The sequence below is a fragment of the Hyperolius riggenbachi genome, chromosome 4 (genome assembly GCF_040937935.1).
Source record: "Hyperolius riggenbachi isolate aHypRig1 chromosome 4, aHypRig1.pri, whole genome shotgun sequence".
In the NCBI taxonomy this organism is placed as follows: Eukaryota; Metazoa; Chordata; class Amphibia; order Anura; family Hyperoliidae; genus Hyperolius; species Hyperolius riggenbachi.
In genome coordinates, this window is record NC_090649.1 from 58,117,916 (window position 1) to 58,262,094 (window position 144,179).

Consider the following 144,179-nt stretch of genomic DNA (forward strand, 5'->3'; position numbering starts at 1 on the left):
TGTGAAGAATTCTGCAGAACTACATCATCTGCAAGGACACTCTGAAGACCTAAGGTCCTGACCGCATTGTGTTATAGCGTGATGACTTGCTATGTAAAGAACTCATGATAGTTCTCTCTATTCTCCCAGCTCAGAAAATCCTCACCTCCTGAGTCACTATAGCCAGAGGATGTGTTCCACAAACGCAAATAACAGCATTAAATATATGGTGTGAAGTACCCTCCCTCCTCTGTTCAACACCTTTATAAATACATTCATCCAGGCCTTCCCTGCTGTGTATTAATAGCACACGCTAAACTAAAAGTGACACTTCATTGAAACAAAAAATGCCCAGTTACTTACTTAAAGAGAACCAAAAACAAAGCACCCTGGTGTAATTTACCTTATAAATCAGTGGGAACATGACAGTAAACACCTAATCTGCTCTTTGTTTCATTGTTCTCTGCTTAATCTAACTGTTATCACCTCTGATAAGAATCCCCTATTAAGCATTCAGTCTGGCTTTGCTACGGAATGATTATAGCTGAGTCTGTCTTCTCTGGTGTCTTTTCAAGCCCAAGCCTGCCCCCTTGTGGCTCTGCTATAATGACTCAGCTATAATCATTCCCGGCAAAGCCAGACTGAATGCTCAGTCCGGGATTCTTATCACAGCTGATAACAGACACTTTTAGCAGTGAGGATGAAACAGAGAGCAGGGCAGGTATTTTCTCTAATGTTCCCACTGATATATATGGTAAAATACATGAGGGTGCTTCGTCTCTGGTTCACTTTAACTGAGGCTTCTTTCAGCCGAGCGCTGGCACCACCAAAGGCCGTAATAGGAATTACGGCTCACGATTCAGTGAGTAATTTGGGTCATATCAAGAACACTGTAATTCGGCCACCAGCAATAGCTGGAATCCGAACTAAATCTTTCCCGCACTATCCGTGGCAACCTGGGGGACTTGTGCAGGAGCAGGGTGAGCCATATATCAGCTTTACCCTGCGCCCAACTCTCCCCGCAGCTGAACCATAGTTATGCTCTTTCAGTCCCCTGAAGTCCTCTTGCTCTCTCACCGTGATTCTGTGTTCAGCATTTAAAGGATGACATTGGGGGAGCCGAGCAGTGCAGGATGATGGGGAGGGACTACGAAGAGAAGCCCCAGGTAAGTAGCTAGACATTTTTTTTCTGCTAAAGTTTCCTTTAAAGTGAACCAGAGACGAAGCACTCTTGTGTATTTTACTATATATATCAGTAAGAATATTAGAGAAAACACTTACCATGCTCTCTGTTTCATCCTCACTGCTAAAAGTGTCTGTTATCAGCTGTGATAAGAATCCCAGACTGATCATTCAGTCTGGCTTTGCAGGGAATAATTATAGCTGAGTCATTATAGCAGAGCCACAAGGGGGCAGGCTTGGGCTTGAAAAGACACCAGAGAAGACAGACTCAGCTATAATCTTTTCGTAGCAAAGCCAGACTGAGTGCTCAGTAGGGGATTCTTATCAGAGGTGATAACAGTCAGATTAAACAGAGAACAATGAAACAAAGAGCAGATTAGATTTTTACTGTCATGTTCCCACTGATTTATAAGGTAAAATACAAGAGGGTGCTTCATCTCTGGTTCTCTTTAAGGAACAAAAAAATAACTTTGCTCTTGTATAAAAAGTTAGAGGGGTGACTAGAGATGATTTTTAAAATGTGCCTTCTATTAAAGGGACTCCGAACACCTCTCATGGGCATGCCTTTAAGCCAGACGACTTCCAACTAAGTCGTGCTATGACCCCTCTGGAGGAGCCTCTTGCAATGACCATGCGTGTCACTTCCTCTTCCTGCTTCATTCAGTGATGCATTTCTCTTACAGAGAAGACAGGGGTGACCCGGAAGTTATAATATAGCAGCAATTTTTAAATTAAAATCGAACGGAAACTATTTGTTGTAGAACGGTGATTCAGGCATCAAATGAAAGAGGAGAGCACAAGCTACAGAAAGATATGCATCTTTAAGTACTTTGGTTGGCACGGTGTCAGCTAGTTATTAGACAAAAATCCATCCCTGTCCAGGTGGTGGTGAACAATGTCCTAGGTGAGGTGTCCAGGATTCGGTGCTCAGAGAGGCGCAGGATGGGCAGGAGTGCTTGGATTCTGGCGTGGCAGAATATCAGGCCTCCTTAGCTCATCCATGTCTCTCCTGGGTGGGCTTTCTATTTCTTTAACCACTTGAGGACCTAGGGCTTTCTACCCCTTAAGGACCGGCCACTTTTTTTCCATTCAGACCACTGCAGCTTTCACGGTTTATTGCTCGCTCATACAACCTACCACCTAAATAAATTTTGGCTCCTTTTCTTGTCACTAATAAAGCTTTCTTTTGGTGCTATTTGATTGCTCCTGCGATTTTTACTTTTTATTATATTCATCAAAAAAGACATGAATTTTGGCAAAAAAATGATTTTTTTAACTTTCTGTGCTGACATTTTTCAAATAAAGTAAAATTTCTGTATACATGCAGCGCGAAAAATGTGGACAAACATGTTTTTGATAAAAAAAAACCCATTCAGTGTATATTTATTGGTTTGGGTAAAAGTTATAGCGTTTACAAACTATGGTGCAAAAAGTGAATTTTCCCATTTTCAAGCATCTCTGACTTTTCTGACCCCCTGTCATGTTTCATGAGGGGCTAGAATTCCAGGATAGTATAAATACCCCCCAAATGACCCCATTTTGGAAAGAAGACATCCCAAAGTATTCACTGAGAGGCATAGTGAGTTCATAGAAGATATTATTTTTTGTCACAAGTAAGCGGAAAATGACACTTTGTGAGAAAAAAAAAAAAAAAAAAAGTTTCCATTTCTTCTAACTTGCGACATAAACAAATGAAATCTGCCACGGACTCACCATGCCCCTCTCTGAATACCTTGAAGGGTCTACTTTCCAAAATGGGGTCATTTGTGGGGTGTGTTTACTGTCCTGACATTTTGGGGGGTGCTAAATTGTAAGCACCCCTGTAAAGCCTAAAGGTGCTCATTGGACTTTGGACCCCTTAGCGCAGTTAGGCTGCAAAAAAGTGCCACACATGTGGTATTGCCGTACTCAGGAGAAGTAGTATAATGTGTTTTGGGGTGTATTTTTACACATACCCATGCTGGGTGGGAGAAACACCTCTGTAAATGACAATTTGTTAATTTGTTTTACACACAATTGTCCATTTACAGAGATCTTTCTCCCACTCAGCATGGGTATGTGTAAAAATACACCACAAAACACATTATACTACTTCTCCTGAGTACTGCGATACCACATGTGTGGCACTTTTTTGCACCCTAACTGCGCTAAAGGGTCCAAAGTCCAATGAGTACCTTTAGGATTTCACAGGTAATTTTGAGAAATTTCGTTTCAAGACTACTCCTCACGGTTTAGGGCCCCTAAAATGCCAGGGCAGTATAGGAACCCCACAAATGACCCTATTTTAGAAAGAAGACACCCCAAGGTATTCCATTAGGAGTATGGTGAGTTCATAGAAGATTTTATTTTTTGTCAAAAGTTAGCGGAAAATGACACTTTGTGAAAAAACACAATTAAAATCAATTTCCGCTAACTTGTGACAAAAAATAAAATCTTCTATGAACTCGCCATACTACTAACGGAATACCTTGGGGTGTCTTCTTTCTAAAATGGGGTCATTTGTGGGGTTCCTATACTGCCCTGGCATTTTAGGGGCCCTAAACCGTGAGGAGTAGTCTTGAAACGAAATTTCTCAAAAATGACCTGTGAAATCCTAAAGGTACTCATTGGACTTTGGGCCCTTTAGCGCAGTTAGGGTGCAAAAAAGTGCCACACATGTGGTATCGCCATACTCGGGAGAAGTAGTACAATGTGTTTTGGGGTGTATTTTTACACATACCCATGCTGGGTGGGAGAAATACCTCTGTAAATGGACAATTGTGTGTAAAAAAAATCAAAAGATTGTCATTTACAGAGGTATTTCTCCCACCCAGCATGGGTATGTGTAAAAATACACCCCAAAACACATTATACTACTTCTCCCGAGTACGGCGATACCACATGTGTGGCACTTTTTTGCACCCTAACTGCACTAAGGGGCCCAAAGTCCAATGAGTACCTTTAGGATTTCACAGGTCATTTTTGTTTCAAGACTACTCCTCGCGGTTTAGGGCCCCTAAAATGCCAGGGCAGTATAGGAACCCCACTAATGACCCCATTTTAGAAGGAAGACACCCCAAGGTATTCCGTTAGGAGTATGGTGAGTTCATAGAAGTTTTTATTTTTTTGTCACAAGTTAGCGGAAATTGATTTTAATAGTTTTTTTTCACAAAGTGTCATTTTCCGCTAACTTGTGACAAAAAATAAAATCTTCTATGAACTCACCATACTCCGTACGGAATACCTTTGGGTGTCTTCTTTCTAGAATGGGGTCATTTGTGGGGTTCCTATACTGCCCTGGCATTTTAGGGGCCCTAAACAGTGAGGAGTAGTCTTGAAACCAAATGTCGCAAAATGACCTGTGAAATCCTAAAGGTACTCATTGGACTTTGGGCCCCTTAGCGTACTTAGGGTGTAAAAAAGTGCCACACAAGTGGTACCGCCGTACTCAGGAGAAGTAGTATAATGCGTTTTGGGGTGTATTTTTACACATACCCATGCTAAGTGGGAGAAATATCTCTGTAAATGACAATTGTTTGATTTTTTTTTACACACAATTGTCCATTTACATAGAAATTTCTCCCACCCAGCATGGGTATGTGTAAAAATACACCCCAAAACACATTATACTACTTTTCCTGAGTACGGCGGTACCACATGTGTGACACTTTTTTGCAGCCTAGGTGCGCTAAGGGGCCCAACGTCCTATTCACAGGTCATTTTGAGGCATTTGTTTTCTAGACTACTCCTCGCGGTTTAGGGCCCCTAAAATGCCAGGGCAGTATAGGAACCCCACAAGTGACCCCATTTTAGAAAGAAGACACCCCAAGGTATTCTGTTAGGTGTATGACGAGTTCATAGAAGATTTTATTTTTTTGTCAAAAGTTAGCGGAAAGTGACACTTTGTGGAAAAAAACCAATAAAAATCAATTTCCGCTAACTTTTGACAAAAAATAAAATCTTCTATGAACTCGTCATACACCTAGCAGAATACATTGGGGTGTCTTTTTTTCTAAAATGGGGACACTTGTGGGGTTCCTATACCGCCCTGGCATTTTACGGGCCCAAAACCGTGAGTAGTCTGGAAACCAAATGTCTCAAAATGACTGTTCAGGGGTATAAGCATCTGCAAATTTTGATGACAGGTGCGAATTTTGAGGGGGCGAATTTTGTGGAACCGGTCATAAGCAGGGTGGCCTTTTAGATGACAGGTTGTATTGGGCCTGATCTGATGGATAGGAGTGCTAGGGGGGTGACAGGAGGTGATTGATGGGTGTCTCAGGGGGTGGTTAGAGGGGAAAATAGATGCAATCAATGCACTGGGGAGGTGATCGGAAGGGGGTCTGAGGGGGATCTGAGGGTTTGGCCGAGTGATCAGGAGCCCACACGGGGCAAATTAGGGCCTGATCTGATGGGTAGGTGTGCTAGGGGGTGACAGGAGGTGATTGATGGGTGTCTCAAGGTGTGATTAGAGGGGGGAATAGATGCAAGCAATGCACTGGCAAGGTGATCAGGGCTGGGGTCTGAGGGCATTCTGAGGGTGTGGGCGGGTGATTGAGTGCCCTAGGGGCAGATAGGGGTCTAATCTGATAGGTAGCAGTGACAGGGGGTGATTGATGGGTAATTAGTGGGTGTTTAGGGTAGAGAACAGATGTAAACACTGCACTTGGGAGGTGATCGGACGTCGGATCTGCGAGCGATCTATTGGTGTGGGTGGGTGATCAGATTGCCCGCAAGGGGCAGGTTAGGGGCTGATTGATGGGTGGCAGTGACAGCGGGTGATTGATGGGTGGCAGTGACAGGGGGTGATTGATGGGTGGCAGTGACAGGGGGTGATTGATGGGTGATTGATAGGTGATTGACAGGTGATTGACAGGTAATCAGTGGGTTATTACAGGGGAGAACAGATGTAAATATTGCACTGGCGAATTGATAAGGGGGGGTCTGAGGGTAATCTGAGTGTGTAGGCGGGTGATTGGGTGCCCGCAAGGGGCAGATTGGGGTCTGATCTGATGGGTAACAGTGACAGGTGGTGATAGGGGGTGATTGATGGGTGATTGATGGGTAATTAGTGGGTGTTTAGAGGAGAGTAAACGCTGCGCTTGGGTGGTGATCTGATGTCGGATCTGCGGGCGATCTATTGGTGTGGGTGGGTAATCAGATTGCCCGCAAGGGGCAGGTTAGGGGCTGATTGTTGGGTGGCAGTGACAGGGGGTGACAGGGGGTGATTGATGGGTGATAGGTGATTGGCAGGTGATTGACAGGTGATCAGTGGGTTATTACAGGGAAGGATAGATGTAAATAATGCCCTGGCGAATTGATAAGGGGGGGGGGGTCTGAGGGTAATCTGAGCGTGTAGGCGGGTGATTGGGTGCCCGCAAGGGGCAGATTAGGGTCTGATCTGATAGGTAACAGTGATAGGGGGTGATTAATGGGTGATTGATGGGTAATTAGTGGGTGTTTAGAGAAGATAACAGATGTAAACAATACATTTGGGAGGTAATCTGACGGCGGGTTTGCGGGCGATCTATTGGTGTGGGTGGGTGATCAGATTGCCCGCAAGGGGCAGGTTAGGGGCTGATTGATGGGTGGCAGTGACAGAGGGTGATTGATGGGTGATAGGTGATTGACAGGTGATCAGTGGGTTATTACAGGGAAGAACAGATGTAATGAATGCACTGGTGAATTGATAAGGGGGGGTCTGAGGGCAATCTGAGCGTGTGGGCGGGTGATTGGGTGCCCGCAAGGGGCAGATTAGGGTCTGATCTGATAGGTAAAAGTGACAGGTGGTGATAGGGGGTGATTGATGGGTGATTGATGGGTAATTAGTGTGTGTTTAGAGGAGAGAATAGATGTAAACAATGGATTTGGGAGGTGATCTGATGTCGGATCTGCGGGCGATCTATTGGTGTGGGGGGGTGATCAGATTGCCCGCAAGGGGCAGGTTAGGGGCTGATTGATGGGTGGCAGTGACAGGGGGTGATTGATGGGTGATTGACGGGTGATTGACAGGTGATTGACAGGTGATCAGGGGGGATAGATGCATACAGTGCATGGGGGGGGGGGTCTGGGGGGGGGTCTGGGGAGAATCTGGGGGGTGGGGGGGTGATCAGGAGGGAGCAGGGGGCAGGGGGGGGTATAAAAAAAAAATAGCGTTGACAGATAGTGACAGGGAGTGATTGATGGGTGATAAGGGGGGTGATTGGGTGCAAACAGGGGTCTGGGGGGTGGGCAGGGGGGGGTCTGATGGGTGCTGTGGGCGATCTGGGGCGGGGGGGGGGAGAAAATCAGTGTGCTTGGTGCAGACTAGGGTGGCTGCAGCCTGCCCTGGTGGTCCCTCGGACACTGGGACCACCAGGGCAGGAGGCAGCCTGTATAATACACTTTGTAAACATTACAAAGTGTATTATACACTTTGTATGCGGCGATCGTCGGGTTAACATCCCGCCGGCGCTTCCGTATGGCCGGCGGGATGTTGCGGCGAGTGAGCGGCGACAGGCGGAGGCGGAGGATCGCGTCACGGATGACGCGATCGCTCCGCCCATGCCCAAACAAGGACCGCCGCCATTTGTCAATACGGCGGTCCTTGCGGCGTCTGCTTCCCGGCCGCCATTTGTCTATACGGCGGTCGGGAAGTAGTTAACTCACCCTGCTTAGATTTTGATTATTTTCTCTATATTTTTTATGTTCGGCCGCAGACATAATTGAAGTCATCCCTCCAGCTTACTTGGGGGCCTTTGTTGTGTCTCGTTACAGCTTTTGATAATTTTCGTCTTGTGTGTGTCACCCCTCCTGTGTGAGTGGGTTGCTGCATGTTATGTGTTGTCTTTTATGTCGGTTGTGTGGTCACTAGTGGGTTGGTGTACGGTGGCAGTTCATGTCGTCTGGTCTAGCGTCGTATGGATGTAGTAAGTATAGTTCTCCTGTTCAAGCTATGCCCTATTGTGTGATTATCCTTATGAACTCAGAAAGTTCGTTGAAAATGAGGTTTTTTTTGTTTTGTTTTTTTTTCTGAGAAAATGAATTTTTTTTGCTTTATTGTTTGGGTGTAAAAGTCCCTTTGTATTACAGTCGGTATTGACTTCATGATTTTTTGTACATATTTGTACAGAATGTAAATGCAGATGTATGCGATTTTTCTTTTGCTGTTGTGTGACCTAGGTCACTGCATTTTATTATTATTTATTGTATTGTAAATTTGTATATATTTTTTACAATAAAAATCATCTTTAAGTACTTTGCAGTACTGGTTGGAGTCTTAAAGGCATGGCCATGAGAGGTGCTCGGAGTCCCTTTAAATAATCTTCATCATAGGTGTTTAAAGAAACCATAGAAATCAGAACCAAAAGCCCAAGAGACACCGTAGTGGCATATAATAGTAGAGTACAGTTAATTATTTAGTATACCCATTTTGCTATTCATTTTTCCTGGTTTCAACATCAGAAACACTTTCTTTATCTGTACTGTATTTGGCCGTATTTCGGTCTGTAACCACACCCTCTCAGTGATACTTAGCCTAGCTGTGTAGCTATGCACATTCTGGGAGACAAGGTATTTTTTGTATTGGCTTTGGATCTGTCAGTAAACAAGCATTCTGCAGAGATCACCTGAAAGGACTAAAGAGGTCACCACCTGTGATAAATCTCAGAATGTAAATCAGGGAAAGGAAAGAGTTTACAATGGGCAAACACTGACTAAATCATTTATAAGGCTGGGAGCACACTGGGCAGTGCAGAAAACACAGGCGCGTTTTTTAATTGTTCAGTGCGTTTTGTATGCGTTTGCATCTTTCATGCATTTTTTGTGCGTTTTAGTTTAGGCTTTTTCAATACCATTGGAGAAAAATACAGTATCATATTTTTAAACAAGAAAACGCATCAAAACACATGTAAAAACGCAGTACTCTGTGTCTCCATTGAGATACATTATGTGCAAGTTGTGCTATTTGAAAATCGCATACTGTAAAATGCAGAAATATGCATTTTTGTAAGCGGCCCATAGACTTGCATTAGCTGCGTTTCTGCTTAGTGTGTTCCCAGCCTAAATAAATACTGTAGAAAAATAAACAATTTTATGTATTACTTTATTTTCACTGCAGTTCCTCTTCAAGACTTCTTGTTTTAAAGTGTAAAAAAGAAATTTACAGGATATGGATTTGCATCTAATATGAGGGTTTACCTGCATAATCCTCTCATAGCTTTCACTATCTGCTGACCCTCATACTATATGGAGGGGGTAAAATTGGTCAATGATTGACTAGTCATAATTGAAAGTGTGTACCAGGTTTAGGTACAGTATATCAAGCCCTATGTGTAAAATATGATACACACATCCAATTTTGATTGGCCAATCATTGGCCAATTTTATCACCCCCCATGTAGTATGAGAGTTTCTATGCAAAATCTGCTTATAGTATTTAAAATCTATTGGCTCTCAAACTACATGGAGTTAGTTAAAGCGGCCAATCAAAATTGGATGTGTATATGCACCCTAATGGTGTGAGATTCTATGAATTAGTTCTATGTGTTTCGACACCTCTCTAGCTCTGCTAATAATAAAGAGTACGGGCGGGTTCACACTTTACACTTTTTCAGCGCTTTGCTGATTGCTGCCAATGTATCCCTATGGATACATTCACACTGCAGCATTTGCGATTGCAGTCAATCGCAAGTGCGATGCATGCAGCGTTTTAGAGGTGATTGTGCTATGATTCTCGTTCTATTGAAATCGTGCTGAATCATGAAATTTTGCCTGCTTGAAATAATAGTGTAACTTCGGGGGAACAATAGATCGGCTTGAACCTGTCTGGGAGGAGGTAGGGCTAGTTCACACTTGCACTAGTCTTGCGCTTGCCTGCGATCACGTTCAAGTTCGTGATCGAAGGCAAGCGCAAGTCTAGTGCAAGTGTGAACTAGCCCTACCTCCTCCCAGACAGGTTCAAGCCAATCTATTATCCCCGAAGTTACACTATTATATCACGCACTTGTTAACAAAACCATCCGTCTGCCCAGTTATCTCAGTTATCATTTTGTGTCATAGGTGCCCCTAGTATAGGTAGCTAGGTATAGGTGCCCCCAGTATTGGGAGCCAGGTACAGGTAGCCAGGTATATGGCCCTAATACACTGTAGGTAGCCAGGTATAGGTGCCCCCAATATAGGTAGCCAGATATAGGTGCCCCCAGTATAGGTAGCCTGGTATAGGTGCCCCCAGAGGCGTATCTAGAGGGGTACAGGCATGGCTCATGCCATAGGCGCCACAGCACCATTGACGCCATGTCTGCCCCCTCCTACCTTGTGCTCCACCACCATACTGAAGGATGCTGCTAGTTACATATACTTGGGGAGCTAACTCTAGCAACCTATACTGGGGGGCTACTTATACGGGGGGGGGGGGGGGGGAAGAACTCGTCTAATTACCTATGTTGGGAGGGCAACGTAAACTGGTTGACTACCTGAACTGGGAGGGCTACCTCTGGCTACCTATACTAGGGGTGATCTCTGGCTACTTCTACTGGGTGGCTTACTCTGGTCACTGGTGACCTATGCTGATGGCTACCTCTGATTAATTATACTGGGGGGGGGGGGGGGGATAATTCTCACTACATATACTAGGGACCTCTGGCTACCTCTACTGGGGTGGACACCTTTGGATATCAATGCTGGAGGGACACCTCCAGTATGGATATGGGGTGCAATTGGATATGGGGCACAATTAGATATGGGTAAAATTTCAGTTTTTGCCATAGACACTATATAACCCAGATCCGCCCCTGGTGCCCCCACTATAGGTAGCCAGATATTAGCAGGGCCGGATTTGCGCTCTTTCCCTCCCAAGGCCACTGTCAGCAGCTGCCTCCCTTCAGTATAGATAGCCAGATGACCCCTCCAGTATAGGTAGCCAGATGACCCTTCCCCCCTCCACCAGTTTAGATAGACTGATGACACCCCCTTCTCTCCAGTATAGATATCCTGATAACCCCACCCATTCCCTTTAGTATAAAAAGCTAGATGACCCTCCCCCCTTCCATATAGATAGCTTGATAACCCCACCTCCTTCCAGTATAGATAGCAAGGTGACCCTTCTCCCTAGTATAACTTGCTGGCCACCCGCCCTTGATCCTGTGGTGCCCTAGGCCATGGCCTAGGTGGCCTTTGCTTAAATTTGGCCCTGGATATAGGTGCCCCCAAAATAGGTAGCCTGGTATAGGTGCCCCCAATATGCGTAGTCTGGTATAGGTGCCCCCAATATAGGCAACCTGGTATAGGTTTCCCCAGTATAGGTATCCAGGTATAAGTGTCCCCACGATTGTAGTGCAGGAGGGGGGCCTGACTCCCCCCTCCCTGACCTCAGGCCCCTCTACAGTGCTCCCCTCTCCAGAAATTAGCACCGCAGGCAGAAAAGACATCTTCCAGGTTCCATGCAATGGAGCTTCATGCACCGCCGGTCTTCTCTGTCTCGGTAGCCAGGTATTAGTGCCCCCAAAATAGGTAGCTAGGTATAGGGGCCCCTAATATAGGTAGCCAGGTATAGGTGCCTCCAGTATAGGTAGCCAGGTATAGTTGCCCCCAGTATAGGTAGCAAGGTATAGGTACCCTCAATATAGGTAGCCAGGTATAGTTGCCCCCAGGATAGGTAGCTAAGTGTAGGTGCCCCCAGGATAGGTAGCTAAGTATAGGTGCCCCCAGTATAGGTAGCCAGGTATAGGTGCCCCCAGTATAGGTAGCCAGGTATAGGTGCCCCAGTATAGGTAGCCAGGTATAGGTGCCCCCAGTATAGGTAGCCAGGTATAGGTGCCCCCAGTATAGGTAGCTAGGTATAGGTGCCCCCAGTATGGGTAGCCTGTTATAGGTTCCCCGGTATAGGTAGCCAGGTATAGGTGTCCCCAGTATAGGTATCCCATATAGGATTGAAGTACAGGAGGGGGGAGCAGCAGGCACACACAGCTGTGGAAAGGAGGCCAGACTCCCTCTTCCCTCACCTCAGGCCCCCTTCAGTGCTCCACCCTCCAGAAATTAGCACAGCGGGCAGGAAACACAAACTCACATCTTCCAGGTTCCATGCAATGGAGCGCCACTGGTCTTCTCTGACTCCAGTGCTGCACACTCTACTAACTGATTAGTGGAAGTAGAGTGAGAGGTGCTGGAGACAGAGACGACCAGTGCAGTGTCTGATCATGCTACCCTAGAGCTGCCTTTTGCACTGAGTAATGCGCATGCTCAGTGGAAACTTTAGACAAATTACCCAAAATATCTCCACAGCTACACCTCCTACACACTCAAATTTTGAAGGTATGAAAGGGACCCCCGAACTACCTCGGTGCCAAATTACAGCCCCCAAACCCCGCTGTTTCCCAAGGTAGAGTAAACAAATTAGCATAAGAGAATAGGAAATCTTGCAGCACAGCATCGTACTGCACATGTGGGACAGCATAAATCTTAGGGCAGCATTGCCCGATGGTGCGTGATGGAACCTGGGGTGAGTCCATGTTTCCTTCCCGCTGTGTTAATTTCTGGAGGAGGGAGCGCTAAAGGCGAAGCCCGAGGAGAGGGAGGGGGGAGTCGGGCTTCCCTCCCAGCAGCTGAACCCCCCCTTCTGATCTGCGCCCCTAGCGGACACCTGCCTCGCCCGCCCCTAAAACCGCCCCTTAACATATGTGGCAATTTTGGTAGAAATAGCATGTATGGGGGCTTTAATATTCACCGCCAAAGTTGGCACAAAGTTACACGTTATTACGAATGCTTACAATTACATACATTAGTTACGCTTTTTCTCGAAATTTTGCATTACGTTGCGTAAATGCGAATTACGATGCGTAAACACACAGGCGTAATTTCTGCTCATCCCTAGCATTCACCACATATGTTGCATGCTACACGTATATAGCGCGTTACGTGTGTCACTATATACATTGCGTAAATGCTGGTAATCTTAACGGGTGTAAGGATATTCATTCAGATTCCGCGGAATTGAAATTTCTACATTCCTGATCAGAAATCGGCATTTCCGATCGGAGAACAGAAGTGGGAAATCAGAATTCTGTGGAAATATGATTTACCGCAACTCTGTAATTTTTAGCCCCCAAAAAATAATTCAAAACTGGTGCACAAGGTCCCTAAACGGCAGAGTTCACTCCGAGGTTGTTTCCACAGGGGAAGGCTGGTTGTAAACTTCAAAAATGCCACAAAATGAACAACCGCCACTCACAAAACTGTATGCCTAATTTTTAGCCCACCCACAGAACTCGGAAGCAATGGTCCAATCAGAATGCAGAAATTTTCCGCAAAATCAGATTACCGCAGTAATTTTAGGCCAATCACAAGACTGACTTTACTTTTTTTTTTTAATTTTTTGCATTCTGTGATGCAAAAAATGATAAATAAAATACTCCTTGGAAATTCGAAAAAACGGAAAATCGGATTTCCGCACAATTCGGAAATGGGAATTTCCGGCCATCTCTAAACATGTGCTATCTACACACGTTAAGATGAATGTTCCTTAGGGAATCAACCCCTGTATCTGGCTCTTGGTCTCTCTCCCCCAACCCTGTCTTCCCCACTATATCTCCATAATACAAATGTTGCTCTTATTTAATGGTTATCCAATGACATTTCACATGACAGCTATTCATTGATGATGAGTAAATAAATAACGACACAAAGGCAGGTGGGTAAACAGGACTGAAGTATGTATTGTAGTTACAATGGTAGACATATAAAATCAGTGCCGTTAGACAGCTTTTCCCACAGCGGACACAGAATGGTCAGTTCATGAGTGCCGCAGCAGCGGCCGGCCCCCTGGCGCCGTTTACCATCGCATTAAGCTGGTTTCTTAACTTTTAGTGAAAGGTATGCTATGCAAAGTGACATGGCGATGAAATCAGAGGGTGGCAACTCTTTAGAACTCGCGGATGAGATGGCCAACCCCTCCCGTGACATCTTCCCAACTTCCCGCCCTAAGCTTCTCCGAAAAAAAAGGAAAAAAAAAGGCGGCTTTTGCCGGACATCTTTCAACATTCACAAACAAATAAAAGCAAAAAAGAGAGTCTCGGTTGCTTAATATTGTGCTGGGCAGCTCAGGCACCCCGTAGAGTCCTCAGTTCAAATTGTGTAGAGCCAACAGCCACTTTCTACCTGGAGGCTTCTTCCTTCATTTCTTTGTTTTTCCTAACTTCTTCTGCGTGTTTATCCTGTGGGGGGAGACAAGAGAATGCTGTTACTATACGGGCATTACATACAAAGCATACTGCTTGTGACAACGCATGGTTCAGTCATACAGTCATGGGGCCATTACTGCTACTTAGAAAGGAGGTAACCTTCTTGGTGGACCACTATGAGGAAAATGTAAAATGTTTTCTTTGTTTTCGATCCCATGGCTCAGTCCAGAATAGTGGCACGAGGGTAGGCAGGCCCACCAAATCTTCCCGCATGCAACTATGGAATGTTTTTGTAGAGAATAAGGCATGAGTCACGCTAGTGTTTTAACCACCAGGAACTGGACGCCATATTGTCCTTGTGTGTTTGATCCTGATGTCAGTGAGGTGGTAGTACGCTGTGCATTTTGAATAGTTATCTCCCATGCTGAAAATGACAGCTGGATGCCCTTGAAGGACTCACAAGGCCAGAAAAAATGCAGTTTTAGCTACCTGGGGCTTCTTCCAAGCCCTTGAAGTCATTTGGGTCCCTTGGCGCAACTCCAGTCCACTCCGGGGTCCCATTGGCAGCCTGTAAGGATCGCTGGCCCCTGATGGGTCAGCACCTTCTGAAAATGCACCGGCAAGTGCGAGAGCCTGCGCACATAAGCGCTTATGTCATTCGGGAGCATACTGCACCTGCGCAGACTGTGCAGGGCTTAAAGAAGCCCTAGGTAAGTAAAACAGCATTTTTTTTTCTGGCCTTGTGAGTTTTTTAAGAAAGTCAAAAAACACTGAAAGTGGCATTCGCCTAATACGCCATTATCGAACATCAATTACCATTGCTTGTGTAAACGCAGCTGTTTGACTCTCATATGTGCATTTTTGCCAGTATTCACCTATTAATCATCCAGCAATGGGAACAATAGGGTAAAAACAATGTTTAACTGCGTGAATTAGGCCTAAAGGAAACCATAAAGGGAACCAGAGACGAAGCACCCTTGTGTATTTTACCATATATATCAGTGGGAACATTAGAGAAAACACCTACCTTGCTCTCTGTTTCATTCTGCACTGCACAGCTTGCTTCTAATCAGCCCTGATAAAATCCCTGACTGAGCATTCAGTCTGGCTTTGCTCAGGAATATTTATAGCTCAAGCTGTGTTATCTTATGTCTTTTCAAGCCCAAGCCTGCACCCCGCTGGCTCTGCTCAGGAATCATTATAGCTGAGTCATTATAACAAAGCCAGACTGAATGCTCAGTTGGGGATTTTATCAGGGCTGATTAGAAGCAGGCTGAACAGTGCAGAATGAAACAGAAAGCATGGTAGGTGTTTTCTCTAATGTTCTCACTGATCTATATGGTAAAATACATGAGGGTGCTTTGTCTCTGGTTCACTTTAAAGGCCTACTCTCACGAAATAATGTAAAATTTAGAATATATGAATGTAAATGTACATTTCCCCCAGAGTAAAATTAAACTATAAATGACTTTTTTCCTATGTTGCTGTCATTTACAGTAGGCAGTGAAAATCTGACAGATCTGTCAGGTTTGGGACTAGTCCATCTCTCTTCTAAGTTTCTTCTAAGTTATTTCTTTATTAACAAAAGCATTTAATGAACAACAGTTGATCAGTCCAACTCAAAAACAGTGTGACAACTTTTAATAGATCAAGATATGTTAGTGTTTTACTTTCTACTGTAACTGACAGCAACAGAGAAAAATGGTAATTTGTAGTGCATTTCACTCTGGGAGAAATGTACTTTTTATACATATGTATTTTACATTTTTTAACTTTAAGAATCCCCTGTGAGGAGATGGACTAGTCCAAATCTTGTCATGATGATGACATTATTAAAACCTACTGTGGGGAGAAAAAAAGTAATTAACAGTGCATTTTACCTGGGACAAATGTATATCTTCTGTGTACGTTTTCAGATGTATTTTACAATTTCCCGTCATAGTGGTCCTCCTTTTAGCCTTTTCTGATGGCACAAGAGATTCACAATTTAGCCTGGTGCCCTTCAAGCACAATACCAGGTAAACACATGTATCTTAGTGTTGGATAGTGTGATAAGCAGGTTAAAACCACCTTTTTTTTTTTACTGCTCTCATGTGACCTCATCCCCATCTGTGAGAATTTACATCATTTCCTTTCTAGACAGGAAGTAGGAAAATGTACACAAGAGTGACAGAGATATAAAACATTCTGGCCTTGCAGAATGCATACATCTACTTTTACACTTCTTTTTACAGTAATAAACCTCTGTTACATTGAGTTAAAGAGACACTGAAGCAAAAAAAATAATAATGGTATAATGAATTGGTTGTGTAGTACAGATTATTACTAGAACATTAGTAGGAAAGAAAATATTCTCATATTTTTATTTTCAGTTATATAGGTTTTTTTTTATAACACTGCATCATTCTCTATTATTTGCAGTTTAGACACTACTCAGCATTCTAAAGGATTTTACAGAGCAGGCTAGTGACTACTATTGGCCTGTCCTCTGCAGGAAAAAAAACAATACAGTGACTGACAGTTGAGATAATAAGCTTCAGAAGACAGAGCTCTCTGCGACTTTGAAAGTCATGGAGCTCAATGGCTTTTTTGCATAGATAACAACTGGAGTTTCTTAACTCTTCCTGTACTGGAAACAATATTAGACTTACCGTATGTCTCTGCTCCTAATGTTTTATTTCTTAGCTGTACTACACATACAAATCATCATAATTTTTCTTCCGCTTCATTGTCTCTTTAAGTCTGTCTTTTCTCCGAATTTGTTTTTAATTATTGTATTTCAACATTAATACAGAGTTTATGGTAAGTATGCAGTGTGGGGTACAGTAATGTGTTTTTTTTTAGCTAGGCCTATTTTTAACACTGACTCTCAAGCAACCAGAAACTACACTTATCCAGCATCTGCCCATCTCTGTTGGCGCCGGGCAATGGGGGTTTTACTGTATTTAGATGTTTCTCTGCCATACACTGTATTAGACGGAAGAGGAAATTGAGGCACTAAAGGAGGGAACAGGGGCAATGGGGCATTACAGGGGGTATGGTGGTAGTAAAGAGGGGTAATGGAGGTATGACATTGGAGCTATTAATTCAATACAGGAGGGCAACAAAGAGGACTGCAAGGGAGCAATTGAGTGACTACAGGGACACAGTGGAGGGCACTGCAGAGGGGTAAAGAAAGTACTACAAGGAGGGCAACGGAAAGGAGGGCACTACAGAGGACTATGATAACTATGGTGGGCACCATGGGAGCTATACAGGGCACAGTAAACACATGGGAGCAATGAAAGGCACTACTAAAATGGAGAGAGGGAGCGAGGTTCAAAGTCCAAGGGGGCACTACAAGAGGCTCTTACAGGGGTGGTAATGGATGTAGTGCAGGGATCTATGGAGGGCACTACAGGCAGTTTTGGTTGTTACAGGGATGGCAGTGGAAGGCACTACAGATGGCTATAGAGTGCAGAACTGAGAGAAAGTGAGATGCAATGGAGGGCACCACTGGGAAGAGGGTCAGGCAAGGTCCAAAGTCCACTCTGAGGCCCTTCAACCTGTAGCTACACAGTTAAATGTACTCACATCCATGCAATCACAGCAATAACTTTAATGAATACAGCTATTACAAAAACATCCTTTTAGCAATAGTTAGTATGGTCTGGTATGACCCTCCCTCCTTCACTTCCCCAACCCCAATACTATGGTATCTAAAAGCAGACAATCTTTAATAAATCTAGCTACGGATGTAGGAGCCCATATGGTCTCTAGATCTGCAGAGCTTTAGGACATCACACCCAAGGAGAGAACAACCGTTGAGAGAACAATGTAAGAACTGCTTTGCTTTGCATAAAGGCGAAGAGTGTTGGTGACATCACTTTAACTGACCTCTAACTAACCTTCTCCTGCAGACGCTCGAGCATGGCAGCTAGATGGGCTTCCCTGTTCTCTTTGTTGACCTCCATCTTCTGCGTCAGCTTCACTTTGGCCATTTTGCTGAAGTTGTTGTTGTCTTCAATGGCTTTCTGTATAACCTCTCGTTCATGTTCCCTCTTCTCTGCCAGGTGCTTCAGGAGCTCAGCTTCCTGGTACTGGAGGAAGAAATAGCACGATTCACAATACTGGCAAATCAATGACTAGATTCTCTGAAGCCCAACATTTGAATGATTAAAATGTGAAAAGTATAATTGAGCAAAACAACTCCCATATTTCCCTCTGATCAGTAATATTTGAATAGTCCATTAAGACCACCCCTCCCAAGTCTACATGTGTAGACTTTATTCTCAAGAAACTGCATACCTGTAGTAGGAAACTCTAACCTACACTTCCCTTTTCTCATATACCTGACCAGTAGGGAGATAAGCTCTAAAATGTCCTGCCTTGTGCACCTAGTAGAGGGCTCAGACCTAGGCTACCTTGTTCTCCTACACATGACTAGTACAGAGCTTAGACCTAGGCCACCCTGTTTTCCTACACTTGACTCACCTGACTAGCAGGGAGCTCAGACCTGGGCCACCCTGTTCTCCTACACCTGACTAGCAGGGAGCTCAGATCTAGGCCACCCTGTTCTCCTACACCTGACTAGTAGGGAGCTCAGACCTAGGCCACCCTGTTCTCCTACACCTGACTAGTAGGGAGCTCAGATCTAGGCCACCCTGTTCTCCTACACCTGACTAGCAGGGAGCTCAGATCTAGGCCACCCTGTTCTCCTACACCTGACTAGTAGGGAGCTCAGACCTAGGCCACCCTGTTCTCCTACACCTGACCAGCAGGGAGCTCAGATCTGGGCCACCCTGTTCTCCTACACCTGACTAGCAGGGAACTCAGACCTAGGCCACCCTGTTCTCCTACACCTGACTGGTAGGGAGCTCAGATCTAGGCCACCCTGTTCTCCTACACCTGACTATTACAGAGCTCAGACCTAGGCTGCCATTTTTTCCTACACTTGACTGCCTGGTACAAAGTTCAGGCCTGGACAGCGTATTGTTCCTACACATAAGACTAGTAGGGAGCTCAGACCTAGGCTTCAACGTTCTCAAATATCAATCCAGTAGAGAGCCCAGACCTAGGCTTCCCTGTTCTCATACACCTAACCAGTAGGGAGCGCTGGCCTAGACTGCCCTGTTCTTTTACACCTAACAAGAAGGTTCAGAACTAGGCTGCTCTGTTATCTTTCCTATATCAGTTTATTGGAGAGTTCAGGCACAGATTGTACTTCACCTACAACACTTACCTTACGTCTTTCTTCAGCAGCTTCAAGTTTTTTCTGGATCTCCTCCAGGGAGGGGTCTCGCCGCTGGGGGAGGGAGGTGTTGAACTCATGCACACCATCGAAGGAAGGCGGTTTCAAGATAACTTCGAAGGCTTGGCCAGAGGTTCTCTTGGTTAATTCTATGACTTCCATGTCTGAGATGACGCACCACGTGACATCTGCAGTGTCTGCAGGAGATGGAGAAGAGAACATTTACAATTTTCATAGCAGCATAGAGGGCAGAATGAAATGAAATTAAATTCACGGGGAGGAGTCTAAAGCTAATGGCTTTCATTTGTTAGCATGGTTTCCTCTGTCTGGATAAATCTACATTTTCTACCTAGCCCTATCAGAATCAGAATTAATTTATTTCGCCAAGTAAGTTTGCACTTACAAGGAATTTGTCTTGGCAGTTTGCTTAACAAACACAAACAAAAACAAGGAAAAGACAGTGTGTATATTACAAGTCAAGAGAACAGTATGTAAGTATAGTGGCAGTAAGCAAGGTGAGAATTGTTCATTTTCAGTTCAGTGCTGATTAATATCAAGTCCTAGCAGCTCTAACGTGGTTCTGCATTAAGTATGGCTACTGCCTGAGGAAAAAAGCTGTTCCTGTGTCTAGAGGTTTTGGTTGCGATTGACCAGAATCTTACTCCTGAAGGCATGCGCTGGAAGATGGAGTGAGCTGGGTGAGAGGGGTCAGAGGCAATTTTGGTTGCTCTCTTTCTGCACCTGCTAGCGTAAAGATCCTGCAGGGAAGGTAAGCTGCAGCCAATTATCCTTTCCACTGATCGGATGATGCGCTGCAGCCTCCCCTTTTCTAATGCTGAGCAGGAGCCTAACCATACAGTCATAGATGATGTTATGGTGGCTTCGATGATTACAGTGTAGAATTTCACCATTAAATTTTGAGATAGGCCAAACTTTTTCAGCTGCCGTAGATGGTACATCCTCTGTTGCACTTTCTTGACGATAGTGGCCGTATTGTTATTCCATTTTAGGTTGTTTGAGATTGTGGACTCAAGAAACTTGAATGACTAGTACCTGGGTTATTGTGGATCCATTTATGGTTAAAGCTAATGTAACCCCATTAAAAAAAAAAAATCAGCTACTCACCTAAGGAGAGGGAAGGCTATGAGTCCTAATGAGCCTCCTCTCTCCTCTCCCGGTGGATCCTCCATGCAAAACCGCCGCCGCGGAGACTTTGGAAGTCTTCGGGATCACTCAGGCTCCCGAAGGCCAGCGGCTCCATACTGCGCACGCGCGAGTGCGTCATAGACACGCGCAAGTGCGTCATAGAGGGCAATCGCGCATGCGCAGTATGCAGCGGCCCATCTTCGGGAGCACGAGTGCTCCCGAAGACTTCCGAAACCTCTCTTCGGCGGCGGAAGTGGCAGTATTTGACCGAAACGGTCGATTACTGCTACGGGGGATCCTGCGTGGGACCGGGCATCGGGAGAGGAAAGGGAAGGCTCATTAGGACCGAGCCTTCCCTCTCCTTAGGTGAGTATCTGACTTTTTTTTTTTTTTTTACACGGGTTCCCATTAGCTTTAAGGGGAGGTGCTGGGGGGGGGGGCAGATCCCCTAAAGTCTATTATCATCTCTGGTTGCATAAGTCAAATGTTATCCATCTCATTGCATAAATACAACAAAACCACTTTTAATTTCAGATAAGGCAAAGCCCAACTAGACTTCAGCTCTCAAAGTTCTGTAATTGAAATAAAGATGTGTAAGAAAAGCACAAAGTCAAGGAAGGGGGTTCAACTTACCATCATATTTGTACGTCTGTTTCTTTGAAGGATCAGCGAAGAAGCAGGAACAGAAGAGGGACACTAGGGGGAGCTCCTTCATCTTATCCTTGTAGGCTACAGAAGAAATCAAAAATATTACAGAGATCAGTTTCTCCAATATTTATCCTTGTAGGCAAACATAATGTCTTTATTCTCATAGGCAAAATAATGTTGGATTAAACAGGATGTGGACGACCCCTAATGTAATTCCCTCACTGATGGATAATAGAGCACTTGTAGCACTTGTAGTAGTTAAGGGAATTTACAGGACCCAGCAGGAAACCTCATGGGGAACCAGGGATGCTCGGATGTGCCTCATCCACGAATTCGGCAATCCACGTGGTTGCAAAAAAAATTCCGCATTCGGCCCCGCCGCATGCGGATTTTCGTCCGCGTCCACGCAACCACGCGGATTTTCTGCCGTGATTGGCGTAATCACGCGTGGATTCCCGCCCGGAGGCGGATTTTCTTTTAACGTTAATAACAAAGCCCCCATACATGCCACAATCCCCCAAATTGCATGGATTATCGAGGTGATAAGGGGCAACATAACTTCAACATAAAAAATTCCAAAATTTTTTTTTTTCTAGAGAAAATGGATTTTAAAGTGAAATCAACACTTTAAATGGGGCTATTAATTGGTAATAAGTGGTTTTAAAAAGGGATATACGCGTTAAGCAGTCAAAGAGGTGAAGGCGAGTTCCAATGGCACTTGGCGGCGAAGGTACCGCTGGAGGAGGATGAGTGGCTGATGCCAAGAAGGCCCCAGAGAGGTTTTTGTAATTTTTTTTTTGTTTTTTTTGCAGCAATTAGCAATGACATCGCAGCAGAGTTGTCAGTGGACACGGGCAGTGTGAACGCAGAGTGCAGTGGTGGTAGCGACTGAGTCAGGAGAAGGACTATGCGGGCGGTCAGTTCAGCAGCACAGAAGGACCACAGCAACATACTGGTAGTAGTAGTAGCAGCACAGCATCATAGTGCTGGCCAAAAAATTAAATGCACCCGGTGACCCGGGCAGTGTGAACGCAGACAGAGTACATTGGTGGAAGCGAGTGAGTCAGGAGGAGGAGGACAATACCGGCGGTCAATTCAGCAGCACAGAAGGACCACGGCAACATACTGGTGGTAGTAGTAGCAGCACAGCGTCATAGTGCTGGCCAAAAAATTAAATGCACCCGGTGACCCGGGCAGTGTGAACGCAGAGTGCAGCAGCGGGAAGCGACTGAGTCAGGAGGAGGAGGACAATGCGGGCGGTCAGTTCAGCAGCAGCAGCACAGAAGGACCATGCCAACATACTGGTGGTAGTAGTAGCAGCACAGCGTCATAGTGCTGGCCAAAAAATTAAATGCACCCGGTGACCCGGGCAGTGATAACGCAGACAGAGTACATTGGTGGTACCGTGGTAGCGACTGAGTCAGGAGGAGGAGGAGGACAAAGCGGGCGTTCAGTTCAGCAGCAGCAGCAGCACAGAAGGACCATGGCAACATACTGGTGGGAACACTCCTCCAATCACAGCACCCTCTACAGCACGAATAGTTGTAATTGGACGAATAGAGTTGGCGTAGTTTACTACAACTTATCCAAAACCTAAAAGTTGGAGAGGGTGCTGCCCACCCAAATCCACGTTAGCAGAATTTCCCTATCAGGTTTCCTGCTGAGTCCCCTCAAGTAGACTACACCTGTGCTTTTGCTCTGTACTTATAAAGATGGTAAGCTAGCTGTGGTATGTGCCGATTACATCTTCCCCACTGCTTCTACAGGTACATACACACTTCTGATTTTTCCAAACAACCGGTCGTTTGGACGTCAAATCGGGCGTGTGTCAAAATCAGCCTTTTCAGGCAAACGACCGTTTGTACACATGCTCAACTTGACGTCCAAATGGCCGGTCCGAAACGACCGGTCGTTTGGAAAAATCAGACGTGTGTATGTACCTTTAAGTCTTGCTTTCTCTCTGTTTTGTTTGTTTGCACTACTTATCATTCCTATGCGCCTACATGTAATTAAGGCACTGGGAAATTTGGGTGCAGGGCAAAGCTTAAAAATGGCTCACCTTGCTCCTGCAAACGTCCCGGCAGCGTTAATTACTATTCACTGTCCAGGCTGCCATGGACTCAGGGGTAAGATGTAATTCGGCTACCAGCTATTGCTGCCGGCTGAATGATGCTGTTTTTATAGTAATTTGACGGCGCCCAAATTACTGTCTGAGCGCCGCTATAGCTACTGTATATAGCAAATGGTGCACCCAAAGTTTCGGCACCATTTTTGCCTGTCTCGTTCTGCGCAACTCTTATCAGCACCCTGACCCTTATGCAATTCACTTTTTCTCATCAGATTTCCTTTAGGTCATATTTTCACAATAGTCAATAAAACACCTTTTAAGCCACTTACTAAGTACTTACAATAATTTTGATGGTACTTTTAGGCTACTTTCCCACCAAGACGTTGCGTTTTAGGGGACGTTATGGTCGCATAACGTGCCCCTAACGCAATACATGGTGGTGTTGAAGTTGGACATCAGATTGAGCTGCATTATGCAGCTCTCAAAGCAGCCGCTCCAGGTTAGTGATAGGAAGTCCGGATCTTTTTAAGGATTCGGATCATTTGAATCGGATCATTGAAAAGATCCGGATCTTTGAACCAAATCATTTGAATCATTTTACTAGGGAAGCAGACTGGGTGAAATGACTAGCAGGACAGGACTTCCCCTGCACTGTACATTCTGTATGTTCCTGTTTCTTCCAGACAGACATCCACTGTGAACCGAATCTTTCATTGTGATGATCCAGATGATTCGACTCACAAAAAGATCCGGATCAAATGAACGATTCGTTCATGATTCAGACAACAATACAGTCCTACCAGGAGCCTCTGCAGTGCAGTGAATATTAATTAGCCATGTAAACGAAAATAGAAATGAGAATTGGCTCTTGGGTGCATGAAAAGGACAGAAACTTTATTCATATATCAAACAATGTCAACCAGCATGAAAAATGTATATATACAATACAAATATCCCATAAAAATTCAAAACACCCCCATAAAAATTACTCCTCACAAACCCCGTAACATCTCAGGGGCTGCAGTCCCCCGTAAATGATATGTACATATTTTGTAATAACCTGCACCATGGAGATTTGGTAATAGTGCCACTCATGTAAATGAAACGGCCAGAGATTCAGCCCCGGCCTGTAATGAGCAATTCATAGCCAGCATCTACAAGCACAGCTCATGGATGATATTCCTGAAGCATGTAAAGGACACAAGGGAGCAAGTTGAGCAGCAGCATCCAGAAAAGCACATGTAAGCACAAGACCACACACTGAAGCTTGAAGCAGATGAACAGCATCTAAGCAAAGAAATGGCAAACAGTAAACATAGCCAATGATGTAGCCTAGTAATAGGCAGTAATCCCTGTAGGCAGACAGTCCTCCAGTTGCAACCTATGCATAGGTGAAGCAAAGCTGAGAAATCTCACAGGTGAAAGCAAGGCATGTGTGGCAGATGCAGTTAACAGTCCCCCAATCGCAGGGCATGTGCAGCCAGGCAAACGTGTGTGTGCTTAGAATGGTGTCCACCTCATAGTTACCATACTTCAGAAGCAAAGTTCATGTGGCAATCCAGGTACATGTTGAGCTTCCCTTGTGCTGACAATCGGCTGGCTTGAGTGGCCTGTATATGCAAAGTCCATGGGACCAAAGAGGTGCAGGCTGGAGGGGATGTGGGAGTAAAAAAAACGCTGTCAGGAGAAGCCTGACATGTTTCGCCGCATCTAGCGGCCTTTTCAAAGGCAGACAGCGTGGAATCTACATGGACGCCATAATGGCGTCCATAAATGCTGAATGCGGCTGCGCGGCCCGCCCCCCGACCCACCCCCAGTCACAGACATCATCCTCACACGCCCACCAACCTTGTGGGCGTGTATATGGCCAGCAGATGGAGCGCAGTGCGTTCCAACACATGCGTCTCACACAGCGGCGCCCGACGGCGCCGGGTGGATGACGTCACAAGAGGCCGCCAGATGGAAGGATGGAGGGACAGGACAGTGAGCCGAGGCGGACAGCGCAGCAGCACACAGAGCACCTTCTATATAAATAAACAGCAATGTGTGAATATTAAATTGAAACTAGTAGTGAAAAACAAAAAACAAAATTAATAATACTATCACAAAATTTCTGAAAAAATATTAATAACGTCATGGACCTGGACATATAGATGTACTTAAATGTACCATAGTCCATAACATATACGAGTATCAATTAATGAGAGGGAGATGGAGAGAGACCCATCCCCGCAACAGTAGTAAAGCGGTACTAACATGGGTGTATACATATCACTCATGTGTATATATAAATGGCCTCCTACAATAATTTGCTACATATAGGACGAGAGAAGCATTCAGCAGGGGGGGATAGGGGGCCTGGAAATGTATATATAGGACCTCCTGAAGCCTGAATTGATCAATTGCTCTGCCCCCCTAGCCCCTCTCTCTCGTGCACATTCCTCCCCAACCTGCTGAACGATCTCATCCCACTGTAGCATGGCCAACAAATGCAGAGACGGGTTATAGAAATTCTCTCTCCACCTCTCAAAAGAATTCCCCTTGATCACTTGCCCAGGGGCTAAAACCCCACCTAACTAGTATATAACAAATGCCTCAATTGTAGGGCAGTGTCAAATGGGGATATGATAGATCTAAAAATGAAATGGTGATACCATGGACATAAAAGATATAATAAATGTCCTCGTCATGCACATGCCAACAAAATACATGTAAACGAAAATAGAAATGAGAATTGGCTCTTGGGTGCATGAAAAGGACAGAAACTTTATTCATATATCAAACAATGTCAACCAGCATGAAAAATGTATATATACAATACAAATATCCCATAAAAATTCAAACCACCCCCATAAAAATTACTCCTCACAAACCCCGTAACATCTCAGGGGCTGCAGTCCCCCGTAAATGATATGTACATATTTTGTAATAACCTGCACCATGGAGATTTGGTAATAGTGCCACTCATGTAAATGAAACGGCCAGAGATTCAGCCCCGGCCTGTAATGAGCAATTCATAGCCAGCATCTACAAGCACAGCTCATGGATGATATTCCTGAAGCATGTAAAGGACACAAGGGAGCAAGTTGAGCAGCAGCATCCAGAAAAGCACATGTAAGCACAAGACCACACACTGAAGCTTGAAGCAGATGAACAGCATCTAAGCAAAGAAATGGCAAACAGTAAACATAGCCAATGATGTAGCCTAGTAATAGGCAGTAATCCCTGTAGGCAGACAGTCCTCCAGTTGCAACCTATGCATAGGTGAAGCAAAGCTGAGAAATCTCACAGGTGAAAGCAAGGCATGTGTGGCAGATGCAGTTAACAGTCCCCCAATCGCAGGGCATGTGCAGCCAGGCAAACGTGTGTGTGCTTAGAATGGTGTCCACCTCATAGTTACCATACTTCAGAAGCAAAGTTCATGTGGCAATCCAGGTACATGTTGAGCTTCCCTTGTGCTGACAATCGGCTGGCTTGAGTGGCCTGTATATGCAAAGTCCATGGGACCAAAGAGGTGCAGGCTGGAGGGGATGTGGGAGTAAAAAAAACGCTGTCAGGAGAAGCCTGACATGTTTCGCCGCATCTAGCGGCCTTTTCAAAGGCAGACAGCGTGGAATCTACATGGACGCCATAATGGCGTCCATAAATGCTGAATGCGGCTGCGCGGCCCGCCCCCCGACCCACCCCCAGTCACAGACATCATCCTCACACGCCCACCAACCTTGTGGGCGTGTATATGGCCAGCAGATGGAGCGCAGTGCGTTCCAACACATGCGTCTCACACAGCGGCGCCCGACGGCGCCGGGTGGATGACGTCACAAGAGGCCGCCAGATGGAAGGATGGAGGGACAGGACAGTGAGCCGAGGCGGACAGCGCAGCAGCACACAGAGCACCTTCTATATAAATAAACAGCAATGTGTGAATATGGCTGGGAACGCGAAGAATCACTCACGTCCCCAGCCTGTCAGCTCCTGTCACCGAAACAGGAAGTGGCTGCCGGCGGGGCCAGGACGATCGGAGGGAGACGGCGAGGGCACCGGACAGCTGCAGGGGGCTATTGGAAGCCCCAGGTGAGTAAAACTAATTTTTTTTGTTTGACTTAAGTGTCCCTTTAAGCACCCATTTAAGTCTAGTTATGCTAACACTTTAAAGTGGACCGGAACTCTTGCACAGGACAGAAGGAAAACAGAGAAATGCACTCTGTACGTAGTTAGAGAATTTAGCCTGTCTAATCCCCCCTCCTCTGTGTCTAATCACAAGTTGTAATTTGATCTCTCCCCTGTGTCACCTCACTGGCACGACAAATAAGCTCATTTCAAAGTACAGCATGTTAACAATATGTCTGCTTCCATGAAAGCAGGAAGTAGACACACTGCAGATTTATTGTAGGATTTTTATGAGCTGTAACAAAGAAATGTTTTTCTTGAAAGGTTATTATGCTGTTATCTTTAAGAACAGAGGGGAAGTTCTGATTTCAGGTCCGCTTTGCTCCTTTGTAAATCTCAACTCAAGAATGGACTTGAGAAAACTCACCTGCTAGTGTCATGTTGCTGAGGTTGCTGATTGGTGTTCTGCAGGATTCACAGAATGAGGTATTATCTCCTGGAGAGAGACAGGGAAAGAGAAGACAGAGGACATTGTTTAATGACAGCCATCTGGGTTATGTGTGAAGACAAGGCTAAGAGAACTTAACCCAGTGGAGCCCTCAGGATCATACAGAGGTAAAGCGTGACTTTAGTGCAGTTAATAAAACTACTCGTATCCTTTAAAGAGAGACTGAAGCCTTTCAAAATACCTGTTTTATGCTGCAGGCCTCTTTATCATTATAACCCAAGCTGATTGGCCATGGGGATGCGGCAGAACAAGGTCTTTATCCCCATGAAATCCCCCGGGGCAAAATTCCACAACTTTCACGGTTGTGGATTTTGCTGCCCGGGGAGGCAGAGCTTTGCGTAGTAGCTCTGCCTCCAGTACAGTCAATCTGTGCCGATCCCCGGCTCTCCCCGCCCCTCTCAGTGAAAGAAGACTGAGAGGGGCGGGGAGAGGTGGAGATCGGCAGAGATTGATGCGAGCAGAGGCAGAGCTACTGTGCAAAGCTCTGCCTCTAGCCGGAAGGAGCACCACATCTTGCCTCGGGGATTTAAGGGGGATAAAGACCTTGTTCTGCCACGTCCCCATGGCCAATCAGCTTGGGTTATAATGATGAAGAGGCCTGCAGCATAAAAACAAGTATATTGAAAGGCTTCAGACTCTGTTTAAGTGGTGGTACTACAGTATAGCAATGGCGTAACTACAAATCAAAACCTCCCACTGCAAAACATTGATGGGGTTCCCCTATGGGCACAATCCCTTACTCCTTCCCCTTTTGGTGACTCCCCCCACCAGGGGCGTAACTAGAGGGGAGCAGGAGGGCCCAGAGCTGTGGGGGGTTGCAACTACTGACCTTCCCTTCCACAAATACAGGGGACTATACTTCAAATCAGGTGTTTTTGTGGCCTCTCTTGTTAAAGGTTTGAAGGTAGGATGATGGCCACACTTGTTTTATAACCCTTGTGAGATGGGCCCCAAGACCATGAAGGGCAACGAGGGACGCAAGGGAAGGGGAATAACATTGGGGGGGCCCGATCAAAGTTTTGCAGGAGAGCGCTATGAATTATAGCTATGCCACCTTTTGGCAGGTGACAGGTGGGTGTCAGTCAGGGTTAGGCATCAGAATACAGGATTAGCGTCGGGGCAGGGTATGGGAAAGTTACATTTATTGGCTAGGGCAACAGCGTTAGGGTCAAGTATTTGAAATGGGTTTACATTATAGAGAAGAGTTTAGGGTTAGGTATCAGGAGGAGGGGGTCGCTAGGGTCAGATATCAGAAAGGAAATACTTTTAGGCCTTGTTCACATTGCGTTTCGCTCATGTGGCCGTTCGCATTGGCTGTTTTTGGAGGAGTTTTTTTTCCCTCTCGGCACTTAGTTGGGCGATTTGTTTTTGTGCAAAGCGCATGTTGACATGCTTTTTTCCGAGCGTTTTTTTAATTCACTCCCAGATGCAAGTCAGGAAGTGAACTCTTTGACCTGGAAAATAATAAATACATTGTATTTATTCTTAAAAATGCAAAGGGCAATCGCTGCACAAAGCGATTTTGTGAGCGTTTTGCATTTCTCCTATACCTTCCATTGATGCGGAATCGCCTCAAAAATGGTCCATGCACTGCTTTGCTGCCTGCACAGCGCACGACCCGCGCTGATATGAACCTTCTCATGGACATTCATTGCACAAGCATTCGGGGGGCGTTTTTAAAAAGCGCACATGGGAGAAAAAATTGAGAAAACGCCTCTAGGGTGAACAAGCCCTGGGGGTGGGGGTTAAGGTTAGGCTTGTAAAATGACTTAATGACAACAGTAAAGGTTAAGGATAGGCATCAGGAGAGGGGATTTTGTTATGAGCATCTGTAACAGGTACCCGAATTACAGGTGAGAGATCCCAAACCATTACTGCAAAAAAATATTAAAAAGCACCCACTTCCTGATCACATGGGACTGCATAGATGCCTTTGTTACTCAAAGCTCTGCCCCTTCCTGTCCTCCACCAACCTTGGTGCCGTTTACAGAGCTCCATCTGGTCTGTAGACACCATGAAGAGCAGAGTACCGCCACAAGTCACTAAAGCCACAAGAGTTAAAGAGGAACTCTATCTAGCAACGTACGGCAGCCCTGATTAGATGTATGTAATGCTGATAGTACTTGCTTTCCAGTCCAGCTATCATTAGCAATGTTCCTGTGAAGTCTTGCTGTTCCCTCCAGCAGGCGGCTGTTCTACGCACTGATGTCCCATTGTGTGCCGCACGTGGATCTCACAGATATGACTGCCATGTGACTGCCTGTCCTATGTGCTCCATAGCAGTCCCATCTAATGAGAGCCACGTACAGCGCACAAGAGAACGAGAGCACCCCCTGCAGCCGCAGCCTGACGGAACACCGAGGGGCCTAATTATAAAGATGTTTGAAAGAAAAAAAAATGATTTTTTCCCCTCCAGTTTTTTAAGTTACATTGCCAGTCTTATTATAAGACTTTAGTCCGATACCTCCAGCATGCATATGTAATAAAAGGGCGGCGGGCGTAAATTTACCGATATTAAAGTTTACAGAAGGATCGTAAAATATCGGTATTCAATACTGATATTTTACTATAACTGAACCTAACCCTAGTCTCACGCAGAGCCCTTCCCCCTGACACGTGAGCCTAACCTCCCCTGCACAAAAAACACCCCTCCTGACGCCTAACCATAACCTTCACACACACAAACACCACTCCTGACACCTAACCATAACTCCTCCCCCCCACACACACCCCTCCTGATGTCTAAACATAATCGTACCCCCCCCCCCCCCCCTCCAGCACAAACACCCTTCCTGACGCCTAACCCTAACTGTCCTCACACACAAACACCCTCCCTGATGCCTAACTATAACTGTGGCTGTAAGGGTTTCATTGAACACAGCACTGCATTTATCCCAGTGGGTGGAAGAGCTCAGAGAAGCTCTTTTGCATATACAATAACTGATTTTTTTTAACACTTCATGTACTGGAAAACAATATCAGACTCTTTTATTTGCTACAAATGTTCTATATCTTAGCTGAACTACACATACAATTCATAAATTTATTTTCGCTTCAGATTTGTTTTAAGAAGGCAGTCCTGCACTTTATTTCTAGCAGGGCAGCATTTATTTTTTGAGCCTATTAGGGATGAGATTTGGCAGTGATTGTGTGCAGTGTCAGTGTGAATGGAGTGATTGATCTGCAGTAAGCGGATGAGGCAGGCTTCTGTCTGTCTGTTGTTTGTAGCCTTGGTCTGAGTCTCTGAGATGCTGCTGTGGTTTGTTCTCCTTCTCAGGCAGGGGTTTTATTATAAATGGTGATCAGTGTATTAGGCTGTGCCAGGCTCTCTTGTTGTTCTCCAAAAACAAAGGCAGAGGGTGAGTCAGGAGGGAGCTGAAGCGTCGATAACGAGGGCAGGTCTGTTCCCGGCTCTGTCTGACAGACGCATTGTGTCTGGATACTGGAGGCTTGCAGGCTTCTCCGCAGATACTGAGCCAGCATGAAATGCAGCATTGTGACAGCCACCAGACAGCACCATTGTGCTTGTCAGATAGCTATGTCCCAGCAAGCATCATACACAGACAGTCAACTCTGCTGAGATTTGACAGATCACAGGGATCCGGCCAACCACAGATCAGATTTAGTTTTTTTAAAGTGCAGCATTGCTTTCTTAAAGAGAACCCAACAGGGCCGTAACTAGAGGGGAGCAGCCCCCTCGGTTAAGGAGGGGGGGCAGCTACTAACCTTCCCTTCCTCCAATACAGGAGACTATACTTCAGATCAGGTGTTTTTGTGGCCTCTCTTGCTATGGGTGTAAAGATCATCATGATGACCACACTTGTTTTATGACACTTGTGAGATGAGCCCCAAGGCCATGAAGGGCACCAATGGGAGGCAAGGAGGGGGGTGGGGGTGTAAACATTAGGGGGGGGGTAATTTCACCACTTCCATGTAGTATGAGAGCTTACCTGCACAATATGTTGGCCCGTATGCTGCTTGGCAGTGGTAAAATTGGTCAATCAACATTGCATGTATGTGTGCACCCTAAAGCCTGGCACACACGTTCAATAATGATTGGCCAATCACTGACCGATTTTACTAACTCCATGTAGTGTGAGGATTTACATACACAATCTGCTAATAGTATTTAATATCTAATACTATTCAATACTACATAGAAGTAGTAAAATTGGTCAGTGATTGGCCAATCAAAATTGCAACTGTATGCACCCTAAAGCCCGACACACTTTTTTAATTAAGATTGCCCAATCAGTGACCAATTTTACCCCCTCCGTGTAGTATGAGGGTCAACAGATATTGAATACTATGAGCAGAGTATGTAGGTAAACCCTCATACTACAAGGAGGTGGTAAAATTGGTCATCGATTGGCCAATAATAATTGAAAGTGTGTACCAAGCTTAAAGGCCCAGTATTTAACCCTGGTACCTGATTTTATCTAGTTACCCTGTGGACCTGTCATTCAGTAGCGGTGTAGGGACGTTAATCAGTCAGAACTGATGCAAATGTGTGCAACTTGTAAATATGGGGAATGCAGCAGGGGTAGGACTACTGTCCACATCCACCAATCAGGTTAGTCCATTGTGACCTCTGGAACAGGATATCTGAATCTGATTGGTGGCTGTCTAGGGATGCTCATTCGGATTTTGTGGAATTGAATTTTCCGATCGAAAATCCGAATTTCCCATCGGAACTCGGAAATCGGATTTCTGCGGAAATACCTCATTACTGCAATTCAGAAATTTTAGCCCAGTCACAGAACTCGGAAGCATTGGACCAATCAGAGGATTCAGAGTCAACTGTATTTGGCCAATCAGAGAATGCAAAAAATTACCCCCCAAAAAAGCACCACTCGGAAATCCGAACTCGTAAATCGGAAACTGATCGGAAATCCGTGGAATCAGTAATAGGCATTGGCGGAAATGAGAATTTCTGCAGAATCGGAAATGGACATTTCCGACCATCCCTAGCTGTTGCCGGCTCAGGGCTGAGTTGCCAGAGTGGCAATATCTAAAACCAAAATATTGAATCTTACTGGGAACATCAGCATCATCTGATGACATTTTTTCTTTTATCTCTCAGGGAAGGAATTAATTGGCAATGTGCAATTAGCAGTATATTGCCTCTTGTACAGTCTTTGTAGGTTGAGGATGAATGGATTCACTCAGGTATGGAGAGCGGAAGAGCTCATTAACTGCAGACTTCTATAGCTGAGCAAGCACCAATTAAATACCGTTACAATGCAGTACATGCTACTGAATCATAGAATGAACATGTGCTTTTGTGTTCAGCAGTTAGGTCACATGGTTCAACTTCAAACCACCACATCCGGCATCTGGTGGGCCGTCAGACATGCATCGAGACTGGGGTCAACTGGATGGGTGACTTGAACCGTTGTGCAAATGCTATGTCCATGATGACTCAGTGACATAACTACAGTCCACGGGGTACCAATTTATGGGGGTACCCCCCACTGTTCATGCCCTTCCCTTGCCTCCTCTTGGTGCCCTTTAATGCCTTGGGGACCATCTCACAAGAGTAATAAAACAAGTGTGGTGTGATCTTCACACCCATAACAAGTGTAGCCACAAAACCACCTGATTTGAAGTATAGTCCCCTGTATCGCAGGAAGGGAAGGTTAGTAGATGGCTCCTCCCACAACTCTGGGCCCCCCTGGGATTGCAGGAACTGCTCACCTCTAGTTACACCCCTGCGTGTTGTACACAGGCTATGACCAGCCACTCATTGAGTGTGGGCAAAAACTGGGAGAGCCAGTAGAGAGGTAATGAAACTGCCACGTGTAACATTATCACACGTCATCGATGCTGTCCCTTCCTCTGCCTTCACATGCCCATGGAAGAGAGGGGCTGCTGCAGATATAAGAGCAGGGCTGCTGTACATGGAACAAGGGGACCTACACATTGAGGAAGAGGACCTACACATGTACAAAGGGGTCCTACACATGGAAGGAGGGCACCTACATACGGAAGTATGAGGCCTACACATTGAAAGAGAGGACCTACACATGGAAGGAGGGAACCTACACATGGAAGGAGATAACAACCTACACATGGAAGGAGGGAACAACCTACACATGGAAGGAGGGAACAACCTAAAAATGGAAGGTGGAAACTTACAGAAGGAAGGAGGGGGCCTACACATTGAAAGAGAGGACCTACACATGGAAGGAGGGGGCCTACACATGGAAGGAGGGAACCCACACATGGAAGGAGGGAACCTACACATGGAAGGAGGGAACAACCTAAAAATGGAAGGTGGAATCTTACACATGGAAGGAGGGGGCCTACACAAGGAAGGAGGGGGCCTACACATTGAAAGAGAGGACCTACACATGGAAGAAGGGGGCCTACACATGGTAGGAGGGAATCCACACATGGAAGGAGCGAACCTACACATGGATGGAGGGAACAACCTAAACATGGAAGGTGGGAACTTACGCATGGAAGGAGTGGGCCTACACATGGAAGGAGGGAACTTACACATGAAAGGAGGGGGCCTAAACATGTAAGGATTGAACTTACACATGGACAGAGGGCACCTGACCATCCTTGTGGGTAAGGACATCCAGCCACACCCCTAGCCTATGTCATACATTGACCTCTGCCTCAATTCAGAGGTCATAATATAATCAGACGGATTTCAAAATGGATTCTCAGGCAGATCCTAGTGGTAAGACTTCCAATACCCCAGTTCTGGGGAGGGGGTGACTGGTCTGCATGTGCGGATGCAGAAAATGCCACTCTACGTAAGTTTAATTTTGTATATGACAGGTTCAGTCACTTGAAAACAAGTTGTTACTTTAATCCGGAGGAGGTAAATACAGGTTGCACAGCTTACACCTTTCTAAAGGAAACATACTATGGAAGGCTGGGAGTGATATGGATGCTGCTAAGATGGAGCGACCAATCAGGATTTATAGTGGAAAATCTAGCTATTTCGCTGAGTGGTCCGCTAGTTTTATCAATGGGAATCCTTGGCGGAAAATTCAAAAATGCCAGGTGCGGAGTTCCCATCACTTTGCAGCGGGAATGTGGACAGAATAGATGATGGGGAGGGGGGGGGGGGGACGTTTAATGAGGGGGTGAGGGCTCTTCAATAAGGCAAGGACAGTAATGAAGGCACTGAAAAACAGATACGGATATACACAGCAGAGCTATAGAAGATCTTGTTCTATTTTGTGCTTGTATATTTTTCAATACATCGTCTGTTTTTTTTTTCTGCATTTAACTTTTTCTGCATTAACAAGAAGTCTGGAACCGACCCCTTTGTTTATTCACCAAAGAAGGTCTTTGTCTGGTCATCCCATTATTACATTATGAGATAACCAGTCAGCACGTATGCCCACCCCCTCCACCTTCCCCCCAAATATTCAAAGTGAGGATCAGTATGACAAACAATATCATTTTTTTTTATAAAGGGCATAAATATGTCAACACAAAAAAGTGCCTAAAAATATGTAAATGCCAACATTAAACTCACTTTAGCCTTTGTTTTCAAACGATTCTTACATTTAATAACCATATACCTGCTTCACAAATCAAAAGAAGGAACTGTAGCCATGTGACTTCCTGATGATTGTAATAGCGGCCAGTAATTCCTGTTAGAAACTGAACTGATGTCAGGAAAGATGACTCACTTCCTGTCCCTCCCCCTCAGTGTCCAGTTACAGTTGACAGATTAGGGTGAAATGGGATTCCAGGCAAGTAACAACTTTGGGCCTGCCCTTCATGGCCACTTGGCTTATTTGGTAAGATTTCGTGGGGCTAGCATCAATCAGGGCCCTAGTCTCTTTCCAGGCCCTAGGCACTTGCCTAAGTTGCCTTGTGGATGACCTGGTTCTGGGTATGCAGATCAGGATAGCTGTGACAACTCCACTGCATACTTGTTTCAGGTGTTTGATTTAGGAAGCCATATAACCAGTGGATCAGCATGAGAGTTGGGAAGCTGGCGTATTTAGAAGGAGGGCAGGAATGGCAGCCTCCCTCTTTCTCCCTGAGAGGAGTAACATAATTTCCCTGAAGTGTTTAATTCATATTCAGTTGCAATTCTTAATTGGAGAGCGCTTGTCAATAAGCAAATCACCTGTGTGGGAAACCTCTAGCAGAGGCAGTCACACACGTCCTTGCAGATCACATGCTAAGGTGCATACACACATACAATTGTGATCAGCCAATCAGTGACCGATTGTACCACCTCCATGTAGTGTAAGGGTTAACAGACTTTGAATGCTATGGACACATGTGTAGGTAAGCCACTACATGGAAGTAGTAAAATTGTCCAATCACTGGCCAATCAAAATTGGATGCCTGTAACAGACTGTTGTTTCAGGGAATGAATCCTGGTTAACACCTTCAATTACGATTGGCCAATCACTGACCATGTTACCACTTCCATGTAGTATGAGGGTTTACCTGCACAATTTGTTCATAGTATTCAATATCTGGGGACCCTCATACTACATAGAAGAGATAAAATCGGTCAGTGATTGGCCAATCATAATTGAAAGTGAGTACCCGGCAAACAAGATGACAATCTCTGGGACTGGTTTGCAGCATACAGGGCCGCTTCCAGGGGCGTAACTAGAAATCACTGGGACCCCCTGCAAAACTCTGGTCGCCCCCCTCCCCCCCACCCCCCCCCAGCTGTCCTTGCTGGAGAGGGGAGTGTTGATGGTAGCCCAAGGTGAGGGAGGGGGGAGTTGGGCCACCCTTCCTTCTGCTGTTTGTAGCAGCTGCTCTCCCTCCTGCCCCTAAAAATGGCCCTGGAGGGCCCTATAGCCAAAGGCCCCCTTCAGGCCCCCTTCAGGCTTCTCCTCCTAAAGGCCCCCCTGCGACTGCATCCCTTGCAGGGGCTATTTGTTACACCCCTGGCAGCTTCTATCTAAGGCTTCTCGTGCAGAAATCATGTTTGATGCCAGACTTTCTTCAATTCAAATTTGAACCTGAATTTTTAGTTGTAAGCTTTAAATGAATAAAGGTACACCTGCCAAATCATTGCAGTGCTTCTAATGAGGCCTCTCTACTTTAATGTCTCCTTTCCTGTAAAGAAAAACAATGGGGCAGATTTTTTAAGACCGACACAAGGACCATTGGAGCACAGCAGGCGTAGACAGGCAGCTGCTCACAGCGACCAATCAAAATCCTTGATCTTGGCAGCTGCTGCACTCTTGCTCTGGCTGTGTTAGCTAGCGTTTCCCATGCACTGCCTGTCATAAACCTGCCCCCGTGGTAATTGATATTTTCCTGCAGCCCCGATTGCAGGCCCTCAGATAAGCCCACACACATGACTACAGCTCTCCCCATGAAACGTTATTCAGCTGGTACAAGGATGGGTGTTGGCCTTACAGCTAAGGATGACATCATTCTCAGTGCAGCACTAAATGGGGCAAAATCATCCCTTAGAGGGTGAGGTCATATGCCAGTGAGTTCCAACCAATGGCCTGGTAGTAGCTGACTGAACTGCAGCAGCCGAGATCATGCTGGGTATTGTGGTTCTCCAGAACATAGAGAGCTGCTGGGTTAACCTATTCTGGCTTCAGAGAAGATAGGTACTTCCTACAGATGTAAAGCGAGCCTGAGGCCATTTAAGAATGCCGGGAAAAAAGCAATGCAATAACACACAGCAACCAATAAATGAAAGTCAGATCAGCCGTGGTTATTGAATGGCTTGATGCCGGTGATGTAACTAAAAAGCTTGGGGCCCCAGTGCCAGTTTTACGTGGGGCCCCAAGCACTGTATTGATATGGAGCCACAAAACCTTTCAAGAACAGCTGCCAGAGCGTCAGAGGGAGTTAATCAGAGTAAGGAAACAGTTTGTTAAAAGGCAACTGAAGTGAAAGGGATATGGAGGCTGCCATATTTATTTCCTTTTAAACAATACCAGTTGCCTGGCAGCCCTGCTGATCTGTTTTGCTGCAGTAGTGTCTAAATCCCACCAGAAACAAGCATGCAGCTAATCTAGTCAGATCTGACAATAATGTCAGAAACACCACATCTGCTGCATGCTTGTTCAGGGGCTATGGCTAAACGTATTAGAGCTAGAGGATTAGCAGGGCTGCCAGGCAACTGGTATTGCTTAAAATTGAATAAATATGGCAGCCTCCATAGCCCTCTCACTACAGTTGTCCTTTAAGATTAGCACTATGCAATGCACATCTAGAGGTGTTCATTACCAGCATAGCACCAATGAAAGCTAATAGCATTGATGGAGGGCCCCTAGTGGGCCCCTCTGGTCCAGGGTCCCTGGTGCGCTCACAACCTCTGCATCCCCTGTTGCTACGCCACTGCTTGATGCTGTAACCATGACCACATACAATACATAACACTTCTATTATATGGTCAGTGATAAGATATTGTATGGGGTACATAGGGGCACTGCCATGCTGCTGGTGACCGTACACTATGCTGGCAGCTGTATATACAGTGTCTGGTATATAGTACCCACCTAACCACTGTACCTGGCCAGCCCTACCGAGCACACCAGGTATTACCCACACAGTGCCATACCTGTATCATGGCCATTACAAAATGTCACACAATTTGTGGAACAATCTAAATCTATAATCATAATAATAAACAAAAATAATAATAATAACAACATCATAATATATTTCTAATATAAAACAGGGCATTACATACTGGTTGGCGTTTCGGAAACCACATCACAAAACTGACCCCAAATGCATTCTTGGGAAACTCCTAAATTCCATCACAAGCAAGCATCAAAAGGATAAAGAAATAAAACAGATTGCTACATAAAAATAAAAAAATATGAATGACATGAATGCTTTGAACCACCCACAGGTAGAATACATGTAGCTCTTATATGGAATAGTTTGCTGCACTCACCTTTGTCTGCTAGGAGACTGTGCTTGTACCAGCTGTACTCCCTGAATTAAATCTCTCAGAGCTGCTGCTCAACATCAGTACCACTACCCAGGCTCTCCCCATGACATCACCTCTGAGCTCTCTGATTGGCTGGGCTGCGCCGCCCTGCGATTGGCTAGCATCTTCTGGGAAAGCTCAGTAACACGCTCCATATAGGAAGAGGATGATGTCACTTAGAAACCCTCTCTCTCTCCATCACACAGCAGCACCACAAAAAAAAAAAAAAAAAAAAATAATGGCAGGGAGTATGAGGGAATGCACCTGATGTGTATGGCCTGGAATATCAAGTGCAGAAATGTTTATTGAGATTGGGAATAATAATCGATGTCTGGTGAATTATAACCTATTTTGTGATAACGTGAGCTTTCTGGAAGGAATATGATCAATGAGTCACATTTTTGGCACGTTTAGGAATGAAGATGAGCTGTTCTTGCCATATGCTCATCTTCCTTTCATCTGCTTCTCTCAATGGTCTTATTTTTCTGACATTTTTGTAAGGAAACGTACAAAGTAATTCGGGGAGAATGTGAATCGAGCTTATGCTTAGTACACACGACGCAATTTTCTGTCAGATTGACGGTTGAATTGATTATTTCCAACAAGTATGATCTGGATGTAGATCGTTTTTCTGATCGTTTTTGATAGACGTAATTAGATAATCGATCAGAAAAACGATAGGGAATCAGATTTAGACCTCTTGCACACTGCAAGTGATTCCGATTCAGATTCCGCTTTTTAATCAGTTTTTACATCCGATTCAGATTCAGATTTGCAGTTTGCTCCCTGCACACTGCAAATCGTAATCTGAATCGGATGTAAAAACTGATTAAAAAGCGGAATCTGAATCGGAATCACTTGCAGTGTGCAAGAGGCCTGAACCTGTTGAAAGTGATCGATTAGACCAATGGTCCTCAAACTAAGGCCCGTGGGCCGAATGTGGCCCCCCTAGGGCTTTTTTACCGGCCCTCCACACACAAAATATATTACTTATAGATGTGGTCAGCTACATCTTTAAATATTGGTGGTCTGCATATAGAATAGCAGTGCTGACACCACCCTTCAAAATTGGAGCCAGAAAGCAGTTATTCGCTAGTTTCCAATCAAATTCCACATCAGGTGACACTGCTGTCCAATTGGACTGCAGGTTGTCGCCTGGGTATGCTTCACTTTCTGGCCCGCAAAGACTTCTACATTCTTTTTTGTACACTCCGGCCCCGCAGCAGTCTGAAGTATATTGACCCGGCCCTCGACCCAAAACGCTTGGGGACCCCTGGATTAGACTGTCAATCTGAGGCTGGGTTCACATATGACATAGCGCTTAAATCCTGCGTTTTCCGCAGGTGCGTTTGAGTAATGCGTTTTTCATGCATTTTGCATTTCGCAGTTGCGAATCGCAAGTGCGTTTTTCTATGTGTTTTCGTGCATTTTAATGCGTTTGCAGTTCACTAATGAAAAACGCATATGCGGGTTTTATTTTAATTTATGTAAATCACTAGGAAAACAACAGGAAGCGGAAACGCATCAGAGATCTTTACTTTTTAATTAAAAACGCAGCAGAAAACGCATGAAAATCGCAATGCCTATGCGTCACCATAGACCAGGGCCGGGCCGAGGCATAGGCTGGAGAGGCTCCAGCCTCAGGGCGCAGTGTAGGAGGGGGAGCACAATTCATTCAGCTGTCATTCCTAATTGTGTATGAAGCAGAAAGAAATAAGAAAAGGGGATACATGGCAGTGACTGCAAGCCAGATAACTAGAGATTAAGGTGTTGGGGAGGTTGGGGGCCCTGTGGCTCTCTTAGTGTAATAGCAATCAGTGTGTGACAGCTGGGGTGGGAGGGATGGAGGGGCGCACTTTGGTGTCTCAGCCTTGGGTGCTGGAGGACCTTGTCCTGGCTCTGCCATAGACTTTCATTATGTGCGTTTCGGCAGCCAGCCTGCATGTTATGCAACACTACAATTGTTTGCAGAACGCTTAATGTAAAACGCAGGTGCAACGCTGGTCCTTCTGCGTCCCATAGACTAACATGCATAAAACGCAGTGTTTTACGCTGCGCTAGAGTTTCTGCCATGTGTGCACCCGGCCTCACAGAAAATTGCATTGTGTGAACTAAGCATTGGGATTGTAATGTGTGTGGGCTATAAGGAATTTAGGTAATCTAATGCCTGGTGCACACCATTCAATTTCCCATCAGATAGACGAGTCGAATTGATTATTTCCATATAGTTTTTCTGATCGATTTTTCAATCACTTCTTTACAAAATGTTATATATATATAGTGTGGTGGGGGTGTCTCAGCACCTTGCAGGGAAAAAAAATATAGGAGACAAATACGGGAGCCCAATAGTGTAGTATATTAGTATGCAATTGAAAAAAAGGAATTTCAATAAATTACTACTCACAAAAGGGGGTTGAAAGGGCAACCAACCGTAGGAAGCAGATGGAGACCATAAACCCGACTCCACTCGGGGTAGTCCCAGCCGGGACCTGGATGTGGTCGCTCTCCTTGGAAAAGTAGGGACAGGTGTCCACTGTGGGGCACCCACAGGTGGTCTGTCACCACCCCTCAAACACTGATTGTTTGGGGGTATAACTATGCACAATTGAAGGTAAAGAGGCGCCCTGGTTGAAATAAAAGCATCTAAAAACAGCTTAAAATCGAGGAAATAATATGAGGTGGCTTACCTCAATAACGAAATCCTTGTATGTGACAAAAGATTTTTATTTAGCACAGGCAACGCGTTTCGCGGGTCTAAGCCCGCTTCATCAGGCCAATAAAAGTATCAAATGAACAAGTCGATATGGCAAAGGGAGCCTCTTTGCCATATCAACTTGTTCATTTGGCACTTTTATTGGCCTGATGAAGTGGCCTTGGACCCGCGAAACGCGTTGCCTGTGCTAAATAAAAATATTTTGTCATATACAAGAATTTCGTTATTGAGGTAAGCCACCTCATATTATTTCCTCGATTTTAAGCTGTTTTTAGATGCTTTTATTTCAACCAGGGCGCCTCTTTACCTCTAATTGTGCATCTTTACAAAATTGATCAGAAAAATGATCGGATATCAAATTGGACCTGTCAGAAATAATCGTTGCGACCCGTCTATCTTTTGGGAAATTGCATGGTGTGTGCCAGGTGTAAGGCTAGTTTCAAATTGGGGCATTGCATTGTGAGCTGATATGATTGAAGCGCAATGCAGGGGAAAGTGGCATTGTGCATTACGCATGCCATGTGATGCATACAGAGAATGATACAGTACATGAAAGGTAGGCTGCACTGCAACTGTATGGGCTGTTTCCCACTGCAGGGGACTTTGCGACGATTGCGCATTGCCGGCAGGGCTGGTTGTAGACTTTTTGCTGCCTGAGGCAAACTTGTGAGGATGCCCCCCCCCCCCCCCCCCGAAATGGAATGATCCCACGGCCCCGACAATTTGCAACGCATGTTATAGCTGCTGTGAACCCCCCCCCAAAAAAACCCTCAGTATAGGTAGGTAGCCAGTTATAGGTGCACCCAGTATTATTATTATTATTTTTTATTGTATTTATAAAGCACCAACATATTATGTAGCGCTGGACAATAAATATATACAATGATACAAGGATGACAGACATGACAAGGTTATACAACATAGAACATGTTTATACAAGGCAAAGTTATACAAGTATTGGTAGTTAGGTACAGTTGTCCCCAGTATAGGTTGGCCAGGTACAGTTGTCCCCAGTATAGGTTGGCCAGGTACAGTTGCCAACAGTATAGGTTAGCCAGGTGCAGTTACCCCCAGTATAGGTTGGCCAGGCACTCTCTTCACTTCCTGTTTCTGCCTGGTGCTACCCCCAGACTGCTGCCACCTGAAGAAGTCACCTCACATGGCATCATGGGCGTACTGGGCCTGATTGCCGGCGATGTCTTCCTATCGGAGCAATTATACTGCAGCATTTGCAATCATGTAGTGGTTGCGAAATTGCTGCATGTTTTGCTTTGGGAACGATTGTGAAAAATCACGGCAAAATCGCCAAAAAATAGATTTGTCAATAATTTTTGGTGTGAAACAGCCCTAAACACACACATTGATTGGTACGGCACAGCCTGTCTCACGTTATTCAGACAGATTTCCTCGCATAGCTAATGCAACAATGCAAATGTCGCATTACCATTTAATGGGATACATTTACTGCGCGTTTATATTTTCCAACACAATGCAAGGTGCCGGTGTAATTTAAGCGGACCTGAACTCAGAACTTCCTCTCTGCTCTAAAAGATAAGCAACAGCATATAACCTTAAAAGAAAAAAATACAACTTACAGATTACTTCCACAGAGATGCTGCAATGTGGTTGCTTACTGGTTTGCTGGGAACACAAAAAGAGTTAATCTCCTATGTTAACATATTACTTCAGAATTCAGTAGAGTAGGCAGAGAGCTGACAGCTCAGATTTCACTGACTCATTCATTGCAGATAAGGGGGAATTAGACAGGCTGTTCTCTAGCAACACACACAGGCAGGGCCGGCCCTAGACTTTTTGCCGCCTGAGGCAAATTAATGAAAAAACGCCGTCCCCCAATAGGTAGCCTGAAGGGGGTAGCGGGCAGGAAGGGGGTACTGTGCACTGTGGCGGGGAGGGGGCCGGACCCCCCCTCCCTCACCTGAGTCCCCCGATCTGCGCTCCCCCTCCGGCTATTAATGCGTCCATTAATATCAGGCAGCGGGCGGGGAGGTTGGACTCACCTCTTCCGCGTTCCAGCGTGCGTTCCACTCTCGTCACTTCCTGCAATACCGTCCACTTACAGTACAGTGGGCGGCATTGCAGGAAGTGACGAGGGTGGAACGCACGCTGGATCGCGGAAGAGGTGAGTCCTACTTCCCCGCCCGCTGCCTGATATCATTAATGGACGCATTAATAGCCGGAGGGGGGGCGCAGATCGGGGGACTCAGGTGAGGGTGGGTCCGACCCCCTCCCTGCCACTGTGCACAATACCCCCTTCCTGCTCGCTACCCCCTCCAGCTCGGCGGCCCCTCTCTCACGCACGGCTGGGGAGTTGCTGCCCTTCCCAAATCTGCCGCCTGAGGAACCTGCCTCACTCCGCCTAATGGGCGGACCGTCCCTGCACACAGGGTAGACAATGGATTTCTCTGTGTTTTCCTTCTCTCCTGTGCAAGAGTTCATGTCTGCTTTAACTCCACATAAAATAAAAAATGTAAAGGCCCTTTCACACGGAAAGCTGACAAGCTTTGAAGTCACCGCCTGTGTAATAAAAAAATAAATAAAACGTATAAATGTATACCTCAGTGCGTACGTACGAAAAGGGCGTCGGGAAAAAAGGGCGCGTGGTATAAACGATAAATGGAAAATATCGTTTATAGAAATATTGTGTAGAATTTCGTTTATAAATAGTGTTTTAAGAATTTATAAATCACTAAATAATGTGTATGAGATCGGCAATTCTTAAAACGTTAATCTTCCCTATTTGTAAAGTGAAACTTATATTTACGTTTATTAAAAACCCTCCCTGTACCTATCCCTAACCCCTAGACCCCCTGTTGGTGCCTAAACCTAAGACCCCCCTGTTGGTGCCTAAACCTAAGACCCCCCAGTTGGTGCCTAAACCTAAGACCCCCCAGTTGGTGCCTAAACCTAAGACCCCCCTGTTGGTGCCTAAACCTAAGACCCCCCTGTTGGTGCCTAAACCTAAGACCCCCCTGTTGGTGCCTAAACCTAAGACCCCCCAGTTGGTGCCTAAACCTAAGACCCCCCAGTTGGTGCCTAAACCTAAGACCCCCCTGTTGGTGCCTAAACCTAAGACCCCCCTGTTGGTGCCTAAACCTAAGACCCCCCAGTTGGTGCCTAAACCTAAGACCCCCCTGTTGGTGCCTAAACCTAAAACCCCCTATGGATAATAATGTTTTACAGACATTAATAAATAAAAAATGTAAAGAAAAAAATGTAAATTATTTTTTGGGGTGGATAATAATGTTTTAGAAATGTTTTAGAAATAGTGATTTAGTATCTTCATAAACGTTATTCGTCACGGGCTCATTTTGTAAACTTAAATCATCACAAACATAGTTATAAATCCTTAAAAATCTCCGGGCGCCGTTATAAATCCTTAAAAATCTCCGGCGCCTTTTTTTCCCTGTTCAGCGCCCATTAAACGATATTTATAATGGAAGTGAATGGGGCGCCCTTTTTGTCCACTTGTCTCATGCGCCCAAATCTACTGCTTCCTACCTCAGTACCACAAAGTAGGTGAAAAAGTACTATCAAATTTATTTTGAGCATTTTCTCACTTGCTGATGGTTTAAAAAGCATTTTATTGAAAAGTGTGAAAATATTACCTAGGAGAAAAGTCTGGAGAAAAAGTGAATTGCATATGGGCCCGTATGTCTCCGCAGTCCTCTCACCACAGGATTCTTCATTGTTTTAGAGGTAACAGAAGTATGATTTTTAATTTATATTAAGCCGTTTCTGTACAGAAGCTGATGTAGGGGATGTAGTTTCCCAGAGATATCTGCTGAGATCCTGTGGGCTGCATCCTGCTCTTTCTTATGTGGGAATCTGTCGTGCGTGGGGGAATTACTTCCCCCACCAGTGATGTAGCCGTGTGAGTCAGTCTGACGGTTTTACAACACGGTGCACAGTGTCCTCTCATTTGGTGAACTCAAAGGCACTCCACAGGCTTCAAACTTGCGTTTGTAGTTTATTGAGCTTGGACACCCTTTATATGTTACAGGTCACCTGACGAAGGGTCAGGTGACCCATACCATGTAGTGTGTGCCATAGATACATAGTTATTTGGGTTAAAAAAAGACATACACCCATCGAGAGATAAAATCCCTGGATCAACACCACTGGGCATGATCTAGTAATTATAGCCATGGATGTCTTTCAATGCAAGGAAAGCATCTAAGACCCCTTTAAATGCAGATATAGAATTTGCCATAACTACTTTGTGGCAATTTCCACATCCTAATCACTCTTACTGTAAAGAACCCTTTCCTAAATAAACGGCTGAAACGTTTTTCCTCCATGCGCAGATCATGTCCTCTAGTCCTTTGTGAAGGCCTAGGGACAAAAAGCTCACCCACTAAGCTTTTATAATGCCCTCTGATGTATTTATACATGTTAGTTAGATCCCCTCTAAGGCGTCTTTTCTCTAGACTAAATAAACCCAGTTTATCTAACCTTTCTTGGTAAGTGAGACCTTCCATCCCACGTATCAATTTTCTTGCTCGTCTCTGCACCTGCTCTAAAACTGCAATATCTTTCCTGTAATGTGGTGCCCAGAACTGAATTCCATATTCCAGATGTGGCCTTACTAGAGAGTTAAACAGGGGCAATATTATGTCAGCATCTCTAGTTTTTATTTCCCTTTTAATGCATCCCAAAATTTGATTAGCTTTAGCTGCAGCGGCTTGGCATTGAATATGATTATTTAACTTGTTGTCGATAAGTACTCCTAAGTCCTTCTCCAAGTTTGATGTCCCCAACTGTATCCCCTTTATTTTGTATGGTGTTAGACCATTGGAACGAGCAAAACGCATGACTTTACAAGTTTCAACAATTAATTTCATCTACCATGTATGTGCCCATATAGCCATCCTATCCAGATCCTGTTGCAATATGACACTATCTTCCTGTGAGTTGATGATTCTGCACAATGTTGTATCATCTGCAAAAAAATAGCAACATTGCTTTCTACTGCATCTACTAGATCATTAATAAATAAATTGAAGAGCACTGGACCCAGTACTGACCCCTGTGGGACCCCAGTGCTAACAGTCTCCCATTTTGAATAAGATCCATTGACCACAACTCTTTGCTTTCTGTCCATTAGCCCAGGGGTGCCTAGCCATTTTGTCACTGCAGGCAAGAAAACCTGTGGTGCGCCTGCCCCCCTGACACCCACCCATGAAAATAATCACAATGCGGCAGCGTTTCACTAGAAAATAATCGTAATGCGGCAGCGTTTCACCAGAAAATAATTGTAATGTGGGCAGCGTTTCACCAGAAAATAATCGTAATGCAGTAATGTTTCACCAGAAAATAATCATAATGCAGCAGCGTTTCACCAGAAATTGCACTTAAAGGGAACCAAAGACGAAGCCCCCTCTTGTATTTTACCATATATATCAGTGGGAACATTAGAGAAAACACCTACCTTGCTGTCTGTTTTATCCTTCACTGTTCAGCTTGCTTCTAATCAGCCCTCATAAAATCCCCAACTGAGCATTCAGTCTGGCTTTGCTCAGGAATATTTATAGCTCAGTCTGTGTTCTCTCATGTCTTTTCAAGTCCAAGCCTGCCCCCTGCTGGCTCTGCTCAGGAATCATTATAGCTGAGTCATTATAGCAAAGCCAGACTGAATGCTCAGTAGGGGATTTTATCAGGTCTGATAAGAAACAAGCTGTGCAGTGCAGAATGAAACAGAAAGCATGGTAGGTGTTTTCTCTAATGTTCCCACTGATCTATATGGTAAAATACATGAGGGTGCTTCATCTCTGGTTCACTTTAATGCGGCAGCATTTCAGCAGAAATCACACGTAGTGTGGGCAGCAATTCACCAGAAAATACACATAGGCAGGGCTCCTCTTCCCCGCACCCTTCCCATTAGTTCCCCCTAATACCCCTGATACCTGCCTGCACCTAAAAGAAAAAAAAACATTTACTCACCTGCAGAAGACTCCTCTCCCGGCCTCCTTTCAGAGAGCAGCAGCTCCCCTGATGATCTTTGTGCAGCAACTCCGGCTGCAAAACTCGCGTGCTGACAGGCATAGCAGGGCTACGGGAACATTGCGCCTGAAGCCCTGCACTGGAGACAGAGATAGCACAGAAGGAGGCAGAGGTGGCACAGGGGGACTGAAGGAGGCACATGGAGACAGAAGGAGGCACAAAGGGAGACAGAAGGACAAACGGGGTCAGACATGGCACAAGGAACTGAAGGAGGCACAAAAGGGACAGAAGGACAAACAGGGGGTCAGACATGGCACAAAGAGACAGAAGGAGGCACAAAAGGGACAGAAGGAGGCACAAAAGGGACAGAAGGAGGCACAAAAGGGGTAAGAAGGATGCACAAGTCACAGAAGTGGCAGCTGCCTGCAACTTACACTAAGTAGATGCTGCAGAAGCAAGTAATAGAACACCCACAGGGGTGGGGCTTAGTCAGGGGGTGGGGATTCATTTGGGGCAGGGCTTCATCCAGCAACATGGTGCCCCCAGGACCAATGGCACTCCAGGCAATGGCCTGTACTGCCTATGCCTAAAGGCTCCCTTGCATTAGCCAGTTCCCTATCCATGGATGCACACAGACTCCTCCCCCAGTCATAGCAACCTCATCATTTGCACCAGACTGTTGTGCGGAACAGTGTCGAAGGCCTTTACAAAGTCCAAGTATATCACAACCACAGCATTCACAATATCCACATTAGCGTTCACTACCTCATAAAAGCTGAGCATGTTAGTCAAACAGGACCTGTCTTTACTGTCCAAGCTCAATAAAATACAAATGCAAGTTTGAAGGCCGTGGAGTACCTTTTTTCTACAAAACGTTGAATTCACTGGGTGGCAGGAGTGGTGTACCTACAAGAAAAGAGCACCGGCTATTGCTACCTAATCCAAGGTATAGCATAACCGGGTCCCAAGGATTGTTTGTGAAGTTCTCTCATTTGGTTCAGTGGGTTCTGGCGAGGCCAAGCACTGGAATAATTATCCCAGAGAAGCAATCCATGGGCCTCACTACACTGGGGCACGCTGGGGTGCTGACCCCTCCCCCCCATGAAATGGCTCTTCCCCTCTGAGTGCCACCCTTGCTCAGTAACATAAAGTTAACTGTTTCCAGGCTCTAACAGTGAATACTGAACAGGATAGGGTCTGTAAAAAACTCTCCAAGCCAGCCTGAGTCTATGTAGGCATTAAGTAAACCAAGTGTCTTATCTATTTGCCATAAATACCTCATAATCCTTGCAAGATCCTTTGTAATTAATGTATCTGGATGACACTTATATTTACAAAAAAATCTATCTAAAGGTGGCCATACATAGTACAATGTTTTCATTTTTTTTCCGATTAGATAATTTCATTCGATTATTCCTACCAGGCCCTAGGCAGCTGCCTTAGTTGCAGTGGTGTAACTGTGGCATAACTACATGCCCCCCCCCTTACATTGCCTCCCCTTGGTGCTCTTCACACCCTGGGGGCCCATCTCACAGGGGTCATAAAACAGGTGCGGCCATCATGCTCTTCACACCTATAACAAGTGTAGCCACAAAACCACCTGAAGTATAGTCCCCTGTATCGGAGGAATGGAAGGTTAGTAGTTGGGGTCCCCCCACAGCTCTGGGCCCTAGGGATGGTCGTAATCAGGTGATTACGATTACGCAAAATTACGTGTAAATTTACGCAATTACGCAAAGCTCCCATACAAGCTATTGCTACCACAATGGCTACATATGCTAAAGAGAATAGAGGGTACAAGTCAAATAAGTAATTTTTCAAAAAGACCTTGTAGTTTTTGAGAAAATAAAAATGCAAAGAAAAATGGATTTTAACCCATTCAGGTTCCGTGGTTTTCACGAGAGAAATGTTCACCTCCCATTCATTAGCCTATAACTTTATCACTACTTATCACAATGAACTGATCAATATCTTGTTTTTTCCGCCACCAATTAGGCTTTCTTTGGGGGGTACATTTTGCTAAGAGCCACTTTACTGTAAACGCATTTTAACAGGAAGAATAAGAAAAAAATGGAAAAATTCATTATTTCTCAGTTTTCAGCCATTATAGTTTTAAAATAATACATGCCTCCATAATTAAAACTCACGTATTGTATATGCCCATATGTCCCGGTTATTACACCGTTAAAATTATGTCCCTATCACAATGTATGGCGACAATATTTTATTTGGAAATAAAGGTGCATTTTTTCCATTTTGCATCTATCACTATTAACAAGTTTAAAATAAAAAAAATATAGAAATATTTCATCTTTACATTGATATTTAAAAAGTTTAGACCCTTAGGTAAATATTTACATGTTTTTTTTTTTTTTATTGTAATGTTTTTTTTTATTTATAGTAAACATTTTATTTGGGTAGTTTTGGGAGGGTGGGGGGTAAACAATAGATTTATAATGTAAATGTGTGTTGATTTTCATTTATTTTTATTTTCAGGTGTAGTATTACTTTTTGGCCACAAGATGGCGGCCATGAGTTTGTTTACATGACGTCACTCTAAGCGTAACATACGCTTAGAGTGGCGCATCAGGAAGGGAACGGCCAGAAAAGGCGCAGCTTCCGAGAGAAGCTGTCGCTTTTTCAGCGGGGGAGAGGAATCAGTGATCGGGCTTCATAGCCCAATACATTGATTCCCTGACTACCGAATCCGCGGCCGGGAGTGCGCGTGCACGCGCGCGATCGGCCGCGAGGGCGCGCGGTAGCGCACATGGTTTCTGGACGTAGTTTCTACGTCCAGAAACCAGAATAGGTTAAACTCAGTAAAATGACAGTTTAAAAACGTTTTTTCTTTGTATGTCTATGTAACGGTCGGTGTAACACAGAGAGGGTCTGATTACCGGTGATCTGCAGTATCACCGAGAATGCAGAATATACCCGATTATTGATGATCTGCAGTATCACCGATAATCAGATATATCTACTAACCTCTGGACACCTGAGAGATGAGAGTGTTTGGTGCAACAGTAAAACAGCACCTCAGGAGGAGGTACAGAAGCAGTAAGGAGTACTGCACAGAAGTATGTACCTTCCGTAGTCCTAGATTCTCCCGGGGGAGGCGCTAGGCTGAGAGTAGGAAGGACAGAGCGTGAGTGATACCAATGAGGGGGTGTCACTAACAGGTCTGGGAACTGCCTCTAACAGTAAGGCCAGTTCTCGAGGTCAGACAAGCCACACACAGACAGATAAGGTACAGGATCAGAAGACGGTAACGTAATCCAATAGACAGGCAGGGTTCAGCAACGGTTATCAGAGGTAGCGAGGTACAGAGTCAGAAGGCAAATACAGAGTTCAGGTACGAGCAGGGTTTGGCAACAGGATATCAGAATAGCAAGGTACAGAATCAGAGTTCAGAGTAATAGTCAGGCAAGCAGAAGGTCATAACAAATAATACAGTTCAATAATTTCCTAACGCTAAGGTGTGAGGTCCGTGATCGTCAACACCTTTGGAAACTATGCTAGAACACAGATACGAACAAGGCCTGAGTGCTACCACGTAGTGATCGCAACGCCAGACAACCAGAGAATGACCAGCACCCTGTCTCTCTGCGCGCGCACGTGTCCTCCTAAACCAGTGTGGACTATCAGTCCCAGCCACACCAGTCATGTGTTGTAATGTTGTTGCTGCATGGGATGCGGAATCCGCCGCCACGCTGTCTGAGCGTGCGGCGTTTCCTCTGCATCCCGCCCCACTGAGAGAAGCGGACCTATGCGTACAAACCGCCGCGTCCGACGCGGCGGTTTTTCCGTGTTCTGCTATGCCAGCCGCGGAAACAGCCGCCTCGTCCTGCGTCCATGCGGCGGCTTTTCCGCGTTTCTTCACAGTTTAAAATTAATTTTCTAAAAAAAACTAGGTGGTCTTTTTGAACATTTTTTTTTTTAATTCCTACCCACTATTCTCTAACATATGCAGCAATATTGGTAGCAATAGCATGTATGGGCGCTTCGATATTCATCGCCAAAGTCGGCACGAAATGACGCGTAAATTCATGCGTAATAACGAATGCTTAAAATTAACTACGAAATGAATTACACTTTTCCCAAAAATTTTGCATGACGATTACGATGCGTAATTGCGCATAGGCGTAACTTCTGCTCATCACTCCTGTAATTGCAGGTGATGCTCTTCTATAGTTACACCCAGCTTAGTGGCTGAATGGAGTAATGGTTAAAGAGACTCTGTAACAAAAATTTCATGATTTGTTCTACCATCCTACAAGTTCCTAAACCTTTTCTAATGTACTCTGGCTTACTGCAGCACTTTCTACTATCACCCTCTCTGTAATAAATCAGCTTATCTTTCCCCTGTCGGACTTGTCGTCCTGTGTCTGGAAGGCTGCCAAGTTCTTCAGTGTTGTGGTTCTGCTATGCACTCCCCCCTCCAGGCCCCTCTATGCACACTCCCGTGTGTGTTATTTACATAAGCCAGCAGCGTCTCTGCTTATCAGTGAAAGAGAGCTGGATAAAAATCCTCCTCTGTAAAGCTCAACACACACCATACAATCTTGGTTGTACAGATTTACCAAATCTATGTAGTATAAGGGCCAACAGATTGAAAATACCTTGAATTATTGAATGGATAAGCTCTTATATTACATGAAAGTGGTAAGATTGAACAATCAAGATTGTATGGTGTGTGTTGAGCCTTAGGCTGTGAAATTTGCTGGCTGACACATACTGAGGAATTACAAACACAGGCACAGGCAGAGTTGTCTGCAGGAAGCCTGTCACTTCAGTGTGTGAGAGCTGCAGGGGGAAGAAGGTAAACACACAAATGATCTCTTGAGATTCAAAAGGAAAGCTGTATTCAGCCTGCTTGTGTATGGATGCATTTTCTATGTGTGGACATACTGTACATCATCCTACTTCCTGTTTTGGTGGCCATTTTGTTTGTTTATAAACAAACTTTTAAAAACTGTTTTTGACTACTTTTAATGCGGCGGAGAGTGGCGAAATTGTGACAGAGGGGAATAGGAGATGTCCCTTAACGCACTGGTATGTTTACTTTTGTGCGATTTTAACAATACAGATTCTCTTTAAGGGCTCTGCCTCTGACACAGGAGACCTGGGTTCGAATCTTGGCTCTGCCTGTTCAGTAAGCCAGCACCTATTCAGTAGGAGACCTTGGGCCAGTCTCCCTAACACTGCTACTGCCTATAGAGCGTGTCCGAGTGGCTGCAGCTCTGGCGCTTTGAGTCTGCCGGGAGAAAAGCGCAATATAAGTGTTCTGTGTTTGTTTGTTAGTTGTCTTGTGCATGATCCAAGGTGAGAAATATAAAAAACAAAAAATACAGGAGAGACAAACAAAGATAGGGGAGCCCAGCCATGTAACAGCGAGAGAGGAAGGGTGTGTTAGTTAAAGAGACACTGAAGCGAAAAAAAATTATGATATTATGATTTGTATGTGTAGTACAGCTAAGAAATTAAACATTAAGATCAGATACATCAGTCTAATTGTTTCCAGTACAGGAAGAGTTGAGAAACTCCAGTTGTTATCTCTATGCAAAAAAGCTATTAAGCAGGCCATACACTGGCTCGATTCACGGCCGTTTCGACAGCAGATCCGATCTTGGGATCGGATCTGCTGCCAATCGCTTGCGCTAAACGCACCCGCCGATCCGATTCCCTCCCGAAATCGGATCGGACCGTCGATATCGCCGTGCGGGAAATTACCCTCGATCGCCCGGCGGTAGGAGCGCGTCGCTTGCGGCGTACGATTCGGGCCCGATCCGAGCATGTATACATTACCTGAAGCTGGCTCCGGGGTCCTCTTCTCCTCGCTGCACCGCATTTCCGCATCTCCCAGTGTACGCTTATACTTCCTGTGTCACTCCGGTGACCAGGAAGTTGAAATAGAGGGCGCTCTATTTGAACTTCCTGGTCACGGAGTAACACAGGAAGCGCCGGGATGGAGCAAGAACAGCAGTGCGGTGCAGTGCAGAGAAGACGCCCGGGAGCCAGCCTCAGGTAATGTATACGGGGGGGGGGACAGGCGGCAGGAGCAGCTGAACAGATTGTGATCGGTTTCAGGCTGAAATCGATTCACAATCTGTTTGCAGTAAAGGCAGCCATACGATCCCTATCTGATCAGATTCGATCAGATAGGGATCTGTCAGCTGGTCGATCTAATGGCACATCGACCAGTGTATGGCCACCTTTAAGCTCTCCGACCAAGTTAGTCGTGGAGAGGGCTGTTATCTGACTTTTATTATCTCAACTGTAATTGAACTGTTTACTTTTCCTCTGCTAGAGGAGAGTTCATTATGTCACAGACTGCTCTGAAAGACTCATTTTGAATGCTGAGTGTTGTGTAATCTGCACATATTATAGAATCATGCAATGTTAGAAAAAACACTATATACCTGAAAATAAAAGTATGAGAATATTTTCTTTGCTGCTAATCTTCTAGTAATTATTCATAGTACACAACCAATTCATTATATCATATATTTTTTTTCGCTTCCGTGTCTCTTTAAGAGTAACTTTATAGTGCCAGCATGTTCTGTGGTGCTGCACAACAGAATACAAAGTGTAACAATACAATATAAACGACACAACAATTAACAATCAAAGACAATGGTGGAGTACAACCGATACAATGAACAAATCAATTACAGATTTTTATACAGGGGTGGGAGATATGTATGCAGATTACACAGCATTGAGAGACAAAAGGGAGAGAGCCCTGGCCAATCGGCCTTGCATTCCATTATTATTTAGCATCAACATCTTCCGCAGCGCTGTTCAGAGTATATATTGTCTTGTCACTTAACTGTCCCTTAGAGGGGCTCACAATCTAATCCCTATAATAGGCATATGTCTATGTAGTGTATGTATCATAGTCTAGGGCAAATTTAGGGGGAAGCCAATTAATGTATCTGTATGTTTTTGGGATGTGGAAGGAAACCAGAGTGCCTGGAGGAAACCCACACAGACAGAGGGGAGAACATACAAACTCCTTGCAGATGTTGACCTGGCTGTGATTTGAACCGGGGCCCCAGCGTTGCAAGGCAAGACCACTACACCACCTTGCTGCCCTAATGACATAAGGGGTAGGACAATAGGGGAAGTGAAGCTGTGTTTGAGATGGTTAAGTGGTGGTCAGTGCCAAAGTGACATGAGTTTTTAGATTGCAATTAAAAAGGACTGTGTGTGAGTGGCGGATGTGATGAGGGAGGGAGTTCCAGAAGAGGGGAGAGGACCGAGAGAAGTCTTGTAAGTGGGAGTGAGAAGAAGAGGTGACCAGACAGGAAAACAGGAGAATATTGTTAGTAGGGTGCAGATTGTATGCAGGATGGTTTATTTAAATAAAAAGGAGCAGGGTGGGAAAGTGCTTTGTAGGCGAGTGGCAGGATTTTGAATAGTATCCTGTGTGTGATTGGCAGCCAGTGAAGGGTCTGAGAGAGTGGGATAGGGCTCGGTCTTCTTCTGGAAACAGGAGGACATGAAGGAGGAGATTGCATTGAGAATGTTGGGGACAAGGTTTTAGAGTAGCCAAGTCAAGAGCCGAGAGGCAGATTTGTTTTTTTAACAATAACATTTTTATTACATTTTTACTGAGAGGTAGATTTAGGCAGAGAAGGAGAGGCCCAAGGACTAAGCCTTGGGGAACTCCAACAGTGGGGGAACATGGAGAGAAGGTGGTTCCAGAGTGAGTGGCTCTGGAGGTTCTATCTGCAAGATAAGCAAACAGATGAGAATGAGATGAGGAAAGAGCCTAATGTTTCGGTGCAGGGTCCCCATAGCATGCGGTGCAAAGCCTCCTGAGCGGCGTAACGCTCAGGATGTTTAACAATACCAGTTGCCCGCCAGTCCTGCTGATCTCTCTGGTCAGCAGCGTCTACATCGCATACCTGAAACGAGCATGCAGCTAATCTTGTCATATTTGTCATAGACATCTGATCTGCATGATTGTTCAGAGTCATTAGAGGCAGAGGATCAGCAGAACAGCCAGGCAGTATGTATTGCTTAAAAGGAAATAAACATGTCAGCCTCCATATCCCTCTCACCTCAGGTTCCCTTTAAGCAAGCTATGGCAATGATGTAATCAGTGTACAGAGGTGACACTTGCTATGTATTCAGGACCTTGGACAGCGGTCTGAATGAGGCAATCCTGCTGTCTTCAGCACCATGGCCAGTTCCCAGTGAGCTTGGCAGGCAGGGCTGTGACTTTGGTGTCCTCAGTGTCTGTCTGTAATATTGCAATGATTAGCTGCATCCCACAGTAATGTGAGCCCCGCTTGCTGCACCACCCTGGAGCATGAATAATTCAACACTGCAGCTATTTTACCTCATACCCCAACATGTGTCATTAGAAAACAGAGCTCTGCTAAAGTATATCTCCAGGCAAAACTATTAATATTATTTATAAAGCGCCAACATCTTCCTCAGCGCTGTACAGAGTATATTGTCTGTCACTTAACTGTCCCTCAGTGGAGCTCACAATCTAATCCCTACCATAGTCCTATGTCTATGTATGTACTGTGTAGTGTATGTATCGTAGTCTAGGGCCAACTTTAGGGGAAACCAATTAACTTATCTGTCTGTTTTTTGGATGTGGGAGGAAACCAGAGTGCCCGGAGGAAACCCATGCAGACAAGGGGAGAACATACAAAAAAAAAAGAAAAAGAAAATTGAAGGATATACTGTATTTGTTAAAGAGGAGCTTCAGCCTAAACACACATACTGTAATTGCTGTAATTAAGTTAAATTAGTTATGTTAATTAAAATAGATAGGTAATATAATCTCTTACCCACCATGTTTTGAAAGAACAGGCAAATGTTTGATTTCATGAGGGCAGCCATCTTTTTGGTTGAAAGGAGGTGAGGGAGCATGAGAAACAGTTCCAACTGTCCTGTGTGCTGAACACCCCTCCCAGTTGCTAGGCAACGTGAACAACAACATAGGAAATCCCATCATGCTTTGCACCGCATCAGGGGAAAAATGCCCGGGCAGTTTTCTTTGATGGGGTGAAGCTTAGCTTTTGTGCAGCTAAAAATAAGGCTTAGGTAAGAAAAACTAAGTTCTGATGCTGTGAAACTATTAAAGAAACACCAAGCCTTTTCAGTGCTGCTGAGTAGATTTTTAGTCTGGTGGTTCACTTTAAGTTGCTTTATACATTACTAGATCAAAGCCCGCCTGTTTAAAAACGAGCGCTAGGCTTTGGCTGCTACCCCCCTCCAACTGCATTCCCACCGTCACCGCCGCAATGCCCGCAGGTCAGCGCACAAATACGTGCATGGCCGCGATGCGCACGCACATGCCTTCCCCCCTGCACCTATCCTCCTGTGCTGTCCCAACTCCGCCCATGTGCTACGAGCTAGCCAAAACGCAAGGGCACAGGTACTCAGGGGTTTTATTATATAGGATTGATAACTGCCCAAAAAAGATATACCACAAACTAGAAAAATATTTGCTGGGTTACCTGGGATTATTATTATTACTTATTGTATTTAGAAAGCGCCAACATTTTAAGCAGCACTGGACAATAAATAGGGATACAATGTAAACAAGGGGTGACATACAGGGGTAAACAAGGGGTGACAGTTATGCAACAGAGCACAAGGTTATACATGCAAACAGAGTATAACATGCATGGTCATGTGATTTTACAGAGACCCAGCATATCACTTAGCGAGCCCCAGTTAAGGAAAACAACCACATAGCACATTATTTGCTAAGCAGACTTGACCTTGAAAATGCTGAACAACAATACAGTTCCCTATTCAGTTAAAGGTTAGGCTAAGTTCACACTTGTCTGGCACAGATTGGATCCGTTTGAAACGGATCCGGTTTGGTAAAACATTTTTTTATTGTTTTGTGTAATTGTAGCATATGTTTCCAGTCTGTGGAAATGTATGCCCGTGTGTGTGTGTGTGTGTGTGTGGGGGGGGTCAAACTGTAGTGGGAAGCAGCCATGACGGGGGTGACAGCGGTCGGTGGGGAAGGGGGTCACCCCCCACCTCACCTGGGTCCCCTGTCCCCACACCCCTCTAGCTATTAGCACATAAGTTGTTAAAATGTTAAGGCAGCGAGCGGGGACACTTCCTTCTCTCCTTGCGTTCCACAACTCGCTTCTTGACTTTCTGCAATGTCGCCCTCTATACTTCGGAGGGTGGTATTACAGGAAGTGACACGGCGAGCGGAGGAAGTAAGAAGAGAAGGTAATCTTCCCCGCTCGCTGCCTTAACATTTTAACAAATTTTGCACAGATAGCTGGAGGGGTAGTGGGGACGGGGAACCCGGGTGACCGCTGTAACCCTGTCCTGGCTGCTACCCCCTCCAGCACAGGCTGACACAGAAAATTGATCCGTTTCTGTGTCCAAAGCTACCTGTAGAGGGGGATCTGTTTTCCTATTGCCTGCCACTACCCCTCCATGTATCCGGATCCATGTGCGGTCCGTGAAAATCCTGCAAATCCGGAACTGTCCATTCAGGTTTTTTAAAACGGATCCCCCTGAACACAGATCAGGGATGGTCGTAGTCAGCCAATTTTGCTACACTAGAACTAAGCGTAGTTTTACGCAATTACGCTTTGCCAAACTACGGCTTCGAAATCATATATTCGCTTCGTATGCATTTCGTAGACTACGCGTTAAAATACGCAATTACACGTAGTGCGAAGCGTAGTGTATGCGGATGCTTATGCCCGTATGCAGAAAATTTTACGCATTAACTCCTCAACTCTTCTATGCGTACATTCTCCTTTCTAATGCATACATTTGTAAAGCATACAATAGCAATCAGAAAATTAGACACGAGTAACGCTTCACTAGGCAATACACATGTTAACTACGCATAGTGGGCGTAAGCTACGAGTAGCGGTACTTCACTACGCGTAAATTCGTAAGCGTAGTTTTGAAACTTCACCTTCGAACTACAATGCGTAATTCGCACTGGCATAGTTTCTGCTTATCTCCGTTTTTTTGTTAAGCGAAAAAGCTGCTATTTTTAACATTGGTATCCATGGCTCCATTTGTGATCCGGGCCAAAAAGCGGAGCCACGGATATGTTTTTAATACAAGTGTGAACCTACTCTTAGACTCTGTATAAAGGAACTCTATATGCACTTACTTTCTGCAGCCTTTCAAATTCCAACTTTCCCATTGACTACAATACCTATTGCAGATGCAGAAATTACTTAAATTCCATGGAATATTGGCAACTCATTCTGAATCTTCTCATCCCTGGTCACAGTTCCCTCATAGTTTGCTATTGGCTGGGCTATTGATTCAGGTACCATCTGCATTGCTGCTGAGAGGCTATTTGTAACATGAAGAGATAAAGAAGCATTTGCAAGGTGAAGTTTAAGGCCAGGTGCACATTTTTGGCACTGATCTCTTAAAGGGACTCTGAAGCATTTTTTAAAATAAAAAAACAGAGACTCACCCAAGGAGAATGAAGGCTCTGGGTCCTATAGAGCCTTCCGTTCTACTGCCGGTGTCCGCGTTCCCTCGCAGGCTTATTTTAAAAAAGCGCTTCAGATTCACTTTAAAGTGTCCTCAGGCTCCAGTCAATGTCCAATCCATTTTCACCATTTCTTCACTACTAAATGTAAGTAAAGCAGGAGAATTGTGTTATTTTACCCGAGCGTAATGCAGTGGCTTTCTTCCTGCTGACACGGCTCACATCATTTCCCACAGGGCCAATTTAGAATAAAATGACACCAAAGGTTGAACAATTTCGGTAGCAATCTGTCAGCAAAGAGTCAGGTGTCCGTCTCCATTCAAGGTAATAAGGAAGTTAGAATTCTGATTGGTTGTTCTTGTTTCATTATCTTAAAGGACAACTGAACTGGGAGAGCTATGGAGGTTGCCTTATTTATTTCCTTTTAAATAATACCAGTTGCCTGCCAAGCTTACTGCTTTCTTTGCCTGCAGTAATGTCTGAATCACACACCTGAAACAAGCATGCGGCTAATCCAGTCAAACATTTGCTCAGCATGCTTGTTCAGGGTCTGTGGCAAAAAGTATTGGAGGCAGAGGATCAGCAAGGCAGCCAGGCAATTTGCGTTGTTTAAAAAGCAGCCTCCATGTTTCTCTCATTACAGGTGTATGTTAAAGAGACACTGAAGCGAAAAAAAATTATGATATAATGAATTGGTTGTGTAGTACGGATAATTACTAGAACATTAGTAGCAAAGATAAAATTCTGATATTTTTATTTTCAGTTATACAGTGTTTTTTTTTAATATTGCATCATTCTCTAATATTTGCAGTTGACACACTATTCAGCATTCTAGATGATTTTACAGAGCAGACCAGTGAACTTTTGACCTGTCCTATGGAGAGAAAAATAAATTAGAATGACTGACAGTTGAGATAACAAGTTTCAGAAGGGTCCTATAGAGCCTTCCTGTTCTCCTCCCGGTATCCGCATTCCCTCGCAGGCTTATTTTAACCTCCTGAGGACTGCAGGGCTAAACCCCCCTAGTGACCAGGCAATTTTTAGTATAAAAGGCCACTGCAGCTTTAAGGCCAAGCTGCAGGGCCGCACAACATAGCACACTAGTGATTCCCCTCCCCCTTTTCTCCCCACCAACAGAGCTCTCTGCTGGTGGGGTCTGATCGCTCCCCCATGTTTATTTTTTTTTTATAAATATTTGTGTTGCAGCTTTTTTTTTTTTTTTTTTTTAAAAACCTCTTCCTTTAAATCCCTTCCCTCCCTCCCTCCCCACAGCCGGCCAATTACGGCGATCGGCTGTCATAGGCTTCTGCCTATGAGAGCCGATCGCTCTCTTGTCCCCCAGTTGACACACTATTTGCAGTTGACACACTATTCAGCATTCTAGATGATTTTACAGAGCAGGCCAGTGAACTTTTGACCTGTCCTATGGAGAGAAAAATAAATTACAATGACTGACAGTTGAGATAACAAGTTTCAGAAGACAGAGCTCTCTGCGACTTTGAAATTCGTGGAGCTCAATGGCTCTTTTGCATAGATAACAACTGGAGTTTCTTAACTCTTCCTGTACTGGAAACAATATGAGACTTATGTCTCTGCTCCTAATGTTTTATTTCTTAGCTGTACTACACATACAAATCATTATATCATATTTTTTTTTCATGGCAGTGTCTCTTTAAGGTTTGCGTGAATGAGAGGTCTTGTCTTGTGGCCTGTGATGTCAGAGCATAGAGTAGGAACACTCCGATAGGCAGCTCAGTACGTACCAGCAATTCACCTGCTCTGTCACAATACAGTAAGCCTGATTACTAAACTACTACTGAAGAACATAAGTGGTCTGACAACCCTGACATGGATTACCAGTTCTGCTGTAGAAGTTACAGAACATGCAAGGAGAAAAGGGAAATGGTAAATCACCAAATTAAGCGTGTAAAATGTATGTAAAGAGCTAATTGGTCAGAGCAGGATCATCCACAAGGCAACTTAGGCAGGTGTCTAGGGCCTAGAGGGTGTCAAGGGGTTCAGTTGTTACCTTCTCTGACTCATCTCCACTTCAGATCGCCCAAATGACAAGGCACTAAGTACTCATCGAATGATAAAAATGGCCCATTTTTTTGCCCCATCCCTGGAAAAGACACTATTGCCCATAAAATGTTTCCTCCTACAAAGATCAGCATGAAGCATGGTGTTAGGTGGATAGAGGGACAATACGGGGGTTTCATAAAGGAAGTACTACAATGAGGCCATGCATAATAATGAGGCTAAGACAATAAAAATAAATCACCAGCAGCACCTTCCCTCCGTATGTCCATTTTTTAATCCATGCATATTTTGTCACATGAAGGGGTTAGAAGGTCATTGTGGTTGCTGTATCAATTCAGCTAGTAGTAACACATAATAATTATCCCTGGCATTATAAAGAGTAATACCATAGTTCGTAACAGAGATTAGGAGTCCATTATGTAGCTATTGTTATTTGGCCAGAATAAGTATGAGCTGTTACTGACCATTTCTGTTCCAGCTATAAGTGCAAGTCCCACACACAATACAAAAAAAAGATTTGATTTTGCTGCAATTTGATAAAAACAATGATTTTTCCACAATTCAATTAAAACAGTGATTTGTGCACTTTTTTTTATAGGAGCTAGAAATCTGAACAAATTTCCTGTTTTCTTTTTTTTTATTGATACAAGTTGATCAGGAATGGCATTTTTCCTGATCAATGTTTATAAAGATCAAATGGTATAGGATAGAGGCAAGACACAGAACATTTATATTTCAGCAGCCACTAAGGCACGCTCAGTAGGCAGTAGCAGTGTTTAGGTAGCCTTCCCCAAGGTCTCCTGATTGAGCAGGTAGAGCTGAGATTCAAACCCTGTCAGAGGCAGAGCCCTTAAAGGGAACCTTAACTGAGACAGATATGGATGTTTCCTTTTAAACAATACCAGTTGCTTAGCAGTCCTGCTGATCTCTTTGGCTGCAGTAGTGGCTGAATCACACACCTGAAACAAGCATGCAGCTAATCCAGTCTGAGTTCAGTCAGAGCACCTGATCTGCATGCTTGTTCAGGGGCTGTGGCTAAATGTATTAGAAACACAGGATCAGCAGGTGATTCAGGCAACTGGTATTATTTTAAAAGGAAAAATCCATATCCTTCTCCGTTTAGGTTCCCTTTAAGGATTTGTAGCATAAAAGCCAACTCACATTGGCTGGGATTTGAACCCGGGTCTCATTGTGCAGTGGGCAAGCACCCTAACCGCTGTACCACAACAGTACTAACTGAAGCTGGCCTAGCATTTACCATTTATGCTCAATACAAGAAAAAAAGTAGATAGTAAGTCGATCGATAGATAGATAGATTTTTTTGATTTATAGATAAAATTAGCATTTTTAGAGTTTTTAATAATTTTACTTCAGAATTGGGGAAAAATTTAACACGTGTGTAATACATTTGTAAGATTTTTCAAATGTTACAATCAATCAGAAAAACGTATTGTAATTCTTAAAGGACCACTATCACAAAAAATTGTAAAAATTAAAATATATGTAAACATACAAATAAGAAGTATGTTTCTTCCAGAGTAAAATGAGCCATAAATGACTTTTCCCCCATGTTGCTGTCACTTACAGGAGGTAGTAGAAATCTGACAGAACCAACAGGCTTTGGACTAGTCCATCTCTTCATGGGGGATTCTCAGCAAGACTTTTATTCTTTATAAAGTTATTCCCTGAGAAGGATTTATGCAATAATGCTGGCTAACTTCCATGCTTGATGCACATTGGATTGGCAGTTAGACAGAGCAACTGCCATTTACTAACTGTTTTTTGAAAATAAACAAAACCTTGGGAATTCCCCAAGAGAAGATGGGCTAGTCCAAAACCTGTCAGTTCTGTCAGACGTCTACCTTTTACTGTAAGTGACAGCATCATAGGAGAAAAGTAATTTATGGCTCATTTTACTCTGGAAGAAACATACTTCTTCTCTGTATAGGTTTACATGTATTTAAACTTTTACCATTTTTGCGACAGTGGTCCTTTACATTGAAAAGAAACATAAAAAAATAGCATGGCATGTAACCACCTTGAAGAGCCCCTCAAGTGTGAGAGGATATGGAGTCTGCCATATTTATTTCCTTTTAAGCAATACTAGTTTCCTGGCTGCCCTGCTGATCATCTGCCTCTAATACTTATAGCCATATATCCTAAACAAGCATGCAGCAGAGCAGGTGTTTGACTGGAGTTTGACTAAATTAGCGGTATGCTTTTTTCAGGTGTGCAATCAGATGCTACTGCAGGCAAAGAGCAACAGGAATGCTGAGCAACTGATATTATTTAAAAGGAAACACATATGGCCACCTCTATATCCCTTTAAGTTCTAGTGTCATTTAATGCAGGGTGAATTACAATCAATAACAAAATATATTTTGAAACCATTGTCTGGAGTTTCTGACTAGGTTGCAGTTCTGGCTTGCATGGCAGGGTCGGATAATTCTGCATAAGGCACCTGGTGGGCAATGAGCACTGGACCCCAGATGAACAAGGCAGCTGTGGGTGATAACCACCGAGCCATCACAGTGCCTGTTAGTTCGTACTGTATACTCCATCTTTAGAAAGCAAATATATGTCAGATCCATAAAGGGTTAACCTTTAGCCAACGCCTTGCCGTAGAGGGAAAAATTCTCTATTGGCTTACGATGACATCATATCGTTCACCAAGGACCAATGAGGGTACGTGTTGCAGGAACCAGCCCCCCTTCTGTGAGCCAGCCCACCATCAGTCCTGACTTTTTGCTGCAGCGTATAATGACATCATCCTAATGATCAGGTAGCTTGTTAGCGGTGGGGCTATTAGAGCAACTGGGTGTTGGATCCAGCTGCATCAGACATGTCTGACATCAGGGGGGTCTCCAACAGGCACTGCAGCCCCCCTCCCCCTCCAGTCCTTCCAACTGGAACCCTCCTCTTAGAATTTGCCATTGCAGTCACAGTGTATGAGCTCAGCATTACATTATGTTCTGCTTATGAACACAACACAGCAGCTCTGCTATGTGCACCGCTCATGCCGTCATCCCCAGGTGATGTCATTTCACAGAAAATAATGCAGTCAGGGCTTTATGCCCAGATATGAGGTGGTTTCTCATTTCCACACAAGTCTATAATTAATAAACAGCATGAGGCCATCATTTCCTGGGAATACCGATATCATACCGATCGTTAAACCACCGCCACTAAAAATAAACTGCAGGCTGGGCTATAGAGGCTTAAATGACAGTCATGAAATTAAAAGATTGCTCTGTAGAGGCTTCTGAATACAGTAGCACCTACTGCTGATATATACTGCTATCCAAGGTGCTGAAACGATTACAACACCACAGGATTGCCTAATATATATATAAGCGCTGTCACAGGACCTGCAGCTAATACAGCTTCGTAGTGCTGTCCTAATATATAACTGCTGTCAGTGGTGCTAAAAATACTGGACACCTCAGGATTGCCTTATGTGCAAGTGCTGTCTAAGGTGCTGAAGATCAAACAGTCCTATGGCACTGCCTAATAGATAGGTGCTATCCAAGGTGCTGAAGGTAATACACCTCCTTAGCGCTGCCTGATAGGTGCTAGCCCAGGAGTTGAAAGTAATAAACTGTACCTCCATAGGCATACTTGTAAAAAAAGGCGCCTGGAAAAAAGGGCGCAGGGAATTGCTACAAGAGGAATATCTGTATATTTAACGATGTTCTAAAACATTATTCCAATAATAAAATATCGGTAATTTTTACTGATATTTTACTATGACCTAATCTAACCCTACTCTCACACAGAACTTTTAATGGTCACTAAATAGTCCCATAACTCTGCCTAATCAATAGGTACTGTCCAAGGTGCTGAAGGTATAATAGTCCCATAGCACTCCCTAACAGGTGCTGTCCAAGGTACTGAAGGTAAACTAGTCCTATTCCCATAGCAATGCCTAATAGGTGCTGTCCAAGGTGCTGAAGGTAAAATAGTACCATAGTACTGCTGTCCATGGTGATACACTTCCATAGCACTGCTAATAGTGTTGCTGTTCGAATTCGAGACCATGTGGTTCTGAACCGGAGCAGCACCATTTCAGCACAGGACAGCAGGAATGGGGTGCATTTTATTTAGCTCTGATACTTCACAATTCCAAGCTGGGAAGAGGAGTATAGCATTGAAAGTAATACACCTCCATAACTGTGCCTGATAGATAGGTGCTGTCCAAGGTGCTGAAGGTAAACTAGTATCATAGCACTGCCTAATATATAGGTGCTGTCCAAGGTGCTGAATACACTCACTGCCTAATATATAGGTGCTGTCTGTGCTGCTCAATACATTAAAACACAGACACCACAGCATTGCCTCTTATAGAAGTGCTGTCAGCAGTGCTGAAGAGTGACAGCACATCTGCATTGTTTATCATGCGGCGCTGTTCCGGCTGTTGAATATATTACTATGCAACAGCATTGCTCAATATACACTGCTGTCCATTGACATTGCTGAAGGCATTAAAACACCATTGTACTGCCAAATAATATACAGACATTGTCAGTGCTGTTGAGGCGTAACAACGCTACAACATTACCGCACAGGTATTTTCTGTCTGTGGTTTATAAAGGCATTAAAGAAACCCTATCATTTTTTCAGTGGGAGGAAGTCAATTTCTTACACAGGAGATTGTACTGTAGATTAGCATGGCTTTACTACGCATTACAAAGCAATGTGTCCATCCTGAGACAGAGGGACCTAATAATAAACTAAAAGTGCATACACATGCAAAATTACAAAAACAACAACAAAACATTTGTAAAGCGCTTGTATCCCATAGGACCCAAAACGCATAGGCTTGTCTCAGATCAGTGCATAGAGGTGTGTTCAGGGGAAAAAGTTATGTGGTGATAAATGCCAGACTAAACAGTTGACTTTTCAGTTTTGATTTAAATTCGTCCAGGGTTGGAGCTGTCTTGATTAAGGCAAGGCATTCAACAGGGTAGGGGCAGCATGACAGAAAGCTCTGTCTCCAAAGGATTTAAGTTGGAGTCTGGGGGTGGTTACGTTATTGAATCCTTTTGATCTGAGGTAGAGGGAGGTTTCACGCAATTGCAACAAATCTGTCAGGTATCCAGGGCCTAGGTCGCGTAGGGATTTTAATGTTAGCATACCAATTTTGAAATGACTGTCGCTTGCAAGGATCGGGACTCGATCCCTTGGGTGACAGTTCAGGCAAAGTTCTGTACAGATGCGTCCAGGTTAATGATGCATACTGTTGCTATGGAGAGGCGCTAATTACATGTTGCATGATGGAACAGTATGGAGTGGGCGGGGTAATTAGGGGAACAATCAGCTTGGCATGTGCCTGGGAGAGATGATCTGACAGTCTGGCTCTCTCTAGCATGTGTGCAAGGGTTAAAGAGGCCCTGTAGTGACATCACTTAGAACACAGCAAATTATTCAGGATACCAACTTTTATGTTAATTGTCCTGGTTTTAGCATCAGAAACACTCCCTATAGCTATATATTGCTGTATATTAGTATGTAGCTCTGCCCTCCCAGTGATCCTTAGCCTAGGCTGATTAGCTATACAGTATTCTTACCCCCAGAGCCATCTGGTAGACCAGGTAGATTTTGTACTGGCTTCAGAATTCGCAGCAAGCAAACATTCCGCAGAGCTGCACCTGACAGGACTAAAGAGGTAGCCACCAGTGATAAATTACAGAATGTAAATAAAAGTGAGGAAAGATGTTACAATGGGCAAACACTGACTAAATAATTTATAAATAAATATTGTAGAAAATAAGCAGTTTTATTATTATGGTATTTTCACTACACTTCTTCTTTAAGTCCAAGAGGGATGGACACAACCACAATCCTTCACACTCATATGAACAGAGGGACACATGCATGGACACACGCACATGCAATAAAAGATTTACTGCACAAAGTAGGAGGCCTCATTACTCTTTTTCCACCACTGCACTAATCCATTGAATAGCAAAGAGAATGTGGTAACTCCCATATTACAGTCTCTGTCAGGAACCCTGTGGAACAGCTGTGTTTTACACAAACATGTCTTACAGGCTTGCATGCAAAGCCTGGTACACACTTTTAACCTCCCTGGCGGTTCATTTCTGTCTGGAATTATGAGTCAAGAGTGGTACTTTTTTTTAAAGAATTTTACGCCTCCAATTCTTAAGTCATAACTTACCAAAATATGCCAGAATAAAAGTCTGATGGACATTCTGCATATGAATAAAAGACTAGAACACAACTTTGTTGAATTAAATTCATGAATAAACGTAAAAAATTGTGAAACTGTACAAATAAAGAGGACAGAGAGTTGTCAAAATCCAGGCAGATGTCGGTGCAGGTGGCAGAATATATATAATATATATATGTATATAAATGTACTGTATATACATATATATGTATATACATACAGTATTATATATATATATTTACGCATTGTTAAAAAAAGTTCAGGTCCGCTTTAAGTTTAGTCCTGCCACCCGCCGACGTCACGCCGCAACCGCTGCTCTGATTGGCCGCCGGGTCTCCGGAAGAATAGCGGGGACAGAGGTGAAAATTGCTTGGATGCATAAGGTGAAAAACGACTGAAGGGTGAAGTGATTAAAGTAGAACTGCAGTGAAAATAATGTAATGAAAAAAAGTGCTTTATTTTTACAATAATTATGCATAAATGATTAGTCAGTGTGTGCCCATTATAAAATCTTTCCTCTCCCTGATTTACATTCTGACATTTATCACATGCTGACACCGTTACTGCTAGCAGGTAATGTCTGTGGAAGGAGATGCTGCTTTTTTGGCAGTTGAAAACAGCTGTTATGTCCCACAATGCAACAAGGCTCCCACCAGTGTGATGTCAGCACCCTTGTGCTGACATCACACTGTGGGAGGGGTTTCACCACAATATCAACCATACAGAGCCCCCTGATGATCCGTTTGAGAAAAGTAAAGATTTGTCATGGAAAAGGGGGTATCAGCTACTGATTGTGATGAAGTTCCATCCATGGTTATGGGATTACAAGCAGGTGAATAGATGTGAGAAGCCCATGTGATTGATGGGATACAACAGGAGTTCATGTAACAGGAGAGATCATTTGTCATCTGTCACAAAAGACAATTACACAGCCATAGGACTGATTATAAAAAGACTATGACAAACCCTGCAGGCCGAAAGAGAAATAATAAACATAGCAAAGAATCATAATGAATATCACTGCAGATAAAAACACACCTCGGGAACTCGCATGAATGACAGAAACGTTATGTGATCTATAGAAGGATACTGGGATACACCTAACCCGGCTTGCAGCATCAGGTTGTCCGGGCAACTGGAGAATCCTGTTTCTATGGCAACTGAATGCTGTGAACCAAAGGAACGCATTGCAAGAGACTGCAGACGTGATGGGAACAGTTATGACTAATGCAAAAAAAATACCATGGCAGCTCGGACACCGGTCAGTGCAGAAATACTACTGAGGCATTATGGACATTGCCCGTCCAGCTGGTCTTTATGACAACAGGGAGAGAAAAATCAAACTTTGACTTAAATTAGTTTCTTTCTGTCTTTCTTTCTTTTTTCAGGAAAAAGCTTTATTACTGAAATACAGCAAAACCTAGGATTGAGAGTAACTTGGTTTAAAATGAAGTGATAGACATACAGTATGGAGGCTGCCATATTCATTTCCTTTTAACCACGTCAGCCTGTTGGTTGTTTTCACTTTATGGACGAGAAGAATTCTCTCATTTCAGTGCTCCTCCTTTCATTCCCCAATAACTTTATCACTACTTATCACAACAAAATGATCTATACCTTGTTTTTTCCACCACCAATTAGGCTTTCTTTGAGTGGTACATTATGCTAAGAATTATTTTATTCTAAGTGCATTTTAATGGGAATAATAGGGAAAAAAAATAAAAAAAAATAATTATATCTCAGTTTTCAGCCATTATAGTTTTAAAATAAAACATTTTACTGTGGATAAAAGCCACACATTGTATTTGCCCATTTTTCCCGGTTATTGCAACATTTAAATGATATCCCTAGTACAATGTATGGTGACAATATTTTATTTGGAGAAAAAAAAGGTGCATTTTTTCAGTTTAACATTTTTACAATGTAATAATAATATACCCTCTCGACATACATATTTAATGTATTCCCTAATGTATGTAGGTGTAATATAACTGGCCATAAGATGTGTTTGCGCATTATTTCCTATAGGGTACAATAAGTATGCGTAACTGTGTTACTCGGAAGTGATGCAGGCATCTCATTGATGTATGCTATCACAGTGGCCTAGAGGGGAGATGAATGAATGGACAACACAAACAAAAATAGAGCTATAAATCTATGCAATACTAAATGCACAGAGCATGTAAGCAAATACATCTCCAATGGGCTGTAGAAACCACTATTGTATATGAGAAAATAAGCCCAGTATCAAGACCATAATAATATAAGATCATGACTCATATCTCAAAACAATGAAAACTTTATTGGGAACTTATCCAATTGACACAACAAGTAATTAAAAACAGTATTAAAACCCCTGTTCGCAGCGTGCGGCTGCTTCTGGAGGCCTCCAGAAGCAGCCGCACGCTGCGAACGCGCAAGGCGCTCCCCCCCCCCCCCGGTCTCTCCACATGCAGCTTCTCACCATTACCGGTAAGCACTAGCACCTTGTTTGTATGCGCTGTTTATATTATGATACTATTTTTGCACGACCTTAATCTGTGACAATTTTAGCAGTGTTCACACTTCATAGCACTTTTTTGCACATGAGTTCAATCTATTGGTGTTCATTTTTTCACTTTCCATATATTTATTATGTATTTTTGTACTTTTTGATGTTGACATTTATATAGTAATTTTGTATTCACATGCACGGATATGCATTAATTTGGGCGCAATATCACTGTTTTTATACAAGACACTGTGTCACTTTATGCTGCTATAGAGATTTCCTATAACCCTAGGATTAGGACAGGGGTTTTAATACTGTTTTTAATTACTTGTTGTGTCAATTGGATAAGTCCCCAATAAAGTTTTCATTGTTTTGAGATATGAGTCATGATCTTATATTATTATGGTCTTGATACTGGGCTTCTTTTCTCATATACAATAGGGAGATGAATGAATGGGAACAACGTTTTAATCTAACGATCGATGACGGTAACAGCGGATATGAGCGAGCAGGAGTGAGCACCAATTGACCAATTAAGAATGATCACTGTGTTTGAACAAAACCAGGGATCGTTCTCGGTGGACATGCACAGATTGGCTCATGGGGACTTCTGTGCCCTGCCACCAATCACCCCTGATGCTGGGACCATTGCGATTGTGGGCCTCTGCCCGCATGATCACGTGCACAGCCACACAGACTACTGCGCGGACATGAGGCTCACCTCCCTGCGGCTACAGCAGCACTTGCCACGGATGTGAGGCTCATGTCTGGGCAGCTGAAATGGCTAAACAATAACAGTTCCCTGGCAGCCCTGCTGATCCATTTGGCTGCAGTAGTGTCTGAATCACACCAGAAACAAGCATGCAGCTAATATTGTCAGATCTGACGACAATGTCAGAAACACCTGATCTGCTGCATGATTGTTCAGGGTCTATGGCTAAAAGTATAAACCCTCCTGGCGGTATGAAAAATTCCGCCAGGAGGCAGCACGGCAGTTTTTTTTTTTTTTTAAATCATGTAGCGAGCCCAGGGCCTTCGGCGATCTCCGATCAGGAAATCCCGTTCAAAGAACGGGATTTCCTGGAGGGCTTCCCCCGTTGCCATGGCCGAGACGTCATTGGGAGTCCCGATCCACCCCTCGGCGCTGCCTGGCACTGATTGGCCAGGCAGCGTACGGGGTCTGGGGGGGGCCCGCGCGCCGCAACATATAGCGGCGATTGGGCGCGGGGCGGCGGCGATCAGTGTGCTGGCGCAGCTAGCAAAGTGCTAGCTGCGTCCAGCAAAAAAAAAATTAAGAAAATCGGCCCAGCAGGGCCGGAGAAAACCTCCTGCGCGGTTAAAGGCAGAGAAGGTTAAAGGCAGAGGATCAGCAGGACAGCCAGGCAACTGGTATTGCTTAACCACCCTGGCGTTCTATTAACTGCGCCAGGGTGGCCGCGCAGCATTTTCTTTTTATATATATATTTTTTAAAATCATGTTGCTAGCCTAGCACTAGCTACATGATGCCCCCCTCCCTGCGGCGTCCGCCCATAACGTTCAATCGCCACTGGCGCGTACTCTCCTAAGGAAATCCCGTTCTGAACAGGATTTCCTTGAGGGCTTTCCCCATCACCATGACGACGATCGCTGTGACGTCATCGACGTCGTGACGTCAGACGAAGTCCCGATCTACCCCTAAGCACTGCCTGGCACTGATTGGCCCGGCTGCGCAGGGATCTCGGCGGGGGGGGCCGTTACGTGGCGGCTAGCGGCGCATCGGTGGCGATCGTCACCAACAAACAGCAAGCAAAGTGCTTGCTGCGTGTTTTAAAAAAAAAATTGTGAAAATCGGCCCAGCGGGGCTTGAGCGGCACCCTCCGCCGGTCATGGACGAGCTGAGCTCGCCCATACCGCCAAGGAGGTTAAAAGGTAATAAATATGGAAGCTGCCATATCCCTCCCAATACAGGTGTCCTTTAAGAGCGCTTTGCAAGACAAGGAAAAATTTGAATAAATTCGATAACCATGCATTCTTTGACAATGCAAGATTGTACTTAATCTGAGTGTAGGGACTGTACAATGCAGGGCTGTGGAGTCGGTACAAAAATCATCCTCAGTTTATAAAACCACCAACTCTGACTCCAGGTAATTAAAAAAATGTTCTTTCGCTTCTACTGCAGCTCCAACTCAGACTCCACAGCCCTGGTACAACGTGACATTTCTGTGAAATCCTCAAAGGTAACTGTCATTTGAAAAGCCCCACACACAAAAAAAAAACTGTTGTTTTGAGCCAATGAATTATGCTCACAAACCAAGGTTCCCCTGTAACCTATTTGACAAAATATATACAGTGCATCTAGCTTTTGGAGGCCTGTATCTATTGGTGCCTACTGGGGGGAAGATCTTAGCGCCCGTTTCCATTACATGGATCCACTTCGCACCGCGGGTGTCCTGAAACCAATGCATGGCAATAGAACAGTTTCCATTGCATGCGGATTCTTGGTGCTGAGAGATCCGAGAATCTGCAACATGCTGCAGATTCTCGCACAGCCGCATCTGCCCACGTCCATACACTCCTGCATCTCCCAATGTGGAAGTGACACGAACGGCAGCGGAAGTGATGCGATGCGGCGAGGTAGCCCCATCCGCATCACTATTCAATGGAAATGGGCCCTTAGGCTTGGATCTTATCTATGATCTTAGATTTGGGCGGTATGACAGCATATGTGGGAAGCCTCTAACTATAAAGGGCAAACACTAGGGGCAGCATGGCACATACTTTACATAACCACTAGAGGCCTCTAGTGTTTGGCCTCTAACATTAGTTATGTCACACAGGTGGGCGGGGACTCAGGAGTGAAGAGACAGGAAGCAGCCAGTTGGAAGAGAAGACACCAGAACCGCACTGTGGACAGGTGAGTGTAGCTCCTGTAGTTCATCGCAAGATCAAGAGTGTAGTTCGTCGTAAGATCAAATGTCACAATGATGTGTTCCTAAGCAGCCCCTGATCAACTGAAATATTCCATTCTTTGCAATCAACTGAACCAACCGGAAAAATCAGTCAATTGGGAATAGTTTGCAGCATCAATTTCTAGCCAATTGGATCAAATCGGCCAGATATTGATGCAAAAAATCAACTTGGTTATGGTCACCGTTACTTAATTTTGAAAAAGAAAAACAAACTAATGAAAGAATTATTTGGAATGATCGCACAGCACATGACAATTTACGCTGCTGCATTTAATGTTCTCACGTGACATGCCGCAGCTCAACACAATAGCACACTGGCTGGCTGTGAGTCTATGTAAAACATACTGCTCCTGCTTAGACACTCCATTCCTCCTCAGTCAGGACAACAGTGCCACCTTCCCCCTTCTACGGTGCAAGTCAAATGAAACACTGCTGGTCTCCTTGCTCCCCTCTCCTCAATCACTGCCGGACTCCTCACACAGCACAAGCTGCTTTTCTCCAATGTTGACCTCTTCACCTCGCTCATCTCCTCTTACTCTGACTGCATGCTGTAAGTGTAAACACAAACATGCCGCCCCTGTAAACTCTGCGCCTGATGCAAGTGTTTCCCCTTGCTTCATGAGAGAACCGGCCCTGCATGTGCGGAATGAACTCTGAGTTGCTCCTTGTTCAGCCATGCTGTTATAATCCGACAGTGATTCCCACAGTCCCCATGTGAGAATTCCCTGCCAATTACTCACAAATCACATGTATGCTGCACATGTGAGGGAATCGCTTTACAGTGGGCGGACAGAGGTGGGTGGAATTGAGGTGTTTGATGACAGTCAAAGATCTGCAAGGAAGTGCGGTTCAGCTTTCATTCTGACAGAGTGAACGTACATAATGCACATTATCTCACAAGATGCACGAGGATCACGCCCCCGAAACCCACATAGAGATTCTTATCTTCCCCTACTCTGCATGTAATGGGGAGGGGCATAGTTATACAGATGTGATATATAAGAGTTTTCCCGATACTGTTCTCTTTTTTTAATTAAAAAAAAAAAACTGTATCACCCCCCCCCCCCCCCCAAATCTTACCAAATTGCCCCTTATCCTCCATATAGGCTGATATTCCTCCAGGAATTCTGAACTTGTCAATGCTCGGGTTCATCCCCTGTGCCATAAGAGCCCACAATGGTCCATAAGGTCGGGGGGGCACTATGAAAAGGGGATGCGGTGGGGGTGCAAGGACTGCCCTCTGTACCTAAGACAGGGGTTGGGGGGAAAATACCTTGGGGCATCCTCAAGCCCCCTTAAGACCTTTGGCTCCCTTGCCATCCTCCTGGGCCACCTCGATCCACCGCTAGAGTCCTCTGAAGTTTCTCCAGTCAGGGCTAGTTGGCGCATGCACACTTCGGCTGCACGTTTGCCTCCATTGCACTTCTGTCACCAGGAGCGTTCTGCACCTGTGCAGCAATGGGGGTGCACACATGGCAGAGCCGCACATGCGCAGTACGCCCCGCCCGGAGGAACTTTAGAGGATGGAGAGAGAGCCAAAGGTCTGAAAGGGGCTGGAGGAAGCCCCAGGTATGTATGAATTTCCCCACCACCCCCGACTCAGGTACACTTTAACCAGACGACTTGCATCCAATGTTACGGAGAAGATACTTATCTCCATAGCAGGGTTGCTCGTAAACTACGCCAGTGCGAATTTACGCGTCGTAGTCCGCAACTACGCATCATAGTTCATAGACGAAGTTTAAAAACTTCGCGTACATATTTCCGTGTAGTCGTAGTACCGCTATTCAAAGCTTCGCCCGCTATGCGTAGTTGACGTATGTATTGCGAAGTCAACTACACGTGCGGTAACCGCGTCTATACAGATCATTGCACATGCGCAGAAATATTATTGCCCTTCTATACGTATCCAATTTCGAATTGGAAGGTGGAATGTACGCATATATTAGTTCATCCATGCGCATAGTTAGCGGATTATTGCGGAAATTTTTCCACATAAGGGCATAAGCGTCCGCATACAGTACGCTTCGCACTTCGCAAAGCTTCCGTATTTTACCGCGTAGTCTACAAAATGCAAATGTAGCAAAACTTCTGATTTCAAAACCGTAGTTTGCGAAGCGTAATTGCGTAGAACTACGCGTAGTTCCAGTGTAGCGAAGTTGGCTGACTACGACCATCCCTGCATTTCAGTAGGAATGGTCAAAGAGATGTAAATAATTCAAAATAGAGTTGATGACGGATTATGCAAATTTCGCATGGAAATTTAAAGTGGACCTGAAGTGAAAATTGACTTATGAAATAATGAATTGTGTATAGTATGGATGATAAATAGAACATTAGTAGTAAAGTACAGAGCCTCATATTTATTTCTGGTTGGACTTGATGGACAAATGTCTTTTTTTCACTAAACTATGCAACTAATTTCAGGTTTATAACTTTATTTTTAAGATTGCATCAGACTGTCACAGCTGCTGTTTAGAATCCAAACTCTGCTCTGTTTAACTGAAAAGGATACAGAACTGTTGAATCTTTGAACTTGCAGTAAAACCTCATTAGAATCATGATCTCACTGTTTCTCAGCTGTTTTGGCTTATATTCAGTTATAAGGAAACCGACAGATATCAATAACAGATACAGTAGCAAGTTAAGCAGTGTGATAGACAGTGTGCTGGCTTGCTTGCAATAGTTAGTAGAGTATAGTAGAATGACAAGGCCCAGCAACTGACTGTGGACAGTATGCAGTGTGTGTGTAACCCACACAAACAGATATCAATAACAGATCCAGTAGCAAGCTAAGCACTGCTTATGATAGATGGTGTGCTGGCCTGCTTGCAATAGTTAGAAGCATATAGTAGACCTACACAGCCCAGCAACTGACTGTGGACTGTATGCAGTGTGTGTAACCCACACAAACAGATATCAATAACAGATACAGTAGTAAGCTAAGCACAGCTTATGATAGACAGTGTGCTGGCTTGCTTGCAATATAGATAAAAGCGTATAGTAGAACTACACAGCCCAGCAATGACTGTGGCTGGCCTGTATGCAGTGTGACCAGTGTCTCACACACACAAAAAACAAAACCAAATAGAACAATATGTGCCCTCAAAAGGGCTTTTGATTTGGGGTGCTTTCAGCAATCAGCAATAAACAGAAGTACCTAGCTAACTGTCACTGTCTCTGCAGCAATGTCTCTCCCTTCCACTCACTACAGCAGCAGCACCAGACTGAGAACATGGCCAGCGCTGCTGTGTTTTTATGGGGGGGGGGGGGGGGTCCGTGGGTGAGTGCAGCCTGATTGGCTGCCATGTGTCTGCTGACTGTGATGTAGGGGTCAAAGTTTAGCCCAATGACGAGGTATAGGGGGCGGATAGAACTGCCCTATTTGTTCGCTGCCAGCCGCGAACAGCTGATGTTCGCCGCAAACCGTTTGAGTCATCTCTAGTCTTTGTGCTGAAATTGTGGAGATCCCTGCAAAGTACACCTTGAGAGCTCGTTATCACCTAGGGCATTTTTGCCCTTTGTTTCTTTTTTAAGCGCAGCCCTAAAAACGCTTGTGCAATGATTCCCTACGAGAGAGTTCACAGCTGAGCGGTTCATTTGCGATCCACTCAACAAAGCGCTGCCTGACTGTACCATTTTTTAGGTGTTTTTGCCTCAATGGAAGGTATAGGAAAAACGCAAAATGCTCACAAAACCGCTTTGTGTATTTATTCTTTTCTGGTTCAAAGAGTTCACTTCCTGACTTGCATCAGGGAGTAAATTACAAAACTGCTCTGGAAAAGCAATTTTTACCAGAAACGCAGAGTGCAGTGGAGCGCCAGGAGGAGGGAAAAAAAGCGCACAAAGAAGCAAAACTCGTGCATTTTTGATTTTAGGTGTGAATGAGGCCAAAATGAGAGGGTTATGGAGACTGCCATATTTATTTCCTTTTAAACATTACCAGTTGCCTGGCAGCCCTGCTGATCTATTTAGCATAAGTAGAATCTGGATCACACACCTGAAACAAGCATGCAGCTAATCTTGTCAGACGTCAGTCAAACATCTGATTTGCATGCTTGTTAAGGGGCTATGGCTAAACGTATTAGAGGCAGATGATCAGCAGAACAGCCAGGCAATCTGCAATGTCTAAAAGGAAATAACGATGTCAGCCTCCATATCACTCTCACTACAGGTATACTTTAATAATGAGGAAGGCGTCTGCTACCTCTAAGGCTAGTCCATTTTTAATCTCCAACCTATTTACAAAATTGTAATCATATATGGACAAAAAAATGGAAAAAGATGATGTCACAAGATATAAGTAGTATATTGTGTATGTGCCTACAGTGTACCATTTCAACTGAATGCCCTTTCTTTATCTGCCCAGATATACTGATATCCTGTGGGAACCTTAAAGAGACTCTGTAACAACAAAAACCTCCCCTGGGGGGTACTCACCTCGGGTGGGGGAAGCCTCCGGATCCTAATGAGGCTTCCCACGCCGTCCTCTGTCCCACGGGGGTCTCGCCGCAGCCCTCCGAACAGCCGGCGACTGTGCCGACTGTCAGTTCAATATTTACCTTTGCTGGCTCCAGCGGGGGCGCTGTGGTGACTTTCGGCACGGAAATAGACGGAAATACCCGATCTCCGTCGGGTCCGCTCTACTGCGCAGGCGCAAGTTTCCGGCGCCTGCGCAGTAGAGCGGACCCGACGGAGATCGGGTATTTCCGTCTACTTCGGCGCCGAGAGGCATCAGAGCGCCTGCGCAGGAGCCAGGAAGGTAAATATTGCGTCACGGCTGTACGGAGGGCTACAGCGAGACCCCCGAGGGATGCAGGAGGGCGTGGGAAGCCTCATTAGGATCCTGAGGCTTCCCCCACCCGAGGTGAGTACCCCCCAGGGGCCGTTTTGTCGTTACAGTTCCTCTTTAAAGGGCAACTGAAGTGAGAGGGATATGGAGGCTGACATATTTATTTCATTTTAAACAATACCAGTCACCTGGCAGTCCTGCTGATCTGTTTGGCTGCAGTAGTGTCTGAATAACACCAGTAACAAGCATGCAGCTAATCTTGTCAGATCTGACAATAATGTCAGAAACCCCGTGGTCTTTTGTATGCTGGTTCAGGGATCTATGGTGAAAAGTATCAGAGGCAGAGGATCATCAGAGCTGCCAGGCAACTGGTATTGCTTAGAAGGAGACAAATATGACAGCCTCCATACATTGCCAGATTTCTGGGAAGGCCACAAAAGCCACAGCCTAGGGCGATAAAATCAGAAGGACGGCAGGACTTGGAGAGAGAAGAGGTCATATGTCAAAGTAAATCACCTCTTCTGGTCCCACAGCGCAGCCAGCCAGCGTCCTGCTCTGCGCTAATAGCTGAATTCCAGAGTTCACCAATCCCTGCACCTCTCTCTCACAATTCCTGGTGTGTTATGATAATCTGATTGTATGTCTTCTGTATGATGGACATACAAGTTGATGTGAGAAATACCAGGGATTTACATTACAAAGCAGATAGAACTAAGTTCCGTTGAGTTTTAATGGAGGCATTCACAAACATCAGTGAGCTCTGCTAGTTTCTTCCCCTTCTGTTTTTTACAGCTGTGACACTGACCCCATCAGCTGTTAAATATGCCTTCTTATCTCTACCTAAATTTATGGCTTTAGGTTTTTTTTTCTTCCTAGCCAGCAGTGGTCACAGTTAACTCTTTCCTGACTCATTGTCTGTCCTTCAGCTCCTACCATCTATGAGAACTGCAGGAATAAAAAAGCTGTTTGCTTTCCTTTCATTGATAAACTGTCACTGTCACCTGAGCTGTTACTACCTCTATGCTACTGTGTATGGTTTGGCATCCTTCTGCTTTCCTGTAGCAGTAGAGCATTGTACCATCAGAGAAAGCAGAGAGTTTTGAATCAGGATGATACAATTTATTGGCTTAAAGAAAAAGAGTAAGCTTTCTGCTAATAAGACTTCTTCAGACTTTGTTCCTGTATACTGTCAATATCTTAGAACACACCCCCATATCTACATTCTGCATTCAAAAGAGATGCATAGATTTTTCAGCAAATATAAATAAACTAGCCGACCCGCAGCGTAGCATACGCCGCATAAGAGGGTAGAGGGCAGGAAGGGGGTATTGGGCACAGTGGCGGGGAGGGGTTGAACCCCCCCCTCAACTGGGTCCCCCATGTGCGCTCCCCCTCCTGCTTAAGCACAGTAGCAGCCACCACTATTATTAAGAGGCAGTGGGCGGGGATGACTCACCTCTTCCGTGTTCCATCGTACGTTCCACTGTCGTCACTTCCTGCAATGCCACACACTGTATTGGTGTAATTTGCCTTTTTAAAACAGAAGGAAATCTGCAATAATTCAGCTATAAGTGAACATGTGTGGTTACCCACAATGCACTGCTACTAAATATGCAAATAATTCCTTTTCACCCTTAGTAAGCCAGGCAAGCATCCAGAACCACTGGTGTATAGCAAGCCTATAGCTTTACATTTTACACAGCCATATCAAACCCACATGTAACAACCTGTTTCAGACTTTTGGCCCTCATCTGTACATGGCAAGGATTGATATGGCTATATGAGATAGGGCTTGGACCAGTACAACAGAGTAACCAAGCAGCTCAGGGTGACCCAAACCACTCAGAATGTATAGGAGGATAAAGGAGACCAAAAAGCCCTCCTACTAAATAAAAAGCAAAGCTTGGTGTAATTTTCCTTCTTAAAACAGAAGCAAATCTGCAATAATTCAGCTATAAGTGAACATTTGTGGTTACCCACAATGCACTGCTACTGAATATGCAAATTATCCCTCTTTGCCCTTGGTTTGATATGACACTACTTCTTCTTCTTGCTTGGACCAGCCCCTTCTTCTTGCTTGGACCGGCCCTGGGGGCAGGGCGCTACTTGTTCCTCTTGCTTGGACCAGCCCCTTCTTCTTGCTTGGACCGGCCCTGGGGGCAGGGCGCTACTTCTTCTTCTTGCTTGGACCAGCCCCTTCTTCTTGCTTGGACCGGCCCTGGGGGCAGGGCGCTACTTCTTCTTCTTACTTGGACCAGCCCCTTCTTCTTGCTTGGACCGGCCCTGGGGGCAGGGCGCTACTTCTTCTTCTTGCTTGGACCAGCCCCTTCTTCTTGCTTGGACCAGTCCTGGGGGCAGGGCGCTACTTCTTCTTCTTGCTTGGACCAGCCCCTTCTTCTTGCTTGGACCAGCCCTGGGGGCAGGGCGCTACTTCTTCTTGCTTGGACCAGCCCCTTCTTCTTGCTTGGACCGGCCCTGGGGGCAGGGCGCTACTTCTTCTTCTTGCTTGGACCAGCCCCTTCTTCTTGCTTGGACCAGCCCTGGGGGCAGGGCGCTACTTCTTCTTCTTGCTTGAAGGTTGAGGCACTTACTCTATTATATATATAGACTAGCCGACCCGCAGCGTAGCATACGCCGCATAAGAGGGTAGAGGGCAGGGAGGGGGTATTGGGCACAGTGGCGGGGAGGGGTTAAAACCCCCCCTCCCCCCTTCAACTGGGTTCCCCATGTGCGCTCCCCCTCCTGCTTAAGCACAGTAGCAGCCCCCACTATTAGTAAGAGGCAGCAGGCGGGGATGACTCACCTCTTCCATGTTTCATCGTGCGTTCCACTGTCGTCACTTCCTGCAATGCCACACACTGTATTGGTGTAATTTGCCTTTTTAAAACAGAAGGAAATCTGCAATAATTCAGCTATAAGTGAACATGTGTGCTTACCCACAATGCACTGCTACTAAATATGCAAATAATTCCTTTTCACCCTTAGCAAGCCAAGCAAGCATCCAGAGCCGCTGGTGTATAGCAAGCCTATAGCTTTAAATTTTACACAGCCATATCAAACCCACATGTGACAGCCTGTTTCAGACTTTTGGTCCTCATCTGTACATGGCAAGGATTGATATGGCTATATGAGATAGGGCTTGGACCAGTACAACAGAGTAACCAAGCAGCTCAGGGTGACCCAAACCACTCAGAATGTATAGGGGGATAAAAGGGACCAAAAAGACCTCCTACTAAAAATAATCAAAGCTTGGTGTAATTTGCCTTCCTAAAACAGAAGGAAATATGCAATAATTCAGCTATAAGTGAACATTTGTGGTCACCCACAATGCACTGCTACTAAATATGCAAATAATTCCTTTTCACCCTTAGTAAGCCAGGCAAGCACCCAGAACCAATGGCGTATAGCAAGCCTATAGCTTTAAATTTTACACAGCCATATCACACCCACGTATGACAGCCTGTTTCAGACTTTGTATCCTAATCAGTAAATGGCAAGGATTGATATGGCTATATAAGGTAGGGCTTGGACCAGTACAACAGAGTAACCAAGCAGCTCAGGGTGACCCAAACCACTCGGAATGTGTAGGTGGATAAATGGGACCAAAAAGACCTTCTACTAAAAAAAATCAAAGCTTGGTGTAATTTGCCTTCTTAAAAAAGAAGAAAATCTGCTATAATTCAGCTATAAGTGAACATTTGTGATTACCCACAATGCACCGCTACTAAATATGCAAATGTTTCCTTTTCACTAGTGTTGTCCAGATCATGAACGATTCGGATCATTGAATCCGAATCTCTTTTGTGAGTCGAATCATCCGAATCATCAAAATTAGTGATTTGGATCGCAAAGGGGGCGGGGCCTGGAGCGGCACACCCCCCTCTCAGCGGGCAGCGGGGTCCTAGAAGCAAAGCAGAGATGGATCGCTCTGTTGGAGGGGAGCCAGCCTTGCAGGGACAGGTAGATCAGAGAGAGGGGACATCGGTGCCACTGCCAGATACGTGTAGAGCACACATACTGGCTATAACGTGCTGCTGATTATAGGCTGTCTGTTCCGTAGTTGTGCACAGTGAACAAATTGGACATTTTTGGCTCAGAAGCACAGCTCAGTAACTTTGTAGACAGCGTGCTGGGCTAGAAGGGCAGGCACTGTGATTGCAGTGCAATATGATCCTCCTGCACTGCTCTAAACAGCTACACTTCACTTCTGGGAATGCTTTGGGGAATGCTTTCTTTCACTGTGCGACGTTTGCATTCAAAGTATACAGATGAACATATAGGGGAAATATATGTAAAGCATATGATTGCAGCATGTGGGTATTGTGTGCAAACAAACATTTCTGCTCTCTGCTCGTCCCTCCTCCCTTCTCTGTCCACTCCCTGTCCACCATCTCCCCTTCTCTGTCCACCACAGGGAAAGTCCTGTCTTGCTAGTCATTTCACCCCCGAATGCTTCCCTAGTAAAATGATCTGAGAATTGGATCAAAGATCCAGATCTTTTCAATGAGCCAATTTGAATCATCGGAATCATTGAAAAAAATCCAAACTTCCCATCTCTACTTTTTACCCTTGGTAAATCAAGCCAGCCTATAGCTTTAAGTTTTACACAGCCTATTTCAGACATTAGGTCCTCATCAGTGCATAGCAGGGATTGATAAGGCTGTATGAGATAGGGCTTGGACCAGAACAACAGAGTAACCAAGCAGCTCAGGGTGACCCAAACTACTTAGAATGTATAGGAGGATAAAGGAGACCAAAAAGCCCTCCTACTAAAAAAAACAAAGCTTGGTGTAATTTTCCTTCTTAAAACAGAAGCAAATCTGCAATAATTCAGCTATAAGTGAACATTTGTGGTTACCCACAATGCACTGCTACTGAATATGCAAATTATCCCTCTTTGCCCTTGGTTTGATATGACACTACTTCTTCTTCTTGCTTGGACCAGCCCCTTCTTCTTGCTTGGACCGGCCCTGGGGGCAGGGCGCTACTTCTTCTTCTTGCTTGAAAGTTGAGGCACTTACTCTATTATATATATAGATAGATGTCATTCAGATGCTTTAAAGTGGACCTGAACTCTTGCACAGGACAGAAGGAAAACAGAGAGAAATGCAGCCTGGATGTATTTAGAGAGTTTAGCCTGTCTAATTCCCCCTCATCTGTGTCTAATCTGACGTTGTAATTTGATCTCTCCCCTGTGTCCCCTGACTGCCACAACATCTAAGCTCATTTGAAAGCACAGGATATTGGCAATATGTCTGCTTCCATGAAAGCCGGAAGTAGACACTGACGATTTATTGCAGGATTTGTATCAGCTGCAACAAAGACATTTTTTTCTTTGAAGGTTATTATGTTGTTGTGTATCTTTTAGTGCAGAGAGGAAGTTCTGAGTTCAGGTCCACTCTAATTACAACCAAACATCCAAAGTGGGTCTTGACAGGATGTTTGCTACTTACCTGTTCTCTGTTTTGTATGGGCTTCTCTCCATTGAGCTGCCCTGCCATGTGTTTGTGGCTCTGACTGCAGCCAGTCGCACAGAGGACAAAGAAGCAGCGCATGCTCTGGCCATTTGCGACTTGTCATTTTCCGCTCCTGCCCAGATGTGCACAGCAACCAAGGCCAGTATAGTGTTATGCATTCTTGACAAGTACATACATCAGCGTCATTTCTCAAGTATGCATTCCCAGAACACTATTGGCTGCTGTGCACATTCGGGCAGGAGCGCAAATTGCAGGAATTATTGAGCAGATAGAGAAGCCACTGATACTTGGCTGAATGGGAGGCAGAGCAGCACAACTGAAATGAGCCCATTCAAACCAATGATTGCTAGTCAGAGTGTTGGGCAGAATATTTTTCGGTGGTGGTGGTCGGGGGGGGGGGGGGGGGATTTGGACGGTAGGTGACAGTAGGCCTTGGGCACTGGAAAGTACAAATACTGCCCTGCCTCCATAGACTTCCACTACAGGTGGCATTTACCTGATCCAGCGCTCTCCTGGATGTCTTTCTGATTTGGAAGAGCTGTGAAGGTTTCATGGCTGTCTTGTCTGACTTTAATGAGAGCAGCTGACTTTATATGGAGCGGTGCCGAGCCAATCAGTTGATTGGCGTGCATAAAAAAGGGGCGCAGTGAAAAAAGGGCCCACGAAATCCGATAACAATAAACGTTGTCAAACTTGGTTAACGATAAATACCGCTGTAAAAACAGACAGGAAATAATAACGAAAATATATTAATGTTAAAAGTCATCATGTAATTCAACAAAACAGCTTAACCCAACCCTACCCTCACACAGAACCCTCCCCTGGTGGTGCCTGAACCTAACAACTCCCCTGGTGGCGTCTAACCCTAATGTTAGTGTTAGTCTGCTTGATATAGAAATAATTTGAGAATCCTCCTGAAATAATTCAGATTGAAAATTTCCACAAATGAGCACCAATAGGAATGGTCAACAGAGGCTCATCTTAAATGGGCACTATGGTGAAAAATTGTAAAATTTAAAATATGTGCAAACATAGACAAATAAGAGGTATGTCTTTTTCCAAATGAGCCATAAATGACTTTTCTCCTATGTTGCTGTCACTTACAGTAGGTAGTAGAAACCTGACAGAAGCGACAGGTTTTGGACTAGTCTATCTCTTCATAGGGGATTCTCAGGGATTTATTTATTTTCAAAAGCACTTAGTGAATGGCAGTTGCTCTGTCCAACTGCCAAAAAACTGTGTAGCGAGCAGGGAAGCTGGCCAGCATCATCCTTTTTAGGGAATATCTTTATAAAGAACAAAAGCCTTGCTGAGAATCCCCTATGAAGAGATGGACTAGTCCAAAACCTGTCACTTCTGTAAGATTTCTAATGCCTACTGTGACAGCAACATAGGAGAAAAGTAATTTATGGCTCATTTTACTCTCGACAAAACGTACCTCTTATTTGTATATGTTTGCACATATTTTAAATTTTACAATTTTTCACCATAGTGCCCCTTTCATTTCCCCAAATCCCTACTAGTCCACAAATTGATAATTTTCCAATGATTTCCACAATGATTTGCACAACCAGGGCTGGAAGAAGTTTCTCCAGCACTAGAGGCAGAGCCAGATGTGTTACCCCCTCCCTTCCTCCCACCCCAGTATGGTAGCCAGATGGGCTCCCCCTCCCTCTCACCCAAGTTTGGTAGCCACACGTTACCCCCTTCATCCCAACCACCCCAGTATGGTAGCCACATTACCCCCTCCTAGAGTTGAGCCGAAATTTTCGTAATTTCGCATTACTATAATTACGCATGCGAAATTTGCGATTACGATGCGAAATTACGGTAGCGTAATTGCCATTAAAATCGTAATTGAAAATACCGTAAGCGTAATTTTCAACGCGTAATTTCGCGTTTCGTTCATGCCGTAATTTCGCATTAAACGCTACCATAATTTCGCGTTAAACCGTAACGCTCCGTATAATATAAAAAAGCCGCCGACTTTAAGGGTTAATAGCAAAGCCTCCTTAAATGCTAAGAGCCTCAAATTTGGAGAATATATTAAGGAGATCAGGAGGAATAAGAGGAAAATTTTTTTTTTCAAAAAGACCTTATAGTTTTTGAGAAAATCGATGTTAAAGAGAACCCGAGGTGGCATTGTATTACGTTAGTGGGGCACAGAGGCTGGTTGGGCACACTAACACCAGCCTCTGTTGCCCCATCGTGTGTCTCAAAGACCCCCCTGCTTGCCGCTATACTCCCCGCAGTGCTGGCGACACGCAGCGCGTCGCCAGCACAATGTTTACTCTAGCGCTGTCTGTCAGCGCCGCTCCCCCGCCTCCTCTGCATCGCCGCTACCCGCCCTCGTCCTTTCCCTCCAATCAGCGGGAGGGAAGGGATGAGGGCGGGTAGCGGCGATGCGGAGGAGGCGGCGGAGCGGCGCTGACAGACAGCGCTAGGGTAAACATTGTGCTAGCGACACGCTGCGTGTCGCCAGCACTGCGGGGGTATAGCGGCGAGCAGGGGGGTCTTTGAGACACACGATGGGGCAACAGAGGCTGGTGTTAGTGTGACCAACCAGCCTCTGTGCCCCACTAACGTAATACAATGCCACCTCGGGTTCTCTTTAAAGTTTCAAAGTAAAAATGTATGCATTTAAAAACCCACCGACTTTAACGGTTAATAGCAAAGCCTGCTTAAAGTTTAGGAACACCAAATTCCTAGGGTATATTAAGGGGATCAGTGGGAATAAGAGGAAAATTTTTTTTTTCAAAAAGACCTTATAGTTTTTGAGAAAATCGATTTTTAAGTTTCAAGGGCAAAAATGTCTTTTAAATGCAGAAAATGTCAGTTTTTTTTGCACAGATAACAATAGTGTATTATTTTCATAGATTCCCCCAAGTGGAAAGAGTTTTACTTACTTCGTTCTGAGTGTGGGAAATATAAAAAAAAAACAATGTGGGGTCCCCCCTCCCAGACCCCTTTAACCCCTTGTCCCCCATGCAGGCTGGGATAGCCAGAATGCGGAGCACCGGCCGCGTGGGGCTCCGCACCCTGACTATACCAGCCCGCATGGTCCATGAATTGGGGGGTCTCGGAAGGGGAGGGGCAGCCAAGCTTTCCCCTCCCCCTCCGAGCCCTTGTCCAATCCAAGGACAAGGGGCTCTTCTCCACCTCCGATGGGTGGTGGAGGTGGAGGCCGCGATTTCCTGGGGGGGGGGGGGGTTCATGGTGGAATCTGGGAGTCCCCTTTAAAAAGGGGTCCCCCAGATGCCCACCCCCCCTCCCAGGAGAAATGAGTATAAAGGTACTTGTACCCCTTACCTGTTTCCTTTAAGAGTTAAAAGTAAATAAACACACAAACACTTAGAAAAAGTATTTTAATTGAACAAAAAACATAACCACGAAAAAAGTCCTTTAATATTCTTAATTAACCATTAATACTTTAAAAAAGTGGAGGGCGCTTAGGTAGGTAGATTTTATTGTACTGCCCGCTGCTAACTAGAAAGTGTGGGGACCCACTCACCTCACACAAAATAATATATTTAGGTAAACAATTACTAGTTGCGCTGGGTCTAACTGGCGTCCTGTATCATTCACCCAATATAATATACGTTCAAACTTTGATTCAATAAAACTTCTAAAAATTTATTGATGCAATAAAGTGCATTATATAACATTTACATTGCATGCGGGTCAACCATAAATAGTGAATAACTGACTCATTCAAGCTTGCAATCATCCACAGACCCTCCAATGTGCATAGATTAGCCAAAAAATGAAAAATGGAAAATATGATTAAAAAATGGATCCAAAAAATAAGCAATAGCAAAAAATAAAAAGAAAAAATATATAGCTTAAAAAATATATATATATATCATACAGATGCCTTGAGTAATGTTTCGAGGTATATAATGTAGACTCCCTTTAAGGAAAAAAATGCTGATATGTCTCAATATAAATCTCAGTGAGGTCTCGTCGTGAAGGCTCCCCTGGACTCACATGAGATCAATCTTCCAATATAAGTTTGTATTTGTAGGTGCCAGGCGTCAAAGCTGTAGTTGGCATATAGGTTGTATATAATTCATAGAGTTCGTAAATGGACTCACCTCCTTCCTCGGATGAACAGTGTTGTATTTACACGTCGTGCCAGTAATGATTGTGCTGATTGTACTCACGTCCTCAGATAGAGGTTGCTGAGAGGTTTGCGGAGGGTCCAGTTGATGTGTCCGAGTTCCGGCCGGCAGCTCAATGACACTATACAACTCCGTACTGTATCCGTAATCATCCGCAATGATCGAGTGTAGTAGTTCCGGGTGGTGGCTGGTCTACTTCCGGTGACGTCACCTGCTCCTCGCGTCCTTTAATGCTTAGTTACCGCTGGACTGCGGTTTAGCAAAGGTTGATAGACGGTTTAGGTCTGGCAATACTTATTGCAAAGATCCTCGCTAAACAATATAGGAGGGTGCAAAGTTTAGGACTAACGCGTTTCGGCAGTCTACGGCTGCCTTTATCAAAGTCAATTCTGAAGTAAATGGCCACCTTCAGGTTGATATATACTACTGTCCCCTCCCATCTCTCAGACATGTTGTCTCCTGGGTCCTAGCGTGTCCATCCAACATGGGCGATAATACACATTATACATATTTCCTCTCCTCTTGCTTCAGGTAAAAAATATATATACACATATATATAAACAGTAGCACATTATGAGAAAAATATATGCGGCTATGGCTGTGTCTAATTTTATAAGGCACACCAGTATTGGATCTGTTTAAAACATAAGAGGGCTTATCGGAGTTAGAAAAATGTATATATAATTCAATCTCTCCCATAGGCTGGGAAATATGTATAATGTGTATTATCGCCCATGTTGGATGGACACGCTAGGACCCAGGAGACAACATGTCTGAGAGATGGGAGGGGACAGTAGTATATATCAACCTGAAGGTGGCCATTTACTTCAGAATTGACTTTGATAAAGGCAGCCGTAGACTGCCGAAACGCGTTAGTCCTAAACTTTGCACCCTCCTATATTGTTTAGCGAGGATCTTTGCAATAAGTATTGCCAGACCTAAACCGTCTATCAACCTTTGCTAAACCGCAGTCCAGCGGTAACTAAGCATTAAAGGACGCGAGGAGCAGGTGACGTCACCGGAAGTAGACCAGCCACCACCCGGAACTACTACACTCGATCATTGCGGATGATTACGGATACAGTACGGAGTTGTATAGTGTCATTGAGCTGCCGGCCGGAACTCGGACACATCAACTGGACCCTCCGCAAACCTCTCAGCAACCTCTATCTGAGGACGTGAGTACAATCAGCACAATCATTACTGGCACGACGTGTAAATACAACACTGTTCATCCGAGGAAGGAGGTGAGTCCATTTACGAACTCTATGAATTATATACAACCTATATGCCAACTACAGCTTTGACGCTTGGCACCTACAAATACAAACTTATATTGGAAGATTGATCTCATGTGAGTCCAGGGGAGCCTTCACGATGAGACCTCACTGAGATTTATATTGAGACATATCAGCATTTTTTTTCCTTAAAGGGAGTCTACATTATATACCTCGAAACATTACTCAAGGCATCTGTATGATATATATATATATTTTTTAAGCTATATATTTTTTCTTTTTATTTTTTGCTATTGCTTATTTTTTGGATCCATTTTTTAATCATATTTTCCATTTTTCATTTTTTGGCTAATCTATGCACATTGGAGGGTCTGTGGATGATTGCAAGCTTGAATGAGTCAGTTATTCACTATTTATGGTTGACCCGCATGCAATGTAAATGTTATATAATGCACTTTATTGCATCAATAAATTTTTAGAAGTTTTATTGAATCAAAGTTTGAACGTATATTATATTGGGTGAATGATACAGGACGCCAGTTAGACCCAGCGCAACTAGTAATTGTTTACCTAAACCATTAATACTTACCTGTCCCTTTAAATAAATGATCCCTCGCAATATCCTCGGAACTGTTCTATCAGTTACAATGTAACAAAGTTATTACAATGTAACAACTTTGTTACATTGTAACTACGCCGCACCCGACGCCACTCGCCGCTCAGCCGCCGCATACGCGTCCGTGCTGCACGGACCCGACAAAGCTCTGAGCTAAATAGCTCAGAGCTCTCTAAGCATCTTTGTATTTGGGCTCCAAGGAGCCCCATTGGTCCTTAGCAGACCAATGGGGTTCCTTCTGATTTGAAGGAACCCCATTGGTCCTTAGCAGACCAATGGGGCTCCTTGGAGCCCAAATACAAAGATGCTTAGAGAGCTCTGAGCTATATAGCTCAGAGCTCTGTCGGGTCCGTGCAGGACGCTAAGTCCCCGCCGGCTCTCGCTGCCCTCCCCGCCTCTCCCACATGTCACCCACATGTCACCCACATGTGAGTGACATGTGGGTGACAGATGTGGGCGGGGTGGACAGCGGGAGCTGCGGGGACTTAGCGTCCTGCACGGTCGCGTAATTGCTGCGGCGGCTGAGCGGCGAGTGACGTCGGGTGTGGCGTAGTTACAATGTAACAAAGTTGTTACATTGTAATAACTTTGTTACATTGTAACTGATACAACATTTCCGAGGATATTGCGAGGGATCATTTATTTAAAGGGACAGGTAAGTATTATTAGTTAATTAAGAATATTAAAGGACTTTTTTCGTGGTTATGTTTTTTGTTCAATTAAAATACTTTTTCTAAGTGTTTGTGTGTTTATTTACTTTTAACTCTTAAAGGAAATGGGTAAGGGGTACAAGTACCTCTATACTCATTTCTCCTGGGAGGGGGGGGTGGGCATCTGGGGGACCCCTTTTTAAAGGGGACTCCCAGATTCCACCATGAACCCCCCCCCCCCAGGAAATCGCGGCCTCCACCTCCACCGCCCATCGGAGGTGGAGAAGAGCCCCTTGTCCTTGGATTGGACAATCGCTCGGAGGGGGAGGGGAAAGCTTGGCTTCCCCTCCCCTTCCGAGACCCCCCAATCCATGGACCATGCGGGCTGGTATAGTCAGGGTGCGGAGCCCCACGCGGCCGGTGCTCCGCATTCTGGCTATCCCAGCCTGCATGGGGGACAAGGGGTTAAAGAGGTCTGGGAGGGGGGACCCCACGTCGGTTTTTTTTTATATTTCCCACACTCAGAACGAAGTAAGTAAAACTCTTTCCACTTGGGGGAATCTATGAAAATAATACACTATTGTTACCTGTGCAAAAAAAACTGACATTTTCCGCATTTAAAAGACATTTTTGCCCTTGAAACTTAAAAATCGATTTTCTCAAAAACTATAAGGTCTTTTTGAAAAAAAAAAATTTCCTCTTATTCCCACTGATCCCCTTAATATACCCTAGGAATTTGGTGTTCCTAAACTTTAGGCAGGCTTTGCTATTAACCGTTAAAGTCGGCTGGTTTTTAACTGTATACATTTTTACTTTGAAACTTTAACATCGATTTTCTCAAAAACTATAAGGTCTTTTTGAAAAAAAAAAAATTCCTCTTATTCCTCCTGATCTCCTTAATATATTCTTCAAATTTGAGGCTCTTAGCATTTAAGGGGGCTTTGCTATTAACCCTTAAAGTCGGCGGCTACCTAACATTGATCCATGCGTCAACTTTTCCGCTTGGGAGCATGGCCATACGCATTAATTTCATAATACCCACTGTAAAGCGAAAATTACGCGAAAAATTACGCTACCGCGAAATTTCACGAAATCCTTCTTCATTACGATTATGTACTTACGGCCATAATCGTAATTACACTAATTACGCGAAATTTCGCGAAATCGTAATTACGTCATTACGCTCCCTCCCACCCATCCAGTATAGTACCCACATGTTACCACCTCCCACCCATCCTCCCTCACCCCAATATGGTAGCCACGTTACCCCTTCCCTTCCACCCACCCCAATATGGTAGCCACATGTTGCCTAAATATGGCCTAGAATATGATGGACATATGACTATGGTAGATTAGATTATGAGCTCCTCTGAGGACAGTCAGTGACATGACTATGTGCTCTGTAACGTGCTGCAGAAGATATCAGGGCTTTATAAATACATAATAATAATAATAATATGGTAGGACATTAGACTATGGTAGGATTAGATTGTGAGGACAGTCAGTGACATGACTATGTAGTCTCTAAAATGCTGCAGAAGATGTCACTGCTATATACTGTAAATACATAATAATAATAATAATAAGGTAGGACATTAGACTATGACTGGTAGGATTAGAGTGTGCACTCCTCTGAGGACAGTCAGTGACATGACTGTGTACTCTGTAATGTGCTGCAGAAGATGTCAGTGTATATAAATACATAATAATAATATGGTAGGACATTAGACTATGACTATATTAGGGATTAGACTGAGTTCATGCGAGGACAGTCAGTGACATAACTATGTACTCTGTACAGTGCTGCAGAAGATGTCACTGCTATATAAATACGTAATGTTAATATGGTAGGATACTAGACTAGGACTATGGTAGGATTAGATTGTGAGCTCCTCTGAGGACAGCCAGTGACATGACTATGTACTCTGTAATGTGCTGCAGAAGATGTCAGTGCTATATAAATACATAATAATAATATGGTAGGACATTAGACTATGACTATGGTAGGATTAGATTGTGAGCTTCTCTGAGGACAGTCAGTGACATGACTATGTACTCTGTAAGGTGCTGCATAAGATGTCAGTGCTATATAGATACATAATAATAATATGGTAGGACATTAGACTATGACTATAGCAGGGATTAGATTGTGAGCTCCTCTGAGGACAGTCAGTGACATTACTATGTACTCTGTAATGTGCTGCAGGAGATGTCAGTGCTATATAAATGCATAATAATAATATGGTAGGACATTAGACTATGACTATGGTAGGATTAGCTCCTCTGAGGACAGTCAGTGACATGTGCTATATAAATAGTGCTATATAAATACATAAACCAACTTGGCGGCCCATCGGCCATTCGATTTTATAATTATAATAGAATCTTATGTGAATTGGTGCCACAACAAAAATGCACGATTGACATTTGGGCCCAAATTGGTCGATTGATTGTATCGATCAGACATGCTGGGAAATCTCAGGATGACGTGGTCGATTGGGTGCAGAGTGGTAAAAACGTGCGATAATTGTGAACGACAAACACAATGAAACCTCTGGCTGCTGTCCCCCGAAATGTTTTATGCGCCCCCCGGTGGCCATGTATTTATACTTTACCCTCACACTGTCCCCCGAGTGTCCACGCTGCATTTTAGCCTTTGGGTCGGGTCCCATGTGACTACTGGCATATAGCATGTGGGGCGAGTGTGTGATGTCACACAGGTGCTATAACTCCACGTGGGGTGCCAATGCAGAAATACAATGTGGACATTCGGGGATGGCGTATCAGGTAAAGTATAAATGCATGGATGGGGCGGGGGGCACATAAAACATTTGAGGGGGCGTGGTCAGGGGTGACAAGGCGGCATCACGAGGCAGATTCCAAAAGATTAAGGGCGCGTACACACTTGAGAGGGAACCGCGCGATCCCCGCTCAGCACGAAGCGCTAGTGGTTCTTTAAAACCATGTAAGCCTATGGCAGTGTTCTCACTGCCGCGTTTGCGGTTAGCGTTAACCGCAAACGCGTGACATGCAGTGTCTTTTCGGCGATTAGCGATCGCGATTAGCATGCATAGCACTGCTAACTACGATCGCTCCCAAAACGCTGCAGTGTGCAGTAATTTTTCTGCGTTAATCGTGGAAAAATCACTCCCGCAAAACGCCGGCGTGTGAATGGGGCCTTAGGGCCTGTACACACTGCTGCGCTTGCGCTGCGCTTTTTAAATCGCATGCGCTTTTTAATCGCAAGATCTTTTGAAAAATAATGAAAATCGTGGAGACCTGTACACACTGCTGCGATGCGCTTTTCCTATTCTCCTGAAGGCTTGCGATTTTAAAAATCAGATGCGATTTTAAAAGCGCAGCAGTGTGTACAGGCCCTTAGGCAGGCAGCACACGTGACTGTTTTCCTGATTGTTTTCTGCACTGAAACTGAAAGATAAGTGTGTTCCCTGCCTTAATGCTGAATCTGTCACTTGGTCAAATCTGCCCATCATTGCTAGATGTATGGGTACCTTCCTTAAGCCCCTTACATGATCAACAAAAGTCTTTTAAATGCACAATTTTCAAACAACTTTTGTTGTGAAACAAGTTGAAACAACCAAAAAAAGTTGCTTGCTATTGTTCACACAACTGATAAGACGCAGCTCAAGTCAATCCAACAGTTGGATTGACGTCTTATCAGTTGTGTGAACAATAGCAAGCAACTTTTTTGGGTTGTTTCAACTTGTTTCACAACAAAAGTTGTTTGATAATTGTGCATTTAAAAGCGTGTGTATGAGTCTTTCGTGTGTAAATCTAATCTGCAATATCTCCTGTGGGAAACTGCTGCCACCTAGTGAAAAGTGGTGGCATTTACAACATAACCACAAAACAAAACAAAAAATCTGAATTAATTTCTGACTTCACTGTTATTTCTTTGTAAGGCAGGAATTACACCTATTTAAAAATGCAAGCGACTTGCGATTGTCTGAAATTGTGACTGACCCCCATCTAATGCATTTTAATGGCACCACAAATTTTTTGTGTGATTTGCAATTTCTAAATTCGGATGAGAGGTGTTCAATCACAGAACCAATATAAAGGTCTGCTATAATAAAAAATAAAGAGTAATCACTGATTCTGTTAAAATTAGTTTCTTACCTTTCACATTGCAGTATTATTATTTAGTATTTATCGTATTTTTTGGACTATAAGACGCTCCTGACCATAAGATGCACCTAGGTTTAGAGGACAAAACCAGGGGGAAAAATATATACTAAATATGGTGCATCCATGGTGAAGGGGCATCTTGTGGATTATACTTCCTTTGTATCTCATACCCCCTTGTACCTCTTGTGTCTCCGTGTGTCCTCCTCTGTCCCCCTTGTGTCCTCCTGTGTCCCACATGTGTCCTTCTCTGTCCCCCTTGTGTCCTCCTGTGTCCCACATGTGTCTTCCTGTGTCCCCCTTGTTTCCCCCTCTGTCTTCCTTGTGTCCTCCTCTATGCCCCTTTGCGTCCCCCTTGTGTCCTCCTCTATGGCCCTTTGTGTCCTGTGTCCCCCTCTGCCTGGGCACAGTACAGGGAGCACCTAACATTGTGGCGGGTTGGAGGTTTATATTGGCAAGCGTTCACAAGTCAGGAACTCCCTGCATTAGGACTATAAGATGCAGTGACTTTTTCAAACACTTTTGGGGAAGAAAAAGTGAGTCGTATAGTCCAAAAATACAGTATATAGTGCTGACATCTTCTGCAGCGCTGTACAGAGTATACAGTATGTCGTCTTGTCACTTCACGGCTTTTAGACCCTAAATCTGAAGATAATGATAACGGCAGGAAGGTCAACAAAACTCTGTAGGAAATGAAAGCCCCCCCCCGGGATAGTTTCCTCTGGAGGAGGAAGCCTCTGGGTCCTAATAAGGTTTCACCCATCATCCTCTGTCCCTCAGCTCCAGCGCTGGTGCAGTAGCAGCTTTTAGATCGTGCTCAGGAGGAAATAGCCAGGCCTGAACAGATCCACTCTACAGTGCTGCCACAGACCTGATTGTGCTCCGTAATTACTGCCTGAATCCGCATGGACAGCCACTACAGCTGGAGCCGGGGAAGGTAAATATTGCAGGCTCTACTACCCCTGCGCCCCAGCCAACAGCCTTGTCGGTTGTGGGCTTCGGAGCTTCCAGCGCTGCATCTCCAAGACAGAGGAGGACAGGGGAAGCATCATTAGGAACCAGAGGCTTCCTCCTCCTGAGGTAAGTACACCCCAGAAGTTTTTTTTTACAATTTATTTTTAACTACAACCCAGCCTTTCCACCAGGGCAATTTTCCTCCTTTGCCCATGGCTGGACCCTACCTACAATTCCAAGATTGAGAGATTTTGTCCAAAACAACGAGATTAAAGATATCACTACCCTCCACCAAGTAATGGCCTCGGGTGGGTTTCCCCTCTGCGCATACTTCCAACTTCGTAGCTTCCTCAAAGACCCGAATCATATAACCGGGGCTAGCAGACAGCTGACTCCCTTTGAGCAATCTAAGACACACCATCTCCCTACTTTATGATCTTTTAACCACCATGGGTGTGCCACATACTCTTCCCTACCAGGCAAAATGGGAGAAGGCTTTGGGGAAAACTCTGTCGGACGAACAATGGCAATCTATCATTTCATTGACCCACAAGTCTACTTTGAATGTTTCAACTCAAGAACAAGGTTTAAAAATTCTTACCTTTTGGTACAGAACCCCAGCCCTCCTTAGCAAATTTTCTCCGGAGATTTCGGACTCCTGCTGGAGATGTGCTGCTCCCAAAGCAAACCTACTTCATATCTTTTGGGCTTGCCCCCATTTGGCTTCTTATTGGAAAGAGGTCCATAAGTGGACCGTGGCAATCTCTTCAGTTGAGGTCCCCTTCTCCCCTGAGGCCATGCTGCTCCACTGTTGCCCAATCTCACAGAAGTCTTACAAGAAAAATGTCTTAGTCCACTTACTCAATGCAGCCAGAGCTTTAATCCTACTACTTTGGAAAAAGCCCGAAGCTCCCTCTGTAATACAATGGTGGGCAAGAGTGGACGGCATTGCCCAAATGGAAGATATCATTCTGTCTTCTCAAGACAAATCTGACCAATATGTACTAACCTGGGCTTGCTGGTTCCTATTTAAAGACTCAGATGAATACAAGCAGGTGGTTGGAACCTAGGATGGATATCTATCTCTACCTCTACCTCTGTTACTATTGTTCCTTTTACTCTTTTCTGGACTCTCCTTATTCTTTTATTTTTCCTATTCTTACTCTCCATTTCTTTTTCCTTACTGATATATATGGTTATGCTTCTTTCTGATAGGATTTGTTATACAGAATTGTCTCATTTCAAGATGCTTTCACCAGAATGGTTTTTGGCTAATTCCTAATTTCTGAAATGGCCTGTCTTGATAGCAGGGGCGTAGCAATAGGGGGTGCAGCGGTAGCGACCGCAACGGGGCCCTTGGGCCAGAGGGGCCCCGAAGGGCCCTCCCTCAACTACAGTATTAGCTCTCTATTGGTCCTGTGCACATAATAATCACTTCTATATACACATTAAGTAGTGGTAAACATTAACAAGCTCTTCCCCATCCCCTTCTTGCACCTCTGACACTGTAGTTGCCATTGTCAGATTTTGGTGCGCCGTATCAATTGTTATGTATAGAGTGCCTGGGGGGCCCCATTGTAAAACTTGCATCGGGGCCCACAGCTCCTTAGCTACGCCACTGCTTGATAGTATAACTGTTCTTTGTCTTTATGTAATGTCCTCATTCAGATTTGTGTCTCATGACTATCGCCACTTTATATCAAAATTGCTGGCTACACAAATGCTTTGTTATATTTTCTGAAAAAAATCAATAAAAAACTTTAATGTAAAAAAAAAAATATATATTTTTAACTGTCCCTCAGAGGGACTCACGATACAATCCCTGCCATAGTCATCTATCTATGTATGTATCGTGTAGTATATGTATTGTAGTCTAGGGCTGATTTAGGGCAAAGCCAAATAACTTATCTATTTTTGGGATGTGGGAGGAAACCGGCGTGCCCAGAAGAAAATAACGCAGAGAACATACAAACTCTGTGCAGATAGTGCCCTGGCTGGGATGTGAACCAGGAATGCAGTGTTGGAAGGCGAGAGTGCTATCCACTACACCACCGTGCTGCAATACCGCTTATCATTTGTAATTTGTCATTGTTCCTCGGCACAGCAGGGGGGGAGAGGGTGGGTTTTACATCAATGACTACAACAAACACACATTTCAAACAGGGGTCATCAGTAGAGGAAGTCAGTGAGATGGTAATAAATCGGAATCGCATGCAAACTTAATGCAAAAATGTATACAGTGTGGAATTTGTCTAATTAAAACCGACTAGACACCAGGGAACACAATATGGGGGAGGAAGGGGAGACCACTGGATTACCAGGAGACCTTATATGGAGGAAGTGGAGGGGGGGGGGATTCAGACAACAAGGAATGGTATATAGGGGGAGGAAGGGGGTCCACTAGCCACCAAGGACTGATATATTGGGGAGGGAGTGGGGAACACTAGGCACCAGGGAACTCTATATGGGGAGGAGGGGGGGCACTAGAACACCAGGGAAAGCTAAATGGGGAGGGAGGGTGACCACTGGGACACCATATGAGAGAGAGAGGAAAACGACATTACTAGGAAACACTATATAAAGGGCGGGGGGACCACTAGACCAGGGGGGGGGGGGGAGACCTTCATGAGGATGAGCAATAGACTACCATGGAAACCTTTATAGATGGGGCTGCAATTAAACCAGGAGGAAATACATTAACTGGGGAGGGGGTTGATAGAAAACCAGGGAAATCAGCTAGGAAGCTCAGCATAGGGGTCACTAATAGGGATGTAGCGAACTGTTCGCCGGCGAACGGTTCCAGGCGAACTTTGGGGGTTCACGTTCGCCTGCACCAGGTGAACTTTTGCGGAAGTTCGATTCGCCCCATAATGCTCTATTGAGCAAAACTTTGACCCTCTACATCACAGTCAGCAGTCACATTATTGCCAAACACACTGCTCTCACTGCTGGAGGCCCTCCCTCCTCCTCCTCCAAACAAGGTCCTTATGTCATTTCACTCACTTGTCTGCCTACACTAATTTTAAGGGACAGCTGCTTCCCTCCTCCCCTTCGATCTATTTCCTCCTCCCTCCTATCGGAGGGAGGAGGGTCTCATCTGCCAGGGAATTATACTATTTCAAAAACCAGTTTACATACCATAGCTGGGAATTGAACCCAGGTCTAACTGTGTGGTGAGCAAGCACCCTAACCGCTGTACCACAACAGTACTAACTGAAGCTGCCCTAGCATTTACTATGTATGCTCAATGCAATAGAAACATTAGGTTGCTTAAAGGGAACCTTAACTGAGAGTGATATGGATGTCTCCTGTAAACAATACCAGTTGCCTGGCAGTCCAGCTGATCTCTGTGACTGCAATAGTGGCTGAAATACACCCTGAAACAAGCATGCAGCTAATCCAGTCTGACTTCAGTCAGAGCACCTGATCTGAATGCTTGTTCAGGGTCTGTGGCTAAAAGTATTAGAGACACAGGATCAGCAGGCGATTCAGGCAACTGGTATTATTTTAAAAGGAAAAATCCATATCCTTCACCGTTTAGGTTCCCTTTAAGGATTTGTAGCATAAAAGCGAACTCACATTGGCTGGGATGTGAACGCGGGTCTTACTGTGTGGTGGGCAAGCACCCTAACCACTGTACCACAACAGTACTAACTGAAGCTGGCCTAGCATTTACCATTTATGCTCAATACAAGAGAAAAAGTAGACAAGACAAATAACATTTATATCACGCTTTTCTCCTGGCGGACTCAAAGCACCAGAGCTGCAGCCACTAGGGCATGCTCTATAGGCAGTAGCAGTGTTAGGAAGACTTGCCTAAGGTCTCCTACTGAATAGGTGTTGACTTACTGTCTACTTTTTCTCTTGTATTGAGCATAAATGGTAAATGCTAGGCCAGCTTCAGTTAGTCCTGTTGTGGTACAGCGGTTAGGGTGCTTGCCCACCGCACACTGAGACCCGGGTTCAAATCCCAGCCAATGTGAGTTGGCTTTTATGCTACAAATCCTTAAAGGGAACCTAAACGGAGAAGGATATGGATTTTTCCTTTTAAAATAATACCAGTTGCCTGAATCACCTGCTGATCCTGTGTCTCTAATACTTTTAGCCACAGCCCCTGAACAAGCATGCAGATCAGGTGCCCTGACTGAAGTCAGACTGGATTAGCTGCATGCTTGTTTCAGGGTTTGATTCAGCCACTATTGCAGTCACAGAGATCAGCTGGACTGCCAGGCAACTGGTATTGTTTACAGGAAACATCCATATCACTCTCAGTTAAGGTTCCCTTTAAGCAACCTAATGTTTCTATTGCATTGAGCATAAATAGTAAATGCTAGGCCAGCTTCAGTTAGTACTGTTGTGGTACAGTGGTTAGGGTGCTTGCCCACCACACAGTTAGACCTGGGTTCAATTCCCAGCTATGGTATGTAAACTGGTTTTTGAAATAGTATAATTCCCTGGCAGATGAGACCCTCCTCATAGCTAGAAGGGTGGAGGGTCTTCAGGTATTAGAGCCCTTGAAACATGTTTTCTATAATTTTTCCAGCCAATAGAATTTTTTCAAATTTTCAAAGTTCGCCTCCCCATTGAAGTCTATTGCGGTTTGCGAACTTTTGCGCGAACCGAACCTTTCGTGAAGGTTTGCGGAGGTTCGAGAACAGGGTTCGCGAACCGAAAATCGGAGGTTCGCGACATCTCTAGTCACTAAGAGGCTGGCCTGCAGAACAGAGGGTGTTATGTTCAAGAATTGATGGGGTAATCCAGTTTTATCTTGGGGGCTGGCTTGGGCTGCATATTAATGCGGAATATTGCCTAAATATGTTTGTGGAACGTGCTGCGTATTTATGTTTATTTTAGGGTGCTAGTTACAGAAACATTTTGCAAATGATGCTGCTGAATAATGTGTTTTAGAGGGAGCATGCTGCATAATTACTGTGTGGGAGACATTTTGCTTACCGTATTTTTCGGACCATAAGACGCATGTGTTTTCTCCCAAAAGGAGGGGGGAAGTCTGTGCGTCTTGTGGTCCGAATATTCAATATTTGGCCTAGTGCTAGGTCTCCCCCATGTAAGTTGAAGTGATCGATGCAGCAGCTGCTAATTGCAAGTGCAACTGAGGCCCTCATCACTTCTGCTAGCATGCTCATCCTCTATCCCGTTTCCTCTCTGGGCTTCCATCGTCAATTTGTCGGCCTCTCTCCATGACCCCAGCGCTGCCAGGTCACGATGCGAGAGAGCAGGATCGCTGGCCTTGCATTGGAATGAGGACTGTGGGCATTGCAGTCGTGGAGTGAGGGCAGCAGTAGTAGCGGTGTGTTGTGTGAGCACACAGACCATGCTCACTCCTGGACTCCTGAATTCGCTGCACTCACACAGTGATTTCCCACAATGACGGAGCCGTGGTTCCACCTACAAGACCCTCGGCTCCTGTAAGAGCAGCAGCTGTGATTGGCAGCTCCCTCGCCGGATTGGCTGCAGGGCTCTGAAGTCAGGCTCTGAAGCTACCGGTACTTACACGCTGCAGCTCCCAGGACAGAGGATGAGTTATCCCAACAGAGGGGACACTTGAAGAACAGAGGGGGACAGAGGAGGGCATGGGAATGATACAGAGGGTTGCAAAGGGACACAGAAAGGACAGGGAAGGATGCAGAGGGACACAATGGTCTGCAGTAAAGACAAAGGAGGACATAGGAACTTTAGGGACACAGGTGGACACAGGAAGGACAGAGCCGAACAGAGGAGGACATAGGAAGGACACATGGGGACACAGTAAGGACAGAGGAGGACATAGGAAGGATATAGAGGGACACAGAAATGACACAGGAGGACTCAGGGGACACAAAAGGTACAAGGGAGACATAATGATTTGGGGGGGGGGGGGGGAGATCCACAAGCCGCCCCTGCACCCTGGAGATACCAGGATTATTTTTTTCCCCTGGTTTTTGTCCTCTAAACATAGGTCTGTCTTATGGTCCGAAAAATACGGTAAATATAACATAAGAAGTGGTTACTGTGGGATATATCTGGTGGTACAGGCGTTTTCTTCAAGGAGACGGGTCTCACAACTACATTTGTCTCTATGTAGTGATGAGCTTTAATTTTGCACTGTAGTAATTTTGCATAGACATTCAAAATTACGATGCAAAATCGTAATGTAAAATTTCAGACTATTACGAAATTGATTTTGCGTGTAATAATTATTATGATCCATAATTTTGAATGATATTGTGGAAATATTACTTTTTCATGCCCATAGACTTTATCCGAAATGTATCCGAAGCAAAGGGTCAGCAGAACAGCCAGGCAATCTGCATTGTTTAAAGGGAAGGTTCAGGGAAACCTTTAAAAAAATAAAAATCCATATCCACTTACCTGGGGCTTCCTCCAGCCCGTGGCAGGCAGGAGATGCCCTCGCCGCCGCTCCAGAGTAGAGTTGGGCCGAACCTCCGATTTCAGGTTCGCGAACTTTCGCGGAACGTTCGGTTCGCGTTAAAGTTCGCGAACCGCAATAGACTTCAATGGGGATGCGAACTTTGAAAAAAAAAAAATTATGCTGGCCACAAAAGTGATGGAAAAGATGTTTCAAGGAGTCTAACACCTGGAGGGGGGCATGGCGGAGTGGGATAGATGCCAAAAGTCCCCGGGAAAAATCTGGATTTGATGCAAAGCAGCGTTTTAAGGGCAGAAATCACATTGAATGCTAAATGACAGGCCTAAAGTGCTTTAAAACATCTTGCATGTGTATACATCAATCAGGTAGTGTAATTAAGGTACTGCTTCACACTGACACACCAAACTCACCGTGTAACGCACCGCAAACAGCTGTTTGTGTAGTGACGGCCGTGCTGGACTGGTGCGCACCATGGCAAGAGTGCAGGTTTTGGTGGCTTTACAGCCCATATGGTCGCCGGCCTGGCTGATGTAGCTGAATGACAGAACAGTGACTGTCCAGCTGATCAAATTTGGTCTGACCACAATGAAGCAACGACCTTATTATCTTTTGTGTGCCCCCCGAGACACTCATCTAGGCGCCGGTCATTGCTTCATTGTGATACGCAAGCCCCTTCACCACGGCAAGGTAATGATCACGAAGGGGAATGGGCGCATGTACATGCCTTTTCTTTTGTTGTTGCAGCTGCCCGCAGTGCAGCCAGAAAAATTAGGCAGTCATGTACACGCACCCGAAAAATTATTACAGCGGCCGCTGCTAGCAGCGGCCTAAAAAATTCAGCAATCCGCCTGGAGTCCCGGACCCTGTTGGTGGTGGCGGAGAAGGTAGTCAAGTGGCCTGCAGGCAGACATGCTGTGTGGAGGGACTGGGAGCGACTTAGTCTTCTTGGGGCAGGCCAGGCAGCCAGTCACACGGCGTGCAGGCAGAGATGCTGTGTGTGCGGGGACTGACTTAGTCTTGGGGCGGGCAGCAGCCCTCCGGGATCCATGCCTCATTCATTTTGATAAAGGTGAGGTACTTAACACTTTTGTGACTTAGGCGACTTCTCTTCTCAGTGACAATGCCTCCAGCTGCGCTGAAGGTCCTTTCTGAGAGGACGCTTGCGGCAGGGCAGGAGAGAAGTTGGATGGCAAATTGGGACAGCTCTGGCCACAGGTCAAGCCTGCGCACCCAGTAGTTCAAGGGTTCCTCATCGCTGTTCACAGCAGTGTCTACATCCACACTTAAGGCCAGGTAGTCGGCTACCTGCCGGTCGAGGCGTTGGTGGAGGGTGGATCCGGAAGGGCTACGGCGAGGCGTTGGACTAAAGAACGTCCGCATATCCGACATCACCATGAGATCGCTGGAGCGTCCTGTCTTTGACTGCGTGGACACGGGAGGAGGATTAGTGGCAGTGGTACCTTGCTGGCATTCTGCTGTCACATCACCCTTAAAGGCATTGTAAAGCATAGTTGACAGCTGGTTCTGCATGTGCTGCATCCTTTCCACCTTCCGGTGAGTTGGTAACAGGTCCGCCACTTTGTGCCTGTACCGAGGGTCTAGTAGTGTGGCCACCCAGTACAGCTCATTCCCCTTGAGGTTTTTTATACGGGGGTCCCTCAACAGGCAGGACAGCATAAAAGACGACATCTGCACAAAGTCGGATCCAGTACCCTCCATCTCCTCTTGCTCTTCCTCAGTGACGTCACGTAAGTCAACCTCCTCCCCCCAGCCGCGAACAATACCACGGGAAGGTTGAGCAGCACAAGCCCCCTGCGACGCCTGCTGCGGTGGTTCTCCTGCCGCTGTCGCCTCCTCCTCCTCCTCCCCCAAAGAAACAATTAAATTGAAGAAAAAAGCGGGGCACCACTCCTTTTAAAAGTCCCTTTATTCCGGTGGGGGAGACAGCAGGTACATGCAGTGGGGGTATCAAGTGCCTGACAGCTGTTTCGCTGGTTTAAACATACTGCCTCTGAAGAAGCTGGTTTAAACCAGCGAAACAGCTGTCAGGCACTTGATACCCCCACTGCATGTACCTGCTGTCTCCCCCACCGGAATAAAGGGACTTTTAAAAGGAGTGGTGCCCCGCTTTTTTCTTCAATTTGATTGGATGGCAAAGTTTCTTGGATGAGCACGCTCTGCATCTTGGTCCCAGCCCTGGTGTGTCTGCCCTGCTACATTTGGTGCCAGGTACTGTTGTCTTTTTTTGTCTTTTCCCCCAAAGAAACACCTTGCTCATCATCCTCTGAGTCTGACTCGTCTTCTGCACACGACCTCTCTTCTTCCTCCTCCTCCCCCCTCTGTGCTGCCGCAGGTGTTGAGGAAACAGCTGGGTCTGATGAAAATTGGTCCCATGCCTGTTCCTGCCGTAACGGTTCCTGGTCACACTCATTCGCAGCTTCATCAGCCACTCTACGCACAGCACGCTCCAAGAAGTAAGCGTAGGGAATTAAGTCGCTGATGGTGCCCTCACTGCGGCTCACCAGGTTGGTCACCTCCTCAAACGGCCGCATGAGCCTGCATGCATTTTTCATCAGTGTCCAGTTGTCGGGCCAGAACATCCCCATCTTCCCAGACTGTTTCGTTCTACTCCAGTTGTAGAGGTACTGGGTGACGGCTTTCTTCTGTTCTAGCAGGCGGGAGAACATGAGCAGGGTCGAATTCCAGCGAGTGGGGCTATCGCAAATGAGGCGTCTCACCGGCATGTTGTTTTTCCGCTGAATTTCTGCAAATAGTGCCATGGCTGTGTAAGACCGCCTCAAATGCCCACAGAACTTCCTGGCCTGCTTCAGGACATCCGCTAAGCCAGGGTACTTTGCCACAAATCTTTGAACAACTAGATTCATGACATGTGCCATGCAGGGTATGTGTGTCAGCTTCCCCATATGCAAAGCGGCAAGCAGATTGCTGCCGTTGTCGCACACCACGTTGCCTATCTCCAGGTGGTGCGGGGTCAGCCACTCATCCACCTGTTTCTTAAGAGCAGCCAGGAGAGCTGCTCCAGTGTGACTCTCCGCTTTGAGACAAGCCATGTCTAAGATGGCGTGACACTGTCGTACCTGGCATGCAGCATAGGCCCTGCGGAGCTGGGGCTGTGTAGCTGGAGAGGAGAACTGCCACTCAGCCAAGGAGGAGGAGGACAGCGAAGAGCATGTAGCAGGAGGAGAGGAGGTGGCAGGAGGCCTGCCTGCAAGCCGTGGAGGTGTCACAATTTGGTCCGCTGCGCCCTGCTTGCCATGGTTCACCACCAGGTTCACCCAATGGGCTGTGTAGGTAATGTAGCGGCCCTGCCCGTGCTTGGCAGACCAGGCATCCGTGGTCAGGTGTACCCTTGACCCAACGCTCTTCGCAAGAGATGACACCACTTGCCTCTCAACTTCACGGTGCAGTTGGGGTATGGCCTTTCTCGAAAAATAAGTGCGGCCTGGCATCTTCCACTGCGGTGTTCCGATGGCCACAAATTTACGGAAGGCCTCAGAGTCCACCAGCCGGTATGGTAACAGCTGGCGAGCTAACAGTTCCGCCACGCCAGCTGTCAGACGCCGGGCAAGGGGGTGACTGGCCAAAAGTGGCTTCTTCCGCTCAAACATTTCCTTCACGGACACCTGACTGCTGCTGTGGGCAGAGGAGCAGGAACCGCTCAAGGGCAGAGGTGGAGTGGAGGAGGGTGCCTGTGAAGGTGCAAGGGAGAAAGCGGCATAAGCAGATGATGCACCTGAAGGAGGAAGAGGAGAAGAAGGGTGACTTTTCTTTTGTGTGCTGCTGCTGCTTTTGCTCAGGTGGCCATCCCATTGCTGTTTGTGCCTTTTCTGCAGGTGCCTTCGTAAGGCACTTGTCCCTACGTGAGTGTTGGCCTTTCCACGGCTCAATTTTTGTTGGCAGAGCGAACAGATGGCTTTGGTCCGATCTGAGGCACACACATAAAAAAATTTCCACACCGCTGAGCCACCCTGGGATGTGGGCACTATGGGGACCTCAGCAGCTGATGCTGAAGGACAAGTTGGCTGGCTGTACATAGGTGGCGATACATGGTGCCGGACACTGCCACCAGCTGTTTCTGATGAAGAGCTGCCCCAGCTTCTTTCAGCAACTTCTCTCCTCCTACTACTCTCTGACTCCCCCTCTGAACTGTCCCCCTCTTCATCTCCTCTATTGGGAACATACAGAGGATCCCTATCATCGTCATCATCGTAATCATCCTGCCCAGCTTCGCTTGCCTCAGAAAAATCCAAACGTGTAGGTCCTTCATCCTCCTTACACGTTACATCCATAGTGTTGCCGCGTAACGCAGACATATGAGCTGGTGAAAATTCATCTGGCTGTAACAACAATGGCTGTGCATCAGTGATTTCACCACCACTAAATAATTCTTGCGAAGTGTCAAATGCAGCGGAAGTGGTGCTAGTAGTAGCGCTGGTGGCTGAGCAAGATGAGGTGTTCTGTGTCGCTAAATACTCAACCACGTCCTGACAATCTTGGGACGTGATGGGACGTGCCTTCTTCCGAGCACTGTACTGTGGGCCAGGTCCACACGAAATTACATTTACACGACCTCGCGCAGACCTGCCGGGTGGCCTTCCTCTGCCTCTGGCACTACCTCTTCCTCTACCTGTTTTGTCCATATTGGGTATGCACGGAGTGGTATATCACACTGCGTGCACTCACGTAGTTAGGTGGGTTCACTTAACTGCACAGGTATGCGCACTGATGCGGTGGGTTCACTGAACAGTACAGGTATACAGTGGCGGGTTCACAGAACAGGTATGCAGTGGCAGGTTCACTGAACACAACAGGTATGCAGTGGCGTGTTCACTAAACAGGTATACAGTGGCGGGTCCACTGAACAGAACAGGTATACAGTGGCGGGTTCACTGAACAGGTATACAGTGGCGGGTCCACTGAACAGAACAGGTATACAGTGGCGGGTTCACAGAACAGGTATGCAGTGGCAGGTTCACTGAACACAACAGGTATGCAGTGGCAAGTTCACTGAACACAACAGGTATGCAGTGGCGTGTTCACTAAACAGGTATACAGTGGCGGGTCCACTGAACAGAACAGGTATACAGTGGCGGGTTCACAGAACAGGTATACAGTGGCGGGTCCACTGAACAGAACAGGTATACAGTGGCGGGTTCACAGAACAGGTATGCAGTGGCAGGTTCACTGAACACAACAGGTATGCAGTGGCGTGTTCACTAAACAGGTATACAGTGGCGGGTCCACTGAACAGAACAGGTATACAGTGGCGGGTTCACAGAACAGGTATGCAGTGGCAGGTTCACTGAACACAACAGGTATGCAGTGGCGTGTTCACTAAACAGGTATACAGTGGCGGGTCCACTGAACAGAACAGGTATACAGTGGCGGGTTCACTGAACAGGTATACAGTGGCGGGTCCACTGAACAGAACAGGTATACAGTGGCGGGTTCACAGAACAGGTATGCAGTGGCAGGTTCACTGAACACAACAGGTATGCAGTGGCAGGTTCACTGAACACAACAGGTATGCAGTGGCGTGTTCACTAAACAGGTATACAGTGGCGGGTCCACTGAACAGAACAGGTATACAGTGGCGGGTTCACAGAACAGGTATACAGTGGCGGGTCCACTGAACAGAACAGGTATACAGTGGCGGGTTCACAGAACAGGTATGCAGTGACAGGTTCACTGAACACAACAGGTATGCAGTGGCGTGTTCACTAAACAGGTATACAGTGGCGGGTCCACTGAACAGAACAGGTATACAGTGGCGGGTTAACAGAACAGGTATACAGTGGCAGGATCACTGAACAGGTATGCACTGGCAGGATCACTGAACAGGTATGCAGTGGCAGGATCACTGAACAGGTATGCACTGGCAGGATCACTGAACAGGTATGCAGTGGCAGGATCACTGAACAGGTATGCACTGGCAGGATCACTGAACAGGTATGCAGTGGCAGGATCACTGAACAGGTATGCAGTGGCAGGATCACAGTACAGGTATGCAGTGGGCTGAGGGCTCACTGAACAGAACAGGTATGCAGCCAGGAAAAGCTAAGCCTAACTAATCTTTCCCTAGAGACAGACAGCAGCTCGCCCTACTCTCTCTAATGCAGGCACACGAGTGGCCGTAATGGCCGCCGCTGCCTGCCTTATATAAGGGGGGGTGGGGCTCCAGGGGCTAGTGTAGCCTAATTGGCTACACTGGGCCTGCTGACTGTGATGTAGAGGGTCAAAGTTGACCCTCAGGTGCATCATGGGGCGAACCGAACTTCCGCAAAACGTTCGCGTGCGGCACCCGCACGCGAACCACGTACGTTCGCGCGAACCACGTTCGCCGACGAACCGTTCGGCCCAACTCTACTCCAGAGGCTTCCAGTCGTCTTCGGTGGCCGACCCGACCTGGCCAGGCCGGCTGCCAGGTCGGGCTCTTCTGCGCTCCAAGGACGGGCTCTTCTGCGTCCCACGCGGGCGCGCTGACGTCATCGGACGTCCTTCGGGCTGTACTGCACAGGCGCAGTAGTTCTGCGCCTGCGCAGTAAAGCCCGGAGGACGTCCGATAACGTCAGCGCGCCCGCGTGGGACGCAGAAGAGCCCGTCCTTGGAGCGCAGAAGAGCCCGACCTGGCAGCCGGCCTGGCCAGGTCGGGTCGGCCACCGAAGACGACCGGAAGCCTCTGGAGCGGCGGCGAGGGCACCTCCTGCCTGCCACGGGCTGGAGGAAGCCCCAGGTAAGTGGATATGGATTTTTATTTTTTTAAAGGTTTCCCTGAACCTTCCCTTTAAAAGGAAAGAAATATTTCAGCCTCCATATCTCTCAGTTCTGGTGAACTTTCAGTTTTCAGTATTACTGTATATCACATCATATGATGTTGTGATGTATGTTTAGTGCTCCACCTGGTGGTCCAATTGGAAAGTTTCAGCACACAAGCAACTGAAGTGAGAGGGATATGAAAGCTACCATATTTATTTCCTTGTAAGCAATACATGTTGTCTGTCTGTCTTGCTGATCCTCTGCCTCAAAAACTTTAAGCCATTAAGTCATTATACTAGAATAGAGATGTAGCGAACAGTTCGCCGGCGAACGGTTCCAGGCGAACTTTGGTGGTTCGCGTTCGCCTGGACCAGGCGAACTTTTGCGGAAGTTCGATTCGCCCCATAATGCACTATGAGGGTCAACTTTGACCCTCTGCATCACAGTCAGCAGGCACATTGTAGCCATTCAGGCTACACTAAGCCCTGGAGCCCCACCTCCCCTTATATAAGGCAGCCTCCGGCGGCCATTGCAGTCACTCGTCTGCCTGCTACAAATAGACAGACTAGGGAGAGCTGCTGCAGATTTTCTTCTCCTAGGGAAAGATTAGTTAGGCTATTGGCTTGCTCCTGGCTGATTGTTATTGCTAAAATAGCACCCCTCAACAGCTCTTTTGATAGCTAATGTTTTCCTGATGTGTTTTTTTTGTGTGTGTGTTGTTCACTGACACTGACATTATACAGCCCTATCTGTTGCAGCTGGACCTTGGTAATTGTTATTACTGTGCCAGCCAGGCCCTGCCTAACTATCTATACTGGGACACCTACCTATGCCTACCTAACTACTGGAGCACCTACTTACCTATACGGGGACACCTACCTACCTGGTAACAGTAAAAAAGGGCGCAGGAGGCTAGTGGACAAATCGGGCGCCGCCATTCACTCCTATAATAATTATCGTTTAATGGGCGCCGAACAGGAAAAAAGGGCGCCCGAGAATAATAACGTTTTCCAACGGCGCCCGAAGATTTTTCATGTTTTATAACTGCTTGTGATGATTTACGTTTCTTATTTCAATAAAACATTATTTTAAATGTTATCCCTTACTGTTTGTAAAACATTTTTATTCACGAAACAAAACGATCAGTACGTAATGTAAATTGTAATATATTTTATCCCTTACTGTTTTTAAAACATTATTCTACACACAATACAGTGAGCACTAAGGAGGGTCTTAGGTTTAGGCACCAACAGGGTGGTCTTAGGTTTAGGCACCAACAGGGGGGTCTTAGGTTTAGGCACCAACAGGGGGGTCTTAGGTTTAGGCACCAACAGGGGGGTCTTAGGTTTAGGCATCAACAGGGGGTCTTAGGTTTAGGCACCAACAGGGGGGTCTTAGGTTTAGGCACCAACAGGGGGTCTTAGGTTTAGGCACCAACAGGGGGGTCTTAGGTTTATGCACCAACAGGGGGGTCTTAGGTTTAGGCACTGACAGGGGGGTCTTAGGTTTATGCACCAACAGGGGGGTCTTAGGTTTAGGCACTGACAGGGGGGTCTTAGGTTTAGGCACCAACAGGGGGGTCTTAGGTTTAGGCACTAACAGGGGGGGTCTAGGGGTTAGGGGTAGGTACAGGGAGGGTTACTTAGGCACCAACGGGGGGGGGGGGTCTTAGGTTTAGGCATAAACAGGGGGGTCTAGAGGTTAGGGGTAGGTACAGGGAGGGTTACTTAGTAATTTTTTTTTAAACGTTATTATACGTTTCACTATTTAAACGTAAGATTAACGTTTTTACAATTGCCGATTTAATGCACATTATTTAATGATTTATAACTTTATAAAACATTAATTTTAAACGAAATACAGTACAATACATTTTTAAACGTTATCCATGCTTATCGTTTAAAACCCCGCGCCCTTTTTTCCCAGCGCCCCTTTTTAACGTACGCTACCTACCTACCTATACTAGGGGACCTACCTATGCCTACTTACCTATACTGGGACTCCTACCTATGCCTAACTAACTACTGAGGCACCTACCTATGCCTACCTACCTATACTGGGACTCCTACCTATGCCTACCTATACTGGGACTCCTACCTATGCCTACCTACATACAAGAAGATAATAAGGTCGTTGCTTCATTGTGGACAGACCAAATTTGATCAGCTGGACAGTCACTGTTGTTCTATCATTGAGCTACCACAGCCCGGCGACCATATGGGCTGGAAAACTGCCATGGCCTGCACTCTGGCCATGTTGCGCACCAGTCCAGCACGGCCGTCACTACGCAAACTGCTGTTTGCGGTGCGTTACACAGTGAGTTTGGTGTGTCAGTGTGAAGCAGTACTCTAATTACACTCCCTGATTGATGTATACACATGCAAGATGTTTGAAAGCACTTTAGGCCTGCAATTTAGCATTCAATGTGATTTCTGCCCTTAAAATGTTGCTTTGCGTCACATCCAGATTTTTCCCGGGACTTTTGGTGTCTATACCATTCCGCCACCTGGGGGTCCAGGTGTTAGACCCCTTGAAACATGTTTTCCATCACTTTTCTGGCCAGCATAATTTTTTCTATTTTTCAAAGTTCGCCTCCCCACTGAAGTCTATTGCGGTTCGCGAACGGGGTTCGCGAACCGAAAATTGGAGGTTTGCAACATCTCTATACTAGAATACGTATCTCCAAAGTAGATAAAATATTTATACAGTACGGTACACACACCTAGAAACGAAAATATATAGACAATCTAGAAAAACGTTTTGGGTTTATAGGGCAAACAAACACACGTTCACAAACAGCAAACTGTCAGGACCTTGGTCCTGACATCACATTGTGGGAGGGGTTTCACCACAATGTCAGCCATACAGAGCACCCTGATGATCTATTCGAGAAAAGGTAGAGATTTCCCATGGGAAAGGGGGGATCAGCTACTGATTGGGATGAAGTTTAATCCTGCGCTTAAGTTCCTTTTTAAGGCAAAAGTACCTAAACAATACTGCTAACATTCATGGTATGAAAAATAAGAAAGTGTGCCAGGACTAAGAAAAGTTAAAAGAAAAGTGCAGTTTAGTTATTGTTTTACTTAATTGTTGTTTATAGCCGATTTAACAACTGTAATACATCACAGTGCGATATTATAATGTACTGTGAGGATATATTATAGACCCAATGTCAGGGCCGCCTTCAGGGCAGTACAGGAGATACTGCTGTATGAGGCCCTAAGACAGCCAGGGGCCCAAGCAGTGGCAGCAGGCTACAGATGGGCCCCAGCTGTCAATCACTTCTGCGACGTGGCCCCTTTCAGCCACATGAGCTGTGTGGTAAAATGCAGTTGATGCCAGCTACTGTATGTCCTCTCTTCCTGGAGGACACACAGCAATACAGCATTGTGGCTCTGCCCCATCATGCTCTGACCCCGTCCCATCATGCTGTGGCCCAACCCCTTGTGAGTCTATTATAGCAGGTGGAGGAGGCCTGGTACACCAAGAGGCCCCTCTGGCCACTACAATACACCTAGCATTGCAAGCTACCTATTAGATTGTGATTTAACACGTGAAGGCATAGGGGAGTAAGGGGGGCCCAGTAATTTGCCCAGTATCCGTATCGGCCCAGAAAATTCTGAAGGCGGCCCTGCCCAATGTGCTGAGATATGGAGAACAGTAGTACATCACTGTAACCCTATGATCTGCAGTACATTTGTTGTAACATGTTGATATCTAATAAGGAGTGCTCTACCTCAGCTGACTGTTTGCAGAAACAGTTACCTCAGGTAACTGAAAAAAGTAGAAGGGGAACACACTTTACACCAGGGGTCTCAAACTCAATTTACCCGGGGGCCGCAGGAGGCAAAGTCAGGATGAGGCTGGGCCGCATAAGGGAGTTCACGTTTCCGCGCCGCAAAACGAGGGCTGCAGAGCCCCCAAATCGCCCCGGGGGGGCAATCCGCCCGCATTTCCTGGAAGGGGCAGAGCTTTCAGCTTCAGCTCTGCCCCTCCTGACGTCAATCGCGATCCATTCGGCGATTGACGTCAGGAGGGGCAGAGCTACAGCTGGAAGCTCTGCCCCTCAGCGCAGTCGTGGATGTTTGCGCGGGGGATTTGGGGGTCTGCAGCCCTTGTTTAGCGGCGGGGATGCGGCGGATTACTTGGGAGCACTGAAGCGAACTATAAGGTAAAATGAGCAAATATAGTTCGCTTCCGTGTCTCTTTTGCTTTTGCCGGCAGGCAGGGCCGGTTTAAGCAACAATGGGGCCCCAGAGCAAAATAAACCTGCCCTCCCCCCCCAACAGATACCCTGGAACAAAAATCGGCATTAAGGGACCTTTTTTGCAGCTGGTATAGTCAGGGTGTGAAGCCCCAATCGGTCGGAGCTCCACATTCTGGCTACCCCAGCCTGCATGGGGGACAAGGGGTTAAAAACTTTCAGGAGGGGGAACCCCACATAATTTAAAAAAAAAAATTCCCACACTCTAAACATAAAAAAAAAAATTGGGAAAATAGGAAAAAAATGCCAGAAATCTTCATACAGCCATATTGCAGCTGTATAGCGATCCCTGGCCAAAGCGCTGTGTAGTGGCCCCCTGGAAACCTCGTCAGGAAATGTATTGCTCTTTCGTTTGATGCATGTAAAATAACACTACCGTTAGGTTTGTTACTAAAAGTGACATTTACTGCATTTAAAAGTATACTATTTTCCTTCGAAACTTTAAAATCGATTTTCTCAAAAACTATAAGGTCTTTTTGAAAAATAGTTTTTTCCTCTTATTCCTAATGATCTCCTTAACATATCCTGCGAATTTAGGGTTTATAACATTTAAGGTGGATTTGCTATTAACCATTAAAGTCGGCAGGTTTTTAAATGTGTATTTTTTTCCTTTGCAACTTTAAAATCGATTTTCTCAAAAACTATAAGGCCGATTTGAAAATTTTTTTTCCTCTTGTAGCCACTGGGGGCCCCTACAAGCTCTGGGGCCCTGGGGCCACATAATATTGTATCGAGGGCTGCAAATGGCCCGCGGGCCGCGAGTTTGAGACCCCTGCTTTACACAAAGGAAAAAAAGAGCATTACAGAAAAGTACCACAGGGTGGCAGTGCTGACTATTAACTGAAGAAAATAAGTACTGTAAAGAGACATAACAATAATATGGCAATACAATATCACCTCAGCTGGGGTGGAACAAGGTAAAAACTGATATTCTTTATAATTTGTTGTGCAAAACAAACTAATGTTTGAGAATGTATAATACAGTCTCTTTATATGGTCTTATGTCAATTTCTTTTTTGAATCTCTCAATAAAAAAGGAATTGAGAAATCAAATCAAATAAGGTGTAACTGCAATAACATTTGTAAATGTATTGTTTTTTTGGTTTTTTTTTCTTGCAGTAACCACTCACAGCTCTTCACTTACAAGATTAAAGGGAGATTTAGGCCCTTTTCAAACCATGTTGTTTTCATCGGGTTGCGTTACCCTGAGGTAACGCTAAGGCAATGAAAGTCTATGGGGCCTTTCACACTCATATGGTGTGATGCACCGGAAGTGACGTTTTTCGCCGCACTGACGACGTGAGGCCAGCTTGTGTGGCAACGTGCAGCGGACCGAAAGTCATGGAAGTCTATGGCGACAAAGACTTTTTAAATAGTGTTTGCGTTTGCTTTGTGGCGCACATGTGTGGAAGTGTATTTTTTTCAATACACTTCCACGCAATTTGTATTTCTGCCACAGGAAGTGGTCGCTAGAGAGCCTCACTTCCTGTTCGGCTTACAGCCAAAGAGGGGATTACCGCGTATTAATGCGGAAATCACCGAAGGCCTTGTTTAGTGTTGCAGTGCGATGCAATCATCTAATTACATCACACCGGCAACACAGGTCGCTAGTGTGAAACCGGCCTTAAAGTGACACCGAAGTGAAAAAAACAACTTATGATATAATGAATTGTATGTGTAATTTTACAATGGGCAAACACTGACTAAATAATGTATACATCATTTTCACTGGAGTTCCTCTTTAAGTCCAATGCCATCCCCCAGCGGGTCACTCACCAACCAGCAATGTTACCTCTCCTGGGATTCTTCAAATGGACTTTCTAAAAACCACTGCGGCGTCCAGCAGCTCGCAGGTACCTGCATCGTCGAAGGCCACCTTTACATTCAGGTTTCTGTATAGGAGGATCTATATATGTGATGAAACCACAAAGCAGTATTTTAATTCCAAAGTTCAATATCATACTCAGGCCTGTAATTTACGTCACAGGAGCCTATAGGCACAGATGTCGTGCACCCTGGACCTCCATGAACCTACAAACCCCCACTGAACCGCACCCCAAGTCTGCTGGCTGGTCCAGCTGTTACTTCTTCCTTACTTCCCTTGCCCGTCATAGGTAGTTACCAGTGCCCCTTAGTATTAGATATCCAGTGGTACCCTCGGTATTTAGTTGCCCACAACTGAAGGAAGAACTCGTCAGTGGGATGCTGAGAGCTGAGTGAGTATCCTCTCATTTACACTCTGCTCAAGACTCTGCGTAGGGAAGGAGGCACTTGGAGATGGGAGTGAGCCGCATTGCCACCATCAGGCGCCTGTAGGCACAAGCCTACAGTGCCTTATGGTAAATCCGTCCCTGATCAGACTTTATTGTATCCAAGAAAGTGTGATATTGAACTTTGGAATTAAAATACTGCTTTGTGGTTTCATCACATACTGTATATAGATCCTCCTATAGAGAAACCTGGTATTACTTTGAGCATGGTGGTGTGCTCAAGTGTGGATCTCCTTGTATATCTACCTTATACTGAGAGTCTTTTTTCCCCCTGACTTGCTCTCAATAATATTGAAATACACCTTTACATTCACGCTGACATTGGTTATCTGCCCCCTATTATGGAGGCCAGGGGAAGACACCACGTCAAGAAGCAAAAATAGTCTAAAAAAAACATAAATTAAAATACAGTATTTCTATTGTTGGAGACAAACAGAGGCATAACAGACATTTTAAACATAGACCATTATTTATTGAAAGGGATGAAAACATATTGACATGCTCACTGTAGGGCCATGTATTTCCTGCAGAGGTGGGACCACACCGACCACACCGACCACACAGCTGGACTTCCTGTTACATGACAGGAACTGTATCTGTCTGTTCTGTGAATGTCAAGACCAGAAGATAATGGAAACATTGACTACTCTAAGGATGGGGTTTGCAGGCTGACCACAGGAAGTGGGCTGGAACTCCTCTGTAAGAGTAATGGATAAAGTAACTTACTTAGGAATCAATATTTTCAGTAGTCTGAGCAACAAATGGAAGTCTTAAAACCTTTCCAGACGGGGGCGTGGCTAGCGGCCGTTCAAGATGGACGCATCCTAACTGAGCTCCGCACACCCTGACTGCATCGGAGCATCTTTAGCGACACCCAAGCCACTTCATACTCCCTTCCCACGACGAATCCCGGTCAGCAGCCATCAGAAGACCGATGGGTGGCAGAAAAGGCAGCCGGACGGAGGAATCCAGCACTACCTCCTCTCAGCAACCTCACACGTGCCGTTCCAAGATGGCGCCGGGTGCGAGTCAAAGGGGAGAATCAGACCGCCTGGACAGTGACTCGGACGGCGGGAGCCGGCCCACCATCCACAGCGCTCCGCAAACTCGGAAGCAGAAGCGAGACCCTGTGTGCAAAACCCCAGCAAATCTCTCAGCCCGAGACCAAGCGCTCCTGGACAGCTTTAAGGTAATCCTGCAGAGAGAGCTAGAGGAGGCCACTGGTAAGCTGGCTGCTCGCCTCTCTAAAGAAATCAAAGATCTGGGGGCTAGGACCAATGAACTCGAGCGGCGAATGGATAATGCAGACATTGTATTAGATGACCACGAGAAAGATTTAGAGACAGTTCAGCTCCGTATGGAGGATTTTGAGAATAGGGCCCGCAGAGGCAATTTAGACCGTCTTGAATTTGACAGAATTCACAGATCTTTGGGCCCTATCAAACCACAAGGCCCTCCTAGGGACATAATCATGAAATTCACCTTCTACAAGACCAAAGAGACCATACTACGAGCCGCCAGGGACAAAGCAGATCTGGTTTTTCAGGGGCATCCCTATCAGATTTTTACTGACATAGCACCAGCTACCATCCAAAGACGCCGTGATATGAAGCCCCATATCAAGGTTCTTCAGGCCCACAGCATTAAATATCGATGGGGTTTCCCCTTTAAGTTACTCTTTTCCTATAACAACCGGGACTACGCAGTTACCAACCAAGAAGACGCGCAGAGAAAGCTGGAACGCCTAAAGTTGTCTCTACCTGCTCCTTCACCCTCTCATTTCCCAGGGCCGCCCAACTCACCACCTTTATGGGAAAAGGCCAAATCGCAACGCCAGTCTAGGCTCCGCAACAAGGATAGGCCCCCACCGGCTGCTTCTTCTGACCCAGGCTGAAGGCCTGCTCAGCAAACATCTGCTTCTTGCTATTCTGGGCTCAACGTCATTGTTGGATCCCGCCATTCGGGTTTTGAGACGATGAAGCTACTGCTAAGTGCCATTGTGTTATAATCTCTGCTCGAGTTTGTGTTCATTTTTTATATATGTCTGATGCGGCCGTGTTTTCTGGGGCCTTACTTTTTGTAGTTCGTTCTTCATGTGCTTCCTCCCTCTAGGTTGGACTAATCCACAAGCCGGTCGATCAGATACCCGGGCATCCGGGTGTATGATCAACCAGGTGTCTGAGTTTATTTATATACAGGACTGTTGCGGCCTTGTTTTAGGGGGCTTTATTTTACAGTCTGTCCTACGTGTGCTTCCTCCTTCTAGGTTGGACTAATCCACAAGCCGGACGATTAGATACCCGGGCATCTGCGGGCATGATCAATCAGGCTCAACAATAGTATCGGGCCCGGGCTAAATAGTCCATATGCTTTATATGTTATAGTGTTAGCTACTGACCGTGGTTGTTACCAGTTACAGGTGTCGTTACTTTTGTTTTATTTAGTTATATTTCATGTTAAAATTCACTCCATGCAGTCGGGGTGGGTTCAGGTTCACCCTCCCCTAGCAGGCGAGTAATGCTTTTCGCTTGCAACGTGACTCTGGTCCCGGCGTTCACACGCCGAGACCGATACACGTCAAAATTTTTTGCCTCCTCCCCCTCTGACTTTCCGAGGTGGAGCAGGCCGGTTTGTTTGTTCTCCTTCTTCATGTTAACTCTTTTCTTACTTTCTTTCCCTACCCTTTTCCCTCCCCCTGTGTCTCCCCCCTGCCCCCTCCTCCAAACCCGCCGCAGCCTAACCGTTGTATTATCTCATCAGCCTTACTCCCCAGCGCAATCATGACAGCTCCAACCTTAAAAATTATTTCACATAACGTTCAAGGGTTCAATTCTCCCCAAAAACGGGGTAAAGCTTTTCATTATTACAAAACTTCCCATGCCGATATAGCATGCCTCCAAGAAACTAGATTCTCTAGAACAAGTTGCCCCTCCTATATGAATCGCCACTTCCCATTGTCCTATCATGCTTGCGCTGCAGAGAAGGTTCGTGGTGTCACCATTGCATTTAGACGTGGCCTTCCCTTTAAGTGTGAGCACACCCTTGCTGATCCTACCGGGAGATACCTGCTCTTAAAGGGTACGCTATTTGATAACAAGTTAACTATTGTCTCCTATTACGCTCCAAACAGGTTTCAAGAGCGTTTTTTGTCTCACCTTCTACAGGTTGTGGAAAAGCACAGTGAGGGCATGCTCATATTATGTGGTGATACAAATACGGTACTGGATGTGAGAATGGACAAGGCATACAGCACTGGTTCTACAGCAGCTCCCCTCCCATTCTCGTCCTCCCAATCTAACACTGTAGCTCGCCTTTTTGCAGACAGACAACTACTAGATGTCTGGCGAGAATTAAACCCGGTCACTCTGGATTACACCTTTTACTCAAACCCTAATGGGAGCTTCTGTAGAATCGACCATTTTTTTTATCCATGCCTCATATCTTTCGAATGTTGCCTCGGCCAAAATAAAGTCGGTTACATGGTCAGACCACGATCCTGTGCAAATACAGCTCTCCTCCATGGTGCCTAGGGGAAGGGATTATAGATGGATGCTGAATGACTCACTCCTGACTAACCTTGACACTTCTTTGAAAATACATTCCTTCCTCACTGACTATTTAGACCTCAACACGGATTCAGTCGATTCCGTAATAACTATTTGGGAAGCTTTGAAGGTTTCTGTCAGGGGTAATATTATCAGCCTGGCCACCCATCTTAAAAAACGTAAATCTCAAGACATTTTAGACTTAACTAACAAGCTAGAAGTGGCAGAAAAAGATTGGAAGGATAACCCCTCCCCCAATCACAAGATAGTTAGAGATGGACTGAGACTGAAACTAGATTCTTTGCTAAGCGAAGAGGTTGAGAAGCAACTTAGATGGCAAAAGAACATATATTATAGATGGGCTAATAAGCCCCATACTCTATTGGCTAACAAATTAAAAAGGCGCAGATATAAGCCCCCTACTTTACGGGTCAAAGGTCCCAACGATCACCCTACGGTCAATCCCTGTAAAATAGTTGATCTATTCCAGAATTTCCTCCAAAACCTTTATAAATCAACAGGCAAAATAGATAACTCCCGGCTAGAGTCCTTTTTTTTCCTCAGTCCATCTTCCTAAACCTCCTACCACCGCTATTGAAAATCTTAATGCAGACGTCTCTTTAGAAGAAGTCCTGATGGCTATAAAAACCCTTAGAAGCGCCAGATCACCGGGCCCGGATGGGTATTCCCCTCTATTTTACAAAAAATTTGCTCCTCTACTTGCCCCCCTCCTGACTAGAATGTTCAATGACTACAAAAAAGGTAATCTTCCAGGGGCTAGCTCCCTTCAAGCCAATATAGCCATGATCCCTAAAACCGAGTCTGAACCCATTGAGATTAAAGACTTCCGTCCAATCTCATTGCTTAACGTGGATATTAAGCTTTTGAGTAAGATATTAGCTGCCCGTATTAACTGCTTCCTCCCCCAAATAATATACAAGGACCAGGTTGGCATTGTCCCAGGTCGACAGGCGTCTGACGCGGTGTACCGAGCAACCCAGGTGTTTGAAAGCTTGAGAGACAGGAAAATCCCTGGGGTCTGTTTAAGCATAGACATATATAAAGCTTTTGACACCATCTCATGGGATTACCTGTTCTTCTTGCTCCAACGCTGGGGCTTTGGCGCCCCCTTTCAGTCCTGGCTCCAGGCCTTATATTCAAATCCCACAGCCCAGGTTTATTATGCGGGGTTTTCATCGCCCGGCTTCACGATAAATAGGGGAACTCGGCAGGGGTGCCCCCTTTCGCCCATATTATTTATTTTGGCCATGGAGCCCCTGGCACAGATTATACGCAGTTCAGAGGAGGTACAGGGCTTTGAGCTAGCAGGTTCCCAACACAAACTAAATCTCTTTGCCGACGACCTATTGCTTTTTCTTACCAGCCCCAGGACTTCTATCCCCGCCCTATTGGCTATCATGGATGAGTTTGCACAGGTATCGGGTTTGACCATCAACCCACATAAATCCCTTTTAATGAACATCACCTTGGAATTGGGGGAGTGGGACTTGCTAGGTAAAGAAGTCCCATTTCAGTTATCCACTAGTAGGTTACCATATCTGGGAATAATCCTAACCCCGAACTATGACTCGCTATTCCAGGCTAACTACTACACTCTGGCCAGACAGGTTTCGCAATATATCACTCAATGGTCCTCTATGCAATTATCGTGGCTCGGTCGGGTCAACTCTGTAAAAATGACATTGCTGCCCAAGATACTGTATTTATTCAGGTTACTCCCGGTATGGATACCACCCCATTTCCTGAGACTTTTACAATGCAGGATTAATAAATTTATATGGGGGACTTCCAGGCCAAGAGTACCAAGAGCTACTTTATACGTACCCAAGCACTCTGGAGGATTGGGGTTCCCCAATTTGCGGGCCTATTATCAAGCGGCACAGATAGCCCCTCTGGTGGGTTTGTATAGAGGTCCTGAAATGCCTCAATGGTCCCTCTTTGACATAGTAGCAGTAGCTCCACAATCTGTCCAATGCCCTATCTGGCTACCCCCCAAGATGAGGCCGCCACTTATGAGCAAAGTCCTTAGACATTGTCTCCGCGTTTGGGACTCTTTTAAGTACTCCAGAAAACTTTTATCCCCTACCCTCCCTTTACTTCCCATTGTCGATAATCCTCTATTCCCCCCAGCTTTGGAAAGCCCAGTTTCTTTCAAATGGTGGGTATCGAAGCAGCTTCTTTTGGTCCATCATTTAATTAAGGATGCTAAGGTTGTTAGCTGGAACTATCTACAAGAAAAATACCAAATCCCCGGGTCAGAATATTTCAGGTACCTCCAATTGAGGCACTGGGTTCAGTCACTACTTGCGAATGCTCCAGATGCAGACCTGCCACTCTCAGTATTTGAGTCGGCTTGCCTGCGCAACCCAGGGGGTGGGGGTCTGATTAGTAGATTAAACCTTTTTCTCATGGATCCGGGCCCATCCTTCAAACATTCTTACATTACAAAATGGGAACTGGACCTGCTGGGGAGTAGACTAAACGAGGAATGGGCCAAGGCTTGGAGGAACACATTCCATATTTCGATTAATCTGGGCCTAGTTGAGTCCTCCTTGAAAGTCATGATGAGGTGGTACTGGGTCCCTTCAAGACTGGCCCATCTGGGAGGTAATAACCTATGCTTTAGAGGCTGTCAATCTTCAGGAGATCTCTTCTACACCTTTTGGTCTTGCTCCATGCTCTCCCGCTTTTGGTCCAAAGTTTACAGGCTGCTTCAAGCGGTCTTCCATAAGCAAATCCATAGGGACCCGTGGTCAGCATTACTTCATTTCCCCATCGACCTACTCACAAAATCCCAAGGGACTCTAGCCCTTTTTATATTCATAGCAGCCAAACAAACCATTGCTAGGGCATGGAAGAAACAACTTGTCCCCTTTGAAGAAGTGAAAACCAGAGTCTCTAATTTCATGATCCAAGAAAAGCTAGCGGGAATCCTCCTGGACAGAAGGGACAAGGTTGACAAAATTTGGGACCCTTGGAAAGCTTAATTTACTATTACCGGTCATAGCTAACCCCTTCATAGGTAACCTATCATAATAAGGCAATTGCCTTTAGTACTGCGGCGGGCTATCCCTATCCCTCCCCCCCCACCCTCCCTTTCCCTCCCTTTGCTAGCCTTCTCTTTCTCTCTCCCCATTTCTTCTTTTCTTTCTCTCTATGTTTGTCTTATTCGTGTTTAGGTCCTCCTTAAGAGGATCTGAGGTTGGATTCATAGTAGACAAAGGACCATGGCCCCCTAGAGGGTACGCCGGCCACTCTGGGTTGGCGAGTCCGACTGGTTGTAATGGGAGATTGATCTCTCCCCAGTCTTTTTCAGCAGGTAGCCTATCTTGATTCCAGTGTCCTGTGCTACGTGTGATGTGTGCATAAAATATTGTTGTATAAGAATCTCTATGCGCTGCTAATTGGGACATGTTACTCCCTTGTATTGCCATAAGCTGTTTTTTTTCTTTGAAAACCTCAATAAAACTATTTGAAAGAAAACCTTTCCAGACATTGAGCAAATTAGTTTGACTTTCAAACCCACCACTATGTTTGCATGAAGAATTTGGCAGGCAAAAACCCGTAATACAATAAAAGCGGAAAATGAAAAAAAAACCCTGTCAGGACACCCTCTTCATTTTACCCACCCCATAGTGCACCATCCAGTATACCACCAATCCAAAGAACACAGTGCAGGTAAGGTATGGTCAACAGGGCCGGATTTGTACTCTTTACCGCCCAAGGCCACTGTCACCAGCCGCCCCCTTCAGTATAGGTAGCGAGATGACCCCTCCCCCAAGTATAGGTAGCCAGATGACCCCTCCCCCCCTTCCCTCTAGTGCAGGTAGCCTGATGACTCCCAAGTATAGGTAGCCAGATGACCCCTCCCCCCAGTATAGGTAGCCAGATGACCCCTCCCCCTTCCCTCTAGTACAGGTAGGCTGATGACTCCCCAGTATAGGTAGCCAGATGATCCCTCCCCCCAGTATAGGTAGCCTGATGACCCCGCCCTCCTTTCCTTCCAGTATATGTAGCCAGTTGACTCTCTAAATCCCTCTCCCACCCCCCTCCAGTATAAGTAGCCAGCTTGCCTTTACACTGCAGCAGCCATCAGTGTCACTCATTTCCAGTGCAGAAGCTTCCTCTTCCTTTCTGTCTCCTATGCTGCCCTAGTCCATAGCCGCCGGCCACAATGCAAACGTGCACAGAGAGCAAAGTGGCTACTGCACGAGTACTATAGTCAGGTGCTCGCCTGATCTCCCTGCATTGCAGCATTTGCAAGCTTTCAAATGCTACACCAGTTTAGACTGCTGCTTTGGTGCCCTTGCTCCGGTGGTGCCCTAGGCCATGGCCTAAATCCGGCCCTGATGGTCAATGTGATGCTAATGATTACGAATGGATGCACATGTTAGGCTCACGTTATGTAAATTAACTCAGCTTGAAAATAGGCCAATTAAATGCAGCAGCTGAAAAGTATGGAACTCCCACTCTGCTGGGAGCAAAGCAAGAAGTGCACAGACCCCTGGGTCCAGGACAGGTACGGTCTTAGGTAAAATAAGGCCCTGGGCAAAAATGAATGTGGGACATCTTATGTTTTTATACTGTACTGACAGACTTGTTGTGACCTCCACAGTTCCTGACTTGTGAGGGGCCCCTAAGGAGATTACCCAGTTTTGCCCTATGTAAGCACTGGCCCTGTCTGGGTGATCATCAGGGGCGTAACTAGAAATCACTAGGCCCCCCTGCGAAACTTTGGATGGGGCCCCCTCCTGCCAAATCCCACCCCCGCCAGTCATTATAACAATTGTGCAGAGAGCAGAAAGTGCGTTCTCTCCGTGCCCAGACTCCTTAAGCATCACTGCAGTACACAGCACTTGGGGAGGGGTAGAAAGGGTCTTGTACACAAGACCCTGCTGAACACTGAATAGGACTGTCTGCAAATCTTTGTCTGCAAAACTTTGTATGATTCCTTATCAGTGGCTGAGCAGATGCAGTCATTTGAACAATTGTGCAGAGTTTTTTTTTCTCTCCTTAGTTGTCAGTCTCTCTGGACAGGGCCCCCTGTGGCTTCTGGGCCCCCCTCAGCTGCATCCCTTGCAGGGTCTAATGTTACACGCCTGGATCATGTGACCAACTTTTCTGAAGGGAATATCCCTGGAACAGATGCATCAAAAATGGTCAATCATTGTGTAGATGGCACAAACCTATATTCATCTTTACTAGCAGTATACAATCTAGGAGGAAGGACTAGGGCTTTAAATTTCAGGGCGTTTGGAAGGAATTTTAGTATTATTAGTTTCTAGCAATGTTCCTCACTTTTCTGCAGACACCCACGAGCACATCCAGCACATATGTCACTAGAAGGAGGCAGATAAGCCTTGGTACCCACTCCGCCCACATAACCAGCTATGCAAAGAGTCAGGACGGGAGCTGAAAATCTGATATTCACATTCAATTCTTGCAAAGCACAGTTTCCTAGTGAGCAGGTAAATGTCTTATTATTCCTGCAGATTAGCTACGGGTCCAGCTATTCAGAGGATGGGAGATAAAGGAGTACAGCAGGATGCGTTAAAGGGAGTCTGAAGCTACATTAAAAATAAAAAAACAGATACTTACCTATAGAGAGGGAAGGCTCTGGGTCCTACAGAGCCTTCCCGTTCCTCTCCTAGTCCCCTCATTCCAACGCTGGATCACCCAGTAGCAGTCTCCGACTGTTGGGTCGAAGACCACTCTGCTACTGCAGGAGGCTTCGGAAGTCTTTGGAAGCCCGAGTGCTTCCAAAGACAGGACACGCGGAAGTGACGCGCATCTACGGACGGATGCGACCTAAAAGTCGCACGTAGCTGAATATAGTTTGGCGTGCGCTCCACGCTACTAGGAGCGCTGCGGTTTTATTATAGGATGGGAGTCAATCGAGCCAGTGAACCCTCCTATGTTATACACTCCCCTTTGGTGCAAGATGCCCCGGTTGGCTGCAGATGGTTTAGCCCCACCCTAGGGACGTCCTCCAACACACCTGTGATGCATGATTGTGGTAGGTAATTTACCTAATTATGTAAAATGGGGTATTTGGGTGTATATAAGGGGCTTGCATACATGTGTTCAGATGTCCTGATGAAGCGACACAGCACTTTGGCGCGAAACAGCTGTTGACATACTCCCCCACGACTTGCACCTCTCTCCAATACTGGTACTGTAGCCTGTTTGTATTTTTACTTATCAAGAAGAATAAATTATATTTTGCATTGGATGTGCGTACACAGCTTTTTCACTTTGCATTGGAAAGGCAGGACACTCCGTATTGCGCATGCACGCTCTATCGCGCTTACGCAGTACGGAGCCACCCTTCTTCGGGAGCACTTGGGCGTCTGAAAACTTCCAAAGCCTCATGCGGTGGGAGACTTGAATGGAGGAGCCAGAGAACTGGAATGAGGGGACCATGACAAGAACGGGGAAGCTCTATAGACCCAGAGTCTACCTTCTCCTTAGGTAATTATCCCTTTTTGTTTTTTTAAATTTAGCTTCAGACTCGCTTTAAACAAAGATCTTCCACAGATATACAGTATTATTCATTGCAATACATCATTAAATGTTTTTCACTTCTTGCTTATACAGTATCTCCAAAAAGTGAGTACACCTCTCACACTTATGTTTTATTATTTCTTTTCATGGGACAACACTGAAGACAGGACACTTTGATACAATGTAAAGTAGTCAGTGTACAGCTTGTATAATGGTGGAAATTTGCTTCCCCATCAAAATAACTCAACACACAACCATTAGGCTAGGTTTCCACTTGTGCGTTATGTGTCAGTTTTTCTGCTCAGAAAATTCGCATAGATTTTAAAACTAATGTAGTCAATGCAGCTGTTTCCACTCTATGCGAATTTTCGTTAGCGTTCGTACGCGTGAAAAAATCTAAGGTCCTGTATCATTTTTTCGGAGATCGCGTACGATTCGCGTACAATGCTTTGTATAGGCAATGCGAATTTTCGCGTTACTTGCCCGAAAATTCGCATTGGATCCATGGTTACAGGAAGTTGTCGGCAGTCATGACTAAGCTGTTACTAGGCAGATTATGCATATGTAACTAATGCGAATTTTCGTGTACGAAAATTCGCATAAAAACGCGTACAAATTTACATGCGAATTTTCACCAATCAGAAAAATCGTATACGATTTTTTGCAGGCGAAAACGTAACGCTACAGTGGAAACGGGCCCTTAATGTCTAAACCGCTGGCAACAAAAGTGAGTACACCGCTAAGTTATAAAATATTTACAGAAAGTGTGAGGTGTGCTCACTTTTGTGGAGTGAGATACAGCAAAGTCACCAGTATCTGGCACTGGTGGCTATCCCCTGGTCCTGGATACATGTGCTTGCCGGCAGGGTGGCTAAAATCCGTTCCGGGAGACATCTGGATAGTAGCTATCCGGATATCTCCCAGTAAACCTGTGCGGGGGGGGGGGGGGGGCTCTCAATCTTACCTGTCTGACGTCTTCTTAGGTCTGTCCCTCGGCGCCTCCCACGATGAAAACATCTCCTGTGAGTCAACGGAGGAAGGTTTACTGAATTATGATCACAATATGCCTAAACTCATAAACAAAACTTGCCTCCCTTCACACAGGTTATTGTATCTGCAGAAGACAGAGATGAGTAATACATCTGACTGTCTACGTTTCTCATGCATAGATACATTGCTGAATGTTTGCAGAATGTGCTCTCTGTAATGTCATGTACAAGCAGAGCAGAGCTTTGCTGCTAATGTGCTGAGATTCCAGCGTCAACAATGTCCAAGGACACATACTAGCGCCTTGAACTCGTCCTCTGGAACAAGGGGAGCTCTGCTGACAGCGCCCACTCTGCGCCCCCTTCTTCCTCTGCATGTCACTGATGAGTCACTGGAGAAGGTTGTATGAAATATACAGGCAGCCAATAGTATTCTTGTTTCTGTGGCAATTATTCTCTATAAATTGGGTATCATTTCAGGGACATATGACAGTTACATAGTTACTTGGGTTGAAAAATGCACGTACCTGCATCGATGTGCGGCGGACCGGAAATCATGTAAGTCTATGGCGATGAAGGGATTTGAAAAATGTTGGGGGCAGCCTTTGTGGCCTTTCCAGAAATCTGGCCCTCACTGCAGCTACATGGAAATTTATGTCCTAGACTTCAAAGGAAACTTATCGAATCAAGAACTTTAAGATTTAAGACAGACATCTTTTCCTGGATGAAAACTGGTGGCTGCCAGCATAGCCGGCCTTTGACCTGAGCGACCGGTGCGGTCGCTCAGGGCGCCGGCTTCCAAGGGGGCACCTATAGCTGGTTACCTATACTGAGGGCACCAACACCTGGCTACCTTTACTGGAGGCACCTATGCCTAGCTACCTATAGGGGCGATGGAGACCTTTAACTGACTTCCTATACTTGGGGGCGCCTATGATTGACAACCTATATTGAGCGCATCTACACATGAGGTCCTATACTGAGGGCACCTATACCTGGCTACCTACCTATACTAAGTGTGAGGGTGTTTTTTGGGGGGCGCACTGCGGCTATAACGCGAGGTGAAAACTGTCAGTGCTGTGCTATCATTCTAAATGGGGGGGGGGGGGGGGGGGGCGGCTAACTGTCCCACTGTGCGTGTGCGTGTGCGCGTACACGGAAAGAGGATGAAGGAGGGGGGCACAAAAATCAAGTTTCGCTCAGGGCACTGTGAAACCTAAGGCCGGCCCTGGCTGCTAGTTTTATTGGGGTTTTGTAAATTAGTTTGTCAATCATTTATTAAATAGTCCTAATTGAAACCACCATAAACCAACATTTTGTTTGTAAATAAAGCCCAGGTAAAGAAACCCCAAAAAACAACTATAAACTATCAAACTGTAAAGCAGGTAAACCATGACCAAAACATAAGCAATGCCCGCTTAAAGAGAGTCTGAAGCGAGAATAAATCTCGCTTCAGAGCTTATAGTTAGCAGGGGCATGTGTGCCCCTGCTAAAACGCCGCTATCCCGCGGCTAAATGGGGGTCCCTTACCCCCCGAAATCCCCTCCGTGCAGCCGGGGATCTCTTCCTGATTGAGGCAGGGCTAACTGCCGCAGCCCTGCCCCACGAGCATCTGTCAGCGCGTATCTCCGCCTCTTCCCCGCCCCTCTCAGTCTTCCTTTGCTGAGAGGGGCGGGGGAGAGGCGGCGTTGCGTCGCTGATAGATGGCGCTGAGAGGCAGGGCTTCAGCCGTTAGCCCTGCCTCTAGGAGCAGCAAAATCTACGACCAATTTGGTCGTTGATTTTGCAGGGGGGGGGGTTTGGGGGTGAAGGGACCCCCGTTTAGCCGCGGGATAGCGACATTTTAGCAGGGGCACACATGCCCCTGCTAACTATGAGCTCTGAAGCGAGAATTATTCTCGCTTCAGTGTCTCTTTAACCAGGCGACATTGCCCACCAGCCAGGCAAGTTTCACAAGACTTGCCCTCCAACAAGCCCGACCTTTGCAATGGCGAAATTAAAATTGGCATTAAGAAATCTAGACCTACACCAGATAAATGGATGAAGTCCCTCCTAAACAGGCCAAACTCCCCGTCCTCTAACTCTACATGTCGAATCGAGAGACCACCGAGAGATGGAAGCATTTTGGCCATGGCCCTTTTTATTCACTTTCTAATTGAATTACAATCTTTTAACTCTGGATGAGTCAACCATGAAAGCCTGGGAGATATCTCTGAGTACACTAGCTTGGTGTGTGGGAGATACATATTTAACTCGCAAAGATCTTTCTTTATTCTATGCAGCAAGTCTAAAGTAGGAAAAACTTAGATCGTTCCCACCCAGGTGTATCAATAAAACATCCTACACCGGCCATACACACAGTTTGTAATAAACTAAAGAACGCAGAGCCTGCCAATTCATGCCCCTAATGCCTTGCCACAAAACCTGACAATCATTGAAGTAAAAAAATCAATTGTCTATGTAGGGTGTAAGGCCTGCCGGTCTCTCTGCCTTTGTATCAGCCCTATTCTCCAATCTACCACCGAAATCTTCCCCCTATGTGTTAGGTCCCCACTTGAACAGGAGAAAGAGCAGCGTCTACCTGACTTCAGTTACACCCAGTCCTTAATACGCAAGGTATAGAGGCTGATGAGAGGAAAAGGCAGAGATACCAACAGTACACACAGGACGAAGGCAGGGATCATACACAGGTGTCAATACACATAACAGGGCAATCCAATCTTGTAGTCAAATCCAGGCAAAAGGTCAATCCAGGCGGCAAACAAGACTTGGTCAGGAAAAGGCTAAAGATTAAAGGTGAGGAAATCAATTACAAGACTAGATCAGTTATCAAACAAGGGGCACCAAGCAATTAGCCAAGCTAACGCTATCATGGGCAAGGCTTTTATACTCACTATCCAATGAGGGCAGACATGCAACTTCCAACACAGGTGAGTAATAATTAATCACCCCTGTGCTGCTCTGAACTGCAGGGTTATTGCAGATGGCAATGACATGCATTACAAATGCTAGCAAACTTATGCAGCCTTATGTGTGCGGGGAAATCAGAGCTGCCAGGCTGCAGCCCAGCCACAACAACCCAAAGGTGTATTCATGACAATATCCTGTGCTGCACACAGTGTTAGACCAAGCACTCCAATGGAGATAGAAGTGTACTAAAGATGATATGACCCTGATGCCCAAGGGTGCCGATTCAAGAAACCAAGATCAGCAGCACCGCTCTTGAAGAAATAGCTCTTTATTCAGACACGTACTGTAATTAAAATCACATGCCCAAAAAAATGGGCTTAAACGCAGCTACAGCCCGCTGTTTCACATTCTTCTTTGTCAAGCTGCAAGCTCATTATAAGCTTGCAGCTTGACAAAGAAGCATTCGAAACAGCGGGCTGTAGCTGCGTCTAAGCCCAATTTTTTTGGCATGTGATTTTAATTACGTGTCTGAATACAGAGCTATTTCTTCAAGAGTGGTGCTGCTGATCTTGTTTTCTTAATATCCTGTGCTGCTCAGAACTGCAGGGTAATTGCAGACAGCAATGACATGCATGTATTTGGTTGCAAACTTATGCAACTAAATACATGCAGAGAGATCAGAACGGCCAACTGCAGCTCGGCTGCAACAGGAAACACGAGTGGAGATCAGGACATAGGGTTTGCTTTTTGCTCTCCTCTAGGCCCAATGTATATAGGAATGCCAAAGGATCCATATTATCAACTTTCATCCTGAAAAAAATATTAATAGAAAGTTAAGTGAGGTCTCACATACAGCTGAAATCTATTAGAGACTCCTACTTTCCAATTTTTTGAATGGTTTAATCTGGAAAACCAAGCCTAGCAGCTTCTGTAGCTGCCCCTATTCAAAGACAATGGCTCGAGAGTTTTTGCCTTTTCCAACCCAAATTGTTGAGGCATTTTTTGAAGACAGCACTAAACTGATAAACTGACAATGGGGTTCCATTGTCATGGGGTGACAAAGGTAGTGTTCTAAGGAAAACAAACTCTGATATAAACTCAACTGGACAACAAGGAGAACCAGGTAATGGACCTAAGTGACAACCGAACGCCTCTACCCACCTGGTCTGTCTTTGAACGTCTAATGAAAACCCTAACTCCAGTCTCATATCACTGGACATCTGAAGCCCTTAATGCCCACTGGGCCACCTTAGAAGATGTGGCAAAAGAAAGCCATACCAAAATAAGCCTTGAATAGCTTTTACTCCTATTCAGAAGAAAAAAATCCTGTTCAAAACCCTAAACAAATCTAATAACAGAGCGAATGATACTGGCCTTATTATTATTATTATTATTATTTTTTTATTTCATTTATATAGCACCAACATATCGGCAGCGCTTTACAAAGCACAATAAGACGACAAGGGGAACATAGATACAACTAACAAATTGTAAAACAGAGTTCCAAGCAGCACAAATATTGTGACAAAAACAGTAAACATTAGGAGGAGGACCCTGCCCTTGCGAGCTTACAATCTAGTGGGTAGTGGGGGACACATTATGTAAGGGGGTGGAGGATGGATGAGGCAGCGACTTTTTGCCTCAGATTACATTGTGTCAAATAAGTAAATAAGGGCTATAGAATGTTATAAGCTTGTCTGAAAAGGTGTGTTTTAAGAGTGCGTTTGAAGATGTCCAGGTTTGGAGCATGACGTACAGGCTGTGGAAGAAAATTCCAAATGCTCATGAGTATCACCTCTTCTAATCCCATTCATAAACTGCATAACAATGATATAAGAGGAGCAAGGAGGAACATTAGCTAGCCTCCTGAAAAAAAGGAAATCCCATCAACAAGGGCTTTATGAGAGAGGCTGACAGCCCACGGTCAACTAATGAGCAAACAAAAGATATTGCGTACAACTACCTAGTAGCAAATTCATGCCAAATTTGCCAAGCAGATGCATAAGCATCCCAAGTTCTTGGGACTACAGAATTCCTCACCATCTCAGAGATCAGTACCAGAAGATGTTCCACAGAATACCTAGACAACACTGGAACATCTCCCAATTCTGGTAAGACGAAGAATCCGCAATCAAATTAAGGTAAGTACCAAGCTTTCAAACAAATATTATGACACACTGTAAACAGTGTAATACAATGGGCCTGATTCACAAAGCGGTGCTAACAGTTAGCACGCTGGTGAAAAGCCTTTTATCATGCCTAAACTCAGTTTAGGCATGATACGTTTAGGTGTGATAAGTTTAGGTGTGATAAGTTTAGGCATGATAAGTTTAGGTGTGATAAGTTTAGGCATGATAAGTTTAAGCACCAACTGCGTTAGCACCGTAGTGCACAGCTGATCAAAAGTTTTGCGCTAGCAAAGTCTGGTGCACTTCGCATAGAGTTTAATGGCGCTGCTTTGCGTGCGGGACTTTGCACGCTATCTACACTTATCTAAACTTAGCATGCCTAAACTTATCACACCTAAACTTATCACACCTAAACTTATCATGCCTAAACTGAGTTTAGGTGTGATAAAGGGCTTTTCACCAGCGTGCTAACTGTTAGCACCGCTTTGTGAATCAGGCCCTTAAAGTCTCTAACTGGGTTAGCACCGCTTTGTGAATCGAGCCCAATGTGTCCAAGAACCTTCACCATTAAATCAGATTTTACTGATAAGCAATTAATGGTGAATATAACGCCTTTGTTCTCTGTTTGAAGCAATAAGCATTTGTTAGCAAAGCCCTTGCCCTACAAGGACACCAATAATGGGAAGATTTCTAACAAAACAATGTTCTTTGTAATGCAGTATCCCCTGACCAGGATTCAGGTCACTGTTCAGTGCACCAACTGTCCTGCCAATATGCCCCAAAACCCAATGGACCCTGCCACATCCTTTAAAAAATTCAATTCTATCATCCTACACAAAGTCTTCTTGCCACAACAAACTACCGTTGTAATGTACTACAAAAACTGGTACCAGACTCAACAGATCCAATTTCTCGACTAAGAGTGACATGCCAGTTCAGAGTTTTTAGACCTGAAATTATTCTGGCCAACCTGGGTGAGAAAACTCGACCCATCGGCATCACACGGGATGCAAATGCTAACTGTCCTTAGTTACTTAGTCCATTGCTGTAGCTTTCCGTTTATCCAATAATACATTTAAAGAGAGCCCGAGGTGGTCTCACAAAAAAAAATGCTACCTGGGGGCTGGGCAGATCAGGTAGCCACAATCTCCGCTGCTCTCCTCTGCTCCTGAGGTCTGCACTGCCCCACTTTCACTTTCGTGACCTCTAGGTCACAACGCTGGAAGGAGAGGGTCTCTCACAGCAGCGTGCAGGGAGGAAGGGGAGCGTCAGGGGGCACGACCAGGGAGAGAGAGCAGCCCAATGGCAGCTCTGGAAAGCCTGCAGGAATGCCCCTAGATTCCCTGCATTTTGAGCAGGGAATCCCTCTCCTCTATTTACCCTCCGAAATAGCGACAAATATTGTCGCTAATTTCGGGGGGCTGTAGAGCGGGGTGGGGGGCGGGCAGAGAGCGGCGGTGGGGGGTACACAGAGGCATGTCATTAGGCAGAGAACATGCCTCTGAGCCCCATCTGCCCCCCACAAACCTCCTTGTGTTCTCTTTAAGGAATTTTTTTAACAATGCTATCTTTTCCTCAGGCAATCTGAATTTCATAGTCCAATTAAAAATGTACTTCCTGTTCCTGGCAGTGTCCACCAGATGGCACTGTAAGTCCAAAACCAGCCCAAGCAAATATTTTTCGAGCTACTGCAGCATGAAGATGAGCTCAGAGAGGATTGCAACTTCAGTCCTCCTAACTTTGAGATACAAAACCGAAACTTTTAGTGCAGACAGTCTACTACTTGCAAATAACTCCAGTTAGAACATTCCATACATACAAAGTTGTCTTTATGTACAAAATATACTTTGCAGTTTCTGTTGTTACATGTTACATTATTGTATGCACTGTTAGAAGTTTAACATAAAAAGTTTAACAAAAAACATAGTTTATACTATAGGTTCAAATCTAGAAACGTCAGAAAGTAAATCCATGCTTCTCCAGGTATAACTGAGCGAGCTCAATTTGTAGGTTCAACATTGCAGCGAATCAGGCCTTTTTCTATAACTAACGTTTCTTTGCGAAAAAAAAGGCATTGAATCGCCGAACGAACGCAAGCAAAGTACGGTGCCAACATTTCTTTTAATGCGCAGAATAGGCATCTGCTAATAGCAAGACTCAGCAGCCAATGAAAAGAGATCCCAGCACAGTCAGATATAAAGGGTGGGTGGAGGGAGAGGTTTATCACTCCATCTTGCGTTCTCTGTGTGATAGGAGGTAGAGAGACAGACAGGGAGAAAAGTGTATGCTTCAGGGAGAGATAGCTGTAGTTTAGTCTGTTTTACCAACTTACAACTGTGATTTAACGGGCGTAAGGTGTGCTGTGCAGAACTGTGATGGATTTACATAGGTTAGAATGTTACAGTAGCAGTAACGGATCGCTAATCCTCCAGCTTCCAATCACAAATTTGTCAATCAATTCCTTCAGATCACAATTTTTTTGATCATTTCATTCATCTTTTCCTTACTGATCACAAATTTATTGATTGTTTAGTTGATAGTTTCTTTCCAATCACAGATTTATCTGTCATTTCATTAAACCTTTCCCTCCAATCACAAATGTATCCATTATTTCAGGAAATATTTCCTTCCAATCAGAAATGTATTGATCGACACATCAATCAATTAATTTGCGATACTGGTTTAGCATTAATTTGCAAAAGTTCTTGGTAATTCTCATTAGACTCCCAGAGGCATTCTAACACATCCCTATGATTGAATCGCACTTCACTCAACTTACAAACAAATTCAACTTAGAAACAATTCCCTTAAACTGAACCTGTTTGTAAATACGGTAGTAGCCTGTAATATTTTTTTTTTCTGCCAAGATCTGCTAAAAGCTGCATCTCTTTACTTTGTCTCCACAAAGTTCCATTCCTCACATATTTCCATATTTGGCCTGTAGAATTGCTGCCAGACTACAGGCGGGAAGTTGAAGTAACTGAGGAATAGGATTTCACAGAGAGAAAGTAAAGGTATGCAGTGAATCATGCTTCAGATGAGAAGATTACCAATAACTTTTATTTTAAACAAGACATACTGGCCCATATGCAATTAACATATTGAAAACTCCCCTCCCTCCCTGCTCCAATTGCTGATCACTTGCCGCTGGTCTTATCCGTCTGCATAGCTGCTTATACACTATCTACTTCCTGCTAATCAGGAAGTAGAGGGTGTATAAGCGGCTATGCAAACGATCTGGATGAGACTATCGGCAAATGATCAACGATTGGAGCGGAGAGGAAGGGGAGTTGTGTGTTTAGACTAGAGGCTTCCTGCTGCTCGCATACTCTGCCAAGAGTGGGGAGCATGGAGGGAGGCCCCGGGAGAGGGAGGGAGAAGTCGGGCTCCCCTCCCCGCAGCTGAGTCCCAGTGTGGCCATGGCTCCCCGTCCCCCCTCTATCACCTATAGGAGGGGCACACTTCTACCTAGCTAACCTATACTGGCTGCACCTCTACCTAGCTACCTATACTGAAGGCACCTTTACCTAGCTACCTATACTGTCTGCACCTATACCTTGCTACCTATACTGAAAGCACCTATACCTAGCTACCTATACGAAAGGCACCTTTACCTAGCTACCTATGCTGTCTGCACCTATACCTTGCTACCTATAATGCAGGCATATTTACCTAGCTACCTATACTGAAAGCACCTATACCTAGCTACCTATACTGAAGGCACCTTTACCTAGCTACCTATACTGTATGCACCTTTACCTAGCTACCTATTGTAACAATGTGTGGTGTTTGGTGCACACTCAGAGTATTCAGATTGTTGGTAATCCGCAGTATTACCAATAATGCTGATATATCCGATTATGTGGCAATCTGCGGAATCACCAATAATGCGGATATTTATTTGTAACTCTGGATACCGGGTATAACGACAGTGGAAAACCCACCACACTGATATCTTTAAGAGGACTGGCTACCTCTAAAAGAGAAACGCAGTGTGTGCGATTCTGCGACTGGATGACGAAACGCTAGAATCGCGTTCCCCAGCAGCAATGATATACTGGGGAACCACTGAGACCTCCGCAAGGAGGGATTCAGCAGAATAAACCCTTTAGTGGGAGAACCACTAAAGGGGGCAAAGTCAGACGGAAACGGTTCGGTAACAAACTGGCTGCGAGGTACCGAATCGTGAAACAGAGAGCAGAGTCAGAAATCTAGCCAAGGTCAGTAACGGAAATCAGATAGGCGGAGGTACAAAGTCAGAAAGCCGAACTCGTAGTGAAATAGACAAGCAGAGGTTCGGCAACGGGAGATCAGAAAATGGCACAGATAACAATAGTGCTTGCGAATATATTGGCAAAACCAATATATGTCGCTGATCTGGAAAATAACAAATCTGACTGTTGTGGGCTAGTTACGGCAAGCCGCACTTGGCCCACGATGGTACTGACTGTCAGATCACTATCTGGCTGACTATTTGATCAACTGACTGGCTGACTATAACAGAGATCAGGTTACATACAGATATACAATAATCAGGAAAACAACAAAGACTGACTGATGAGAGACAGGAGCCTTGCTCCAGCTAGGACTGTCTCTCTTGGATCTAGCTAAGGTCTGAGGGCTATCACAAAGTAACGCTTACTGCAGACAACTTGCAACTGACAGAATGCCTGCTTTTATACTGTGCTGGGCTCAAACAGCCCGCCCAGCCAATCAGCCAATCACAACACAGCTCAAGGACCTTGCAGCACAGCTCAAGGACCTTACTGAGGTCAGCTGACCAGCTTGTCAGCTGACTCTCCTTCTAAGAGTATAAAAGGCTTTATTGCACACGCGCGCAGCCCCTACGGGGTCCAGACTGGATTGAGGATAGCGTTGGTGTGCGACAGGCCCTGAGGCCTGTGAGGGAAGAACCGGACCACAGCCTCGACGTAAAGTACGCCGAGAGGCCTGTGACCGAACGGTGGATCGCACCGCCGATGCGGACGTTTCTCCGCGTTCCGCATGCGACCATGTGGCGGATGGTGCCGCTGATGCGGACGCGGACAAACCTCCGCGTTCCGCTTGCTGAATGCGGTCAGGCCGCCGTCTTATGACAGTACCCCCCCTTTCAGGCGTGGCCTCCGGACATGCCTCTCCAGGTTTCCCGGGATGTGACTCATGAAACTTCTTTCTTATCTCTTTGGCATGCAGATCTCGAAGGGGAACCCATAATCTTTCCTCTGGTCCATACCCCTTCCAGTGTACGAGATACTGAACTTTATTGCGTACAATGCGAGAATCCAGGATATCCTGAACCTCATACTCCAGTTCCCCATCGACCACCACAGGAGAAGGGGGAGCAGAGTCTACCCTAACAGCAGGTTTCAATAGGGAGACATGGTATGTCCTGCCACATCTCAGACTGGCAGGTAGTTTCACCCTGTATGTCACATCATTAATCTTTCTTTCCACAGGGAAAGGCCCAATAAACCGGGGACCCAGTTTTGCCGATGGCTGTCTGAGAGAGATATGTTTGGTGGATACCCAAACAAAATCCCCCGGAACAAAGTTCCATTCAATGGAACGTCTCTTGTCCGCATACTTTTTCTGGATCTTAAAGGCCTTATTCAGATTGTACCTGACATTCTCCCAAATTTTCTTGAAGGCTCCTTGCCACTCCTGGAGAGCCGGAAGAGGTGACTCCCTGACTGGAAGCGACGAGAATTTGGGTGATTTACCGTAAACGACCTGAAATGGAGAATACCCGGAAGATGAGTTCCTGAGATTATTGTGAGCGAATTCAGCAAATGGCAAGAATCTCGCCCACAGATGTTGCGCCTCCGCCACATAACATCTCAAGAATTGTTCAAGGGATTGGTTGATTCTCTCTGTCTGCCCATTGGTCTGGGGATGGTAGCCAGACGACAAAGACAGAGAGATGCCCAAATCTTTGCAAAAGGACCTCCAGAACTTAGACACAAACTGTACCCCTCGGTCTGAAACTACATCCACAGGAATTCCATGAAGCTTAAAGATGTTATGCACAAATAGTTCTGCCAAATCCTGAGCAGACGGCAACCCGGGCAGAGCAACAAAATGTGCCATCTTACTGAACCTGTCAGTTACGACCCAGATGACGGTCTTACCGTCAGATTCAGGTAGTTCACCCACAAAGTCCATGGAGATGTGGGACCATGGAACCTGTGGAGAAGGCAGGGGTTGAAGAGACCCGGCTGGAGCCTTCCTGGAGGATTTGCACCTGGCACAGACAGAACAGGACTTGACAAACTCCTCACAGTCGGACATGAAAGAAGGCCACCAGACAGCCCTACGCAACAGTTCCTGAGTACGGGCAATGCCCGGGTGTCCCACATTCTTGTGTTCATGAAACATACGTAGCACTTGCCCTCGGAAGCGGATGGGAACATACAGGAGACCCTCGGGTTTCCCCTTAGGAACATTAGCCTGACATGCCGAAAGCACCTTGGAAAGATCCTCCGAGATCTCAGTAGCTGCCAGAAAGTACTTTTCAGGGAGGATATTAGTGGGAGTAGCAGATGGGGCAGACTCAGGCTCAAAGCACCTAGACAAGGCATCAGCCTTAACGTTCTTGTCACCTGGCCTATACGTGATCACAAAATCAAAACGAGAAAAGAAAAGCGCCCATCTGGCCTGTCTGGGCGTTAACCTCTTAGCTTTCTCGATGTATTCGAGGTTTTTGTGATCTGTATACACTGTAAAAGGGAACTCTGCGCCTTCCAACCAATGACGCCACTCCTCCAGTGCCAGTTTGATGGCCAACAGCTCTCGATTCCCCACATCATAATTTTTCTCCGCGGGCGCAAACCTCCTTGAGAAGTATGCACACGGATGGACCTTACCATCCGGGCCAAAAGCCTGCGATAAAACTGCGCCGACTCCTACATCGGACGCATCCACCTCCACAATGAAGGGGCGGGTGACGTCAGGATGACGCAAGATGGGAGCGGAACAGAAGGCTGCTTTCAACAACTCAAAGGCCTTAACTGCTTCAGATGGCCAGTTACTAGCATCAGCCCCCTTTCTTGTCAACTGAGTCATAGGGGCCACCACCGAAGAGTACCCCTTAATGAACCTCCTGTAATAGTTGGCGAATCCTAAAAACCTCTGCAGTGCCTTAAGGCCTGAAGGCTGTGGCCATTCCAGGACTGCTGCAACCTTACTAGGATCCATTGCCAACCCAGATGTGGAGATAATGTATCCCAGAAAGGCTACCTCCCTGACTTCGAAAATACATTTCTCCAACTTTGCGTATAATTGGTTCTCACGTAGTTTTTGGAGGACAAACCTAACATGCTGCCTATGCTGCTGCAAGTCTTTCGAAAAAATTAAAATGTCGTCCAGATAAACCACTAAGAATCTGCCTGATACATCTCTAAAGATATCATTGACGAACTCCTGAAAGACCGCCGGGGCATTGCATAACCCGAAGGGCATGACGAGGTACTCATACTGACCGTCAGGTGTATTAAACGCGGTCTTCCACTCGTCGTCTTCTCGGATACGAATAAGGTTATATGCCCCCCTCAGATCCAACTTGGAAAAAACACAGGCATCAGTAATCTGTGAGAATAGATCGTCGATGAGTGGGAGAGGGTAACGGTTCTTGATGGTGATCTTGTTAAGTTGTCTATAATCTATACACGGGCGAAGACCACCGTCTTTCTTCTTAACAAAGAAGAACCCCGCTCCCGCAGGGGACTTGGAAGGACGGATAAAGCCCTTCTCCAAGTTCTCCCTGATATAATCCTTCATCGCGATCTTCTCGGGACCAGAAAGATTGTACAACCGTCCCCGAGGGGGCATAGTACCTGGTCTCAACTCAACAGGACAGTCATAGGGTCTATGGGGAGGCAACCTGTCCGCAGACCGGGCACAAAACACGTCACTGAATTCAGAATACTGAGGTGGAACCCCTTCAACGTGAACCTCAGAGGAACAGACTGATACAGACCCTAAACAATTCCCCTGACAATAGTGTGACCATGCAGCCAGTTGTCCCTCCCTCCAATTTATCTGAGGAGAATGCTTCCTCAACCAAGGGAGACCCAGGATGACTGACGAGGTGGCCATCTTTAAAACAAAGAACTGAATGTTTTCTGTGTGAAGGACCCCAATCTGGAGGGTGAGAAATGGAGTTTGACAAAGAGGTGACTTGTCTTGCAGTGGGGAGTCATCGATTGCGGTGACATAGATATGCTTCTGAATGGGGAGAATGGGGATATTGAACCTCAAAGCTAGATCACGATCTATAAAATTGGCGGCGGAGCCCGAGTCGATGAATGCAGACGTGTGACAAACTTGATTCCCCCATTGAAGGGAACAAGGCAGCAAGATCTTACTGTGATATGGAGGTAGGGTTTGCTCGCTTAGGGCGGTACCTCCAACCAGCCCTAAGCGGACAAGTTTCCCGCCCTCTTGCTGCACTTCTGCACTCGGTGACCCTTCTCCCCACAGTATAGGCATAGTCCCTCCTTCATTCTCCTAGCTCTCTCAGACCCTGTCAGATGGCCGTGCCCCAATTGCATCGGTTCCTCCTCCGAGACCTCAGGAGGACTAACCGCATGGGACACCCTGGCGAGTGCTAAAGATCTGCCCTTCTTATGATAACGAATACGTCTATCAATTTTAATGGACAGTGTTATGGCCTCATCTAAATTTTTCGGTTCAGGGTGGCTTATGATGACATCAGAGATGGAATCAGATAACCCATTCATATACGTGTCTAATAGTGTGAATTGATCCCACCTCACTGAGACTGCCCACTTCCTGAACTCTGCCGCATACTCCTCAACCATGCGACTACCTTGTTTAAATTCCCTGAGCTTGCGCTCGGCTGTGCCGGCGATGTCGGGGTCATCGTAGATAATGGCCATCGCTTTAAAGAATTCAGACACCGATGACAAGGCAGTATGACCTTCGGGAAGGCTAAATGCCCAGGTCTGGGAATCTCCCTGTAAGAGGGTCCTAATCAGAGTAACCCTCTGTGCCTCTGAACCGGACGACACAGGTTTCATCTGGAAATATGCTAAACAGCGATTTCTAAAGTTACTAAAGTCGGCCCGTGAGCCAGAAAATTTTTCCGGAAGGGGCATCTTGGGCTCGACTGTGTGAGGGGAAGGTTGAACCACTGGTGGAGACAGGGCATTTATTCTCTCTGTAAGCTGGGAGATCTGAGCTTGCTGTAAGGTCACAGTTTTGGACAGTTCTCCAATAGTGGCTGACAGCATATTCAATCGTTCCACCAGACCTTCCATATTCATAAATGTGGTCTGCAGTACTGTAACAATGTGTGGTGTTTGGTGCACACTCAGAGTATTCAGATTGTTGGTAATCCGCAGTATTACCAATAATGCTGATATATCCGACTATGTGGCAATCTGCGGAATCACCAATAATGCGGATATTTATTTGTAACTCTGGATACCGGGTATAACGACAGTGGAAAACCCACCACACTGATATCTTTAAGAGGACTGGCTACCTCTAAAAGAGAAACGCAGTGTGCGATTCTGCGACTGGATGACGAAACGCTAGAATCGCGTTCCCCAGCAGCAATGATATACTGGGGAACCACTGAGACCTCCGCAAGGAGGGATTCAGCAGAATAAACCCTTTAGTGGGAGAACCACTAAAGGGGGCAAAGTCAGACGGAAACGGTTCGGTAACAAACTGGCTGCGAGGTACCGAATCGTGAAACAGAGAGCAGAGTCAGAAATCTAGCCAAGGTCAGTAACGGAAATCAGATAGGCGGAGGTACAAAGTCAGAAAGCCGAACTCGTAGTGAAATAGACAAGCAGAGGTTCGGCAACGGGAGATCAGAAAATGGCACAGATAACAATAGTGCTTGCGAATATATTGGCAAAACCAATATATGTCGCTGATCTGGAAAATAACAAATCTGACTGTTGTGGGCTAGTTACGGCAAGCAGCACTTGGCCCACGATGGTACTGACTGTCAGATCACTATCTGGCTGACTATTTGATCAACTGACTGGCTGACTATAACAGAGATCAGGTTACATACAGATATACAATAATCAGGAAAACAACAAAGACTGACTGATGAGAGACAGGAGCCTTGCTCCAGCTAGGACTGTCTCTCTCGGATCTAGCTAAGGTCTGAGGGCTATCACAAAGTAACGCTTACTGCAGACAACTTGCAACTGACAGAATGCCTGCTTTTATACTGTGCTGGGCTCAAACAGCCCGCCTAGCCAATCAGCCAATCATAACACAGCTCAAGGACCTTGCAGCACAGCTCAAGGACCTTACTGAGGTCAGCTGACCAGCTTGTCAGCTGACTCTCCTTCTAAGAGTATAAAAGGCTTTATTGCACACGCGCGCAGCCCCTACGGGGTCCAGACTGGATTGAGGATAGCGTTGGTGTGCGACAGGCCCTGAGGCCTGTGAGGGAAGAACCGGACCACAGCCTCCATGTAAAGTACACCGAGAGGCCTGTGACCGAACGGTGGATCGCACCGCCGATGCGGACGTTTCTCCGCGTTCCGCATGCGACCATGTGGCGGATGGTGCCGCTGATGCGGACGCGGACAAACCTCCGCGTTCCGCTTGCTGAATGCGGTCAGGCCGCCGTCTTATGACACCTATACTGTCTGCACCTATACCTTGCTACCTATAATTCAGACACCTTTACCTAGCTACCTATACTGTCTGCACCTATACCTTGCTACCTATAATGCAGGCACCTTTACCTAGCTACCTATACTGTTTGCACCTTTACCTAGCTACCTATACTGTCTGCACCTATACCTTGCTACCTATAATGCAGGCATATTTACCTAGCTACCTATACCGAAGGCACCTATACCTAGCTAACCTATACTGAAGGCACCTATACCTAGCTACCTATACTGAAGGCACCTTTACCTAGCTACCTATACTGAAGGCACCTATACCTAACTACCTATACAGGCTGCACCTATACCGAACTACCGGTACTGTATACACCTTTACCTAGCTACCTATACTGAAGGCACCTATACCTTGCTACCTATACTGCAGGCACCTATATCTAGCTACCTATACTGAAGACACCTATACCTAACTACCTATACTGACTGCACCTATACCTAACTACCTATACTGAAGGCACCTATACCTAGCTACCTGTACTGAAGGTACCTATACCTAGCTACCTACTATATACTCAAGGCACCTTTACCTAGCTACCTATACTGAAGGCACCTATACCTAACTACCTATACTGGCTGCACCTATACCTAACTACCTATACTGAAGGCACCTATACCTAGCTACCTGTACTGAAGATACCTATACCTAGCTACCTACTATATACTCAAGGCACCTTTACCTAGCTACCTATACTGAAGGCACCTATACCTAGTAGCTAACCTATACTGGCGGCACCTATTCCTAGCTAACCTATACTGGCGGGCAGCACCTATACCTAACTACCCTATACTGGTGGCACCTATACCTAGCTAACCTATACTGACGGTACCTATACCTAGCTAGTCTATACTGGGAGCACCTATAGCTATCTATAGTGGGGGCACCTACAGCTAGTTACCTATACAGGGTACTTCTATGTCTCCTATGCCTGGCTACCTATACTGGGGCACCCATACCTGGCTACCTATACTGGGGACGTAATATGGGTTTGCTAGACCATGGCGGGGTGGGGGAGTTGGGGGGGGGGGCACAATTTTTAGCCTAGAAACTGCCCTGCACACCCAAAACACAGAACTTGCAGTTTTCTCATACTAATGGGAACGTGAATGATGAGACTGCATTATGAGACTTCCTGTGTGCATCCGCTTCCTCTTCTAGAAAATGACATCCTCAATTGTGTCTATAGAGTCCTTATATGTACAGCACATTCTTTACTATGTGTGAACCACAGTGTTTTTCCTCTCTAAATTAAGCAGTAGCGTGCACAGCTCACAATAACACGTATTGACTCATCTGGATGGTGCAGGCGGATTATTTCACTTTCTCTTTGTGCTGAAGGGTCTGTGATGAGGACTCAGGCATACAGTACATGTGCACACATAGCAGTAGTCAGTAGCTCACTCTAAACTCAGGTTAGAGTACCTCCATAATCTGCCTTGAAGTCTAGCTAAGACAAATCTAACACAACCATTTATACTTGCTTGGGACTTCCTCCAGCCCCTTGTAGTGCATCTGCTCTTTCAGCATCCTCCGGGTCCCCCCCACCCACTATTCAATGCCGCTATTTGCATTTCCGCAAGCCCTGGCTCCCAGGATTGTATGAGGCACCGATATTTCAAATGGTTTTTGCCCAAATTTACCTTTTTTGCTGCAGATCATGGTTTTGCGGTAGAGGTGGGAGTAAAGGTTTATAGGAGTGGGAGTAGTTTAGCGTTAGACACCACCTGGAGAGGGGTCTTAGGGTCAGGCACCACCAGGGGAGTCTTAGAGTAAGGCATTACTGGGGAGGGTGGGTCTTAGGGTTAGGCACCGCGGGGGGGGGGGGCAGTTAGGGTTAGGCACCACCAAAAAATATATCTTTCCTGGTGGTCTAATCTAATGGTGTCCATCCCTTCCCCAAACAGATTCCCTGATGGTCTAAGTACTTGATTAAATCCTATTTCCTGCCACTGCATCTTTGCACGCCTACCAGACGCCACTGCAGGGGCGTTGCTATGATCTGAAGAGATCCACGGCACTTGTTGCTAGGATCTGAAGAGAGATCCACGGCACTTTTGGGCAATCTAGCCGGAAAATGAGTGGGGCCGCCACGTACCAGAATTTGGGTGTGGTCATGGGTGGAGCGAAATTTACATGAACTTAACAATAGTCTAAGTAGGCCTGCCTAGCAAAATACCCCCATAGAAGAACCACAGCTCCCTCCATGCCCCACCCAGGATGGCACCACAGCAGCCAGTATGCCCACATAGAGGCACCACAGCAGCCAGTATGCCTCTAATTCATGCACCACATCTCTCAACATGCGCGCCATTGAGGCACCACCCCTGACTTTGCCTGGGGGACATCCAGGGCACCCCAGAATAGATCTGGGACATGAACCACTGATCTTTGGGGCTAGCAATACCTAGAAAGGAGGTGTAATGAACAGCGGAGATGCCACCGCGTGGTCTAGTGACGGGGCGGCTATCTCCGCGTTCAGACCGGCGGTTTCCACGCAGCGACACGCGTCTGGCTTGGCTGGACCTTCTAGTGCACACAGATGGATAGCTACGCGTGCGCGAGCCAGACGACAGGACATTTATACCAGCAGAAGGGGAATCAGCTGATCAGGCCGATCAGCTGATCCCAGCTGGACTCTGGATTGGCTGAGTGGCTCGGGTGGGGCTGCACAGCCCTGCAAGTCAAGGGCGTAGGGCCCGCGGTCGCAGCGGTCGCCTTGGCGACCGGGCCCGGCTCCTGAGGAGGCGGGGGCGGGGCCCGGGGGGCCCATCTCCGTTTGGAGGGCCATGCGGCCCGTGCGCGCTGGTAGGGGGGAGCCGCAGCCGCGGGGAGGGCAGCCCGACCTCTCCCTCCCTTCCTCTCCCCGGGGCCCCCCCCTCAGATGCAGAGTGAGCGGCTCACTGAAGCACTGTAGGCAGAACTCACCTCCCTGCGTTCCAATCGCCGCTGATCTCCTCTCTGGCTCTGCATAGATGCTGTTACACACTGCTTCCGGCTAA

The 144,179-nt window shown here is 45.6% G+C and overlaps 1 protein-coding gene across 9 annotated transcripts; it reads right to left on the bottom strand.

Annotated features, from left to right (window-relative positions):
• Positions 1-13,809: 13,809 nt before the first annotated feature.
• On the bottom strand, positions 13,810-59,130 carry STMN4 (stathmin 4). 9 transcript variants are annotated; one of them, XR_011031309.1, is made up of 7 exons: positions 38,872-38,953; positions 27,921-27,989; positions 21,304-21,399; positions 19,516-19,721; positions 18,182-18,373; positions 16,175-16,257; positions 13,810-14,327 (listed from the first exon to the last, which is right to left on the bottom strand). XR_011031309.1 is itself a non-coding variant. In XM_068280100.1 (6 exons), the coding sequence occupies exons 2-6, from the start codon at positions 27,931-27,933 to the stop codon at positions 14,268-14,270; spliced, it is 567 nt and encodes a 188-aa protein (XP_068136201.1). In that variant the 5' UTR covers positions 27,934-27,989; positions 59,028-59,130; the 3' UTR covers positions 13,810-14,267. The 9 variants fall into 9 exon arrangements, 8 of the variants coding, with proteins under 8 accessions (XP_068136201.1, XP_068136196.1, XP_068136203.1 ...); XM_068280100.1 differs by lacking the exons at positions 16,175-16,257; positions 38,872-38,953 and adding an exon at positions 59,028-59,130; XM_068280095.1 differs by lacking the exon at positions 16,175-16,257.
• Positions 59,131-144,179: the final 85,049 nt, after the last annotated feature.

Excerpts from the sequence above, each read along its gene's own strand:
- STMN4 (XM_068280100.1), bottom strand. Across the intron at positions 19,722-21,303 it reads ACAGACGTACAAATATGATG|ACACTGCAGATGTCACGTGG; the intron begins GTAAGTTGAACC and ends CATCTCCTGCAG. Across the intron at positions 14,328-18,181 it reads TCGAGCGTCTGCAGGAGAAG|GATAAACACGCAGAAGAAGT; the intron begins GTTAGTTAGAGG and ends CTCCCCCCACAG.